The sequence below is a fragment of the Tauraco erythrolophus genome, chromosome 9 (assembly GCF_009769465.1).
Source record: "Tauraco erythrolophus isolate bTauEry1 chromosome 9, bTauEry1.pri, whole genome shotgun sequence".
NCBI classification, from domain to species: Eukaryota; Metazoa; Chordata; class Aves; order Musophagiformes; family Musophagidae; genus Tauraco; species Tauraco erythrolophus.
The window spans coordinates 24,874,658-25,018,836 of NC_141473.1; the positions used below are offsets into that span (position 1 = coordinate 24,874,658).

Consider the following 144,179-nt stretch of genomic DNA (forward strand, 5'->3'; position numbering starts at 1 on the left):
ACAGCAGATAAAAAAGTGGGGAGGGACCTCTTCTGTCACAGCCTATGTAGATTAACCTTTCAATTAGCTGTTATCAAGTCCTGTGTCTTAGCACCAGTCCTCGCAATCTGCGTCCGCTCGGCATCGGGGAGGCTGGCGGTCTGGGGTGGGATTCTGTTTTAATTTCTAAATTAAGGATGATTGTTCGTGTGGTTCCCCTCCCCCGCCGCGAGCTGAACGCTTGTGTCTGATCTGCCCGTCCACCTTTTAGTATTTTGGAGTGAGAAGAGGAGCCCCGCGGAGGAGGAGGAGGAGGGGAGACAAGGTATTCTCTCTGTATTCATCTTCTTTTTTCCCCTCTCGCGAAGGGGCTTAGGGAAGGTAACTGGTGCAATCAATCCGCTGGCTGGGGATTCCCTCCACCCCCTCCCCGGCTCGTCTGGCTCTCCTGGCTGGGTCTCTTCAGTGTGTATGTGTTTGGGGAGGGGGGTGGGGGGAGGTTGTGTTGTTGTTGTGTTCCTGGCTCTGGTTGCAGCCAGGAGAGAGAGCGAGAGAGCGAGCGAGAGACAGAGAAGGAGAGAGCGAGCGAGAGAGAGAGAGGAGCCGCGATCGCGTTTCAGGGGCAGCACATTCCGCAGGAACCGCTGCTGCAGAAACACACACAGGCAGAGAAAGGAGGTCATTGCAAGCAAAGGGGGGAAACCTGCATCAGAGGTTAGATTCCCAGGAGTTTATGCGGGGGGTAATAGGGAGCATGCGATGGGTTTTGTTTTCCATTGGGTGACAGGCTGCAATTTGCCATAATAACCCCCTTTCCCTCCCCTCTCTCAGGGCAGGGGGCTTGTCACTAGGCTGGGTACTTTTTTTTCTTTTGCATTGGAGGCTGATGCACGTGTTTGCAGACACTTGTGCTTGGTAAATGTATTGCAATGCTCTGCGTTTTGCAGGGGAGGGGGCGCAGCAGCAGGAGGTGATGGCTGGGTTGGATGGGGTGGGGAGAGGGGGAATGGAGTGGCAGAGGGAGGCAGGGGATGGCCGAGGTTTTTGTGTTGCATGCTCCCACCCTGTCTTTCTGAGGCGGCAATTGTTCCTTCGCAGACGGAGTGACGGAGAAGTCCCTGTGCTTCGCATGGCGAAACTTGCAGGGACCTGCATGTGGCTGTAGAGCTGGGAGTCATTGTCGCCGTCCCCGTTCCCACCCCCTCCTCCCCTCTCTTCGCGGTGCGGGGTGTGTGTGTGTGCGCGATAAGCGGCTGCCAGTGCCAGGCACCTTGGGAGGGTTAGGCTGGGAGCGTGCTCTTCCATCTCGCCCGCCCGGGCGAGCGGCAGGATCTGAAGCAGGCGCGTGACGCTCAATATTTAAGGCTGCTTATGAGTGTGTGTAGCGCGCCCGCCCGCCCTGCCGGGCTGGTCCAGGCGGCCGCCGCCGGTGTCTCTTGCTCGCGATCACCCTCTCGAACAAACTTTGGGAGCGGGTGGGGCGGCGGCGGGTGGGGGAGGGTAGCGAGGCCGGGGTGGGGGGGACCAGACGGGCGGCAGCGGTGGCCAACGGGAGAGCGAGCTTGCGAGAGCTCTCGCCTCCGCTTGCGGCGGGTGACCAATCGGTAGCGTTCGAGGCCCAGCAATGAGGCGGGCCGGGCTGGGGCGGGCGGGCGGGCCCTGCGGTTGTGTGGCGGCGGCGGTAGCCAATGACAGCCTCCAGCCTTGCCGTTTTTCACGGGTAGGCCGGGCTGAGCGTGGAGGGAGGGGGCGTGTCTCGTGATTGACACGCCCCACCTTCCAATGGTAGAGGCAGGCTGGTTGCTGGGCGGATCAGGACCGGTGTGGGTGGTTGATGGACACGGGCCGGCGGCCTGTGAACGTGGAGCGGCGTGCGTGGGACGGCCCAATGGCGGGCGCCGGTGGGCGGGACAGGGGGTAGGTAAGGTTTTAATGAGACTCCATTGGGCTGTAATCAGTGTCATGTCGGATTCATGTTAAGTACAACAGGGCGAAACAAAATGGCGGCGTAGGTGAGGCGAGGCGAGGCGAGTCGAGGCGGTAGGGGGAGTCGCGGCCGCCGCCGGCAGGGGGGCAGCGCAGCAGCGGGGGTAGCCGCCTCGGCGCAGTCTGGCAGCGGGAGCAGGGGAAGAGCCGGCAGCAGGGGGAGCCGCTGCGGCGCCTGGAGGAGGCTCCTCCCCCCGCGGCCCCGGTCCCGCGGAGGTGAGTGGTACCGGGGAGGGGGGCCCGCTCAGCCTGCCTCCTGCGGGCGCGGCGAGGGGCCGGCGGGGCCGCTGTCCCCGGCACCAGCCGTCCTCCCGCCGGCCCCGTGGGGTGGGTGCAGGTGCACGCCGTCGCCGGCCTCTCCGGGCTGCCCTGTCCTGCGGGGTCGCCGTGCCCTGGGGAGCAGAGCCTGCGGGCTTGGGGTTTCTGCCTTTGAAATGAGAAATCCCGGAGTAAGGCTCGGAGGGTTTAAAAGCCAGCCCCGACTCGGCCTCTGTCAAGTAGAACAATGCCTTGGCGCTAGGCACTAGGCGTTGCGAATCTCCATGGCTGGGGTATACTGTGAAAATTTTAAGTTAGTTGGGGAGGGGAATGTTCAAGCCTCTAAAGCCATGTTTCAGAAGTGATGTTCACACCGTATTTTCTCTGCCCAGACCTCACCTTTAGTATTCTGTCACTGAGCACTGAAAATAACCCACTCTGCAAAAAGCAAACGGGCACCGCAAGCCACTATCCCAAGAAGAAATGTTTTCAGTGAAACCCTCTTCTCAGGCTAACTGCTGGCAGTGGGTATTACCTTCCCATGCTTCCTGATATTCTCTAGTACCATCTTTTAAAGTGCTCAGAACTTCCATGGAAGAAAGGTGAATTTGGGTGACTCTGCTGGTGGTGTGTTGTGCTGATGCTGTTTCCTCTGGTGGTGCTTATGGCTGTCATTTCGTAAACTGCTTTATAGCATACGATCTTAAACTAGCTTGTGGGGTATCGCAGAGCACAAGCACTTAATCAGTTTGACTCACATATAACCACTCTTACTCCCCATGCCCCCAAGTCTTTTGATGTAGTCTAAAAGTTACTGTAATGTCTTCTCATCTGTCTGTTCAAGGCACGTGCAAGTGTCATTGCCTGCCTTTGTAGTAATTGAAAACCGTATGTTGTGTAAAGAATGATACAATAGTTGGCTTCATGATCTGTATAGTTTTAAGAGTGTTAGGTGTGCTGGGAGTCCTTGCCAGGGTCTGCTTTCTCTCTGTCTTTCTATAGGTGCATGCATTTTGCAATGGGGAAACAAGTATCTTGCCTCTTTTGCATCATTAATTGAGGTGGAAGTGGAATACAGAGTTGAGTAGCTGCATAATTCTAAGTAATGGCTTGGAGGAGAGAAAAACGGCAAAATGCTTACTGAATGCAATGGCAGTCTTCTCTTCCTCCTCTGCTGCAATCCTTACCTGACCCTGATGCTGCAGCAGAGAGCTGGCCTGCTGCTGCTTCTCCTGAGTGTGTGCAGAGCAGGGAAAAGGGAGCAGAATGAAATTATGCTTTGCAGGTCACCGGTGGGTTGCACAAGTTGCTGTCTTCTCTCTTCCCGCCTCCACCCCCTTTCCTATTTATTTTTTTGGTACTTGTGTTAACCTTGGTTTTTAAAAGTTTAACTGCATATACATTTAAGGCAGCCAAAGCAAATTTTTAATGGATTTCTCCTAGAAAAGACTTTAGATTTTATTTTGTGAAATGGTTTTGGATTCTTGTGTAATAACTTTTAGTTTTGTTTCTTGATAATAGCTGGTTTAATTTTTTAATCTTTCTGACTACACAGCTTGTTATCACAATCTAGATCACTTGAAAATAATTCCAGATACTAATGCACTCTAAAAAAGACTTTATTACAGGATTACTGATGACACCTGAGATTGACATGTTCAGTCGGTGCATTCTTAATTAGAATCAGGGGTAGAATAGGTGTGTGCTTTATAAAGGATGTATTTGCATTCATTCTAAATCCCAAGCTGAAATTTTGCAACTTCTTTATCTGATAATTTATGACTTGGGAAAAGGGACAAGCCTTGACTAGAGATGACTTTTCATGTTTTGAAGATAATATATTGTACTCTACTCTCACAATGTACAACTCCCAAATTCACCCTTCTTCCATGGAAGTTTTGAGCAAGTTAAAGACTTGTTAACAGACTTGGTCAGTAATTTAATGCAATCAAACTTTCTCAAATATTCTTATTTTCAAAATAAGATACCATAGAGTGTAGAAGCTGAAACATGACGTAGAGAGTGCCTAATGACTCTTGCCGTAAAACTTGGAAGTGGTCCTGTGCACTTAACAGTCTGGAAAATGCAATCTGTGATTGGATGGGTACTGTTGAGGGTTTGATTAAAAGTTTTTTAATTACACGGGGAGGAAAAAATAATAAATAGACATGACTGCCTACTGCTAGTTTATAATCACTCTTTAAAATTGATATTTCCTCAAAATCTGTTTGGGTAAGCATCACGCTTTTTATATTAAATGATGTGTGACCACCTTTTTGTGGTTTTGGTGAAATTAAGTTCTAAACTTAGAAACCTAAATGTAATTTTGAATATTTGTGTGGCCTCTTACGTTGAATCTGGTAAGTTTGTTTCTAAAACAGTTTGCTTTGTCTTTATCCAGTCACTCAGCATGTATATATCTCTCTGTTACCACTGTTGGATCAATCTCTCTTGACTTGATTTATGAAAGACTTCTTTAGTTTATAGCTTCAGGATCGGTGAGCTGAATTATATTGCTGGCAAAGATGTTTGTTATTGAGAGGTTATTTTGAATCTGACGTGTGGTAGACCTTGTCATATCAGTTGTGGAGGTCAGGGTGCTACTCTTCAAGCAGATATGCTATCGAAGTGGCAGAATAATAGGAACTCTAGGCTGTAGTTAAACAATTCCAAATTTGTATCAGATGGGCTTTGCATGGTTTCCTAAAGCAGAACGAACTTAGATTCTGTTGGAAGGTGTGAATTTAAGATGTCTTGATTTTCCTTTTGAAATATCCTGCCCTGTGTGTTGGAAACTCTGTGCTCCTGCTGGTACACTCAAGTTGTGTTGATTTAGTAGGCACTAGTATGCAGGAGGTTGTATTACACATAGGGAGTTTTAAGTAAATAAGTAAAAATGTAGGTCTGAATGTACATTACTGTGAAATTCCTGTACGAAGCAGCGGACTTTACACAAAGATAAAGGTTTATGCTCACCTTTTGCCACAGTCACTGGCCAATAAAAATTCCTGTAACCCACAAGTTATACTGAAATGTTCGTCGTTGTCCAGGTGCTTGGAACAGACCCTACACTGTGTGTTCTGGAATTTAATGGAAGTAATGTGGTTGCTTGTATGAAATCTAATACAACAGTACTGCAGTAGGTTTAAAAATGAGGCAAGTACATCTGACTCAGCAAATGCAATGTTCAGCATTTAAGTAAGTACTAACTATCTTCTTGAAGATTCATGGTACAACAGCCTAGCTAAATAACTTTTAAACTTTAAACTAGCTTTCTAGGAATCTGGGGCTTTATATGTAGCTACAGAGAACTTCCAAATCTCTAGGCAGAGTGTATAAAATACTCTCAATGTGAGTGAGCCTCTGCTATATATAGAGTTCTGCTTTGTTGTATTACTGTGTTGTCAGTGTCAGAGTTGTAAGGTATTTTGTGGTATTCATAGTACCACAGAAACCTTCTTCTTCCCTATATTTGTCTGCCTTTTGAAGCTACAGTGTTATTTCTGAATTATCTGAAAACAGTGCATATAAACAATGCTGTTGGGGAAATAATGGCTTTTCCTAGCTGGATTAAATTAAAATTTAATCTGTCTGTTTACAGAACAAGTTATTGTTTTATTACAAATACTTGAAATACACAGAACTGTTATCAAATATAACTTGCATGAGTACAGACTGGAAGCAATAAACAGGATCCAGTCTATGTAGATCAATAAGGTTCAGTATGAGAGCCAATTAAACATTCAGGCCCTGCATTTGTATCAGCAATGTGTCTTTTCATTTTGGCAGTTCGTTGAACTTTCATACTTATACATCTGAGAATGCTTAAGCTTCAATCAAACCTAAAGAATGACAAATTCATAAAATGAATTGATTAATATTTCTGCTATTTGGGTATGGAAGACTTCTATATTCACCAATAATATAGAAGTCTATTATTAGACTAGAAGCTCTTTCATTACTAATCCTGTTGTGTGGGTGTAATAATGTGTGAAACATGATCTGGAGTTTATATTTAAAGGGATTTTTGAGTGGGTAGAGGGAGGAGAAGGTATGGGACCAAAGTGCTTTTTGTACTCATTCTCTTCACAATTGTAGAGGAATCTTTTTAACAAGTTGGAAATAATTTCTGTTACTGCATCAATTCAGGTTTTTTTTTTTTTCCTATTTATAAGTTACTCAAGCTTTAAACATTATTAAAATGCAAGATGACTTGAATAAATGAATAAAAATGAGGTCCAAGACTAGTGTAATCATAGATAGCATTGTTAGTTATAGGCTGCTTGCCAGAGCTGTGTAAATGTAGTTTCAGATTAACTTAGATTTTGCTGTCAAACTGGTGAATCTTCTAGTTTACAAGACAACCCGTTTACTGGCAATGAGGATTTTCCTCTTTGGCTTTTATTTATTTTATTTTGATTTGAAGTAATTACACAGTTCTGTTAATGTCTTCAAAAGTTCTCCCTCATGTTTCATGGCAGAATAAACTAGTATCTCAAATATATTTATTTATTTGTTAGGTGACTGCTATCTTAGTTTAATTTGTGGGGCATTTTTGTTGTTGTTGTGTTTGGTTTTTTTTTTTCATATATGATCCTGCTGAATGAATAAACTCATGATCAAGATACTCTTTTGGGTTTCTTATCTAAGTTTTTGTGGCCATTGAATTATCTGTTGAAGTGTTATATTTCATAATAAGTGAAGAAAATTGTTTGTTAAACTGTGAGTCACTGAAACATACTTTGTCAATGTGACCTCTTTGTATGTCTTCATGCTGACAGTGCATTTATATGAAAATGCCTCCTCTTAATTCATTTTCGTTTCTGATCCTGAGAGTTTGTAGCAAAAATGTGTGCCTCTTCACACCTTAGAATGAGAAGTGCCTTTGTGGTTCCTTTCTGTATTGTAAGGTGCCTAGGTATTATGAAGGATGTAATACTAACAACTCAGTTCTGATACTTTGGTTTTGATTTTTCTGAGTTTTATAATCAACATATGGCATGGCACTTACAGACGGCATACTGTAAGAAGTGGCGGTGGTTAATAATTTTACTTTGATCAGTTGAGGATTGTTTTTTGTTTATTTGTGTTGTGGGTTTTTTTTTAGTGCATGTGTAATTAGTGCAGATAGTAATTTTCTTAGACCAGTGGGTCTAGAAATGATTTGTAGACAGTTTGTTTTAGAGAATAAGTTCAAATCTCTGGCTGAATGGAAAGTGTCCAACAAGTCCATAGTAGGTTAAGTGTTGGGGTGGTGGAATTTAGGAAAACTAAATCCAGTGAATGTTATGAGAAGTGGAAGGATTGTATGATTACTTGTTTGGTGTGGAGTGGGAATTGGTGAACACTTTATGTAATCTTACGAAGATGTTGGCACACTGCAGCATCAACAGTATGAATGCATGTCTGAATGCATTCTGGGTTTTTTTCCACTACTCCAGCATTAACTGTGTTCTCTCTCTGCCTCTTCTTTTTCTTTTTAAAGGTTGCAACAAACTTTGTTGTAAGGATGTACCAGTATCATCACGAATCAATCCTTTCTACCTTTCCCTAACGGGAAAGTAATTGGAAGTTTGTCAGCAGATACTTCCCTGCCTTTTCTGACTCTTCAGGATGTATGTTTTTGAGATGCATCCAAGCAGTGTGGGGAATTCTTTGATTTGTGATTGAGGTGTGAACAACCTCCGAAAGATCTGCTAAAAGGATAAGGAGGAACCTCTATGGGTAACCCTTGGCTGGAAACAATTACTGGTCAACCATGGTAAAACTTGCCAACCCTCTTTATACGGAGTGGATTCTTGAAGCTATACAGAAGGTTAAAAAGCAAAAGCAAAGGCCCTCTGAAGAGAGAATATGTCATGCTGTTTGTGCTTCACATGGATTAGATAAGAAGACTGTTTCAGAACAGTTGGAACTTAGTGTTCAAGATGGTTCTATTCTTAAAGTTACCAACAAAGGCCTTGCATCCTACAAGGACCCAGATAATCCTGGACGGTTTTCATCTGTTAAACCTGGCACCATTCCTAAATCTGTTAAGGGATCTCGAGGAGCTTGTAATGAGCTTCGTAACGTGGATTGGAATAAACTGTTGAGAAGAGCAATTGAAGGGCTTCAAGAACCAAGTGGTTCCTCCCTGAAAAACATAGAGAAGTATTTGAGAAGTCAAAATGACCTAGCAAATATTTTCAACAATCCTGCCTTTCAGCAGAGGTTGCGTCTGGGGGCCAAACGAGCTGTGAACAATGGGAGATTACTGAAGGATGGACCTCAGTATAGAGTGAATTATGGCAGTGTGGAAAGCAAAGGAGCTCCAAAATATTCCGGCACTTTCCCAGCTTCTCTTCCACCTGTCAGCCTTCTACCCCATGAAAAAGACCAGGTAAATCTGAAAAATGAGAGCAAATGTCGTAATGCAAAAATTATTCTTGTAGTTCTTTTTTTTTATTTAATGCAAAAATGATGATTCTTCTTGTTCTTTGTTTAACTGTTTAAATGTATGTAAGTAAGGATGCATGTCAAAGATCCATGCGTAATCAGTTCTGGTAAGGGAAGTGTACTTACCTCCCTGTGTCCTGCTGTTCTGAGTTGGTTAGTTTGTTGTTTGGATTTCAGCAGATAAACAGAGCAACAGAGAAGAGTACAGCTGTATGCTCTCTTCCAGATGTAAGGTTGTTCTGTCTTGCCTGGCAGACTGGTGTTGCTGAAATCTGCAATGTGATTTGATTGTGACCTTTTACTTTCATTTTGTACCTGGAAGTACTGATTTTCTCATAGTTTGAACGCCACCTGAAATACTAACAGTAGAACTCTTGGTATTTGAGACTGAGAGATTTACTATTTTTAAAGATATTTGTATGTAGCTTTAGAACTACAGGTAATAGGAACTGACGTTAACATAAATATTCTAGGAATATAATGGAAGGTGTCAGAGTGACAAATTGAGCTGAAGTGCAGAATCCTCCTCCTATTTTAGTTTTGTTGGACTTCCTACATAGGTTTATTTTTGCTATTACTTGGGCCTTGTTTTCAGGTTAATTATTCACAGGGTTTAAGCCTTGAGGGAGAACCAGGTGTCAATTAGTGTTTTGTTTATGAAAGGATAGTGTCAAAGATATGTCTGTAGGCGTTCTTTGATCATTCCTCATTTAGTATGGTGAAGTGTGTTTTGAATTTTCAGTGTACATGGGGAGAAAAACGCTACCTGTTCTGCTTGAATTGAGTTACTTTGAATATTTTTAAGTTGATGACTTGATGGTTTGTTGTCCCCCTCTCAATGGTAGAGTTTGGTGGCAGTTCTTTTGGACATGGAATTACCCAGACAACTTTGACATTATAGAGGTGCCAGTAGTGTCTCCTAGAAACTGCATGATGGTTTTCACTTGCCTTTTTCCTTCAGCTGATTGTAAGGCACTGGAGAGTGCAGAGTAAACAGTGCTTGTGTTAGAAATATCTAGTGCAGTCTACAAGAACAGTTGCTTGTGGAACTGTCAAGAGATGACACTACAAATGTTGGTAGCTGTAGGTTGATTTTTTGAGAGCTTCTCCAAATATATGTTAAATATGATTGCTTTTATATGTAGATATTTATCTGTTTTCTGTCAAATTGAACTTCTTGTGTATTTAAAGGATGCATGGAGCTTCATGCACAATAATCAGAATGGAAATTCAGAAGCGTTGCTTACTGTGCAATTACTGCTGTAGCCATACACTATAAAGATTTAATTACTTGTAGCAATAAAGCTGTCTGTTTTTTCAGTACTTTCAGAGATTATTCTGTAATTCTGATACTCTAGTGGCATGAAAAATTTGAAGGCTGGAGTACTGAACAACCAACATAGTTTAATACTACGATGCTTCATGTTAATTCTGTGGAAACAAAAATCTCCCTTGTTAGGCTACCTGCTGGGACTGGTATCCATTGCAAACAATATTAGTTGGGTCACAGTGCTGAAAAAGCCATTACTGCCATACTAAAATACTGGTATAAGGATTAAATCTGTCTTTTATAAGTTAGCCAAACAAATCTGTTCTCTAGCAAGTGCTTCGGCAAGAAATAGGCTTTCATTTGAGTGCCTCAAAATCAGCAGTGTGACTTGCGTGTTTAAAAACTGTTCGGCATACGATTTTTCCTGACAAAACTAGTTTTGATGTGAAGGTTAGCGAATCAGTAGTTCAATGTCAGTGTAGTGCACTGCTTGGATGCACTAGTTGTGGCATGGTTTACTGGGCAAATGTACATAGACTTGGTTTAAATACGGGATTTTGACTAGCCTTCAAGCTGTACGGCTTTAAATGCTCTTAAAGGACAGTTCTGAAAGTAAATAGGTGTCCCTGTTACTGAGATGTGACTGCATGTTCATTTGAAATTAACGGTGATTCATGAATGAGCTGAAAGACACTGCAGGAAAGCTGTTAGGCTTTTTTCATTGGAAGTATTTAAGCGGCCTTATGGGACGTGACAAGATTATTTATTAAATTTTATACAATAAAATGTAGCCAACTGGGATATCTCAGGGTGCCTGGTCTTTGAAGAGATTGGTGTATTTAAAGTTTCTTTGGCTGTTTATATAGCTAGCACAAGTTAAGAGCTGCTTTTTTGTTTGGGTGGCTCTTCTTGTTTGTTTGGGGTTTTTGTTTTTAAATTCTAGAGCTGAAGTTCAAGTATCTCCTCTGACTTTCCTTGAAGAGAAGAAAGAACAGGAGGATGTGCAAAAATCTATTTAGATGACTGTGGAAGTTTGAGTAATTTTGACTTTCAAATGTATAATTAACATCTTATCAGGATGAGACAGTTAAAAAACAGCTCATTAGAAGCATGTTAGAGCTTGATCTTTGGCCATCCGAACTTTCACACTCCTTGTGCCAAACACAGACTTCGAACCTTCATTCCTGAGTGAATAAAAGGTGATCAGAAGAGATAGTCCTCTATGTTCTGAGTATTTTGCATAGATATCTTCTCTCTTGCACTTCACACCTTCCCTCACCTAGCATCTTTTGAAAAGGGCTGTATGAGTATGTTAATAAGAAACTGCAGTGTAAAAACTGATAATATAGTAGGAAAGGGTGTGAACAGAGAGGAAAGTCAACCTGAACATGTTGTGTGATACTTAGCTTTTTGATAAGCGTTTGATGCATTAAAACACACTTATGAAAATACAGCAGTAAAGTAGCATTTAAAAGTTATGATTAGTCTTCAAATGGATGTTTAGTTTATCTTTAATGATGTCAATTGTAGAATGGCAATATCAGTGGTGTTTTCTGTGTGCACCTGTGCACTGTGGTGTTCCTTGTTTTCTTTGTCACTTGGACAGGCACTAGGAAGGTTCTGCAGTTTGCATGAAACCTACTAGGTCTTAGGAGTTAGCCATTTTCTGAGCACAAATGGCATGCAAATATAAACCTGAAAAAGCACATATTTGTAGGCCATAGACAGCTCTTTATTTTTTAAAACATTATTTAAAAGGATAAATTCAGCTGTAAAAGGTGAAGAGACAATGGCTATTGTAACATTTTCAGAGGACTCTGGGAATGCGTAGAATATCTCAGTGGTTATGCCTTTGCTATGTTCAGAATAATTACTACTTAGAGTATACTTATAAAGATGTAGTGTGAATGAGATATCTTGATCCATACTGTGTTTTCTTGGTTCTCCTGAACATGCTCTTGAACAGCTCAGTAACTGTTTTAGTAGTTGTTTCCATCTGATTCTTGGCCTGAAAATTTTATTAATCCCCCTTTCACTTCCAGTTTGTCTTTCTAAGATGACTTTCATGCAAAACCAAACTTGTTTTATTAATTTTTCATATTCTGAAATCCTATCTAATTTTGTTTTCACTGGCCTACCTACCAGCTTTTCAAAGTGTAACTTGGCATGGGTTGAATTTCAGTTTTCTGGTATATAGCTTGTGCCAGTGCAGACACTGGGTGTTCCTCCTTCTGTCTTTCAGGCAAAGGGCCAATCTATAGAGAATTGCTTTTTTGGCATCCAGGCTCCTCCCCACTCAGTTGTTCAGCTTCCTGCTTTCCTGTGTGTAGGCAACAAGAGACTGTTGGCTGAGATTTCTTTGCTTGCTCTACCTTGTTCCTGCTGGCCTCTAGATAGTCCACTGAGCAGGACCACAAAAGTTAGGCAGAAAGGAAGTGCTACACGATTGGATCTTACTGATTTACACATAAGAGGATATTCATAATGCCTAAATTTGGATCTGGCTTTACATGGAGTCTGTGCACCTGAGGGCGAATCACTGAGGCTGAGCACCAAAGTACAGTGATAGGTTTCTGTAAGAAAGTGTCTGCAGTGCTACAGTTGAAGAGCCTGTAGATGGGTATGAAAAAGAAAAATGAAATCTAGGCTCGAACTTTGTCAATCCATAAAATACTGTCGTCTTTAAACTCAACCTGTGTTTCTCCCCTTTGAATATCTTCATGGTGACAAAAGACTGAGGAATGTTAGTGTTACTTGACAAACACTAGCTCTCATGTTTGTGCTTCTTGTTATCTCAGTTCACAATCTCCCAGAACTTCAACGACAATAACAACATCCTCTGAGGTGCAGGCCACCCTTCCAAAAAATAAAGGGATCTTAAGTGCTGCTGCTTGCTCTCATTTCTCTGCTGTCCCTGTACCTTCTGGAATGCTAAAAGTAACAACTCTATGCATAAGCCAAGTGAAGCTTACAAGTGGATCCTATTCATACTTGAGATACTGAAGCTGCTATTTCCTAAGTTAGATTGATCTGCTCCTTCATAAGGCAGGATGGTGGGGGGAGGTTGGGTTCCAGTTTCTGATGGCAATGACTTAGTTTCTGCAAACAAGTCATCTGTTTGCAGTTTCCTATAGAACCATCAGGGAAGACCCTACTCATCCTTTTTTTCCCAAGCTGAATATTTTGGAATGTAGTTCTGTGTGATGCGCTCATGATTCTTGTTTACAGCAAGGAGTGATTCCAAACCTTATGCTGCAAGCCGTTTAATCCTAAGGCCTGTGAAAATATGATTCTTTTGGTAGTTTCTCTTCAAAATTAATCGATGTGATGTGCTGTGTGAGTCCTGTATTGAAACTGATAGCAATAAGTTAAAGAAATTCTTTGTAGTTCCAGAAGTTCTGTTCCTCTTTGTTCCTCTGTAGTTCCTTTTCTGTTCCTCATAGAAAACATCTATGCTGTTTTCTGTGAACTTTTCTGTCATAACTGAGAGTGACTTTTGATTCCTGAACTACGGTTAGAGGTTTTACTCTTTGCAAATTTTCTCCAGGATTAATTTTTTCTTTAACTGTGCAGTACATGGATATCTCTTTTGTCAAGATTCCTTCCAGAATATAGGAATAGCAGAAGTCTGCCTTAGATTTAAGAACTACCTTGCCATGTTTTTTCAGTGCCGTATCCTTGCCTGTCTTAAGTGTCTTTCCTCTTCTGTGTTCAATAAGAGTGGTAGTCGTGACTCTTGGGTGTCTTCTGTAGCAGTTGAAATGTGATAACAATTCCATGTTGTTTCTTATTGCAGAAGCTTTTTTATAAAACAGATTATAGAAAACCTTGATAACTTGGAATTGAGGTTGTCTGCTCTTTTTTGACACATGATTTTTTTTTTTCTCAAGAAAGATCCCCAGGTGTAGATCAACTGCTAATCAACCATAGTTTTCGAATTTGGTGGTTGGAAATGGCAAAAGACTGTCACTTCTGAAAGAATTTCAAGCTAGCATTGAGAAAAGAATTACTAAATTGGTGTAAAAGTCATCTTTACAACTTCAAATCATTTATGGTCCTAGTAGCGTCTTCTTTCAATGGGCAACTCTCTTCTCTGTATTCGGGACTGTATTTGCCTGGGTGTAAGACAAGACCCATAGTTTCTATGATTGTGAGGGCCTGTTTCAAGTCAGGACACTAGGATTTTCTAGAACCTAATGGAGGGAGTTGCCGTTGTGTACTGCAACAGCACTATTAGGGCTCAGTTTATGACTGTAGAATTTTGAGGATGATGCACATCAAATCAGGCACCACTTAGCTGACAGGTCCATTACTATCCTTCATGATTACCTGATAAGAGACAAACCAACTTTTAAACTAGTATGATTTCCTTTGGTTGCAAAATCACTGGTATGTGTCAGTTGTTGTTTTTCCATGTCTGCTTATATCCGTCCTCATTGAGGGAAATTATAATTGATGTCACTTAGATCTTTCCATGAGGTGTGTTTTTGGTTGTGGGGTTTTTTTTGTTCCTCCCCCAGGTTCTTGCAAAAGAGCTTAAATTTGCAGGCACAGGGCAGCTTTCTTACAGTATGATTCCATGTGAGCTGTTGAAGGGATGTCAGTGGCCCTAGGGCTGCTGCATTTAGTTCTGGGTTTGTGCGGATTATTGTGACTTGAGGAAAAAAGTCCTTGTGTGGGGGTGTGTGTGTGTGGAACTGCTGACTTGTAAATCATCAACTCTTGTGTCTTGTCTCTGCAGTAATAGATACACATGTGCAGGAATTTCTGCTTTCTCAAGTGTTCTGGCTCTGGAGGGGCAGAGAGTCTCCTAGATCTCCCCTTGTGATTGTGGTGGTACAGCCCTCAGTTATCAACTACTGCAGTACTATCTGGAGTAGGCTTGAGACTTCTGTGTTTCATTGCAAGCAGGACTCTGGCACAGGAGAAAGCTGAGTCTGATCTCAGCAAAGTTACCTGGGAGGCATAGCTGATGTTTACTCATCTAGGAAGAATCCTTAATAAAAGTGCTGGCTAGCATAAGCTGTGATAAGTTTGCTGCACATTTTCCACATGCTCTCCGGCATTTAATTTCATCAGCAGTGGTGTTTCGAAGTTGGCTTCAATTTCACAGCTCTGTTTTTTTCCAAAATGGTGAATATGACTGACTGTAGTTTTACAAATCGATTTTTATGTAATATCTGTGTATCCATGGCAGCATTAACTAACAGTGTTTGTATTTGGCTAAACAGGAGACAAATGTCAGTGGCACCCGTGTTTCAGACATTAAGTAGTTACAAGTAACAGCTGAAAGGAGTATAGTCAAGATACTTTCATTGTAGATATGTAGAAATGTTTTGTCTGTGTGGGACTGTTGTGTTGAAACATCTCGTTCAGCACTGTCTATTGGGTGATTGTAGTGAAGATGGAGACGGCTATTTTTCAGATGGCAAAAGGATGGGAGATAACTGACACAAGTTGCAGCAAGGGAAATTTCTGGTAGATGAGAGAAAAAATCCATTATAGTGAAAATGTGGAGATGTGAAACAGGACTTTGGAGTGACTGTTGAATCTCCATCCTCAGAGGTGGTCAGAGCTTGACTAGGCAAGGTCCTGAGCAACTTGAGGGAACTTGAGTCTGGTCTCGTTTTGAGTGGTAGGTTGGGGTACGTGCTCCAGAGGTGTCTGTCAGCCTAGAGCATTCTATTTCAACTTGAATTGAAAGTTAATTTGCTTCTTCTAACTGTTGGCTAATAAAACAGAAAGTATAATTTGTTTGTGCAAGACTGTGATGATGAAGATTTATGCAGACAGCTGTGTCAGATAGCCAAAGTGTAAGCTAAAGGAATTTTGAGAGATGGAAGCTTCACCTGGGAAAACCATTGCTGGAGAATTCACAGGGTGTATGTATTTTTTTTTTTTATTATTGTTAAAGTTTTTTATAAGTGCATTTTGTGTATGTTGCTTTAAGGATAGAGAGTATCCTGATTTCTGCTTTCTTGGGACTCCCTGAAATCTGGAAAAATAAGGACTTGAAGTCGCTGAATTTTTAGCTTTATAACTAGACCCAGGAGGCTGGGTCTGAAGCCTGCTAGGCTTCATTTAAGTTCCCCCATTATGTTGTGTGGATGCCCTATCTAGTGCTGCTTGGAGAACTGTTGTCCTTTATATTGATCTGTAAAAATGTGAGTAATGCCTAACTTGCAAGTACTGTGGAATTCTGTAAAGTGTTTAGGATTAGTGGATAATGAGCAGTAGTTAGCAAAGGGGTTGTACAAAAATACATTTAAAAGGTGATGAAAATAGCAGTGTTTGAGCCTAAAAAAAGTCTCAGAACCAAAGTAATCTCCGTTATAATCACTGAACTTAACAGTAGTTAGTTAACAAGTTCTATGCTTATAAAGGCTGCTGTATCTCTCCTTTTTGTTCCAAATTGAAAAGATACTAATTTCCTACTTTGTTTTTTCTCTTTTGTCCTCTAAACACTAGTATACCTGCTGTAGGAGTCAGGTTAACAAGAATATGTTAGTGGTAGAGGAAGAGGACAGTGTACTGATTCCTCCAAGTAGTTGGTTTCCAGTCAGTTTATAAATATATACATGGATGTTTATGTAATGTACAGTGGGGCTGTACATAAACATGGTACTTTCTGATATGAATGTTCTTGGTCTGCTTTGAACTCTCCAGTCTCTTCCCTTCCCTCTTTAACCAGTTGAGAAAACTGAGTGTCACTGAAAAATTGTTAATGTGCTGTTTTACAAATATTAATGCTGCTTTAATATTGGAAAATTGTGTGGTAAAAACAGTTTCTATTTATTTTGATGCTTGGCACACATTCTGCTGATTCAGCAAAGCAAGCTGTCATTCAGATGTTACCCATGCTTTCCGAAGGTCTAAAAATTACGGATAAATCAGTCAAGAAAATGACTAGGGAAAACCACTCACAGGGTAGATTTTCAGATTAGATAACAGCACGTGCTGTGTGCATACAGAATGGTCTGTTATATATGCATATACAAGCACAATTTAAATTAAAAAGTATTGGAGCTTACACTGTCTGAGAAACCAGTGACTTGTTCTTCTGTGGCCATTTGAAAGAATTCCTCTTATTAGGTCACTGGAAATGCTTGTCTGCCATAGTCTTGAGGAAGAAAATTATTGATACTTAGGTCTTTTAATGGTTTTAAACGTTCTTAAATTTTAAACTACTACATTTGTAAAGGTGACAGCTTCCATTATAGTCAAGCAATTCCTCCTTTTTGCATCTATGCATTTAACTTTACTGTCTCATGTTTAAAAGTCAGAGGTATTTTACTCTGGATAAAACATGGAATGCTTTGATAGCTGGTTTTTGGTTTTGTGTGTGTTGTTTGTGTTTTTTTAATTAGAAAATCCTGGCTTTAGCTAGTCCTTCTGCTTTGCATTCATTGAAAACTATTTAAGAGCTAGCTAGCAATCTTGAAAACATGAGTTATTCTGGGATTTGCCATTTGGAATTTTATGTGGTGATGGCCAATTATTTTCACTTTATGCAGTTGTGCACTGTGTTAAAAACCAATGAGTAGCTACTCATCCTGCAGGCATGTTTTCAGCTTTTCAGTAGAGTGTTTTGGAAGTTTTTTCAGATCTGAACGTGACATGGGTAGCAGGAGTCTTTTATTTGAAATAATAAACCAGTGGAGGAATCTTCCCCTCTGTTCCCAACTTCATATACTGCTCTGAATTCAAGATGCTTGTGAATTTAAGGAAATAATTGCAGCTACTATTCAGCCCAGGATTGACAGATTTTGGTTTATGTCTCCTAGAAGATACTAGTGGTGAGAGAGGGATGTACTGGAATTGTGTTTGGTACCTTTCTTTCTCATTGATATCTCTGCCTTAAGTAACGCTTTCAACACGTTTGTTAGACACCTTCAGCTTGTTATCAAAAACATATTGATAACTTTCAGAGTTAGATTAGAAATAAACCTGATTCATCTGTTTTTATGTTAATAAACCTGCTGGAGTTGACTTCATTTGAGGAAATGACTTTGACAGCTGGCAGCTCTAGTCTACCTAAGAAAACAAAAAAAGCTCCATGTTCAGGCTTTATTGTATGAACATGCCATATTTAATTTTCCTTATGTAGTTCTAAGCAGAACTGACTGTAATCTGCTAACATAAAACTGAATCCTAATGATTTATATGGTTTCTTTCTCAATATTGTGTTTGGATATATTTTGGAGAGACCTCTGAAAGATTTGTTTTCTAGAGAAGAGTTTCTAATATAGCTGAGGACAAGCTTTTTCCCTTTGCTGATCTCTGTGTGGTGGTAAAATTCTAATTTGCTTGATATTTTGCTATTACAAGTGAATTTCAAATTGCCTTAAAAGTTTTATATGGAATTTACTTGTAAAGCTTGATACCTGAAAGTTTTGTTTTTTAACTTGGAGTTAGTTAAAAGATAAATATCTTGGTGTTCTTGATTGGAGAAGAGAACAAAAGTAACTTTCTCAACCCTGTGTAGCAGGGGAGGGAATCCTGAAATAGTTTTAGTAACTAAAATGGTTTTAACCTTGAATCTCTTATTTTGCTTTTCCTGTCAAAAATATTTATCTTTGTTTTTAGCAGGCTTTGTCTTACCTTTCTATTTCGAACAACAGCCTATAATAGCAAATTTTTCCTCTCCTCACAACATGTGTTTTCTTTACCTCAGTGTTACTAATATCATTGCAAGGCCATCAGCTTTAAATAAGGTTAGCTTTTGTCTTCTATGTGAACAGCTATAGTGGCTCTCATTGTTATTGCTTTCTTAAGCCATGACAACTTGACTCTTTTTTTTAAGTTATGTATTTAATAGATTTTACCAATTAGAGTAGACATCTGTTTGGAGATCAGTAGCAATCAAAATCACTTAAGAAATTGTTGGCTCATGATGCATCTAAAATATTTCTGGAAGTTCAGCTTCTTTTTAGCTGTTGCTAAGAGATAAATTTTCATTGACATGAGAGATGTGAGGACATGTCAGCATGCTACCAGTTGTTTTATAGGCAGCTAGTTCTGCCGCCTGGCAGATGGTTGGAAAACTCTTGGTAGTGGGTAAATGTGTGCTGATTATCTCATTGAATTAAGGTAACCTTTTGTCGTTCATTGAATTCTGCAGACCAGGCACTGAGCAGCTGCTCTACTGTTGAATTCTGGACGTAGTTGAATGCGAAGATTATGCTAATTGGTGTTTAGTCCTGTTCAGGTACTGAATTTTGGACACTGTAAGATTTATATTTTTACTTAATATTACCTTCAATGTGTTAGTAATCAGGGCAATCCAATAAGACACTATCTTCAACACTTTGACTACAAACTGTATTTTCCAACTTTGTTGTCACAACATACTCATTGATATTTTAAAATGTTGGAAGTAGGTCAGAAAAAGAGATTGCAAAGAACCGTTTTTTCTTCCCTCCTACTTCTCTCCCTCTGCCTTTCTTAAAAGTCGTGCAAAGGAGAGTAAAGTGTTTCTGTCTGCTTTTTATACTAGTTTTGGGTTGTGTTTTGGTTTAGTGTGGGTTTTTCTTTTTTGTGTCTCTTCCCCCCCATTTTATTTGATGCTAGCTCATGTGACATTACTTAAAACTAGTTCATAGTTTATTGATGAGACTTGCCTCAAAAACAGTTTAAGCAATCTGAGGATTACAGAGTTCATAAATACATCTATTTTATCTATTTTGGAGTACACTTGTGAGTGTGCATCTCATCTATTGGGAGATATATTTGAAGGTGATAGTTGACTGTCATGTTAAAACTTGCTTGTGAACTTGTTTCCCTACCCTTCTGAAAACAAATTAGTAGGAAGAATTAGGTTTTCAATTAGGTTGTGTTTATTAAAGACTATTTTCCAGATTTAAATAAAAAACTTAACTTCTGGAATGATTTTGGAAAGGGGTTGGGAAGAAATTTGAGCATTCCCCAGGTAAAACTTAAATTATTTGGATTGCTGAAAGCAAAAACGCTTCTGGATTGTTAGACTGTTTACAGACTTAAAAAAAACTGTTAAGGCGTTCAGATCAGTATAGTTTTGTCCAAGAAAATTCTATTTTGTAAGGATCTGAAAGGTGAGTTTTGTTGAGAATAATCCTATTGCTTTGGAAATACAATGGATAAAATATAACTAGAATAAGGTATTGTTATAGCAACTACATATAAAGGGGTATACTTGTATTACTGTGCTGTATAGAAGGGGCAATATGCTCTCTTCTGTAAAATAGTCATGGATTGAGGACTTAAAAGGATCACTTCTTTTCCAGGGTAAGGGGTAAAGACAAGAGGGCTAAGAGTTTGAGTCACTGCCTAATGCACCTTACAGGAGAAGGTGTGTCTGAGAGCCAGTTCAGGCTCATCTTTCCTGCCCTGCTTAAGTGTAGCTTTGACTTAGTTCTTGGAAGTTGTAGGATTTTTTTGTTTGTTTGTGTGTTGGTTTTTTTTTGGTTGGTTGTTTTTTTTTATCCAGTATATAATGTTTTAATGGGTTCTTGTGTTTCTTCCCAACCCTCTACCCTCAGGAGTATAATGAAAAAGCTGATTAAAAATCAGTATTTTAAATAGAGAATTTAGAAATGTGTCTATTTTTACATTGAATGAATTTTGTGTGTTACGTAAAACTGTAGTAAGATGGGCATATGATATTCTGAAGAAATCTTTTCAGAAACCCTGGGAGCTGGAATTTTTTCACTTTTGTAAAAATACCAGAGTCAAATGATATACCTTCAAAATTATGGGAAAAAGGAAGCAACTTCATATTTGTTTGATTACTCTCAATATGTTTTTACCCTAATAATCAAATTGGTTTCCATTTCTGAATACAGTATTAACACTGAAGTGGAATACATTCCATCATAAATGATTGTTTGAAATAGCTTCTGAGACTGAAGAAATCACTTTTCTCTTGTGTTCAGGGGAGTTTTTTATTTATTTTTTTCTCCCCTTACGGTTTACTGAAATGTTGACATCTAACTCCAGTACATTTCCAAGAATTTCTCTCCACTTCTGTTATGATACTTAGCAGGTTTCTTTTGTGACCTGGTTCCTGTTTTGAAAGTTAATCATATTGATAGGGTGTAAGTGTGAGATACTGTTATAGAGAAATAGCTTTAAAAAATGGTCTACTTAGTATCTGTGTGATTGCCCCAATGTTAAAACTAACTGTTGCGTAATAGTATATATGAAAAGCACATCTTTTGTCTCTTAGCAACCTTTCTTAGAATATAGTGGGTAACTAAGGTAAGTTGATGATTAATGCTTTTTCCAGGCAAAGCAGACCGAAGTGTCATAGCTCCTGTAGTGGTATCTTTCAGTTGTGAGGGACTGTGGCCTTGTTGGAGACAGGGAAGAAGATGCGCAGACTGCATGACAACTTCAAAAGTACCAGCTTCTAGTATCAGAATTGAAAATGACAGCTTATGGCACAGCCTTGGTTACGGCACTGTTGTTTCTTGGTGGTGCTGCAATGTGGCCAAAAATAGCACAGATAAGCATTGTGCGTACTTGGTACAACTTGCGAAGTTTTACTCGAGTTGTGTGATCTAGCAGTATGATTCACCTCAGGACTTTTTAAGTCATGTAGTAAAGGGTGCTTACTTTTGGGTAGCTTTTTAATAAAATATTGCAAAATACTACAGTTGGGAGAGGAAAAACCCTGACCTCTTAATATTAAATTTAAACAATTTTCTTAGGAGGAGTTTCCACAAGGAGGAGGTACCACAGGGAGTGTTTTATGCTACCTTATTATATCCCTCTTTATTGAAAACAGGCTGTTAAGACTATAAAGCCAGTAAGAGAGGGTAATTAAATTCTTACTTGGGGATGATATTAGCAGAGGTATAATGACAAATGTTTTGGTGCAAGCAAAACAGCAAGAGGGAAGCACGATTTAGAACCGAATTTTGAACTAAGCAGCTATTGCTTGTAAAGAGCTAGATGAATGTGTGTTTCTTCTCCTATAGGCTCTTGATATGTTGACTCTTACACAGAAATAAAAATACTTGTTTTACTACGATTTTTTGAAGTAGTACTACAAGAAAGTAATGTTTATATTTTGTTTGCGGTTTTTAACTCATTTGTATTCACAAAATAATAAATACTTAAGACTACAGAAATGTTTTTCTTAGTAGATGTATTCAATTTCATCAGAGGTCTATTTCATACAGCTTATACTCGCAGTCAGCACCTCTTTCCTCCGTGATGGTTACTGCAGAAGACAGTTTTGGTATTTATCCTGTATGCCTGGCTTTCTGTTTCTTAGGTGTGGGGTTCCAATTGCTTTTCAGGCTTTTCTGAGAGCAGCATAATCTAGAACAGATAACTCGCTTAGTGAAAATTATAGCAAAACATAGATTTTGTTGTTGTTTTTAAAAAACACTTTTTATTCTGACTTAGAAGGGTATTGAAGACATTTTTTGAGATTCATGTTTGTTGTTTAGCCTTATCCGTGTAAAGCTTGAGGGAAATCTATAGTAAATGCTTGATTTGCAGTTTCTGTGAGGATACTAAGAAGTGTCCTGTTACGAAAGTGGGAGGCAGTAACATATAATCTATATAAAACCTGTTCACACTATGTACAATTTAGCTAAATTCTCAGCATTCTCTTGCCCAAATTACTGGTTTGTATTCAGATTCTGTACTTCTGAGATGCTATCAGCATCAGTGATAACAGTATACTACAGGATTTTGTTACTTTCATAGTCACTTTGAGTGTTTCTCCAGAGTCTGAAGTGGGAAATCACTAATACAGATAGCACAAGTGACAGACGAGGCCCAAATATTGTGTTCAGATGGACAGATTTCATTCTTTCCAAAGTAGCCACTGTCATGGTTTAGACCACGAGAAACTTCAGGCTGAGCAGTGTTTATTTCTTTGTACAGCTGGTCCTGAACTTTTCCCATAAGGAGACCTTAACTGATAAGATCTTAACCTGGGTTTTGTAGTTTTACTGCTCATAATTACAGAAGGAAGAAGCCAACTATGATGTGAGTTTACCGTTGTGGTACAGGATACAGTATAGTTCATGCTGTTTCCTGTCATGTCATAATCTTTATTAGGTTCTTTTGGAGGTTAAATATTGAATATTTAACTTAAAAGAGGAAATGGGAAACATACATGGTAACACTTGGACTGTTCATTTGCTGAAGGAGGAAAAAATATCTTTCTCACCTTTCTATTTCACTGGCAGTAGCTTCTCCCACCCACCTACCTGCTTTTCACTATTGGTTCACGCAGCTTAAAAAAAAAAACACCTGGCTTCGGGCCCTGACTGCAATGTATGTATTTCTTGACTAGAAAATGCAGACTTAAGTTTCCAAAGCCTCAGGAAGGGACAGACGAGTTCCATCTATGGTCTGTTGTGCTGCAGGGTCTGCAGTGGTAGTAGCACAAATGAAGCTTTAGAATAGGGTTATCTTGTGTGTTAGCTCAAGAGCTCAAGCTTTTATAGCTGCATTAAAATAATCTTTCTTTGATGGTGAGTTATAACACTGGATTAAATTGTGACTAAATTAAATAGATAATCCATTAGAGTGGAATCAAAAGACCAAATGAATGCAGCGAAGATAGATTGTTGAGTTTTTTAGAGCCTAATGCTTAATTATTCTGACTCAGGGGAAGATTCTGTCTTGAGAGGTGTTGTGCAGATGTTTTATTGGAGGATGGAAAGGCTTTTACCTAGATTACAGAAGAGAGCTGTTCTGCAAATAAATAAAAAAATGCAGTTTTTTTTAATAGAACATTAATCGGAATCGAGTAGCCTGATTTATCCTGCAGAAGTGCTTCTGTAGTACTGTAGTTTTTCTGTTTAACATCTGAAATAATCTACCTGACGTAAGAAGATCGCAACTATTCTCTAGGATATAACAAGTTATAAATTGATGTTTCCTTACAGAAGACCAAACTGTTTTTCTCAACTTTATCCATATATGACCTTAACTAATGTATGCTGGTAACTAACTTGGAATTTTTTTTACAGTCACTGATTGCAGGAATCTGAAGACTAGCCTCAGTATCCACCTTGTTCATGTCTGCAGAATACATTTCTCTTAAGGTTGTCTTGTTTGAATATGTGTCTTTAACACAAATATTCAAATCTTTTTAATGGACTGCTAAAACCTTACTGGTTTGTGCCTAACATTCTGCCACAAGGGTCAGTTTATTCCTCAAAAGCTAGAGCATATTGAAACTGAATGCCATAAAATCAAAATACTATTTTGCTGTGAGGCTTTGCTGCAGGTTTGCTTTTGTGTTTGTAGCAGTGTCATAGTTGATACACTGATAAATGATAAAATAATATATGTTAAATGGTAAAACACAGGGCTGGAAGAAAAGGATGCTGTGCTGCAGAGCTCAGTGTTACTCCTGTGCCGTTATATCATCCTGTAGGATTGGGTGAGGTGTTTGCCTTTATTTTGAAGACTTCCTGAATTTGGTCAGTACAGATTTTTATGTGCAAGATCTGTTGTGACCTTAGGTGTTGTCATTCTTTTATATTCTGGGATGAAAACCTGAAGTATCTTTAGTGATATAGAACAGGAATGCCAAATCAAAACTTAAATGTAGTATACATGTTCTGAAGTGGAATCTTCCTTTCTTCTCTCTTTTCCCTTTGCCTGCAGCAGATGCTCAAGACACCTTTTTTGACTGTTATCAGTACTGATAGGCACTTACCTGTGAAAACTTCTGGATACGTTTGGCTAGTGTGTTATTATTGAAAAAAACACATTCTTTCTGGAGAATATCCTGAGTGCTAACAGGCTTTTTTGAGCTGGCTGTCAGGGTTGAGGCATGACGCGTGTTAAATGTGCAACAACTAAAAGGCAGAGTCTTTTGCTTCCTAACAGGAAGCAGCTTTGTTACTCTTTGTTGTATTTCTTTTGTTGTTCCCAGTAGTACAAAATAAAATACTTCGAATCATCTGAAATTAATTAATAATTAATAATCTGTGAAATTAATTTCACATCAAGTATATTGTGAATATACTTGATGTGAAAACAGTATTAGCAAAACCCTCAAAGTCCGTAACAAAAAGCTGTATTATGCAATTAACAGATACTGTCCTTTAAACAAGATGCAGAGAAATCATAAGAGGAGTGTTACTGACTTTAATGCTATAAAATAAAGGATAGAAGTGAGAGGGGGGGAAAAAATACTACTTCCTGTGAAAGTTGTCTTCTGTGCTTATGCACAGCAGTATACAGACTATTGGGTTTTGAAAAGCATGCTTTCCTCTTTGCCTTTTGCATTGTAGAGATAAAGGGTGCTGTACAGGATAGTTGCAGGCTGTTGAATCCTGTCTGTCTTTTCTAGTACTGCTTTCTGCTTTGATTTCTTGAACACTATTCATGACGTGTTGAGGGCTAGTAATAAAGGGCTTCTTGACTTTCAGACCTGTTATGCTAAACAAGATACAATTATTATATTGTATTTTCTTGGTTTTGCAGAAGTAAATGAAAACATCTTAGGATTTGTCATGACAATTTGAAATTAAATACTCACTGAATTGTCCTTTGTCTTTTATGTCTGTGCTACAGGGAGTAGCACAGACATTTCTTCTTTCTTAGAAGAAATTCTAAGAACATGCATTCCAGGTTTTCCCAGAAAGGTTTAGGAGGATTTAGCATGTTGGTCACTAATTGAGATTTGAGTCAGCTTAGACACTGCCTGCTCCCTGTTAGCCCAGGAGGATATCTGGCATGGCTGGACCTGCAGAACTGCTATCTGCAATGTCTCATTCACTGCTGTGATCAGAAGTAAACGTTTTAATTTCTAGTACCAGAGGTAAATGAATCTTGAGCTACTTTTCAGTCTCTAAGTAATGAGTCTAATCTATTGCAGTAAAAGCTCTACCAGTCAATGAATGTGGTACTTTAAGTAATTCTGTGGTTTAAATCTAATTACTGTACACTGCTTTTTAAATCAAACTTTCGCTGACTTCAGGGCAAAGCATCTTAAGCCTTGTCAAACTTAAACTGTACATTATGTGGAATTATTTTAAGAGTGATAACTATGATCCTGTCTTGTGCAATGTGTTCTGTATTTACAAGAGAAGAATTGCAGCTGTTGAAGTTGGTCAATTATATAGGAAATAACAGGATCGACTGTACTGAGATGCCAGAAAAATAATTGACTGTTTAAATGAGAGCCAAACTCATTAGTCTGTGACATCACACAGTGAATGCAAGGTTTTAATAATAAACTAGGACTAATTATGAAGCTTTTTCTATGCTACAAATGAGCTAATTTATAAACTGCCAGCACCTGAAGAAGGAAGTCTCTTAGGGCCAGAGGCTTGTGTATTATAATGTATTTATTGGTTTGATAAAAGGTGTATTGCATTATCTGTCCAATTTAACCAGGAAGTATTTTTTCTTATAATTTAACTGTAAATCTCAAGAGGAGAAAACTATAGGAGTATGATTTTTTTTTTTAACATTCTAATGCTGCTTAGCAATAGCGATTCAGGAATTGATGCAAATAACTGTTTTAAACAGCTTCCAGGGAAGAGAATTTTTTTCTTCCAATAAGTGATTTCTTGTGTGCTTTTGAGTACTCTATTTTTACACATATCTTATTCATACACAGATGTATATATACACATTTTATTTGCATCACCCTCATTTATGCAGTGATTTATCAACCTTGTCTTATGAGGACTGACAGATTTTGATTTTAAAAATACAAAAATAAGGTGCAAGATTCAGTGAGGACAGAAAGGAAAAACAGAACAACTACAGGGAATGAAAGAAAGGTGAAAGAAGAAAATACTCTGTGTACTGTTAACTTTGTAATGGTGACGTCTGTCTCTCCGAGTTGTCATTGTCTCAGTGCCTACCTGTGATGCTTCACTGAAATCTTTAGATAATGTGTAAAGACCGTAAGTCACCAGCTCTGATCATCAGATTACCAACTGCTGCTTTTCATTCACCTTCAAATTTAATTTTTGCAGTAAAACTTTATTTACTGAATTTTCTCTATGGGAAAAATAAAGCCTTGGGAGTTTTTTATATTTCTTGCAGAGCTGGCCTTTGGTTTTCTGGTCCTTCTTAAGGACCTTAAATTTCAGACTTAATCTGCTGCCAGAAGATTTTCTCCTGCCATCCTGGCTTGTTGACAGGCAGTCTTCATCATGTGTCTTCTGTGTGCCATGTTCATAAGAGTCAGAACTCTGCATTCCCCATAGGTAGTGCTGTTGCTGCAGACGTGCAAATGGCGTGGAGGAGCCAATGACCTTTCTGTTTTAGTTGCTGCTTCGAGAGGAGACGAGCTAGGCTGGAAGGTGGTGTCTGTGCCTTCAGACTCTAAAGGAGCAGTTTTCTGTTGTGTGGACTGCCTTTCAGACTGCTTCTGGTGAAAACCATGCTATAAAGCTGCAAGGATCAGGATGCACTTTTGAGGGTATTCTACCCCCTGGCATGTGTTCTAGCACCTCTCTCTTGATGGTAGTGTCCTGTATCTTGTCCTGTATTTTCTCATGCGGAATAGTTTCATTGCCTGCATGTAGTAGTCATGGGAATTGGTTTGAAAGTAGCATGACTATATAGCTTTGGATGGTAGTAGTTGTTTGTTTTGAAGAATGAGAGGACCATTTCATAAGGGCTCAGGGTGAGTGGGGTTTTTTGCCTTTTTTTTTTTTTAAATTGCGAAGAATACTGTTGTATTTCATGCTAGGTTATCCCTCTCTTTATTCCCACCCCAGTGTAACAAGTGACTACTGTTCACAACTCAGTTGTGGCATAGGTATGGTACTGTATCTCATGGTAAGACCTGAAATCACATGGGTGCATGTTTCTGCTTTGAAAAGAGAGGACATGGAGGCATAAACTACACATAGTGAAAGCAGAAGGAGTGTGACAGGACACAGCATTGTCTTGGGAAGATAAAATCTTACCTTATGAACTTCGCCACTTCTTGAAATCACATCAAAGTTTTATTCTATTTGAAGTAGATGATGTGTGTGCACTTAGAGAAAACATAAATCTTCACTGAGTTTACCTGTTTACTCTGACAATCTAGGATTTTGCTTGAGTGCCTGCCTACCTGAGAGCGGGAAGTCCCTTTGCGTAAAGTGTACTGTCTGTCTTGTCTCCTAAACTAAAACAGAGTAGAAAGGTAAATGTGTGTGAAAGCGATTAACATTATGCTCTCGAGTTACTGCACATGTCTTTAAGCACGTTTTTAGTGTAACTGGCAAAACAGAGATAGAGTTTTTCATACTGCGTTTTGCAGTGATAATATAAAGTGACCATTATTCCCTGTCCTGGGAGAGATTGGGGTAAAGACTTGAAGCTGGAGACAGGCTCAGGCTGCTGAACTGTTCAGTGTGTCCTGTCAGCTACGTATGGAACCGTGATTGCTGCCACCTTTTGCAGAGTGGCTGCTGCTTTTGAATTCACGTAGAGAGGAGTGTTGGTGTAGTTCTCTTAGCTGCATCTGTCGCTTCTGTGCAGTCAAGTGACTGTGCAAGTTTCCTCAGCCCATGGATGTGATGTCTCCCAAACTAGCTTTGTGCACGCCACCTGTTGCTGCTGTTGATTTCCAAGCCAACCAAGTCTGGGAATCCTCAATGCTAAACCATATCTATGCTAGAAGAGTTAAATGCAACTCTTGAAACAGGAAGCTGGGAGGTTGTCATAATAACCTGGGCTTCTAGACACTTCATTTTGGTGGTCTTCCTCCTGTTTGTCAGTGTGAGTTTCTGTGGTCAGTAAAAAGAGTATCTCTGCCTCAAGAAAATGTATTGAAAACAAATGGATCATTAATGTTGGCTTTTGCTCAGATCAGGTGTAAATGCCTTCATTGTAGTGTATATTAATGACCTTGGTTTGTTTGGGTTACTTTGTAATGCACAATTGTTTTAAAGGAAATGAATCTTTTTTTTACTTTATTAAAATACACCAAGCCTAATGAATGGCAGTTCGTACTGGATCTGGTTTAATGAGGCCCACTTCCATCAAATTTACTGCTTTAAACCCAACTGCAAATAAAGTGAATTAAAGACCAAATTATTTCGATATAGATGTGCATTGAGCCAGAGTGTTATAATGATTAATTTCCTCAAGTGTTTAATTCCCAGTAGGTTTTTGTGTCAACAGCCAAAAAGGAATTTATTGACTTTACATTAAGCATAGTTTGGTCTATTTGATTATATTAAAGTGTGAATTAGTGGGTGGTAGAAAACTGTGTTGTATTGGAATTTTATTTTGTCTTAAGCAAATTGTCTCATGCTTTATTAACTGCCAGTGTTTAAAACGTATAGTTCTGACTATTGGAATAGATGCTGGTATGTTACGAAGTATTTTTAGTGTATTTCTCCTGTTCAATATGTAAGAACATCCGTATTCAAGCAGTGTTTTCCTCCTCCCCTGCCGTAAGAGAGTGCTGTTAAGACTATATAGTAGGTTTGAATGTTTTGTGGCAAGTTCACTAGTTGTTGGATTTATTTCTTTTATTTTACAAGTGATAAGATGTTTAGATTCAATTTCAGTGTATACAAATTTATTGCTTTAATAAATTATTTTTAATTTGTGTATACAAATTAATGTGCTATTAATGAGCACATACAGGTTAACCCGGGTGATCAGGCCCAGTCAACATGGGTTTATGAAAGGCAGGTCTTGCCAATCAAACCTGATCACCTTCTATGACAGGGTGACCCGCCTGGTTGAGGAGGGAGGGGCTGCGGATGTAGTTTTCCTTGACCTCAGTAAAGCCTTTGATACAGTTTCTCATAGTGTTCTGGTTGAGAAACTGGTAACTGCTGGCCTGGATAGGCACACCCTCCTTTGGGTTAAAAACTGGCTGGATGGCCAGGCCCAAAGAGTGGTGGTAAATGGGGCTAAATCCAGCTGGAGGCTGGTCACCAGTGGGGTTCCCCAGGGCTCAGTGCTGGGTCCAGTTCTGTTTAACATCTTTATCTATGACCTGGATGAGGGAATTGAATGTACCCTCAGTAAATTTGCGGACGACACCAAGCTGGGAGACTGTGTCGATCTGCTCGAGGGTAGGGAGGCCCTTCAGAGGGATTTGAACAGACTGGATCGTTGGGCTGAGGCCAATGGCATGAGCTTTAATAAGGCCAAGTGCAGAGTCCTTCACTTGGGGTGTAAAAACCCCAAGCATCGCTATAGGCTCGGGGAAGAGTGGCTGGAGAGCTGCCTGGCGGAGAAGGACCTGGGGGTGTTGGTTGACTACCGGCTTGATATGAGCCAGCAGTGTGCCCAGGTGGCCAAAAAGGCCAATGGGATACTGGCGTGTATCAAGAATAGTGTAACCAGCAGGAAAAGGGAAGTGATCCTGCCCCTGTACTCGGCACTGGTGAGGCCGCACCTGGAATATTGTGTCCAGTTTTGGGCCCCTCGCTTTAAGAGAGATATTGAGCTCCTGGAGCGAGTCCAAAGAAGGGCGACTAAACTGGTCAAGGGGCTGGAAAATAAAACTTATGGGGAGCGGCTAAGGGAGTTGGGGCTGTTTAGCCTGGAGAAGAGGAGGCTGAGGGGAGACCTGATTACAGCCTACAAATACTTGAAAAGGGATGGTGGGGAGGTAGGGGAAGGGCTCTTTACATTAGTGATGGGTGATAGAACAAGAGGAAATGGGTATAAGCTTAGTCAGGGGAGATTGAGGTTGGATGTTAGGAAGTATTTCTTCTCTGAAAGGGTTGTCAGCCACTGGAATAGGCTGCCCAGGGAGGTGGTTGAGTCCCCATCCCTGGATGTGTTTAAGAATAGGGTGGATGAACTACTTAAGGATATGGTTTAATGGGGATTAGGGATGGTTGGACTGGATGATCTCTAAGGTCTTTCCTAACCTAGAAAATCTATGAAATCTATGAAATTCACAGACCATTTTCTCATCTGGGGTAAGCATAGTTCAGACACAAAACACTTCCCATTGCTTCCTGTCCAAGTCCCTTCTTATACGTCTGTTGCTCTAAATAGATGAGTTTCATTTGTCTCTGTGCATTTTATGGATTGCAGTCAGGCAACATGATGTGACTATTATCTCCTGTCTCATGCAAAGATAATGCTAGAGGAGTATCTATTTTTTTGGTTATGTTTTAAAGGGCAGCAGATACCATGTGGAGTAGTTAACACAGTGTATATATCGTTGTTAAAGAAGTTGTATCCTCAAATGCATTCTCTTCTCTTCTATCCTAAGATGACATAAAAGTATCATGAGAAATGATAGGTGTTGAAGTAGATGATCCTGATAGACCTTTTTATGTTTCAATTAAAAATTGTGCTGTGCACATTAAAAAAAAAGGCACATTTCTAGTTGGACATGACAGCCCTCCAGTTTGAAAAATAATTACTGTTGGATCAAACTTTCTGTTCCATGTCTGTTATCAAGTTATCTATCAAAGAAAATGAGATGAGTGATTAAAAGGTTCAGATCAAAGGCAACTGATTTAACTTCACTGGAGGCTTCCATCTTTTAATTTAAAAAATATCTATGTCTAACTGATTACCTCTCACATTTATAAAGAAATATTGACATCCTGCTAAAGTGTGCAATGACCTCACTTCTAGCTGAGTTGTGTAGGTTTCACTGCAGGCACTCTGAAAGCATTGATATTCCTGTAACCTTTTGAGGCAAGATATGTGTTTAGTGTATTAATGAGCTGGTTGAAGTGATGTACAGTAATTTCATCCTTGGGTAAAAACAGATGTGAAAAATTCCATTTTAATATTTAATCAAGCTCAAAGCCTCTGTTGGCTTGTTTAAGTTGACCTGACAGCATTATACCTGGAAACACTTTGAATTAAACCCTGAGTGCTTGACCTTGTTCAAACAGCTGTAATTTAATAAGGCTGCTGTCTTTGTGGAGATAGTGCGACTAATGGGCAAATCCTTTCTTGGCCGGGATTGCTTTTTATTGCAGTGGAAAAACTTCCTATCTGCTCTTAAAAAGATTTTAATCAGATTAAGTAATAAAAATGGAATAAATGGCAAAAGAAGCTTGTATGACAGTTGCTATGCTTAGATTATAGTTAAAGAAGGGGTTCCAGAAGGTACATGCTTTCTTCAAATGTCCTCCAGTGTTCTCTCATGACAGGTCCCTGGCAGTTGCCATACTGTAGCTCATCTTTTACCAGAACTTTTCTTAGGGTTAGAAAGCTCTTTCTCAAGGGGTTTATGGTGGTTTGGCCTCAGTAAAGTTAGTAGAGCTTGCATCAATTTAAGGCAAAGGAAATGCTTTTTCTCCCCCACATGTGCATGCAAAGATGTTTCTAAACTTTGACATGTTTCTCAAAATAATGGAAAACAGGAAACAAATACTTGAATGTTTGTAAACAAGCCCTACTGTATTAGTTAAGCTTTTGTGGGAAGAGGTGGCAATGGGGTAGAAGAAAGAGAACCAGTAAGCATCAACGTAGGTTTCAGTGTGGTATCTGGGGTCTAAACGAAGCAGGCTATGTGATGTTGGGAGAGAGGTCCTGAGATAGAAGTTGTTCTCACTTGTTAAATTTAATCATCAAGCTAGGAATGAAATGAGAGAGATAAAATTGTCCGTATTTGTTCTGCTAAATCTGATTTGCATATTAAAAATTACTATTTTTTTTTTGTAATTTTTCTAAAGGAATTAGACCTATATGTTAGTTGAAATTTTACAGCAGCATTTAGGTCAAACATGGAGAGGTATTCTGTAGTGTGCATGTATGAGAGTTTCCCCACCCTCCATGTTTTTTGCATTGCTTCCTCTTCTACAGAGTTTTTCTGGTTTATTTGTAAGGTATAACTAATAATGTTCTCAAATAAGTTAAAAATAGGTCTATAAAAAAAATAGTGTCTGTCTACAGGCAGTCTGAGTAGAACTGGAGACAGATTATAGGTACAAATTGAGCATTAGCTAGAGAAGGCTTAAGGTTCGGGTAGAGAAGAAAGAATAGGAGACAAATAACAAGTAACTGCCAGTTAGTGAGAAAAATGGATGAAGTTGAAGTACAGAAATTTAGATGGTTACATTATCAGTATCCATATCTTTCTAATTCTGTGTGTATATTCAAAGGCTTAATAAAATTGTGTTGGTTTTCTTAAAGATTGACTGGGCAGAACTGTGCTTCTGTTAAAATTTGCCATCAGATCTGCTGTTTGACTGTTTATTTGACTATCTTGCTTCTCTAGGTTAAGCATGTGTTTGATAGAATTACTGTTCTATCATAGTATGGTTTGAGTTGGAAGGGACCTTAAAGATCATTTAGTTCCAACCCCTCTGCTTACAGGCCACAGAGTATATCAGAGTTCATTTGAAATTATTATTCTGAAATATAGCTACACTTAATTATGCTACAGTCTTATTTTAAAACATTGTATGAATTTTGCTAAAGAGTATTAATATAGTTTGAAAGTACGTACTGACAAGGACAGCATATACACACAGAAAGCTACCACATGTTGTAACAAATGTGCCTCACAATGCCGAACGAAATAATCATTCTCACTCTAGCAAAACATGACTTTTGTTCTGAAGTTCAGTGGAATAATTCCAGTTTTAATGTGATGGAGTTTACATTGATATAGGACACGACATTACAGCTTTCTTCGTATTCCTAGGATGCAGTTGATAAACATGATAGATATGGATACATGCATTCAACATGTCTGTTCTAGAATCAAGCAATGAATCATAGTAAGCTTGACCATGCATTGTAAAGAATTGCGCTAATGCTGACTGATGCCCCAGAGTGGATCCAGCACATTGATTTCTTCAATCATCAGTTTTTTCAAAGGCATTAAGAGGAAATAGCTGTTCAGAGTTCTGCTAAACTTCACTGAAGCATAGCTAGTTGTAGGTGGTCTTTCATTTACCTGGGTGAAGAAAGGAAAACAAGTTCTAAAATGAGTGTTCTTTCATCTAATAGTTACTTTATTGACACCTTGTGTTTAGGGATTTTTAACTGCTTCTGTGGTTTGAGAGCTTGATAATGATTTGTCAGTCTAAAGTTTGCTTCTCTGATCTGTCATCACTCTCATGTTGTGCAGTAGCCTGCTGCTTCTAAAGCTTGCGTTTCTACTAAAACTCTAGCATGAGTATAAGGACACCAGCAGCTGTCAACTCTGTATTAGTATTGGGAACTGCTGGCAAGACTTCGGCTTCAGTTTCGCTCTGTGTTTCTGTGGTTCTTCAGACTCTGCTTTGGCTGTTGAAATGCTAGCTGACAGCATTTGGCAGTTTATTGTTTGCTATTACCCTAGAAGGCTGATGACGTGATGCTTTTCACCTCCAGGTGACTGTTTGAAATATAGTTCACGCCCCTTAATGTAGGAAGTTACCTTGCTGCTTGCAGGTTTGTATAAATGGCAGGGAGTCTCAGTCCGGTTCTTCACAAACAGGTGTCCATTTTAGACTTAATCAGGGTAAGTTCACAGTCCACCACCCTGCTTTACCCAGTCCCAAACCAGCAGAAGAGACTGGTCTCAAGATCTAATTTGCCTTTTTTAAATGAACATCCCATGAGTTTTCAGACTACTTGTTATTTTTTAATATAACAAAAGGCAGAACACAGGCTTGATTCCCTCAAAACAGACGCGCAGTTGAAGATGTGGCACTGTTAAAGGTACTAAATACTTCCTTGGAAGTTAAGTGTGTGGACAGCTTGGGTTCCTGTGAAACTCCAAGAAGCTTCCAGGCCACATCTTTACATGCCTTTGTAATATATGAGTGCTGCTATTAGCAAGAATGTTCACTATGTACTTCCTTTATCCCGTGGTTGTTAAAAGGTAGATTAACTATGTTTAAAAATTGACAGTTGGCTAATTCTGGATGTAGCTGGGCCTGAGAGAAGGTGTCCAAGTTGTGTCTTGTCTAAGGCTGTTTTAAAATGCAACCCAGTAAAACTAGGCAGGGGGAAAAAAAAAAAAAAAAACAACAAACAATTCTAGTGTTGTAGAAGGTGGTTTTGTTTGAATGGGAAGCCTTTAGTTTCTGTGCATCTTTCAACAGTGCTAGTTTCTTCTGAAATATATCTTGGATATATACAGCTTGAATCAATAGAGATGCTTAAGGTGAGGCTGGCCGAATATACAGAAGAAGAAAAAAGGTATTGAGCAAAAGTTTCTGTGAGGGGGGGAAACGGTACATTTGGTAAGGTTGCCTGCTTGCTGGTTTACTTTCTGCTTTCCTACATTAAAAAAAAAGAAGTTGCGGTTATACTGCAACTGCAGTCAGACACACTTAACCCATCTTCCCTTGGTAAAGTTTAACTTACTGGCCACTTTCGAACGGTTAGCTTGTACTCAACCAAACATGACAAGTTTTAGGGAAATTGAGAGTGGCAAGGAAATGCCTTTGGAAGAATTATTGCTGAAGGAGAAGGAGAGACAGCTCTATCTATATCTTTGGTGATATTTCAGGTAATGGTAGAAGTGGTAGTCAGATAATTCATATGTGATATTGGAAATTCATATGTGATATTGGAAATTCATATGTGATATTGGAAATTCATATGTGATATTGGAAATTCATATGTGATATTGGATATTCATATATGATATTGGATTAAATGTGCTGCATGTTCCCTCTTGGTAAGCTGGAGACTCGGTAAATGGGAAGAAGAAATATTGGGGATGTGAGTGTGAGCATGAGACATATAGTTTGAGAATTTGAAGATGAGGAGGTAGTGAAGGAAATACAAGATAGGTAATCCAGTGAGAAGCCAGATTTCACTAGATGTGTCATTCTGAGAAATTAACTATTTGTAAAGGTCCAAGGCTCTAGGTTAAGCTAACTTCATTATTCTGAAACTAAATACTTCCAAAATCTCATGAGTTTAAGGGATATTTCCCTAAAATAAAAAGGCAAATCTGAGAGTGTTCTTTTTCTTCTTTTATAGCAATACATGCAAATTTCATCATCTTGTTTAAACAAAGGATCTGCATATTCTGTCCCTTAGTGTAGGCTGTGGAATTAGCCAGCTAGGATAGCCAGATATAGTAAGGGAAAATAATGTTAATTTCTTTGGTGTATTGTCTCTGCCTTTTCTGTCATCTTCTCTCCTGTCCTGTTCCCATTACACAAAATTGGTTTCAAGAAACACATTTTTCTGTTGGTGTATCTTACGGAAGATGCAACAAAGCTAAATTTTATTCAATAAGACGATTCAGGAGTCAAATGTAAGCTCTTCCTTTTTGTTGTTGTTACAGACAGACTGAATACAAAATAGGCAGCCCAGTGAGTGAATTTTGCTTTGGTTACACTGTTTTGCATGTATTTTTAAGAGATTACCCTTGGAATCTCTTGTATATACAACTCCCCCATGCTCTTATAAGTTGTGTAATATAAGTAGAAAACTTGATTCTTGTCTGAAAAGTATACAGTGATATTTTTGATATGCAGAGCTCTCTGGAAGTAAAAAGAGCAGCATGCTTTCCAGTAGTTGGGATCAAAAATTTGAAAACTTATTTATGTAGTACTGATTAGTGAAATGCACTTGCGGTTGTTTTTTTGTTGTTGTAAGCTTCTCCATTTGCTTTGCTTTCCTGAGAAATAAATGCATGCATATGTAATTAAAACAGGACTCAAATGAGGTTAGCTTCCTCAGTAGGAGGTGCAAATAATTTTCCAACCTGTTTGTCACAACTACAGCCTTATTTTCTGAAGGTACAAGCAATTAACTGTGGTGATTTAGCTTCGTACTTGGTATCAATACCCTGCAATGTGCCTACGGAGTGATCAGTGTCACATTGAGTGCTGCATGGTAGGATCTATCTAACATGGCTCTGTAACGCCAAGCCCAGGGGGGACTAGCAGCATGAGCAGCAGTTTGCTTTTGACAGCAGAATGTCCTTGTTGCTATTGATTGGGTTGTTCAGTGAAGTGAAAAAACATTGATCCAGCTTTAAACTGGTAGTTATATGATAATCCTGGAGATGAATGAGTATCAAGTGAAGTATTGCTGAGGGGAGGTGGCATAGAGGGAATCCAATACTGTTTTTTTCATATAGCTAATAATAGGCTAATGATACTTTCAAAATAGATGTTTTATTATATAGATCTTCACTAAATTAAACGCAACTAATAAGTATGAAACAGATCTTTCTGTACGACAGATGTAAATAGTGGTAAAAAAGACATATGTCTTCTCACTCTAATTCCCAAAATAGCTGTTCTCGTTGCATCTCTGTAGTCTGGGGCACTGTAAGTAGTGCTGATACCTTCACTGGTGATGGAGGGTAGGGTGTTACTCTTCCAGTATTTTGGTGTATGATTGGTGGTTATGTTTGGCACTGAGCTGCTCTGAAACAACATATAAATGCTTTGAAGCTACCATCAGTTAATTGATGTTTAAGTCCCATCTCATCCCCCCGTTACATATAAAGCCATCTGAATTGTGTTACTTTTTCTTCCTAAAGCTTTTTTTTTAATTTATTTTCCTCTGAAATGAAGAATCTTGGGATATTGGGAGGTGGAATATTACTTTGAGCTGACTCTTCCAACACTTGATCTCTTGAGCCAGATAATATCTGAGACTAAAATGGATGAATGAGATGGCATTGCTGGTGTTAACGTTTTCTGGGATTTGAGTCTGCTTTTACTTCTGCACTCTAATCTTTTTCTTTGGTGTGGATGCTTCTTACACAGCTCCCTTCAGGAATGGGACGGAGATCTTGAATATGGGATGGGAGACCATATTCGCCAGTCAGTATTTGATAATTGTCAGTTAAGGGGAGCACTAAATGCAACTGTTCTGTTGCTTAGCCTGTGTTTTGGCAGCTGTGGTGGCGAATGGCTGCATCTCTACATTTCCTGGCTAACTGGGTGTTGCTGGTGCTTGTTCACTGTGGTATCCAACCTGATGTAGCTTTGAGGGGTGACAGCATCTCAAAAGATTGTTCTTGTAACACTGATTTTTTTGACTCCTTGTTACTCACTACAGCTCACTGGTTTATAGACTTCTGGTACTAGGAGGGTAGGATTAAGGAGCTTTCTTTTTGTTGGACTGTGTGCTTACTTTATGCCTCCATCAAGCTACAGTTGCACTCACAAAGCAAAGACAGCATGGAAAGATCTGTGTGAAGATCTTAATTTCTTTGTTCAGTGTGGCCCATAGAGCCTTCTCCAAATAAATGTGCCAAGTGTAATTTACACTGAGAAATCTTGTTGGCAGAGCAGACTTCCAGAAATCCTGAAGTCCATTCTCCTTCCCTGTCTACTTTTGCCTTTCCCATCCCCCTAAAAGATGAGTCTCTGAAGCGCTTGGACTGTCTATATGCGTGAGCTTTAGAGATAGTGAAGTGGCTTTGAAGAAAACAGATTTACAATCTGCTGTTTTTAAAAAAAGAAAAATCAACCAAACAAAAAGCTTTCAAAAATTAGTCAGCTAGTGATGGGGTATTTTTTGTTCAATTGGGAGTAGGGGTTGCTTCAAAATACAAGTGCAAACTCTTTCTTACAACAGTGTTGCAGTTTTGAATTTTCAGCACTGTAACTTACTTTGAGCAGGTCATGTTAGTTAGAGATAAACCTACACAACTAGTGAAGAATCCTTTGTCCCAGCTTGTATCTGATCTCTTCAAAAATTCAAATAGTCCTTAGTGCAGGAGAACTGATAGCTATTGAAGTGCAACTGAAGAGAAGCTGTCAGAATGCTCAATGCACAAGCTAAAAGTTGAGGAAGAGGTTTTTGATCTGAGCGGTTGAAAGTGGTTTGACTGTGGCCTACACTTTATTTCAATAACTTACTTGGAAAGCAGATGACTTTAATAAATGCTCCTCTGTACTTTGTCAGAAAAGTTAACTCTTCTCTGATAAATCCAGTAAAACTGAGGAAAAACTAGAGTCAGTCCAGATGTTAGTATAGTAAAATGGAGTGGAAACCAAAACCTACCAGGCGCCCCTTACCAATAGAAAGGGGAAGGAGGGAGGAAGAGGAGAGACCACAAACTGCAGTGTGCAAAATTGTGATCCAGTAGGTTTGTGAAACAGATGCTGGCCATACCTGTTTCTGTTGGCAGCTGGAGAAGGGGATTTGAATTTTATTAGCTGGGCCATGCCAAAAACTTACGGCACCAACTTGATTGCTTGCCAGAATTTAGCAGTACAGACATGAACACCCCCCTGGTTTAGCTGCCGAAGGTGATTGTGTTCTGTATCTGCATATCATTGGTCCGTTTACATTTCTGAAAGTAGCTACCAGTAGGGGTAACCAGACCAAAGAAATTTCTCAACTATCTATGGCATTTCCTAATAGGATTGTAATTCCAATGCTTTAAATTAAACTTTTGAGGTCTTTCACTTACAAAAAAGAACTTGGTTTTAACAGTGAAGTAAAACGAGGGGGTAGAAATAGGTCTAGAAAAGAGCTGATTGAAGGTCATATTGTCTAATATACTGTGTGTTTATTGGAGCATTTTTTTCATAAAAAGCTGCTTTACAGTTACTGTTGCATTCAATTTTTAGACTCTTGATTGTAAATATCAAAGTTCATGGATTTTACTGCAGTGTTTATATCCAGGATCAGGGTATGTATTACTTCAGTCCCAGACTTTCACATTTGACATAATCAGTTTTTGTGTCATACAAAGATTTCTCATCTGTTTACAGAAATATTCTTTGCCAATAATAATGCAATTTTACATTAAAAACATACTTCTACTATTGGTCTTGCATTGCTTCCTGATTAACATGTCTTTTAGGTATAATAAGTAATAAAGAAGCAAAAGACAATGACAGCTAATCAGTGGTAACACCTGTTTTATTTCTTTAAATATGCTTATCTCTTTTCAGGAAGATGTTGTCATAACTATGAGTAAGACCTTTTCCAGATGGGGTTGTTCTTTATAAGCCTCATCATTGAACATGGCTCATGCTATCATTGCTGCTTTTTTGTGTGTGTGTGTGTTGCGCTTGTGAGTGAGGGGATCACATGTTATTTTAAGACTTTCTTCACTTTAAACTGTTACTTAAGGATGCATGTAAGAGACACATCTTGTCATTTTCTTAGTGGCTTGTTTTGGGAGAGTTGTGTTTGTTCAGCTTAATTGTCCTTGCTTTTGCAATATGCTTTAGTAGCTCCATACAGAAATTAATGATACTAAGTTTTAAAGAGGTGAAAGTGATTTCGTATTATTCCTGTTCTACAATACATTTTCTCACTGTTTCCTCTTGCCTTTGTCTTAACTGTCAGATCTGAAAGTCTTCCAGGAAGGTTAATGTTGATGGGGAAACTCCCCCCTGCCATTCAGTATCCTCAAATTTACTACTAAAGCATGATTGTTTGCTGATCTTGTCTTATGTTTACCTTTCAGTCTTGCTTTATAAGCTTCTTGTGATCAGATGATTATGTACTTAATTGAGAAGCTAGAAGAGGCAAATCAGTTTAAGTGTTTGTCTGTAGTTGTTGTCCTCAGTATCAAAATTGTGATGATACTGCAACAGAACCTGGCTGCATCAGTTGCCTCATGCTGAAATCTAAGCACATGTATGCGTTTTTCCCTCTCCCTCCTGCCTCCCTGCTAATTTGGATAAAAACCAGTTCTGTTGCCAATGTTGTGTATTTTCCTGCTGCCGCACAATTTGTTGTATGTAGTCGGGGAATTTAGAGGAACATTATATTAGATCAGTTTGGTGTAAGTTAAGGCCGCACATGTACAGAATTTAAGCTGTTTTATTTCTAGTATCTTTAAGTATTGCAACTTCTGATTTGTGATTACATTACTGGGGCTTAAACAGCAGTGGTTAAGAGTTTGCAGCTCTGGCCTACTGTTCCTTTTGCAGAGCTACAAGTGAGGAACTGTTGGGAAAGATGCAGGCTTAAAAACTGTTCAGGAGGCAAAACAATATACAGAAGACTTAAGTTCTTTTTTTTAAACTCCTTTTTATGGTTTTCCTTTTTAGGAGATAGGTAGAGCATTTAGAAGGAAGTACTGATACACTTAAATTCTCAATATGTATTATGCATACTTGATACTGTAAATGTGTAGACAAAACTTTTTTTATAGTCTGAATTTTGGAGAACGCCCTTTCGCACAAGGGAGAGGTCTGTTAGAGCTGCGTGCTCTTTTAAAAAACAGTTTCAATGGCATGTATTTTCAAAAAACATATCTTATGGGCTTAAGACTTGTACACATTTATTGCTACACAGAAACGCTCTTTTTAGCATTAGTTAACTAACTTGCTGAAGTAGCATAATCTCAACTTGAGTACTTCTGTCCACATAAATTGTGTATGCTGAGATGATGTGTCACTGCAGGTAAGAAATGCTGGGTGATTTTTGGGCCCAGGAACCTATTTTGGGGACAGCGAGAAACTCCTGTTCCTCTTGCCATGGTCAAACCTGAAACTTGGGATTTCTGGTGTTCCCCTCCCCCTCAATCACATGACCAAATATTTTTATTGATTTTTCTTTATGGACTATACATTCTATACAATTTTTATGCTTACCTAATAGACACCTATTCTTACAAATAAATCAAAGGAATTGATGATCATTTTCAAACTGAAAAAAAAATGAAGATGTCTCCCTTAATTCATCCTGATGTGTCTGAATGAGTGGAAGGATCCATTTAAGAAAGGTGTTACTTTTTTTGCTGTAAACTGTGAATAGCTTATTAGTTTGTAGGTATGTTGTCTTAAGAAAAGAATTGCTTTGAATACTAAACTGATGTCTAGAGCGAATAGTGAAGTTTCTTCAGTGAAATTATGCTTGCTTTGATCTGTGAGCAGATCAAGTACAGATGAATGCAAGTTCACTAACTCTGCTAAATTAGAGCGTTGAGTGAAGACTGACAATCACTTCTAAATGCTTTATATTGCAGGTGGCCCAGAAACGCTTCACTTTGACAGTTATTGCAGTCTCCTTACTTTTGTCTGCTGTGTACTTTTGGGAGTTTGGAGTGCGGAGGACTTTCCCTCTGTCTCTGTAAACTTAGTCTTGAGGCTGAAAAGTTCTTCGTGTAACCAATGCTGAGAAGGAATTAATATTAATTCGTTATGTTACTTCTTAAGAGCTGACACTTTTTGGCCAAACCTGTGCTGTAGGCGTCTCTTCCCACCACCCACCCCCCCCCACCCCACCCCCGGCCCCGATGTATCATTCAGGGGATGCCTGTCTCTGCCAACCATGACACACTGACTCTGTGCGTGCAGAACTGCATATTCAGCCCCAGTTCAAGGGGTAGAGTCAGAGCTTCCTAGGTGCTGGATTCTCTGTAGTGGAATTTAAGTATTGCTAGAAGAGGAAAGAACAGTCCTTAAGTTCTATAAGCAGCACTCTTTTCTAGGTGTTTTGTTTGGTTGGGGTTTTTTTGGTTATTTATTTTTTAAAACTGATACTATTATCAGCTATCCAAAGACAGTGCGAAGGGCATCAAATCGCAAGTCCAATCAAGAGACTGAATCTCTTCATTGAATTAGTATTCTAGCAGTTGTTTCTAGCTTAGTTCAGATGTTTTCAATTAAAGGGGACTTTGAGAAAGCTGTAAAAATGCCTTGGTACATTGTTTGGTATTGTAGTGGAAATACAGTTAAGTGGGGGAATGGGGGATTAACTAATGCAGTAATAAATTTATGCCTCTGTATATATCTTTATAGAAAGAAAAGTTGCAACCGTGGCTCTGACATATTACGCAACTCTGTCAGGTGGTACCATTGTGATCCGTTTGCTGGTAGGTTGTATGTGATTGTTATTTGGATTTGAGTTCAAAGATTTGAAGCTTTTAGAGCATGTGCTTTTGATAGGATAAGGATTTATTTCTGAGAAAGCCAGGAGGCTGCCCAGACAGATTGTCGAACCTCCATCCTTGGCAGTGTTCAGGACTCTCTGATATTGATTTGCCGTGTTTCCCTGTTGTGTGACTTGACATCAATTTATTTTTTACTGTGAATTTCTCTCCTTCTCCAGACACACCATAGAAGTTCTTTTTACTTCTTTATATAGGTACTCTGGGGAAAAGACAGTGAACTTAAGGATAATTGTTTCAGGACAATGCCTAGATTTGTATGGGAAATACATTTTTGCCTAAGCTGATGGCTTCAGTGTTCTGTTCTACTTCAGCTTCACCTTTCTCTTACAAGCAGTGCAGGTGCTCTAGAGGATGTTATGTCAGCAGATTCTGCAAATTCTTATGAGGAGGGCAGATATCTTAGTGAAGGTCTTGTTTGGTTTGGTTTTTTCCTCAAAAGCAATATGGCATTAGTAACTCTACTGTATAATTAGCTATGATTATAGGCAGGAGAACAGCATTTTCTCCCAGGAAATAGAAGTCTTAAAATGTAGAAAAAGATTCTTGCAATAGCTTTTCTCCTACGGTTGTAATGGAGCAGATGACAAGATGCAAAAAAAATAACAAATATGAATTTACCAGATGTCCTAACTTTTCTACTTCCTTCTGTATCTGTGGGTATTATCTGTAGTTGTTGCAAAGGAGTCGATGGTCTTTTCTTCATCTGAGGTGTGTGATGGGGTTTTTTAGTTTTTGTTAATTTTTATTAATTTTATTTTATTTTTCCTATCATCCATGAGACGTTTCATAGTGCGCATACAGGAAAGATATCATTGATGTTGATGTGGAGATGTTACAGTGCAACTTCTTTCCCCTGAGCTTCGGGGAGAGACAAGATGTTAGGAAAGACTTACAGAATAATTATATTAACAGCAAATTTGGCTTACTGCTGCTGTTTTCTCTACGGATGGCTTCTGGTATGGAGATCTTCTTTACCTTATTTTTAATGTGGCAAGGAGTAGGGGGTATAATATGAAACAAAGTTATTAGTTCTCATCAGTCTTTTCAGCACACTTTGGACAAGAAAGTTAATAATTGTCAAACTTATAATTGTGCACATATGAATACAGACTCATTAAATTGCAATGGTATAATTAAAAGGTGTATAAATCTGCAGGTTGTGTGGGCTGTCACTAGCATGGGATTTGAAGAGAGACTGTAGAGAGCCATTTTCTCTGATGGTAGAAATTCCTGACTCTTTCAAGGTGAGGTGTTTTGCTGGCGTGTGAGAGAATTAGGTTTTCCTACTCTGCTGTCACTGAGAGAAGAGGGACTGTTGCCTCCACTATGAAAGGGGAAGCTAGAGAGATTGTAGTCGTGGTGTTCTTCCTGAGTGCACTTTACCTGTATTTTTATTGATTCATTGATGGACAGGAGGAGGAGGGAAGAGAGGAGAGCTGTGTTTAGCAGTTAGAAGCAGCAGAGCTACAACCCATGAATTTCCCCAGCAGAAAGAAAGGGGTTGCTGTCCCTAAGAATTTAGTATATAGCAGAGAAATTGCTAAATCTCTTGTTACCATAAGTTCATTGATTGTACCAAACAGCAGCAGTGATAACTATTATCTTACAGATATCTTACAAGTGCAAATTTTTCTCAGATATATAGAAATTTTAGAAGCGTTTAAGGGAAATAGTCTGTGTAAGCCAATGTCATAAACCACTCATGACTTCATTTGTCTTTCAAGCAAAATACTCTTCAGAATTCATTACTCTGTTCCCTAGTATGTGCTTTGCAGTCTTGCTAAACAAGCTCAGTTTCAATTAACTGAAATCTACACTGAGTGGCCAGTAATGTTTCAAGTGTTCTGTCTGTAAAGAAAATATTATTTGTTGTGATGCAAAAGTAGTTGTTCTTTGTGGCTGCTCTCAACTCACTTTGTGAAAATTGTGGAATTCCTGCTACGGTGCATCGGAACCTGGAGGATGAGTGCAGCCTTCAAGTCTTCCAGCCAGCACCAAAGAATGGCACTGTTCTCTGTATAATCAAAGATACTGAATATAAGATTAGCAGAAATATAATGACTTAACAGATGTCCTAAATGACTGGAAACATGCCTTCTTCCAAAGCCCCTGTCTGCCCTTTTTAATGGAAGAAAGCAAACTGGTTGCTATATAAATGTATCTATTAATACATAGCTGTTTCATAGATTTACATTGTGTTTTTTTTGTGTGTCAAGAGCAATCCCATGTTTGCATGTCTGTGTTGTGACTTGGGTAATTAGGTAGCTGTTGTAAACCCTTGGAGAAGTTGAAATTAGCACTTGGGGAATATCAGTTCAATTTCTTTCTCCCTGCGCCCCCCCCTTTTTTTTCCTTCTATAACCTCTTCAGTTCACCTTTATGGTTGTTATTTTATCAGTTAGAGTGCTTAGGCCGTTTGGGGTTTGAATGTGTTATCTGAGGGGCCTACAATAGAGATTAAAAATATGTTACCAGGAAAAATTGATTTTTGTATCAATTTTTCTTTATATCTGACTTTCATTTTTTTTCATTTCATACGTCTGTTTTGAACGTATAATTCAAATTAATCACATTAACTTATTGTCATGCTCAAAATGTAAATCTGAGGCTGTTTTGCTGAAATATAAGTATGATCTATGCTTGATCTGAGTACTACTAGATCTATCGCAAATGAGAAGTAAACCCTAATCTCAGATAAGTGTTGCAGAATAAGTTGTATGATTTACGTTTGTGTTTCTGAAGTTCTTTCAAACATCATGTAATTTAAAAAAAAAAAAAGATTAGAATGAAAAGTTATTTTCACTTACTGTGTTTAATTGAATCATGTATTTTGGCTTTTAAACTTAAAGCTTTGCTATGTTTTGAGTAATAAAACTATGCAGGGTTTTTTTGTGCAATATTAATACTTTCCCCTTCCTTTCCTCCCCTGCCTTTTTTTGCTTTCTTTCGTCATGTTTTGTCACTGTCATCTCTCTTCAAGTGTAGATTTATTTCTCATACAAATTGTTGTTTTCTTTGGCAGGAGTTATAAGCAAGTCTCTGAAATTATGTAATGTCTGAAAACTTATGTTCATGATTAATTAGCCTATCATGAAACTATTTTGGTGTGTGTGGAATAACTAGATCATACTTTATTTGGCAGTGGTAGAAAGTGCTCTAATCAGATCAAGTAACTTTAGAGCGCTTTCTCTTAACTATTATGTACATATACCTAATTACATTTGGAACATGAAATGTATGTCTTTTTTATTGGTCAGTTAATGTGAACCTCACATTTGGGTTCAAATAAACTTTAAAGGAAACTAGCTTGGGCTGCAAGTATGCTTATTTCCCAAATAGTAAAATTTATAGCTGTTTGCTTAAAGCTGATCACCGTTTAAATGGCATATTCAAAGAAAATTTTGCAAGAAGTTAAAAATTGGGGGAATGATATCTTGTATCTGAACTGCATTGACATCGCTGGCATAGCTCTCAGATGGCAGTGGAGTCAATATCTCAACCAGAATTTCAAGCCTCCTGAGGATTTTCTGTACAGTTTATACTGCAGGTTTTTGTTTCGGTTTGGTTATGTTTGTTTGGTTTTGGATTTTGCTTGTTTGTTTTCAAGAGATCTATCCAATACAGTTAAATTTTATGTTAGATGAATTTCAAGCTGTAGGTGTTGGATCTTTTGAATATTGACTTGGTTAGCAAGACTTCTTGTTAGTGATGAAGGCTTTTAGGTTATACTGTAAGCATCAAAGTAGAGAAAGAGAAAGGGCTTTTTCTGTGTTTTGGATTATATAGAATTCTTTATAGGCTATTATTGACATTTTCTACACCCTTTAAAAATTCTGATTTGCATCACTTAATTGATAATTTCACAAATATTGCTTTTTGCAAAACTGAGGGAGATGCTGTGCCCATCCTAAATGTAATTACTCATTTAAATTGGCTTTAGTGTTAAAGAACACCATGTATTCTTGTTTAGAGAACAACATGTAACTTTGTTTTTGCTAAATTGATGACATTCTTTCTTGTGCTGTAAACAGAGACGCTTAGTTGTAAGCGTTTTAAATACTGGAGAGTTAAGCCACCAAAGGACAAGAGCTGTAAGTGATACTTTGATTTAGACTGTTCAGAAATAGCAGTATAGCGTGTGCCTCAGGATGCACCGTCTACTTGCTAATTCTGACTGGTTAAGGGAGATATTCTTCTCACACTAGCCTATAAGGGAGCCTAAAATATGCAGAGTTTGTACAGATCAGAATTGCAGGCTTTCTTGCAAGAGATCAAGGTCAGATTTTTGTTATGTTTATCTGCTAGTTCTAAAACAGTTGAACAGTGAGTACATGAAGTGAAAAATTCACCTACTTGTTTACTTGTCCCGTGGCCTTACAGGCTAATCTGGTCCTAAAGACTGCTCAGGGAGTTATGCGGTGTAGACCTTGTCATGCTGCTTCTCTGTTTCCGTTGGGTATTGCATTTTCTCCTGTATGTGAAAGAAGAGGCAAGGGAAGAATCTCTGCACAGAAGATTTTCTCATGAATTGGATTCCTGCAGTATGTCTTACATGAGTTTATCTGCGTGTCTTGTCCCAGCTGTGATCTACACTTGTTTAGAATTAGATCAAAACAATGTTTTTGTAGTTGCACTGCACAGAAAACTTGCATTGGAAGTAGTTTGAGTATTACAGATAAGACTTCTGTTTTAATAGACAGTGGCCCTTGACTGTGGAGGATGTAGGTAAAGGTTATTTCATTACTTAGTTCTGTTGCTGAATGGAAGTGAACAGGAACAGCTTCCTGCTACATTAAATAATCCTGTCAGTGTTGGGGGGAGGTTGATGTTAGGAGACTTCAGTTTCAAACTTGGCATGGTCCAATAATATTGTTAGATTGATTTGCTAAGTGATGATTTCTTGTAATGTGTTCTTTCTTACCACCTTCTGCAAGCTATCAGCAATACAGTTGCCTGTTTTGAGGCAGAGCATAACCACCCTGAAGCACTGTTTAAAAACCCCTCACAAAAAAAGGAAGCTGGTGGCTGAATGAACTTTGCTATGACCCTTCTCCTGTCCTTTTTTCTGTTGTACAAATTCTGGTTCTGATTTGTTTCCAGAGACCATGCAATACAAATTGCTGCTTTTTTTTTTTTTTAAATCAACTTACATGTAATAGTTGAAAGCAAATCTCAAGCTAGTTTCCTTCAAGAGACTTTCATTTAACTTTATTTAATAGGCCTTCTTGGAAAACTTTCTAAGAAAAGCTGGACTTCTGTGAAATATTTACTGGTTTTGTTCTGAGTTGTTTGACTTCTGGTTTACATAGCATGGCTAGTTAACAGTGCTTAATTATATTTTAATTGAGTTAGTTTTACTGTATTTGTAAAATTAACTACAGTGATCTGGGTTTATAATTATAAAATTATATTTTGATTTTTTGGGGGGATAATTTCTTCACAGTATGTCCATATTGAGCATTACCTATATATATAAAGAAGCAGGGACTAACAGAGCAATTTGTTTAATTTGTTTGAAATGCCAGCCTCTTCGGTTACTCCTTGAGGTATAGAGTTACTTTGCTTATACACCTTTGTTATCCCTCTGCCATGGATTTCACCACTTGATCAAGTGAAAAACTACTATTCTCCTAGGTCTTGCATAAAATACGCTGTATGTACTTTACTGATCTGGCAGATTTTCAATGGCATTGTGTCTTGAATGATGGCTTGTAAAAGTAAACGCCTGCAAGTGATTTCAGTGCCTTGTCTGTTGAATGAACTGCTTTTCTTCAGTGAAGAATAAAGTTCGGTTCCTGTTCAGGGCGGTGGAAATGAAGCTGTTAACATTTAGTCAGCTATTTGTTCAGCTTTCTCCCTGTTCAGAAAGGAGACCAGGAAATACTTTATTTTAAAGTAAATAAATAAATGAAAAATAGATTATTATTACTTGTATTGCTCTGTAGCTCACCTTTTAGAGTAGTATCTTAATACCAGTGTTTTTACCAAATACAAACCAGTGACTCAGCAATAGAAAGGGCAGTGGCCTAGCCACTGTCACTTGTTGCTCACAGGAGTACAGATATCTAGCCATGTTAGTTCTCTACTACTTGGACCTCAGTGAGAGAAGTGACTGTTATGTACAGTGACAGTATTTGTATTACATCTGCTCTTAAAATAATTGTTCAAGCAGAAAGGATGTCAAGTTATATGCATGTGTTAAAACAAAATCCTTTTAAAAAAACAAAATGACCCCACCTCCAACTACCCCCCTTTCTATAAAATAGCTCTCTTTAAATCTTCAATTTCATAATCGCATCAGTGGAAGAAATCTAAATAAGTCATTCTCTTGTAATCCCATATCAGGTTCTTGAATTTGCAGACTGAATAATTTTGCTTTTGTCCTAGTATTTTTTCCGTAAGGTATGTGAGGCAACTAGGCAGGATTTTTCTTGACTTTGCGTGGAAATTCTGCTGCTTCACCTTGAAGTAGAATGGGGCTCTGATTGTTTTATTTAAAATTGCATTTCAAACACTAGCCCAATCTCATTAAACCCTACTTCTGTTTTTAGTATAGTACTATTCAAATCTAGATAGTGCTTACAGTAAACTTGCCCCAAAGAATAAACTAAACAAAAAATGCATATGATCAGTTTAATATGCAATTAAACGTTTTCCCTGAGCAATTAGCATCAAGACAACTAATAATTATCCTGTGCCATACTGCAAACATATTATACACATTTATGTAGAATGACTTCAGTAGTAAGTTATGAATAAAAATGTGTACATAAAAACATCTGAGTAAACATAATATTATGGCAATGAAGTGTGTTTTTTATACTGAAGTTTAATCTGCTTAAAAGTAATATTTTTTTTTTTCCCAAAGAATGTAAGAATTGACCTGCCCATGGGATCATGGTATGTGAATTGTACTACTGCTTACCTGCTTGTGATTGTATGTGTCACATGCTTCATCCTATTTGCACTGTAGTAGTAGGTAGAATTCAGAGTTAGAAAATGTAATCCCATTCAAACAACTATATGTACATGTGACAAAAAAACAGTGGATTCCATGCCAAGAAGTTTGGAAATCCCTAAGCATACGAAGAAACTGAGAACTGAGATATATGAAGAAAAGGTGAAAACAAGAAGGATCATAGAAACCTAGATACTTACATAATTAAGTTCACTTCTGAATGAATACCTAGAAGCGTACTTAAAAGTGAGATTCTTGGAAGGGTTACATACTAGTGATGTGGATGTTGCTTGTTCTTAAGTACATGTCGTCAAATGCAACAGATCACATTGTGGTCAATGGTATAGAAGATGAGGTCATGATGAGGATGAAATGATGCACTGTTTTAAGGCTTAAGTGCATGATTTTTGTGATACTCTTAAGATGTCTAGATGGATTTAAAAGGTTGAGTATTGAGGGAGGTGTGAAGAGTGGAAACTCAAATTCTTTTTTCCAAAGTAGTGAGCGCTACATAAAAAGCAAAAGTGTGACTTGGAAGATGACATCACACTTTAACTAATGATTGCTGTTTAAGGTGTAATTCAACTTCAGGTGTAACGTGTTTGGTTGCATCTGCAGTACTGATTTCTCTTTGGTTTGTGGGAGTCAGTGGACTACTTTGGAGAGGGAATGAAGAAAAACAGACCTGTTGTTGGTGTGATTGAAGCTGTTCTGTGTGCCAGATTGAAGAGTTTAAAAATGCCAAATAATAAAACCAAAGATTTCTTTTAGCCAGAAACTAGAGTTCTAGATAGGTAGATTTTGAACCAGTTGCTGGTCTCATAGGCAAGTAAGGGAAGAGAAAGGACAACACTTGGAGTTGAAAAACGAAAACATTTTGGAGCCCTTCTAATCTTTACTGTTATTGAAATGTCCCTTCACGTGAGTCTGAAGACTTCAGTTTTTTTACATGTGAGGTGTAAAGAAAATGGGTCTGAGTTATCTTTATATAAAATCTAACTTGCAAATATGTTTTGAATTAATTTCCCAAGGGTACCTTGCAGAAGGTAAAATGGGGGAGCAAACCTGTAGTAGTTGACTGTGGAATTGGGGAACATTGTCTACATGCAGTACTGATGGTGCATGGTCTTTTAAGTCTCATCTGTTTGATAGAGGCAACTTATAAATGTGTATTCCTGAAGACAGTATATTGCCACAGATATCAATAACATAGCTGAAAAGTTATGCACAGGCATCTGTGCTCTAGCATGACGTCCTCTCCCACGGGCTCCGGGTCGATCTCTGCTCCACTGTTTCGCTTGTGGGCTGCAGAGGGACAGCCTGCTGTCTCCCCTGGGCTGCAGGGGAGTCTCAGCTCCAGGGCACCTCCTTCCATTCCGTCTTTGCTGACCTTGGTGTCTGCGTAGCAATTTCTCTCAGATCTTGGTCTGTTCTCTGCTGCAGCTGTGCCGGGCCTGACCAGGCCAGTGAGCCTCCGCGGGATGAACTTGGCCCAGCAGGCACCCCGGGAGGGGGCCGCTTCAGACCTCTCCAAGCCACTGCCATGGCCCAGTGCGGGCAGCTGCTCGCCCAGGACGCTGGGGGAGGGAGGGAGCAGCCCCTTGCCAGTCCAACCTGGATTCTGGATGCAGAGCAACTAATCTTAGTGGCTTCTTGAATACAGTTGATGCAACTTTAAATTAGTTTTGGTTTCGTTTCTAGTATTTTGTACTATTATATGAAACAACAAAAGTCTAATTTGAAGTAGAATTTGACTTTTATTGTCTTTTCCTTATTGCAAGAAAAAGAGACTTTGGAAGCCTGAAGTTGTATTCTGTTTTCTAAGCAGTAATTGTTACAAGCTCCGCTGTTCTAGGTTGTATTGTTTCCCGTTTTGGACAAGGGAGCAGGAATGTTCCTTTCAGGAACTTAAAAATAGAAACTGTATTTAGAAAACTATTTAATAGTGTATGCTGTTTTATGCATGTCTTCCTTATGACGGTGCTTGTTTATGAAGATGCAGGTTGGCTTTTTGTCTATTCAGTTCCATCAGCTGTAGTGATGCTTGTTGACTGATGAGGTTAATACTAAGGCACACAAAATGATGTGGAGAGCTGTGTTCAAGTGAGACACATCATGTCTAGGGAGGTAGATGATATATTTTCCTGTCAAGGATAGTTAAAATACTCCGGGAGAAAAATTTGTAAACATACAGATTTGCATTGTAGGCTTGGCTGTATTTTTCAGGGTGAGAAGGAAAAGGCACGTTTTTCATTTTACGCTTCTTGACTTTAAAAAAAAAAAAAGTAGTTCTTTTAAGGATAATACATACAATTATTAACTAAAGTACAACGAAAAACCTGGGAATACCTTACTGGATGCTCTGCACACATCATTTCACCTCAGGGGAACTGGTGTGATCAGGTGAATAGAGTTCTTAAACCTGTTTTAGGAAGTGTAGTTTTCTTAGGGGCTAACATGGAATAGTGCTCCCTTCCTGCTGTTACATGTAGAAATATGTCAATTTGGACACACTCAGGAGTTTTCCATCTCACCAGAAGCGCAGGATGGAAGTGAGATTTTAAGTTTTCAAGATGACAATTCAAGAACGTTATACAAGAGATGCGTGCCTTCACCATCATCTTCACCAGTCATCCCCTCATTGCTTGGTGTGTGCACACAAAGGGGAGGTCACAGGCGTGCAAGAATGTGTTTCGAACTCTGAACCTGGTACCACTGTTACAGTTAGATGCCTTTGGAGTGTGTGAATGAAGGAGGGCACAAAGAGTTTTGAACTTATCAGTTCCGGATGATTTACGTACCTCTGTTATTTATGTTGTGTATCATAATTCCCACACAGGCATACCCTTTGAAAGTACAGGAGGGGGATGTGAGCAGAGGAAAGCACTATGTGGTAAGGCAATCGGAGTGTTCTAGAGCAAAAGAAAACATGAATCTGTATTCTAGCAGTGAAGATACTCTTTTGGGGGAAGAGGAGAAGCTTCAGACTGTAGTACTTCCTCGACACTTACTGTTTGTGATTTATTGACTTAAAGCTGTAACAAAAAAATTTGACACCCTGGTCTGTCTTCTTTTCTTGGAACTGTCCTTGTGCTGGCTTTTGCTTTTTGCCCTCTGAATCTGTATGTGCTACATTAAGGCTTTTAGCACATCTACGGCTTTCATGCTTCTGCAGTAATAGCCTGTCAGCATGTTTTTACCATCATTGGAGTTAGTGTATGCTTTTTACCGTGTGATACCTGTGCGGTACTGTAGAGCTAACATGGGATCTATTGGACAGTTGTCATTAAGAAGTTGTTTTAAAAAAATCAAAGTTTAGCTTACCTTATAATAACTAGCTCCTGAAATGTGGTGAGTTTTTTTCATATGTGGAAAGTAACTAATTTTTTTTACCCACTGTCGTGGTTTTAGGCTGATCCAGCAACTAAAACTCCCACAGTCTCTCCTTCTCCAGTAAAGTGGAGAGGAGAAAAATATAATAAAGGGACTGAGGGATGAGACGACAACAGAGGGAGCACCCACCAACCATGGTCCTGGGCAAAACACACTGGGCTTTCTTAAAAGCAAAACAATTTATTAATGGTTACTTAGAAGGACAAAGGGAAACAAAACCGGTTACTCGAGAGGACAGAAAGAATCAAAACCAGATCTTAAAACCGACACCTTCTCCCTCCCCTTTCCTTTTACTCCCAGCTCTACCTCCTCCCCCCAGCAGCACAGGGGGCAGGGACTGGGGGGGTGCAGTCAGTTCATTCCGTGCTGTTACTGCTGCTTCCTTCTTAAAGGAGAAGGAGTCCTTACACCCTTTTCCCCTGTTCCAGTGGATCCCCTACCCACGAGGAAAAATCCACAAACTTCTCCAGCGTGAGTCCAGCCCACTGGAAACAATCCTTCCCCACAGATTGCTCCAGTGTGGACTTTACCACAGTCTCGGATACTTAGGGAGTTGTAGCCACTCGCTCCGGCGTGGGTCGTCACGCAGACTCCAGATGGCTCTCTTCTTTGTCGCGCATCCCAACATGACCATCCTCAGGCTCAGGCATCTTCTCCTCACGGGCTGCAAGTGGGTCTCTACTCCACCGAGGCCGTCCTGGTTGCAGGGGGGCCGCCTGCCATCTCACCACCATCCGCAGGGGAAACTCAGCTCCGGCACACCTCCTCCCGCTCCATCCTCACTGACCTGGTGTCGATGCGGCTGTTTCTCTCAGATCTCAGTCCTCTCCAGGTGAACTCAGCCCAGTGGGCACCCTGGGAGTGGGGTGCCCCCGAGTTCCCCAGCTGACTCCGCTGCCGCCATTCTCCGTGGGTGGCGCTGGCCCGACGCAGGCAGCTGCCCGGCCGGGAGCCGGGGAGCGGGGACAGTGCCCTCCTCCCTTCTCTGCTCGCTCCTGGGCAAAGCACCTTTTCCGGTTCCTTTGTCCTGACTTAAATAGGGATATTCGCAGAGGCGCCCTATTGGCTCAACCCCGAGGGGGATGGCAGTCTGATCTGGTGGCCAGAACTAAGCCTAACCCGGTTCCAAAACCGGAGAGGTCGCAGGGAGCAAAACCCCTCTCCTGCCACCAGAACCACCCCCCCCTCCACATCAAACCATGACACCCACATAATGCGTGCAGTAAGGGGATTGCAGCTGAAAGTACCCCTGATACCTTGCCTTGCCTGTGATCAAGAGCAACTGCTTCAGTAGCTGAGACTAGGAATCAGTACCTGGCTCATTCAGGTTTTGTTTTTCAATATTAATATTTGAAAACCAGTATTTAGATATGCTACTGGTGGTATTTCTTGTTCAAATTCTTTTTTTTTCCAACTATTATGTGATCGTAAAAAAAAAAAAAAGCAGATAGCCTGTAAAGGTACTTGGTGAAAATACAGATATTCTGAAAAAGCAAGCTTGCTGCTTCTGTCCTTCCTAAGGCTGTAAATAATTAAGAATTTGAAGTAGGGTAAAGGTTCCAACCAGAACAGTGGATCCCTAGTGAAGATCTTTGCTGTTTTCATTTTCAGTAAAATATACCTCTCTATCCTGTTAACCCTGAGATTACTTACATGCCGTTTCTATTCATAGAATAATAGAGATCTAATATTTGGGTATCATGCATAAGGATGTGTCTTCCAGCAGGACGTCGAGGCGTTTCTGACAGGGCATAGAGAGTCAGTTGCAAATGTGAACAGTTGAGGGTTTTGGCTTACTGTTAGAACTTAAATTTCATTTCTTTTAATGTGTGTTTAACACTTAATGAGACTATCACTTAAACTATTATTGTGTGTACACAGTTAATGCGTAACAGTTTTCAGACAATCTGTTTAAAGCCTTGGAGTGCCATAGCAATGCAAATAATAATGTCCTTGCTTTCAGTGGGATTTATAGTTGTGGGTAATTTTGCATGCTCAAAAATAAGACTTTTCAGGATTTAGCAATGTGACTTTTGGGGGGCTGGGATGTTAAAACCTTGTAAATGCTTTAAGAATTTCATAGGCATTATAAATGTAATCAGATGAGCATGTAAATTCCACAGGCACAGAAACTACAGTAGGGGGGGGAAAAAATATTTTTTTTTCTGAATCAGAGTTTTTTAGATAAATTCTAGCATAAGGTAACAGAAGTCCAGCTGAATTTTTATGAAGGATCCATGTTATGCAGTGGTAAAGCCAGTTAGTTTCTCACAATAGACAGCTGTGATTCATTAAAATAAATAAAATCATTTATTGGTTGCATAAATTACTTCTAAGTCTTTGCTTAAATATGGAAACTGCACCATGTTGTTATTAACACTATGTTGTTACTTCTAAATTAGTATGATTTTTGTGTGGACCAATCTCTGGGTCTGCAGTGTATATGAAGTTTGAAAGGCTATAAGGATAGTGAGTCCTTAATGTTTTAGAACTTGTAAACTATGCTAAATAGTTGAAACTCACCCTTTGGTTGGTTGGTTTGTTTGTTTGTTTTTTTAAATCAATTACAAGACACTTTCTTCAGTCACCAAAACCAGTGTTTCTCATTATTTTTAGTCTTTATCTGTAGCATAAACTTAATAAGCATGGTTTTTCTTGTTTCCTGAAGTGACTGAAATGATGAAACTATTACCAAAATTCATATAATTTTTAATGAAAACAATCTTAAGTGTTAGGGTAATCACAAACAATTACTGTCTAAAATGGATTTAAAACAATAAATGTTATGAAGTCACGTTTTTGGGTTGTGCTTACTGTAAAACAAAGATTGGGGCGTGGAGGTAGAACCTGAACTTTTTAAGGTAAGATTGCTGTAGCATCCAGTGCTCCATTGACATCTTCGGTGCTATAGTTGAGTCCTTGACAGTCCGTGGACGTATGGCTAGCATCCTTCCTAGGCCTGAAAAGCCTACAGTATTCCTTGGGCAGCCCATGGGTTTTTTGTAATTACTGCAGTAACCCAAATCTGGAAACACTAATCTCTGCCCTTTAGTTCCCTGTTCTTTCTGCTCTGCCACATGTTGAAGTTGGGTGATATTTCAGATTCTTTATGATGAATGATGTCACTCATGCATTTTCTGTTTTCCTTTATTACATGGGTGGTTGCTCTTTCTTCCTTTTTTCTACCCTGTATCAAATGCATGCAAGAGGATGAGCTGTGATGCAGTTCTCTTCCACCTCACGTGCTGCACCAACTTGTAGTCTCCCCTTGCCTCCTCCACCCCCTCCACATGCTCATGATTTGTTCTGCTGTTCATGCATCCCTGCTTTACATGGTGGGTTGACAGCTCAGAAATCTTCTTTCTCTCATCACTCAGGTTGAGGCACACTGAGGTGAAATCATAAAAGGTTTTGCATTGCCCTCCTGATGAAAGGCAGTTGCTTTCAGATTTGACCATCTGATGGTCTTCAGTCTTTAGATACTTAATGGTGGGCACTTGAATATGATACTTGTTCTGATAGTTCTGGTTTGTTGGTGATGTCTTTTATGCAGCACAAGAAAAAATGATAGCATATATGCTATACCAAATTTTTGTAGGAAATATCTGAGCTGCAGACCTTCTATCTTTTTAGTGCCCTTTTTAGGAAGGTGGTGCATTTAAGAGATCAGAGCAAGGGTTTATATAATGCCTAAAACAGAGACGCCGACTGGGGACTGCTGAATAGTCTCTGATACTCTTTTTAGAAAGCCAGTCTTTTGAAAACGTACCTGCATAGGTTTTCTGGCTCACACAGCTTTTATGAAAGTGTTCTGATCAGCTGCAGTCAGTGGTTGTTTATAGGAATAATTTTGCCTCTGCATTTTTTCATGAAGGGGAAGGAGGGATACGTTTGAGACTTACTATTGTGATTGCTAGAAATAATGCTTGGTTTAACATTTGTATTCAATGTGTAGCAGGATTAAATACGTGTCTCTTACCAAACTCTTAAGAATTCATTTGTCAGTGAAAAGTAGTACAATGTGTTTAAAACTTGTATATATTTGAGAATGTTATATACTGCATTTTACAACATAATCCTTTCTTTCCTACTTACTGTGGGGAAACTAACAATGTAAACTTGGGCAGACTGTGCATAATGAGGGTTACTGAGCCAAAATTACTGATGACAGTAAAAATACTAAGATATGGTACTTGGTTTTGATGCTATTTAGAGGATTGATGGACTGTGGTGGTTGGATGTATGATGTTTTAAAAGATTGATTGACTATGACAATTGGATATATGATGCTTAAATAAGTATTGTTCAATTTCTAATTTGAAAGTAAAATTAAAAAACCCCACCTGTTTACAGGTGTCGAATTGATGGTCTGTTATTGCTCTGTGGTATATATTTAAAATAAAAATCCTATGGCCTGACTGCTTTTTGTGAAGCCTCAGCTTCTGAACGCAACTGCGTGTTGGCATAATGTATGAATTTTCTGTAAATTTGCCCCTATTGCAATTAGAAATACAACTATTTGAACAGGGCAGCCTTTTAAATTTGGATATACGATTTCTAGTGACCTAGAAAGCTAAACCCTTTTGGAAGTTGTAATTTACTTGTTCCTAAAATTAAAGGAATGAAAAATGCTTCTTAGTGTATTAGTTCTGTTGAAGAAATAATAGTATGTTACTGGATAAGCATTATTCAGGTCTATCTTGAGTGACAGAGCAGATATCATGCTCTTAAAGTTTTGTAGCGCAATTATTAATGTGGTTCTTAAATATTAGATGAAAAAGTTACCTTTCTTGTTATTCAATTTAAAAGGAAAATATTGCTCGTTCGTATGGTATAAAATATTGCAGTGTTGAATAACTGGCCATACTAGTTCGTGTAAGAGATGAAATGGAATTAACCTTCCTTGTGGCTTCATCGTTTTTCAGAAGATGATGATACTTGATTCCTGTATTTTAGAAGACTAATTATTAGGAAAAGAGATACAATTAGGAGATACATTTCTGTGTGGATTATATTCTGACTCAATCAAAAAAACAGCCAACAACAATAAAAACAAAAAAAACACCAAACCAAAACAAAACAAAAACTACCCTAAAACCCTCTTCGTTTATCCTAATTGAGACAGTTGTGAGCCAGAAATAATACAACCAGTATGAATATAGTTTTGCTTTGACTGTGTAAGGTAAAGCAATATGAAACTGGGTTTTGTTTACTGTGTTGACAAGAAATGTGTGTATTCTTAACTTTCAGTAGCTCAGAGATCAGACCCAGTAATACAGTTATTAATGTAAATTACTTCAAAATATATACTGGAGCCTGTAAGTTTCTTGAAAACTTCTGTGTGAAGTGATAGGATTTGCAAGCTCTCTATTATTAGCTTTGATATGGGAACATCAGTCTTTGTAGCCCTGAACTGCCAACAACCTTTGTCCTTTATTTTACCTTCAGTTAAAAACAAAAAAAAGGGGGGGGGGGGTGGACACGGGTTGAAATAGGGAAGTAAATGAATGTTGGCTAATGGCCATGTCTTTTCTTAGAGCAAGGAAAAAAAAATCTTGAAAAGACAAATGAGTTTGTGGATCTGGATTTGTTTCATTACATGAATGATATGTGGTGTTTTGTAAATTATTTATTAGAGCAAGCCGTTCTGAAATGGCTAAAGCATTGTTATATCAAAGGGAAGGAGAATAGTGTGGTTGCCAAGAGGAGATTTTTACTGAATTCCACTAAAAGAATAATCTTTCTTTTAAAATTATCTGTATTAAACTTTAAGTAGCAGTTAGGAAATGTCTACAAGATGCTGCAAGTGAACAGTTGTGTTTGGATAGCTGTGCATCATTTTTCTGCTGATGATGATTGTATAGTTTATGTTTTTTTTTTTTGGTTAGTATCATTTTGCTCCAAAATGGAAGTCTGTTTAAAAGTATAATGATGGGACAGATCTGTTGAATGATGGTATCTTACTGGCAAGAATAGTAACAAACTCACTTTCTTTTATTTGTGTATGCATTGTTTTTAACTTGCAAGTGGAAAAATTCTGCAGGTAATTGGTATATCTTTTCTTACGTATAGAATGACTTATCTCATTCAGTGCCATTCTGTCAAAACTGACAAAGAATATAAACAAAATCTTTAAGCATGACTAAATTGGAAATCTGCCAGTTTTAAAATTTCAACAATTATTTTTATTCAGGTAGCAATCTAATATTTCAGTGATCCATATAGTCGATAATGAAGGTCTTAGTAAGACTAAGGACCACAGACGGTGTTTGTTCCTAGTAGTTATAAGAAGGTAATATTGCAGTTCCCTTTTGTAGTTTATGGAAGAGAATAGACATCTCCATACTTTAGAAAAGTCTTCGTCTCTGGTCATCTTCTGTGTATATAGGGACTTTTTACAAGGACGTGTAGTGATAGGACAAGGGGCAATGGCTTTAAACTGAAATAGGGTAGATTCAGATTAGATATAAGGAAGAAACTTTTCACTCTGAGGGTGGTGAGGCACTGGAACAGGTTGCCCAGAGAAGTTGTAGATGCCCCATCCCTGGAAGTGTTCAAGGCCAGGTTGGATGAGGATTTGGGCAACCTGGTGTAGTGGAAGGTTTCCCTGCCCATGGCAGGGGGTTTGGAACTAGATGATCTTTGAGGTCCCTTCCAACTCTAACCATTCTATGATTCTGTTCTTTGGGGTATACAAGTATTTCAGTAGATTAGATTGTGAAAAGATGAACAGTGAGCAGACCTTCTGAGGACTAAGCTTTCAGAAAAAGTACCATGCTTCAGAGAACGCTTATATGGAAGTTGTTGTAGGCTAGGGTAGCAATATATGTGTTACCCAACAATAAACTAAAACTCTAAAACGAGTCTTGGAAAGTTCAGTTTCCTTTTCAGGTATCATATGTGCGCCTCTTGGCTGGGTAGGACAACCTTACCTTGCTAGTGTCAGTATTGTTTGGAATCTGCTGCTTGATTTAAGATGATCCTAAAGCTTAATAACATAAACCTAGTTTCAATACTTCTGTATTATGTTGTGTTGAGGTATAAGGGCATGTCTGCACAGAACTGTAGGTGGTATATAGTAGCTGATGGAATTCATCAGGCTAATGGATAACTGTCGATCTGTTGAATCCAGTGGTTTTTACCCTAAAATAGTCGTTTGAGGGAGATGAGTTGTATTGGATGGAAAAAGTAATAGAGTAAATCTTAAATTTGAAAGTTTTTGTGAAACTTACTGTTTTTGTTGCGGCAAGGAACTATATTTATCTGTAGTAAGGGCCAGTTTGCATCTTAACCCTTGAGCACTATTACGTTTGAAGAACAGGTGGTTATGTTCTGGTGCTGAAATTGAATCTTCAAGAACAGCGTCCTCAGTTCTAACTTTATCTTCTTTTTGTTGACACTAGTCTTGTATTAGGGAGGTTTACATGGATTAGTAGACAAGGTTGCTTATTATGGGCCAATTTAACATTTATGAAATATGTTAAGATAATAAATTTTGTTATTCCAAAGTTAGTAAAATGGATGTTTGTCTTGATAATTAATGTGGTACAACAAAATGTAAGGTAAAAGTGAAAGAAAAGACTGCTGAGAAAGATGCTGCTTTCCCACTCCCCCACCCTCAACTAAATCTCTCTGTTTATTTTTAAATCTAGCCACGAGCTGATCCCATCCCGATATGTAGCTTTTGTTTGGGAACGAAAGAATCAAATCGTGAAAAAAAACCAGAAGAGCTGTTGTCTTGTGCAGACTGTGGCAGCAGCGGTAAGTTGGCTGAACTTTGAAATACTAGAAATGTTTATGTTCAAGTCTGATTTTAAGTATTAAAATTATTTTAAACTTCTGAATGTCATCCTCTCTTTGGACATAGATTGAGTACTGAAACAAAGGAGGGGTGGAAGAGACTTTTTTTTAAACTAAAATCTTGTCACTGGATAACTACAAATAAGAGGGTTTTAATTAATCTTTGTGCCAAAAGTGTAGATCTGCTAAGTAAATTAATAGGGAAACCACACTTTTAAATACAGGAATTCTGTTATTGTTTGGGATCTATGTTTGATCTGAAAACTCGTTTTGCATTGTGACAGCAAATGATCAAGAATTTTGCTTGCACAGATTTGCAACATTTAAGAAGCCGAGGAATAATCATGATAATAAAGACTGTGTAGCAGTCTTTGCTGTTGCGTATCTCGTGTATTCGATTCATTTTTTTTAAATAAGATTCTTTCATTGCTCAAGTGGGAATTTGAATAATATTTCAAATAACATACTAAAGCTGTTAGGCACCTGGTACTTGTCAGGCACAAGATAGTGACACTCTACAGATCATACGTACCTTGCTTCTGTGTGTTGCAGCAGTTCTTACAGATTCCCTGTGGCTGCTCTGAATGCAGGTGCTTCCCCTAGGTTAATTTTGAAATGCAATACTGGAACACACTGTTGCTTTTTGCAGTGCATGGTACCAAATGTGTTCTTGACCTAGGTTGTTCCTGATTCACAGAGAGATTTGGCTAAGAAAGCTGGGCAAATCTCTTCACCAACTCTGCCATAAAGCTTTTTTGTGGCGCAGCTGTAGAGTTCTGGATGTGAAAATTGTCTGATCAGTTTAGCTATTCGAGAAAATCCCCCATGGAAAGTAGGTTTATGCAGGAAGAGGAGTTATTTGGCCGGTATAGTTTGTCAGTTGAGTGGACTGCTGTTGTTTACCAGTTCCAGTAAAAAAACTTTTCTCCCGTAAGCTTACAGTTGCATTGGGAAGTACTTTTTGTAAAGCTTTGCAGTGTAGACCATCCCATCCCAGCTCAAAGATGAAAAGCAGTGCTGCTTAGTCCCAGGCTGCATCATCTAACTGCTTGGTGGTACCCCTGTTCTGGCACTTGGTTGTATATAAACAGGGTTGAGGAACAAACGTAGATGAAAGACAACACAATCTGTTACAGTTTGCTCACTTCCCCAGTCCAGTTCACTGCACAGTCATACCAACTTCTATGCCAGAATGAAGAAGAGGAGAGTGCTTGTGAGGGAAATGAGTATAGAAGTGGAAGGGTTTGTGTAAGCCAGCACTGCTTTTGAGATAGCTGGAAGTGAAGGTATTGTTTTGGTGTCTTTGAGTTCAGAGTTCATGTCCATCATCATTTTGTAGGTGTGTTGAAGATAGTCTGTCTTGGGTACTGTGACAGCTCTGTAAGTACTTTAGTAAAACAAAACCATGGATCAGAAATGTGTTTCCAGTTAATCAGAATATGCTTTTGATTGTGCGCTTCTGAATCTTTCACCCTGGACAGATTCTTTGTATTTTAGCCAGTGTATTTTTTTAGTGTATTGAAGCAAATGATAGAACAGTGAAGTAAGGTGGTGGCATTTTCACCCCCGTATGCAAAACCAAACCCCACACCCCACAGATTTTAAACTGTCTTGCTTTTAATGGTTAAAGATTTCCCATATCTTCAAGTATGTATTCTAATATTTGGAAATTTATTAGGATTTGTGCTTGGTTAGACTCTGGTACAGAGTTTACATTAATCAGGTGAGCTTAGATAAATCTATTCTTCCGTTGTGTAATAATCCCCTGATAGGTCTAAGACGCTTTGGAACTGGAAGTCTTGACTTTCATGGATCAGCTTCCATTTGAATTAACACTGATACATTCTCTCTGCCTCATTAAGACTAAATTATCTTTAATTAGTTCCTCAGATGTGTTAGATACAAAGAATGAAACATTGAGACTGCCAGTCAGGTTGCAGGATGGTTAAACTTTAGCTACTGATGCCTAACTGAAATAAAACCCAATCTCATTGCAATTTATAAATAACAAAACTTCACTCAAGTGGAGGTTTATTGTAATTGGATTTGTAATTTTGCACATTGCAGTGTATTTCAAAGCTGCTCTTGCTGTCTAAGAAATATAAAAGAAATTGCATGTTGTGCACAGCAAGCAAATTGTTCAGTTGATCAGAGATTAAATTGCAGTGCCCACTACTGGCATGTCTGTTTTCTTTTATGGTTTTGCGTCAGTTGCTTGTGTCTTTTCAGGTAGCGCTTCTGTGTTCTGAAAGGAGAAACTATCTGGATATCTGCACATTTTTACTCTTATTTTGTGGTATTTGGAAGGATAATGTGTTTGGGCAGTGGAAATGAAATGCACTGCTATGTCACTTTGCACAGGGCATTTTCTAAAGGAGTAAATGAGGGATGTCAGATGTGAGAAGACAAATTCTATTATAAAAGCAAACATTGTTCCTCTTCCCTTACCTGCTCCCCCACCCTTTTTTCCCTATCTTCTGATTTTGAAAAATCTATAAACTTGAGAACTAGAATTGAATTGTACTTCTGTTTTCCCCGAGAGGTGCAGAAGCAATTAAAGAGCTGCTGCTGACAGATTTTAAAAGGGAGTTGAAGTTTTAGGAAGAGGAGAAAAAAAAAGTTGAGTTACTGTGGCACTATAATAAATATTTTGAAAAGGGAAGAAAAAATTATCTGAAGTACAACACCTGTGAGTACTGTCCTTTCAAATAAATAGTATGTTAAGCTGAGAAGGCAGGAGGGTTACTGATCAAAGATGGGTTAGGAGAGGCTGGAGAGCAGAACAACAAAGACATCAGAGTCAGGTCAAGAGGAATAGGGACAGAAAACATTTGGAAATGACTGTGCAGAGATTGTGATTGTTTTATAAAGGAGATGTAGGATATGTTTTAAGAGTAAGGGAATATAGGAATTGTCTTGATTTTATTTTTTTATTCTTTTTTGTCTGTGGGAAGATGTTGGCTGGTTGGATAGAATGAACTGCTAAGAAATCCACTACATGCCCGAGATAGGTGCATTGATCTTTTCCGCTCATAGCTAAAGTCATCCTAAATAGTAATGCTTTCTACCTAAAAGGTTGTCAAACACAAGGGTGTGGGTTTTTTTTTTTTGTGAATTATCTTATACTTTAATTCCAAAGTTAAAAATAACTGGAGATATTAGCATATTTAGTTTAGCACTGTACATAATTATCACTGATATAATGCTTGTTCTTTTGAAAGATGAGTTCTTTTGTCAAATCCTTTGAAGAATATACAAGATCCAAACTTGCAATAAGGAAACAAAAGTGTGCAGGTTAAAGAAGTTGACTTCATTCACAAATGAGTGAGATGTTCTATTTTAGCTTCCTGATCTCACCTATTTCTGCCACATCAACATATCACAAATCTTAACCTTTTCTAAATGGGAGAGATAATGAGTTTTAAAGCGTTCAATTTTTAACGGTTTTATTTTAAAGTAAGCCTGTATATATTCCTGGTGGAAACTGCCAGCATTCGAAAGTCTGAATTTGCAGTAGTCTGTCGAAGCTGTGTGGTATGTTAAAATATTGATGCTGCTTAGGTTTAAAAGAAAGTCAAGTGATTGAACCAAGAGAAATTACCATCTGAAACACTTCAAACTAGAGATTGATCGAGTGTTGAAAACCTCATGGCAGATTTATCAACTTCTGGATGTGGAGAAGATAGTATGTTCTCCATTTTAGTTTAGATGAGTTAAAGCTGAAATACTCTAAATTTTGAAGCCAAAACATGCTTTCCCTCCAACTCTTCCAAATCTAAAGAAACTAGCTGTAAAATCACTGAGGGTCACAGTGACCCAATTTATTTGACTACAGAAATTTGTTAAACTACAGAAGTAGTTAAACAGAGTCCCTTTTAATAGTGAAACCTGTGTTGATTACCACTTCATGTCTGGTAGGCATGTTGTTGCAGTATGTCAATTCGTGTCCAAAATGAAGAGTGTAAAAGAAAAAGAACATGACAAATGTGTAGTGATGATTTGTCATTTGCACTCTTCCAGCCTCTGGTTATTTGTGACTCAAGGACTTGGAGTCACAGGCATACTCTTCATATTTAATATCAATGAATTCTTTTTTGTTTTTTCCTTGAGTTTTTGTCTGATAGTAAAATCTGACACTTAAGGGTATTAACATATGTATATATGAAGCTGTGTAATTGCTTGAATGAGAAATGTTATGTTGGTAGATAACAGAGAAATCAAGTAACCCAAGTGCATGCTCACTTTTAACCACAAAACTTGTTAATGTATCTTAAACTATATATTAAGAATGAAATGGCAATGCTTTTCAAATATTTTTGGTTTTGAAACTACTCTTTGGATTTATTATTGGTTGTTCTTTACCAATATATTATATTCCTGTGTTTTATTTTGCAAATATAGTATATTTACACAATTTGTCTTTTAAAGTTTAACAAAAAGTGGATTAAGCTTTGGGTACGTACAACAAAAGGAAATAAAATCTGAAATTTGCACTTGCTGAAGTGGCTTTTGCATTCCACCAGTCATCTTTGCCATTTATGTCTCAATGTATGTATGAAGCTGTGTAATTGCTTGAATGAGAAATGTTATGTTGGTAGATAACAGAGAAATCAAATAACCCTGTTACACCTAATCTGTGCATAGTCACCAAAGAGTGAGAATGGACGTTTCTTATATTTATGCTTCTCAGTTATTTACTTAAGGCAGAGTTAAAACCAGCAATTTAAACCACAACTTAGTTCCTCCTTGAAGTAAATCATTTCTGTGCAGGGTAGATAACTGGAATTAAATGTACTTATGTGGAGGTAATTGGTTTATGATTACACTTTAATGCGTTAATATAGTTGTTAAGTCATGGTTGATGAAATAGGTCGTTCTGGTGATATTGATTATTAATGTCAGCCACTCTAGGGAGCTTTTTTCTCACTTCTTAGCAGATTTTTTTAAATGAAGCACTTGTTAAGCTTTATTGAAGGGAGCAGTGTAACATTGAACTCAACTATGCAGTTACAGAGTATGTTTGTCACTTTCAAGAAAAATAGTCACCTTTAAGTGCATGCTCACTTTTAACCACAAAAACTTGTTAATGTATCTTAAACTATATGTTAAGAATGAAATGGCAATGCTTTTCAAATATTTTTGGTTTTGAAACTACTCTTTGGCTTTATTATTGGTTGTTCTTTACCAATATGTTATATTCCTGTGTTTTATTTTGCGAATATAGTATATTTACACAATTTGTCTTTTAAAGTTTAACAAAAAGTGGATTAAGCTTTGGGTACGTACAACAAAAGGAAATAAAATCTGAAATTTGCACTTGCTGAAGTGGCTTTTGCATTCCACCTGTCGTCTTTGCCATTTGTGTCTCGGTCTGTTAGACGATGAAAATAGCAAATGTTCCTGGATTAGCCTGTGTTCTTGTTTATGGTGGTTTAGCTCAGTCTTTGACTGAGAAACAGCGGATGGAGAAAGTCTGAATCTCCATGACTAGACCATTAACCTTGAAGAAAGCATGCATCCTGGCTCTAACAGTGAGAAGAAAGCATCCTTCATGTGCATCACATAAATGCAGCCATCTATAAGTGCAGCATGGCATCAGGGACTCTTATATCTGACAACTGGTGTGTTGATGTTATTGATAATCTCTGAATGTAAAACTGGCAAACAGGAAGGCTTATCCCTTCCTATTTAGCAATGCTTTATATTTTCTGGATTGGGGGTACACTCTATTGAGGATGTTGAAGATGTAGAAAATCGCTGCCAGTATTGACTAAGGTGTTGTATGTGTTCAGTTGTCTGATATGTTACATTAATTGGAAAAGCCATGTAGGCCTTCTAGGCTACCATGAAAAGACGATGGTCCCACCAGGGAATAAAATATAGTTTCATGGAAGGCGGTAGTTCAGCTCCTCTTTCTCCCTACTGGCATTTTAAATCTTCCTTTGCAGTGAGCTTTTCTTATGCCAATTGCTGCCTTCATTTTTTTCCTTTTACTGCTCTGAAATCCTTTTTTGTCCATAACTAAGTAATAAATTAAGATGAAAAATGCATAGTTTTGATTAAGTTTTTCTGGTAATACTTGGTATATTTAGAAAAATAACTATTATAGTTTTATCTAAATGTTTCCTCTGTTAATGTTGCACTGCTACAAGTGAGTAGTGGGGTCAAGTTTGTAAAAATACTTTTTTTCAGAACCAGTGGCAGTTTAATATGCTACGGAAATAACCTAGTGAAAACAAAAAATTTCAGGTGCTTGTGTAGACCATTCACAGGTGTCAGTTACAGTAGAAGTCAACTTTCTACCTCTCTTCATAAATTAGTTTTATGGAGGTTATTCTGTATCTTTATGTGAAGTAGACAAGTTAAATAATGTATTGCAAAGTTCTGAAAACAGCTGGTGCTTGCAGAGTTCTGGTGGTGCTGGCTACACCTTGTTGAACTTAAGAATCAGTCTTATGAGTCTTCAATCTGAAGCTTTAAATATTTTGGTTTTTTTAGGACATCCATCATGTTTGAAATTCTGTCCTGAGTTAACAACAAATGTGAAGGCCTTAAGATGGCAGTGTATTGAATGCAAGACATGCAGTGCATGTAGGATCCAAGGCAAAAATGCAGTAAGTTAGACTGTTGAGTGTTTTCTGACTTTTCTTTGTTTACTATAGCTTTACACTTAGCACATATGCAAATGCAAATCACTGATGTACAACTTCAAGCAATACTGTATTAAGTCTTTTTTTTCCTCTTCCTCCTCACACCCTTCCTGCCCCTCCTTCAGGATAACATGCTTTTTTGCGACTCCTGTGATAGAGGGTTCCACATGGAGTGCTGTGACCCACCACTTTCCCGAATGCCAAAAGGTGATACTAAAAATCCTTTCAATGAAAATACTTTCATTCGTGATCTTTTCTTCTATTAAGTGATCAAAAGCTCCTGAGCATGCTAATTATTTTTGCATTGGTAAACAGTGTTGATTTCAATCATGTCAAAGCCAATACTTTGTTTTTCTTTACTTGAGGGTTTTTTTTTTTTCTCAGGAAAACGGTAAATGTCTGTAGTCAGTTGGCCAGATGAATTCACTGTATATTGAGTTGCTGGCCAGTTTATTGAAGGTGAAGTTTTACAAAGGTTGTCGAAATGTTGGGAGTATATACACTGGAAAAAAAAAAAAAATCCTTAGAGCTGGTGAAAGAGCCTACTTCTTCAAGCTTTTTGTAAGAGTAATTTAAAAAACAGACAAAACACCTGTGTCTTCAGGTTCTCTACTCTACAGATTTCTGATATGTAGCACCTCTCATTTCTGCTCTTATATCTTTATGGCTTTCCCTGTTTAATCTTAAAGTTACACTAAAGACTTTTTCCAGCTTTTCTTTTTCCCCAAATCCCCAGCTTTATAATAAATAAGTGTTCAGACATGGTCATCTAACATTAAGAGGATGCCAAATTCAAGTTTTATATTAAAGAAGCTTACATAAGTATGATCTGGTATTTTCTTTAGTGCACTCTAGCCTAGATTGCTTTGAAACACACGTATAATTTGTTTCCCCATCTTAATTGTGTCTGAAGAAAGATCTAGGTAGTATAAGCAGAGACAACTGAGAAGAGAAATTCTTCTAAGAACCCATTTGCTCACAGTCTTTTCTGTGATCCTTGTTGCCTCTTTTTTCATGAGCACTTTGCTTTCAAAAATTTTGAAGTGTGTATAGAAGTGGATCACTTTTCTCTGTCCACTTCCCCTTCCTTATGTCCTGTTCATAAGTTTTTTTGACCTTGTTTACTTTGCATGTGTGTTGGTAGACACCTGCAATACAGATTAAGCAAGCTGTGTACAATTAAACTTTTTTTTTTCCTTTATGTAGGGATGTGGATTTGCCAGGTCTGTAGACCAAAGAAGAAAGGGAGAAAGCTACTTCATGAGAAAGCTGCCCAAATAAGGAGACGATATGCAAAACCTATTGGACGACCGAAAAATAAACTAAAGCAACGAATGTTGTAGGTTTCTCTTTATTTTTTTTTAATGTTTCTGAGAAGGTAGTTGCATAAGAGTTGATGCAGGTTCAGCTACGATTTTTAACTGTATTTCAAATTGGGGAAAGTAGCCAATGAATATTGTAGTATATGCCTTTCAGCCCAATGGCCAATAACATCTTAATTATAGTGGGTACTTTTTGTGCCGTATCAGAAGGTCATGAAAAAAAGTCCTGTAACTTACCTTTCTAGATCCTATAATTTTTTAAACTTGTACCTATAGCAGATGCAAATAAAAAAGCCTCTGTGATAACATATGCTACAGCTATCTACTAAGTGTAATTTCAAATAATTGAAGTACATTCACAATCTATACTAAGTGGACAATAGTGAGTTACTTAAATCCAACTTAAGGAGATTGTTCTGCTCAAAGACCTGTTCAAAAGCTGTATAAGAAAGACTTTATTAGTTAATATCAGCTCACAAAACCCATTCCAAAAAGCAAACTATGCAAGTACTACAGAAGTTCTGGTTTCAGTGGTACTCTGGAAAAAATATTTCTTGAATTCTGCTGTTAAGCTGCCACTGGTTACTAGGGAAAGAGGTTGCAATTCCTGTTGCTTCTCAGGAATGTGTTTATTTAAGACAAGAGTACTGTAATTCTTTCGGCATTTATCTTTCCAGCGAACACTGTAGTTGGACATCTTGAGGCTTAGTTGGAGGACTGTTTAAGTAGCGTTTGAACACTGAGTTGACATTACAGTGAGTGTTAAACAGGAACAGATTCTGTGTTAACTCCAGTAGCATGTTGTCCTTCATCACGTGCTCGTATCCACATACATGTTTCTTTTCCTGCTATTTAATTGTCTGTTTGGCCATGTCAGCTCAGCAGCCAAAAAGCTTTCTGGCTTTATTTACTACTTGTTTTGTCATGTGGCTGTTGCCCAACCATTTTTCTCTATAGTCTAAACGCCTGCCTGATATTCTTCAGAGTTGCACAGTAGCTGCTGTAAAGCTTTGCATTTTGCAAAATAAATATTTCTGGAGCCAGCGTAGCCAATGTGTAAAAATAGAAGGAAGATATATACTCACTGTACTAAAGTACAGCGCACTAGTCAAGTTGATGTACTTGGTGCTGTGCAGCTTGCTGTGTTCTCTTTGCCCTCTCTCTGCTGGGATGTCTTGTCTTGCCTTGCCTTTTTTGGTCCTTCTCCTAAAGTTCAGTGTATGTTGCTCTAGGAAAGTAGTACAAGACAAGGATGAAATGTGGTGCTAAGCGAAAGTAAAAGATGTAGTTGTAGTGGCTCGTGAGAGCATGCTGTTAAAGGAAGAGTGGATGAAACATTCTTTGACTTCTCCATTTTCTTCCTGACTAAATAACGTAGGAATTTGAAGGTCATTGAAATAGCCATACAACTTTCAGTGTTTTAACTAAAATTTCTATTTATCATTGAGTGTGCATAATGAAAAATTTCCCTATATCTCTAGCTACGCTTCTGGTTTTACCCCTTTGAAAACTCCTAAGCCTTCAACTGGAGTTCTAATACAGTACTGCCATTCTACCTCTTTAAAAACATGTCCCTGATTTGGATTTAGCAGGAATGTTTCTGACAGTAGTTCTGCTTCACTTCCTTTCTCATACATTGTAAAAGAAAGTTTAGAAAGGTTGTGAGGGTTTTACTGTTACATTTTGCTAATGGGATTCCGTGATACAACTTTTAAAATAAATATTATGCTGAAGGATGCAGAAGTTCTTTTAGCATTGGATGATGATTATAAATATTTTGATAAAGATTTTCTTTTCTTTGTAGCATGTGAACCACATGGATATGTTAGAGTAGTACTTGAGGGAGAGTTCTTTGTATAATAAATATTTGCAATACTGTGGGCACATTCATATTAGCTTAATGTCTTTTATATATATATATATACACACACCCCAAAGTAATCTTGTTATGGAAAAATAGTGGCTAGGAGATGGGATGAGAGAAGAGACTTCCTTATGGAATCCTATTTAAAAGTGATTGTGGGGTAGAGAAGAAAACAGTGTCATACATGAAGTGTATGGTCATATGAAATACAGGAAGGTTTGTTAGTGCCACTTAGTTATTTTTGTGTAATACAATGAAAATCTGTCCATTAGTAGTGGAATAATTTTTGCCTGTTGACCATCTGTAAGAAGCCCTTCATAGGCAAATTACTGTGTGGGATTAACTAAAACCAGGTGTGTGCTGGCCTCTGGCACTGGTGGAGATTACTACATCTGGTAGTGAGAATAAGTTTTGTGATGGACATAAGCTTATGTGGCACTGAAGGATTCAAAAGACTTAGAAGTTTTTGGTTTTGTTGCCTCTTAGGAGCTAACCAAATTTAAGGATGTGTGAGTGGAAAGGGGGCTAGTTATTAAACTAGTGGGCCCTTGGAGTTCAGTAAACCAGATGGTAGCCTCAGGCTGTTCAGTCTCTAATTAGAAGTGACCTGTTTGAATTAATTACTTCAGCATCTCAATTAACAAGGCAAAATCTGTGGAAGAAAACTTTCCACTGCAGTAAGCTAACTTCAAAGAGTAAGATGGAAAAGAGAATGGAAGCATTTGATGCGACTGTATAGCTTTGTTTGGATTTGCAATTTGATCATGCCTCCTGATACCTATTCCTTTTACTGCAAATATTTGTAAATGTTCTGTTTCTATATTCTTAAATATACTAATCTTCAGTGTATCCTTCAATGTTGTTTCTCTCTTCACAGTCATTGGCGACCCGCTAAACCTGTACTATGTCTGTCACAAATTTGGCTTTCAGCATGGCCTTTTTCTTCCTAGCATTTAAATAACATTCACCACTCTTCCTCTTTAACGTCCTCCATGCTAGGCCTGATTGGTTTGCAGCTTTTCTACAAACACCACTTGGTCTTACAGTTTGGTTTTTTCCTTTCCTTTGGTATTTTTGTGTTTTGCTAGTGTTACAATTTCTAAAGAAAACAGTCTGTTTCCTTGGTTTTGTTGTAATGCCTTTCATAAACTACCTCATTTTGCTTTCAGATCTTTGGCTGTAATTTTCACCGCTAGTGTTGATGTACATAATCTAACAAGAGTGTAGAAAAAAATAGCAGTTTCTTGAAAACTCACTATATTGCTTTGAAGTACTAATAGACTTTCTGTATAGTTTAAGCAAATGTAGTCTAAAGTTAAGTGTTTTGATATGCAGTAATTTATTAACACTGAACATGTGCATCTCCTTTGTATATACAATAAATTCTATGATGATGGAGCAGTTATTGTACTTGGGCACAGTGCATTGATGTTTTCGTCCAAAGAAGCACGCTTTTGCCATGCCTAGAAGTAGATGGGGAGGCTGTATACTTGGGAAATTGTACTATCCCAGCTGCTTCAATTTACATGTACTATTACGTATACTTTTAAAGAAAAGGAGGGGAGAGTATCAGAAGGTGGAGGGGAAGAAATTGGATGTTTGTGAAGTATATTTTCAAAGTGTATATGTCTCCAAATTTCTTTATAGATTTTTAAGTACAGTGACATAAGTAACTTGTATAAACTGTAGTACTGTTTGGCAGTAGTTATAGATTTTTAATACTGACTTCTATTTTCCAAATTTTTCATAGGTCTGTAACCAGTGATGAAGGATCCGTGAATGCATTCACAGGAAGGGGGTCACCTGGTAGGGGTCAAAAGACTAAAGTCTGTACCACACCTTCATCTGGTCATGCTGCATCTGTGAAGGATTCAAGCAGCAGATTGCCTGTTACAGACCCCACTCGGCCTGGTGCCACCACCAAAATCACCACCACCTCCACCTACATATCTGCCTCTACACTTAAAGTTAACAAGAAAACCAAAGGGCTCATTGATGGCCTTACTAAGTTCTTTACACCATCACCTGATGGTCGCAGATCACGAGGTGAAATAATAGACTTTTCAAAGCACTATCGTCCAAGGAAAAAGGTCTCTCAGAAACAGTCATGCACTTCTCTTGTGTTGGCTACAGGTACCACACAAAAGCTAAAACCTCCACCTTCTTCACTTCTACCCCCAAACCCCATCTCTAGTCAGAGCCCCAGTTTGCAAAAATCCAGCACTTCCACTTCTTCTAACTCTCCCCAAAGTTCTTCCAGTCAGTCAAGCATACCCTCCTTTAGTAGCCTTCCTAATAACAGTCAGCTAAAGGGACTCTTTGATGGACTCTCTCATATCTATACTACTCAGGGACAGTCTCGAAAAAAGAGACACCCAAGCTATGCACCACCCAAGCGTTTGCATCGTAAAGCAGAATTATCTTCCGCATCAAAATCTGATAACCGTTTCTATGGAAAGAAAGAGGTTAGGAGTAGGTGTATTTCTCATGCCTGTACCTCAGTATGGGGTGTGTCTAGAGGACATGCTTTTAAGGCAATTGCTCACCTCAAGAGAACAACTTTTCTTAAAAAGCACAGAATTCTAGGCAGATTAAAGTATAAAGTGACCCCTCAGATGGGGACCCCCTCACCAGGGAAGGGGAGCTTGGCAGACGGAAGGATTAAACCTGATCAGGATGATGGTAAGCAAAGGTCAAAGCGCCAACCAAACCTGCGTCCCGTCCAAAACCAGAATTCTTATATTGTCACATAGGTCTTAGCTATTTCTCTTGTTCTTACTTCACTTTCATACAAAAGCAATGAAACTTTGACCTTTTATCTAATGCTGACTAAATCTCCAAAACGTTTTGGGTTTGTTGTCGTTTTTGTTTGGTTTTTTTTTTTTTTTTCTCCTGACTAATACCAAACCACCTTTTTATTATTTTTTGCATCTGTAGTGACACCAGGAGCCCCAAATGCCTTCATAATGTTGCTTATGGCTGTGTAGTACCGCATGAGTAGCCACTTTTCACGCTCCTTCCTTGTTCTTCCACTGCCCTTTCTTTGACAGTAGTGCTGTCATCATGATTGTGTGCTGTCAGTGCTTATAATGGTGGACGTTTCAGTTCATTTTTCTCTGCTCCATTGCTTTTTCATGAACAATTCCATCCTGCCACAGTCTCCACAACACTTGGTCTGTACTGCTGTGAACTGCCTTCTTTTATAATTACTTTTATTTAAGACAAAAATATAATGGTTGAATGTAGACGTAGCTTAGCATTGGTCTCCAACTTCTAAGAGCGATTTCTTTTCTTATTTTTATTTTTACCTTGTAGAGTATACTGGAATTTATCAAGTGGCATAGTTCTAGTAATAGAATATATTCCATTTCACGAAGTTCAAAACTAATTTAATAGAACTGGACTGTAAAGGCTTAGACAGACAAACAAGCAAGTACCAAAATAGCTCATGCAACAGCAAACTACAAAAGAAGAAGGGGGGAAGGTTTCATTTCTGTTACTTAGTAATCCCAAATTTAGTCAAATGGGGAGTCACAACAGCCATAGTTGTTACAATCCTATTTAGGAGTATTACTTTGTAAAGGCACGTGTAACCTCCATGTCTGTTAATGAACTTTTTGCTGGTTTTAAATAACAGATACTGAAATCAAACTAAGCATCAAACAAGAAAATATGGATGTATTTCTGGTGGGAAGCAAGGACACTGTCACACAGGAGGATTTGGAAGTATTTAAGCAGGCTCGAGAGCTTTCCCTGGAGGTAGGAATCATGTTGCATAAAATGTAGTTATTTCTGTAAATAAAATATCAGTTAATTTTCATAGGTCTATTCATCTTCATTTTTAATACATTCCTTTTAATCTAATGTGTCATGCTTGCTGTGAATTTAATTTTGGAGACACTGTATATACAGTTGCTTTCTCCTAGATAGGAGACAAGGCATCACACTGGAATGGGTCAGATGATAAGTGACACTTGGGATAGATTTTGAAAGATATACTTGAGCATTTTGGACACAGGACTACTACTGATTAAGCATAGCGATTAAGTGTAGCTGACATCCTGGTCAGGACTGAGAGAATGTTGGACAGTAAGAATGTGTCTGATGATTTTCCTCTGCAGATTAAGCAGCCACTGTGAAAAGTTAAGTCTGTCCTGGCAAATACTGTTTGGTAGGAAACTGAGCTTAGCGAGTCCATAACTTCATTTTACCCTGTGATTTAACACACTTCGAGTTTAAATACTATAAACTTTTTCTAGCAGTGAAAATATTTGAGGTTAATCTGACTAAAACTGTTTATACTAGCTGGTGTTAATGCTTTTCTTTAAGGTATGTAGTGACAATCTAGAGCTTCTGGTGACTGAGCAGGTTTGGGTTTTTGGGGTTTATATTTGGTTTTCCTAAGGAAGCTGGACATGGCAGCTGAATCTTCCTATAGCAAAACAGACTCTTAATTTTCTGTATCTATGAAATGAGCAACCAGTGTCGTTGAGAACCTGGGTCAGAGGGAGGTGCATGCAATGTTTCAACTGCTGCTTTTTATGAAATTGCATCATAAATATGTGTTGTACTTTTTTCAGTAATGGAAGTCACTTGATTTTGTTTCAGGTTTAATGTACAAGAACTAACATTACTTGCTGCGTGACCTATTTACAGTCTTTTTAGAGTGTGTTAACCAACAAACCCAGTTTAAAGATTCAAGTTTGTTATTAGTTTGTACTTCTGTTTCCTCGTGGAAGTGGTTCCCACCTCTTCCTTTCTTTGTCTTTCATATGCAGTCCAAAAATGTTAGGTGGTGAGATTTCTAAAATTCATGCCTTGGAAATAACTACCTTCCCCCATTTCTTCCTTTTTGGTATTTTGCCAGCCCTTTAGAGTCTAGCGCTTGTTTTCTGATCAACTCAACTTCAGTATGATAGCCAAGATTAGTGTGTGTTAGTATACTGTTGACTGTTAATGAGGTAAATTGAAAGGACTGGAATTCACTGGAAGATGCCTTCTCTCTTATCGTTTTGACAAAAGGACAGCTTTGAGTTTGAACCAGAACTGTAGAGAAGTCCTTGTGGTAGATGCTGTGGAAGAAGAGAACCAAGGCAGTTATACCTCTTATTTAGCTGGCCATGCACCATCTATTTCTATGCAGTTAACTTGCAAACACTGCACAGTTAAGTTCATGTTTAGTTGTTTGGCACCTTGAAAAGAATTTTCACTGTTCATATTTGACTGTTTGCAAACCCTGTCGTCCGTCTGTCCAAGTTGGAAGAACTTAAGCAGCTGATTTGAATACTTCAGGTTTCTCACACCTTCAGTGGGTGAAATTGATGATGTAAAGCTAACTTTCCTGTTACTTTTTCTATAACTAATATTTTGCTTTTATTGTATCTGACAGAAAATTGGGTGTAAAAACACTGGTGAAACAAGTGGGCGATACCCTTCAGTGATTGAGTTTGGAAAATACGAGATTCAGACCTGGTACTCCTCACCTTATCCACAGGAATATGCAAGGTAGAAGTTGTCAAGATTATCATACGTTGTTTACTAACGTGATAGTTGTAATTTATTTTCTTACTTTTTTTGTAATTGTTTACAATTTACATCTTTTAAAAGTAAATATGCTTTTGTAATTGTGAGAACAAGGATTTGTCTGGGTTTTTTGTTTTGTTTTTTGTTCTAATCAAAAATGCATTAAAAATACTGATTTTCCTAGTCTTGCATAACATAATCTTGCAGTGTGTATTGGTATGTTTTTGTTCGAGGGGTCTTTTTGTGGGTTTTTGTTTGGATTTGTTTGTTTGTTGAGTTTGAGTTTGTGGGTTTTGGGGTTTGTTTTGTGTTTTGTTTTTTCTTTTTAAATCGTTGCAACCAGATATGTCCAACTTCTGGCTATTTATAGCAATTAATCTTGTTTGACATCCAGAATTTATTAACCTACTTTTTCTAGGGACCAGAGAGAAGTCTGAGCATACTAGATAAAATAAAGTCCAAGTGAGCAAGTTGTGGCAACAGTTTATCATTTCTGGTCTTCTTTGCCAGGGCACACCTCAGAGTCAGGCAGAGAGCATGAGCTAATGTGTGTGCTCAGCAGGTCTCTGCTGATTTTTGCATGTACTGAAAATAAGTGTTTCATGAATCCGTTGGATCTGTGGCACACATGGAACTGTATGTTTATCAAGCTCTACTACTATAGGAAGCAGCCAAGTTGTGTGATCTGTTCCAAAACTCTTCTGCATAGTGTTTTTGTAAACTGCCTTATCTCTCCATCCCTCTTATTCCTAGATATTGTCTTTGTGTGGTGGGAATGAGGGATATATCATGAATGGGTAATATGAAAATCGAGGGCTAAAAAAAGCGTTGAGAGCATCTTGATTTCATCTATTACCACTGCTTTTATAGTGTTAATATTTTATTTCAGTTACTTTTATATTATCTCAATTTATATCATATTGAGAAAGAGAGAGTTACCTGTTCCATCAAGTAAATTAATCCTAGATAGAGGCATAATGATGAATAATTATTAGTATGAGGCAACAGTGGAGTAGCATCTGTAGGAGGCAGTGTGGTTCTTGGCTCTGAGGGATTATGTTGTGGCACAAACAGTTCCAACTACTTTTTGTGTTGTTAATAAATTTACTTGGAATACTGGTATAGTGTGAACTATGGCTATGATCCCAACATGATCCCAGGATGTGCCAGTAGCTTCAGAGCAGATAAAGATTGTCCTCTGTTCTAAAACTTTGTAGACTAATTAGTTTCTGCAGCAGTCTTCCACTGCTTCAGTAATTTAAAAATGAAGGTAAATAGCCATAAAGTTTACTGAAAGGAGCAGTTTCTGGTATGTAGAACGCTTGTCAGCATTATCGTATATGGAGCATGTGGGTTACTTGTATGTAGTCTGAACTGAATCCTTCCTGGAGGAGTACAGTCATCTGTTGCCTGTGTCATGGAGGTCAGTGGGAGATTCTTTGCCTATATGCAAACCGTTTGAATGGGCTTCTGTGTTCGATTAAAGTGATAGTTTAGGTGCAGGTGAGGGGGTACAGTCCTACTACAGTTTGCTGTCCCACACAAGTGTTTCAAAGGCAGTGGAAAGAAAAACTATTTCCTAGCCTTCCCTGTGTACAAAATAAGGGGAAGGAGATTCCTGTATTCTGCTGTGTGCCTCCTGTGTCCTTACTGGAAGGAGGAGGGTGAAAGTTGAGGTATGAATCCAGTGTGCCTGCTTTGATAGAGACCGCAGGAAATTTTAGGTGGAATGTGGGAAGGAGGAAGTAACTGGGGTCTGCCGGAGGCTGGACCACAAAACAGCTGACTGTAGTCCAACTTTATTGAATTAGGTTCATTGTGATTGATTGAAAAACTTTTCTTTTCTTCCCTTTCTAATGGCTGATGTGTGTATGTTTAATCATTCATTTGAATGCATTTTTTATTTATTTTAAACTTAAGTAGCATTTACTCATGGTGCCTTATATTTAAATGGGGAGGGCCTTTCACTTTGTGGTAACTTTTTGTTTACAGAATTAAACAAATCTTTTGTGTAAAATATCTTTCTAATTTTCATACAGATTACCAAAGCTTTACCTGTGTGAATTCTGTCTCAAATACATGAAAAGTAAAAACATTTTGTTAAGGCACTCAAAGAAATGTGGCTGGTTTCATCCTCCAGCCAATGAAATCTACAGAAGAAATGACCTTTCAGTATTTGAGGTAGGTATGTCAGAGTCTAAACTGTGGAAAGTAACTGGTTTGTAGACTATTACAGACCAGTTGTAGAACTGGCAAAAACTTGAACACACTTAAATACTTCCTTGGAGATTCTTCTTATGCTGCAAAAACAAGTCCATCTTCCCTGACCTCTTCCACCCTGCCGTGCTGTCACAATTCTTACTTTCTTTACTTGTACTTCATGAATGACCCCACCTCTTAAGATGTTTGTATAGCATGTGTCTTGGATGGGGACCGCAATGGAAGCTCTTTGACTGAATTGCCTTTCCCTTCTCAGCAAAAGTACTTCTTGCACCCATTCATTTCTGGCTATTTGAGTATCTTGGGTGTAGGGAGGATTCTAATCATAATGTAGATGCTTCCAATGTATAAAAGCATGCAAAGCAGTTTCTTGTGTATTGTTCTAAAAATGTAGCTGTTAAGTGCTTTTGCCTTCCTTTTGTATGTTTGAGAAACTTGCCCTGAAACATCCTGGTTGGGTGACAGAGGTTCAGTCCAACTTTGGCCAGAACACACTGCCTTTAATTTAGAAAGTCCAGCGTTAAGCTTGTGGATATGTATTCTTTTCTAATCTAAGTTATTCTCTTGGGAGACGACTTCTATTAAAGTTTGGGATTTTAAGGATATCCTGGACAGTAGAATTCTGTGTTTCAAATAACATGCCTGCAGTTACTAAAGCTGTGCCTTAACCTCCACGTTTGTATATCTCAAGAGTTGTTACTGATTGCATTAACAGAAGAGACTGCCAGGGTTACTAGGTCTTCTTTTCAGACTGTTTATCAACAGCAGTATTTACGTGTATGTATATTGATAACTTCTTTTAATTGTAGATATCATAGATTCTACTTGAAGCTTGTGTTTTCATATTGTATAAATGTCTGTTGTGCTTGGTTGTTGCTGTTATCTGTTTAAACAATGGTAGATGCAGTCTTGAAGTCCTTACTTAAATTAGAACAAGATCTTAATATTTAGTTCTCTTGTTTGTTTTTATGCTATTAAAAAAAAAGCTATCTGCATCAAGATTGCTTCCTTCCTGACTTGGGCAGTTTTCATAGAGATGGTAGATCTGCCAGCAGAAAAGTTGAGTTGTAAACAGACTTAACTCTTTTCCTGTCAAGAAATGAAATTGTCCTAGTCAGCCCAAAATAACTTACACATTCTCTATTAGCAGGTGTTAAGAGCTGTGCAGCGTACAATGGGCAAATCCTGCTTTCCAGTTTATTTTCATTAGCTGCTACCAACACATGAATAAAAACTTCTTAAAAAAAAAAAAAAGTAAAATACAGCTCTGAGAAAGAGATGGAGGATCAACACAAAAACCACATGGAAAATAGGATGCATGTGAAAGCCATGTCGTGACTCTTTCTCCACTACTTTATTCCCTTTCTGTGTTTTAGGCACTACAATAAGCACCTATATTAAGACTTCTGAAATAAAGTGGATTTTTTCAATTCAGAAGTAAATGTCAGTTGTTACTCTGGTAACTGTAGAAACTTACTCATCAGTTGATGTCCTTCCTCACAGATACTTTCAGGAATTCTGTGCACCCATTTTCTGTTGACAGAATGAAGGGTTTGTGGTTTCCCTTATGCTTTCTGGTTTTGAGAGAAATAGAAATGAGTTTGGCCTTTAAGATTTATATACCACTGCGCAGAGCATGACTTTGACAGATTTGAGAGAAGACTTTGACATAGGTTACTACCATGCTATATACAAGAAACTTTTGACAGATGCTTGCTTTTAAAGTTGCAGTCTCTCAGGTTTTTTGCGGTTGTTTCACACCCTACCCCTGCATTTAAAACTGATGAACAAGCTGTGTTTACCTGGAATTTAGGTTGACATTTCTGTACAGATGTTCTTACTGAAAAGGCTTATGGCTTACCCAGTGAAAATTTCTACTTGGTTAATGTTTGCGTTTAATTTGCACACTTGCTAATAAGTGTGAAAAGGAATAAAAAGCATCTGGACAAATGGAGTGAGTTGTATGAGAGAGCTTAATATATTTGAAAGGTTCGAGTGCTGTGTGCAAGTTTATTCTGATGCCTTTAGGAGCAGTAGCTGTCCATTGAATGTTTTTTCTTTAATCCAGATAATACAACTACACTACTGAAGTCACCTTGAAATACTTAAATATATCCAAAAGGTTGGGTTTTACTCGGATTTGTAACTAGGATTCTTATAAAAACAAATTAGTATAGAATATGGCTGCTTCTTCTGCACAGTGTGCATACTATTTGGCTGTCTCTATGAATGAAATATAGCTAGTGACTTATCAAAGAACAGTACAAGCAAACCTTTCCATTAAGATGATTATTTCAAAAATGCCGTGCCTTTGACTGATCCTTCCCTTTGAGAGAGTAACTAATTGATCTAGGAAGTCTGCCTCTGTGTCTGGCTTTTCTGTAGCTGTCTGAGTCACAGCTTGACTCTTTACACTCGTAACATACCTAGACTAATTGTAGTACTTAGCCTGAAAATTTAGTTATCTTGCTCAATAGCGTTTTAGTCTAGCATAGAAATTTTTTCCTGTCTAATTTATTTAAAACATTGCTGTGATTGGTATGTAATTAGCAACTCATTCATTGGCCTTACAACTTAAGGATTCAACATAATACACTTCTTTGTTTTCTTGGTTGTTTCTTTTTGTTGTTACACACCACTGCTTCTAGCAAACCACAGTTTAATGTTGTTTTAACTAGAACATTTTTGTTATCTGCCAGTTGTTCATTTTCATTCCAGGAATGAAGTAAAAGAGGTAAGTCTCACTTGAACAATTAAAAGGTGAGGTTACTTTGTTTAATAAATCCAGATCTTTGGAGGATACTTACAAATGCAAAGTAGTTAATACTAACTGGAGAATTCTCATTTAACAACAAGCTGGGTAGTATTTCTTCTGAACATTTGCGTGTTGGGTTTTTTCCGTGACACCATCTCGTTCATGTTTCCTTCTAGGATATGATTGATTCAAGAAGTTGCTTTGTCCTAATATGTTGACGGCATTGGAAATAACTGCATCTGTCTTGCTTTCTAGGTTGATGGAAATGTGAGCAAAATATATTGTCAGAATCTTTGTTTGTTAGCTAAGCTCTTTCTGGACCACAAAACCTTATATTATGATGTTGAACCCTTCCTCTTCTATGTCCTTACAAAAAATGATGAGAAAGGCTGCCATTTAGTTGGATATTTCTCTAAGGTAAAAAAAAAAATTTTGGTTTTTATTTTCTATAAATCTCAAATACCATGTGCATTGTTTCAAATACACTCATACTTTTGTGTCTCAAAGACAGATGCAAATTGAGAAATTGTATGTGCATTCAGCCACATGCATTGGGATTTTTTTTGTTGGTTTGATAGTGGGGGTTTTTTGTTTTGTTTTCCAGAATGTGTTGTTCTTTCAGTTGAAAATTAAATCTTTTTCCTCCCCCTACCATTTTTGCCATAGTATACCAAGTCTAACTCCTTAAAGTGCTAAGTATTTGAAATGTTGATGTGTTTTCATGGCTTTACTGCTGGGAGTTCAGGCTGGCTATTTAGACATAAATGGCCATCTGTATTCCTCTCTAGTGTATAGTCTGATCTAATGCAGTTACTCACTGCACTGACTGTAAGAATGTGGTGCCTAACTTTATGGTGGATGCCTTGTTTGGAGTGGATGTCTTTATTAGTTGTGGTTTTGCTTTGAATTTTAAAGCAATATATGGCTGCCAGAGACAAAAATAATACTTACGTGGACTATCTTGACAAACACGACCAAAAGAATGAAGTATAATTAGATGTGTCTGCAACAGGAGAAGCTTCCATTAGTCAGTTTGTGTATAAGAAATAAAATATAAAGTAATAAATTGGTATAATTACTCAGAAATTGAGTACTTCTTACACTTGGCTTTATTTAAGAAGTTATTTGTATGAAGATATTACTTTGAAAAAGTTTAAAAAATTGTGTCAGAGTACCTGCATGATGTAGCGATCTCTTGGGGATCTGGCTGATTCCTTCCGAGCCGTGAACCTTGATGGGATTAAAATAACAGTGAGATGTGTAGGCACAATTTGCACTCTCTATGTCGGTCAGAAGTTCTTACAGCATACAAACATGTTAACTCTGACATAGGCAAGTATTTTCTAGTAGATTTATTTAAGGTACTGCAGGTGTTAAGATGAGTTTCCCTTGATTTTTTTGTTTGTTTGTTTCTCCTTTCAGCAAGGATGCATTTTCTTCCTCTGTTTCACCCCTGTTGCTTTTGGCCAGTCTGTCTGTCACATCTGATGATCACGAAACTACCAAAACTTAGGGAAAGAAAACTTTATCTCAGATTCTACTGAAGTACTGAAATAATTTACTGAATTGCATGTGTGTTGTCTCACTGCTTTTTTTCTAAAAAAAAAAAAAAGCATGCATATGTGCTCTTGCTGGCAGAAATGCTCTGACTTTTCTTCCCTGATTACAAATACGTTGCTAGGATGTGAACTTTGTACTAGCAGCAGTCTTAAGAGTTTAAGAAGCCTGTAGAAGGAAAATATTTCATCATACTGTAGACGCTAAGAAACCTTGCAAAATATGGCATGGATATCTGCTCTTACAGCTGAAGAAATGTTTGGAAAAAACAGTGTTTGCCATGACTTCTTGTCGGTTTTGCTGACCTGGATGTTGGTTTTGGTTCATTGATTTGATCTCCCTCAAAACTAGCTAGTGCTGATTTTGGGATTTTTTTTTTTTATGTGTAATCTTTTAAAAGCAACAAGGCTTCAAGGCTCTTCCTTTTTATCAATAGATCTGAGAGAACCTACAACCTTAGGTTTTAGGACAGCTTCCTAGTTTAGATTCTTCCTTCTATTATCTGAAACAATCAGTATAATATTTGCCTCCGTTTCCTGTATATCGCTTCATTCTTCTTGGAAGAGCTCTGGCTTCTGAGCATTCTGCCTTAATTTGGATTCAGGTGAAAGCATTCAGCTTTGAAAAAGTCAGTATGCTTCAAGTAAGACTTCTTAGTTCTGTGGATATGGGGTTCCTCCCCTCCACTGACCCCATATTTGTTCAGAGAGAGAACACAAAATAAAGATAGAAACCAACAGACGTTTAGTGTAGCAATTACAGAAAATACAGCTTTGTCATGTGTATGGATATTATTTTCCACTTTTATATCCTTGACAGAATGGTCAGTGAAGCACAAAAATATTTCCCTCTTCCTCCCATCCTCCTCCTTTACAGCACTTAAACTTCGTTATGCTGTTTAGACAACGTATTTAAAGATGCTGAGTAGTTAACTAAAAAAAAAAAATATCTTTTGAAGGATATGTTTGATACTTCCTTTTTATATTTAAATATTAATGTGGAATTATTTGACTTTGGTACTGACCCCATGCATCTGTTCACCTTACTGGGATATTTTACAAGGACAGTGGCAGGTGCAGGCAATTGCCCACTTCAGCAGTGCTTTGACATACTTGATCTGTTTCTCCTTCCCACAGGAAAAGCTTTGCCAGCAGAAGTACAATGTCTCCTGCATAATGATCATGCCCCAATACCAAAGGCAAGGATTTGGAAGGTTTCTCATTGATTTCAGTAAGTGTTTTATTTACATTTGTGATCCAGGGAGCTGATGGCTGTTACAAGAAATTGTAACATATGAAACTTTATTTAACTGTCTTTGTGGTTTTTATCAATAGATAATAGGATTTCTGTTTATATTTACATAGGATAGAAAAGCTCCCTGAAGTGAAAAACTTATTGCTGCTCTGTTATTGTACTCAAGGAAATTGAGAATGAATCTTTCAGCAGTAATATTAGCTCACAAAGCTATTACCCTGAATGAATTGTCTAAATTACTTTCCATTTTGCCTTGCTCATTAGTATGAGAAGAGGCAATTATTTGTGATTAAAGCTAAGAAGGTGTTAGTCCAAGGCACTTTCTTCATTCTAATATTTCTAACATATCTTCTTTTAGCTAAAGAACTGTTTTAGCCGAAGAATTGCAACATAGAAGAAACGTATTTTGATTTTTGTCTTGAAGTTCATCACTTTCTTAGTGGAAATTGTTACCAAAAAAGAAGCATAGGTGCTCATGGCTGTATACGTATTTGCTGCTTTATTTTGCTGAGTTGTCTGACCTGTTAGGAAGCTTCAGAGATGTTTGTTTAAGTATAAATTTATTATTTCCCAAGTGTTTAAGCTGCAACAAAACTCCAAACAAAATCATCTGAAGAAAATTCTCATCTAAGTGTCCTCAGTACTACTGAATCCAGCTTTCTACTGTAATTTAAAGGGAGCATGATAAGGAATTAGTGTGTATTGTATGTGGTTGGTTTTCACTCTTAAGTTTTTTAAAGCACTGTAGAGTTACGTGACAGTAGAGATAGTTAAGATAATAGGATTCCTGCCCTGAAGGTGAATGCAAGAACATTAAAATGCAAATAAAAATACATTGCAGTGTAATGGGAGGACAAAGAGTTCATAAACATACCAAGTACATCTCATCACTGTATGGCTTTATAAGCAGTCTTCACTATACCTCTGTCAGTTAGGTAAGGATGATTCTCGATTACTTAGTCCACTGTTGAAATGTAGCCATCACTGGAGCAAAACGCAACAGCTGTTCCATTATGAGCCTTCTACAACCTATTAGGAAAGGCAGTCAGAAGTACTGCATATTTTTGGAACTGTGGAGTGAAGTTTAAGGTTACTTAGGTAGAAATTGACCCTGTTTTAGGCTTAGGATCTCTTCTTGCAAAAGGAAATGAGGAACTCTTACTGGGCACAACTGGTAAGTACTTCTAGGCTTTTTCTCAGTTTTCACTCTTGTGTCTTTCAAAAAAAATAAAAAAGCACTCTTCAGGCATTTTCCTGATTGAGATTGCAATAGCTATGTCTACAAAACTGAAAGCACAACCTGTGGATTCCACAGAAGTTCTGGATATGGGTATGCTGTGTCTCTTTGGATCTGTGCTCTGTCTGTTACTGTGCCATGTGTTACTTCATCTGGAAAAATCAGTAGGATGTTTTGTCCCTCGTATCCTCTGGGAAAATCTGGAAGCACATTGACTTGTTTGAATCTTTAGGATTTCTGTGAAAAACTTGCAACATGACCTAATGGTATCCTTAGCTTGAAGCTTATCTGGTGTTACTCTTACGCCTTCCTCTTTGCAGAGGTGTTCATACCACAGGTAGAGGCTGCAGCTGTGTACATGCTGGGCATAGCCCAGAGACTAGCTTTAGCTTCTGCTGTAGCAACAGACTGCTCACTTTGGGAGCACGCAGTCAGTCCTTCAGTACGTTTCCACAGTATTTTCCCTTTGTTTTCTGGACAGAGGTTCCCTTAACTAACTGGGAATCAGACTGCCTCAGTTTCTCACAGAATGAAGAACCAAGAGGTGACTGAGAAAATCTGGCTCCATAATGAGAGCGAGGTGGAAACTAAATTAAAGGTAATGAGGAAAACGGCTTGTGACTGTTTTTCTCTAGGTGTAGAAAGGAAGGTTAAACTTCAGGGCTTATTTTCCTTGGTTGTGCTAATATCCTTTTGCAGGATGGAGGACTGACATGCCATTAGAATGGGGCAGCCATAGCCTCATCTGGACTGGTGAGTCCGAAATCTGTGTTTGCATAAAAAAACTTCAAAATCAATTATTTACTTTTTTCCTTGGAATTTTATTTGTGTTTCTACATCCTATATTGTGATTGACTGACTACCGTCTTCTTTGTACTTCATCCTTTCTGTTCACTTGTTGTCTCCTGAGAATAAATTGCTCTAACCGGCCTGATGAGATGGAACATAACAATACTCTTTTAAACTTGAACAGAGCAAATCTATCATAGTTTAAAATGTTGGGGTTTTTTTTTGCCAGCAACATTATCTAGATTGTCATGTTCTCGTAAAGTTATCGGAAGATGAGTTTTATGCTGTGAATGTGAAGTCTCTGTTTGTCATGCGAGTAACACATCTAAACTGCTCTATTTTGAATTTTGTGAAGCAGTCACTGGTACTTGTCTTTTTTATAACAGTAACCAGAACATTTTTTAGACTAAAATAATAAAAAAGTAACTGAGCAAGTAATTTTCAGAAAATTACAGTTACAAACCACAAAAGGGAAGGTCTCAAGAACTGTGTGCAAGCAGCTGACTGCTCACATTACTTTATATATATCTAGGACACTTGATAGTTAGAAAGGCTGGAAAGAACGCAGCCTTAAGCCACTACACAACTCTGCATTGTCAGCAGTCTGGTGAAAATGTAGTTTGTGGTACAGAATTTGCTTCCTTTTCAGTGAGTTAAATGCCTTTGTTGTTCAGATTGTGATGCATTCTTTTGTCTTGAACTAATTTAATCTTTACAGATGAGTCTATGTGGTCATCCTGTAACTTGCAAGGGAACATAAATTCTTTGTTTTGCTAAAAGAAAAATAGGTATTGTTTTCCGATCATTGATTTTCATCTTTTTTTCAACTTAACTTTTTGCTAAGTACATTTAAACTTATCTATATTTCAAATAGAAACTGATAATACCGTTATTTCTTACTCTGTAGACACCAACATAAAGCTTGTGTAAGACATATCTGTATCTCTCTTCAGGAATCTATACTTTCACTTGTGGAAAAAGATTTTTAGGAAGAGTACTTTAACTTTTGTGAGAAGAAGGCATACTGTAAAATGCCTTGAGTTCCCTAGCCTGAACATCTTCAGCAAAAATTTCATGTGTAGTTTTCTGTATGTCATTGGTAATTTAAATAGAAATGTTGTTTTTAAAAACACCGTCTATGTGTGTCTGTGTCTGTTCTGTCTTTTAAAGCCTGGAGATTTTTTTTTTTTTTTTTGTAGGGAAGTTAAGGGGTTTAACTGTTACAAAACTTGTTGGGCTGTTAGCAATAGGAAAAAGTTAATTCTAAATATTTATCAAATGGTGAAACTGTTGATGTGTAAAATTGAAGACTTGATACTGCTTTATTTTCCTTAATTCACTTTACTGTAAGATAAAATCAGTTTAACCTGTTATATTTTCTAGAAGCATGTCATACTGAAGGCAAAATGGTTTACATGAAGTCTTCATTTTGTTTACACTGAATATGCTTTAGTAAACATTATTTTATAATAGTCCGTTGATTTTTTTTTTTTTTTTTTTTGTATAGGGAACCTAATTTTTACTTGAGTATATCTAAATGTACAAAGCAGTTCCTGCAAATGAATAAGGAAGGGTCTTAGTTGGCTTGTTATGTTTATACCTCCCTGCCTTTTAAAGGACAAACTTTGTGCCAAACTTGTTAGGTTTGGGCTTTTTGTTTTGTTTTCATTTCCTTGTTCTTGTGTTCTGTAAGGTTTACTGGATTGCAATTGCGGGTCGTACCAGAGGGAGAAAACTGACTTCTGCATGAATCTTTGGTATTTGATGTCAATGAAATTTTGAGCAAGCAGACTCAGCTTCAGTTGATCCAGAAACAGACCGTAGAGCAGCTTGTATAGGATCGCTTTCTGGGTTTGTTTCACTTCATGTCCATGTATGAGTCCATTTGCAGTGATACACAGCTATTATTCCTGTCACAGGGATTATGTATGCTTCTGGTTGGACAAGTCTTTATATGTCCTGTGTCCATTCAGCCTGCTTGGCTGGTGTGGTTTTGACAGTGCAAGCACTGAAGCTACGATGTTGTAGCTGCTCCTCTCTTGTGCAGTCCCATTTCTTTTATAAACTTGAGCAGCTTCTCTATAAAGAAGTTTTTCTTTACTTTCTTAATTAGAGCTCTTAAAGCCTAGAATCTTCATACGCTTTCTGTTTCTATTCATTAGGCTGCAGTGCCCAAAAATACTAGTATTTCTTTATATGTCACATCTAACACAGATTTCAATATTATTAAAATGGAATACTGCAGTATTTCATCTTTGTTTTCTGTAAGTTTAAAGCAATCTTTTGATTTGCACTTCCTCACAAACCTCATCACATCAGACCCGTATTTCTGCTTACTGCATTGCAAATTCCATGCTGGAGGCCTAGCAGCAGTTGAAGGAAAAAAATACTTGTGACAATATTAGGATAAACCTTTCCGACTGTGCTGGCTAATAATGGTGGTGGTTCATTTGCATCATCGTAACAACTGGGTTCAATGCTGAGGAGCAAGGTCCTTGATAGCCTTCTGTTACTTACCTTGAGGTTGTTTCTGGTCCAATTGATTGCAGCAGTTTCTTCTTCCCCTTCAGAATTCCTTCTTTTCATTTGGCTTATCTGTTAGCTGTGAAATGATTATTCTTGCTCTGAGAGAGGAAGCCTCTTTTAACGATGCTGGGATTCTATTTGGGCTACATATGTTTTGTTTTGTTTTGGATTTGTGAGGGTTTTTTGTTTCACGTGTCTGTATGTTTGGGGAAAGCTGGTGCTGACTTTTTGACCTTTTTTATCATTTAAAGCGTGCAACTTGTAATGGCTTTTTTTCTATTAGCTGGAACTAACCTCTGATTCCCTTCTGGGATGTGTAGCTCAGGGTTTTTTTATGAAGAGACGGTGATAGGGAAAGACAATGCAAGTCTGGCAGTGCAAGAAACAAACAAAATTTATATTACTTGAGGAGTTTTATTCTGTTGTAGGAAAAGTGGCTTTGTTAAATGTCCTTATTTGCTCATTTCCCCAAATCTGGTGTCTGTTTCTTGATCAGTGTTTTTTTCTTATGGTAATTCGTCAAGTCCTGATTTGCAGAAGCAGCAGAGTACCAGCAGTAGCAGGACTTGTGCAACAGCTAATGTATAACATCAGGTTTCCAAGGGATGAGGGGAACAAAAAAATTGGCTCTACATGTAAAGGGAAAAGAAACCGTTAACTCTGTCTTTCCTCCTAAATGCTTTTCATGAGTAAGCGTCAGAATAATTGATAACAGAGGTCAGTACCATTACCAATACTTATAAATTGGTAACTGAGAGAGAGATCCATGTTTTGCTCAAAGTCAGTTAGGTTAGTGGCAACATTCATTACGCTACATTGCTTCTCAATAGGAAAGGGCTCACCAAGGCCTGTGAAGAAGATTTGGTGGGGTGGAATGTTTATTTGACACTTACAGATTGAAAAACTTGACTGAAGATCTGGAACTATAGTCTGTTTCATTGATCTCGGTTCTAGTCTTTCTCCACTGCGAATTCCTGTAATCGTATGTCCACATGCCACTGTTTAAGGGCTTTTGTGTACAAAAGCTGAATCAATGAAATAGTCTGGGCTAAAAGTGGATGGTGAGTAAGACCAGATGTCCTCCAAGGTGTTTGTTAAACCCAGATCACATAATTATCCTGTATGCACTTTCAATGAGTAGTAAAGAGATGGTGATGGGCACTGAATAGGCACAAAAAGGATGGATACCTTTGTAAAGTGCATTCTTGAATTCTTTCCAGTTTGCACTTGTTTCAGAAGATCTGCATCTCTCTTCGGAAATGCGGAAGATCTTCATTGCTTAGGGCTCAGTCATGCAAAAGTGGTGGATTGTGTTGACAAAATTACTTTAGGCACCAAAGTTGTCCCACAAGCTCAACGGGTAACAAACCTGTATTGATGAGAATGGAAACAGTGGGTTTATTTCTTATTGTCAGCAGTTTTGAGACAGTTTTGAAACAAGCTGTAAAAACTGCATTGCATTAAACCTGCGATAGTCTTCAGGCATGGTTTAAGACGACTGAGAGTATGACATTTTTCTTCTGGTATTTAGTGCAGTTTTGTTCTCCCTGCAGGTTTGGTAAGGAGCTGGTCTAGCCTGTAAAATCAGTTTTTCTGTGAAAGGGAAGACGCTTGGTTTCTGTTAAGCTTGAAGAACAACATGAATATCATTGAAATATAAAACTGCTTATTTCTGAATATGCCCAATTCAAAGAACATTTTCTCTTCCAGGTTCAACTAGTTATTTCAAACTTCATCATGGCTCTGGTACTTTAAAAGCTCTGATTTCTGATACAGATGAAAGGTTATTTTTGATTGAAAATAAGAATTTCTTTTAGACCATTCTAGGCCTAGTTTTGTCATTTATGTTCATTGCTATGTTTGGGGTTTTTGCAGTGCCTTCAGGAGTCAGGGTTGAGCTTTCCATGGCCAGTTGCAATTTGGACAGTGAATTCTTCTTTCTAGTTCCATCTTCTGCACTGGCTTTGTGGTGCTTTGTTACGTTAAGAAAGTTCGAAAATGTTGCTGTGCCAAAAAATTGATTTTGTCACTCTTATTTCTGGTTCCTGCTATAGTGTTTCTAGGCTTTCTGCTTTAAGAGCAGATTAGGTTACTCCTCTGTGGAAACCTGAAAAGCAATGACTTTTTGTGAAGCACCATGTTTGTGCAATCATCAAAAAAAATTAAGTTGAACAAAACTTGAAACTAGTAATGGACTAACATGATGTGGCCTGTCATTTAGGGCAACATATGGCTGTTAGATGATAGCATTTGAGAAAATGTCATCCCTGTTTTGAAGATGAGTAACTTTTTTTTAAATGCAATAAATGTGTTGGAATTAAGTGGTGGAATAGAGTAAAATGCTGCCTGAGGTTTTTACAGTGGCTCTGACAAAGTATTATATCAGTAAAGGAAAGCTTGGAAATGTGAGAAATTTTCTTTACCAAAGGGCTTTAATTTTCTGGTAGGAAGCTGGAATGAGGCAAATGAACAAAACCATTACATTATGGAAAGGAAATGGTGGTGTCTCTTCTTTTAAGGATATTTGAACACAGAAACAGTGAGAGACTGTTAACAGAAGCACTAAAAGGGCAAAAGATGGCAAAAGTAATGAAAAGACATGTAGTTTTCTTTTTCATTATGATGAATTCACACAATTTCTTTGCTGTGTAGCCTTCACTTGTGTTAAGTAGCTCTGTAGACTTGCCTTGTAGTAGTTGGGGGTGAGGGGTGGTGTAACTGATGTAAACTCTAGTCAGCTGGAAACAAGACACAGACCTTGGACTGAGAAAACTTGTGTTCTTTACTAATACTGGGGGGGGGGGGGGGGGGGGGAGGTAAAGGTGGATGCTATAATGGAGCAAATCTATTAAGAGAGATCAAAGTGTGTTCACATGTATGGCTTGTAAATTCTGATATGCTTATGGATGTGCGGGGAACCTCTTCTGATACCTGCCTGCTATTTAGAGCTAGGCCCAAGCTGCAGTGGGCTGCAGGTGGTTGGATCTACTTCTTTGGTATGTGTTTATAGAGAATCGATAGTCTAAGTCCCTTAATCTAGTCATGGGAAATAATGCATTGGCCATAAAGGAATATTTTGGAAAAACTACTTTAAGAAAATCAGAAGGAATTTTTTTCGATGTGTAAGTACTTTAATCAAATATGGATATAAAGTAGAAATAACATTTGAAAAATGAGAGTGTCTATGGAATGATGAACTCTGTCTGTAAACACCCCTTACAAGTTCTTTTCCAAAGTCTGGTGTAGGATGTTTTACAGTTTGCTGTAACAATACTGAAATATAGCAGAAATATAGTTGAGGAATAAATTCACTTTCAAAAAAAAGTTATTTACAGTTATACTTTGCTATGCTTTGGAAACAGAGCTGCTTCATCCCCATCTCAATTCTATGTATATTTTTTTTAAGATAAAATTTCTTTTATCTTAAAGAGCATTTCAGCATTTCCTTTTTCACATTACAATCCTGAAAGAACGGTTTTGTTACTGCTAAGGGCGTGTTAAACAATGGATGGTGAGAATGAGAGGCTGAGGGTGGAGAGGAACAGGATTTTTTTAATAGGGTTTATTGGAAAAACGTATTCTCAAACTGCACTTAATGAAGTCAACACAAATTTAAGGACAGGTATAAAACAGGCCTGTGTTGTTTATTATCTGCGGTGGCCCATATTGTATCATTCCGGGTTTGTTGTGTTTGTTTTGTTTTGTTTTTTAACGACTGACTGACTTGTGTACCCCAGTACAGAACACTCTGTCAATCTTCTGGTCATTTCTGTTGATGTGTTTACAGTGTATTTTGTCCAAATGAAAGTTTGAATTACCTGCCTTTTTTCTTCTTTCTTTTTTCTTTTTTTTTTTCTTTAAGAGGGATTTGAAAGTGTCTGTCTGTGGGAGCTGTGAATTTGTGAGGGAGCCTGAATGCTGCTGCTTATTTTATGTTCTTTTCTTAATGATTGATTATGTTGCTGACCTGAAGGCATGAGTTTGGCCTCTCCTAAATAACTAATAAGGAACATTCTGTCAAGCTGAGATTTAGATGAGAGGAGAATAAAGATGGATTTTGAATCAAGCTTTGTTGACTTAAGATTATTCCAAGAAAATCAGCCTCTTGGGATTTCTTGGCATTGCTTTTATATAGCTTCAAGACACTGTGCATTTATCAGAGCTGCAAAAGAAATCAGGCATGTCACTTCAGATGCAGAAGCTAAGACTGTTTTAACTGAAGAGCATCTTTATTTCAGATAGCATTGAAAACAGCTAAAAGGCAAGGCCAAACGTGGTAACAATGAAAACAAATGTTTGTTGGACAAAGCTATCTTTACAGGACATTAGCGAACAGGATAAGCCATCTGCCAATGCTGGTGGCTGAAAACAGATTTTAATTAAGTAGTGCATCTTTAATGATCAGGAATTTCTACTTTTGACTGCTGAGTGTAGTTCTCTTCCAACAAGTCAGTGAACAAAGTGGGTATTTTGTAGCCTCTCACCCTGTTGTTGAGACAGTGAGACATCACACCTCAATGAGATAATCTTGTGGTTTTCTTAATGTCTGTCTTTTCCAGTGCCGTCGCTTTTATTGTGCAGTTCTACCTTTTTGAAAAATAGAGATTTTTGTTTGTTTTCTGCGTTTTTGAGTAACAGTAGGTATTTAGCATATTGCCATGTCTTGGTCTTAGCTTTTGAAGTGTGCTGTAATGGATTTTTGTGTTTGGAACGTGTGGGTTTTTTTATCACGGAGTTTCTGTTCTGCTGGCTAACCAGGTATCGCCATGAGATCCCCTAATAACCTCCTTCATCTGTTGGTTCTTTCTTCTAAATGTTACTTGGTTAATTCCTTGTTCCAGAGCATGCTTTAGTGTAAAGCAAATGCACAGCAGTGATGTTTTGCTGCTTATGTAAGACAAACATGAGTTTGCATCTTCTGTTGTGTCTTACGGAGTATGTGTGTTGGGACCCCTTACCTGAGAAAATACAGTATTTGCAGTGATTTCCTAGATGTGCCTTTTGACTTCTCAGTACTGACTCCCCATTTCACTTGCGTTCATGTTCTTTAGTATTACTAGACTATCTTTTGTAGCTATGAATAAAACAATGATACAAAAAGCTCCTGGGCTCTGGAACTTGGTTTTCTACTTTAGAACTGTTAAAACCATCCCTGGTACTGTTTTGGTTCAGGGCATCTGTCACTTTCCAAGTGTGAAAACAATTTTCCTAAGCCATGAATCTGGGACAATTATGTTAACAGCCAGGTTAACACTCTAGCTGAGAGCTGGAGCTTAATGGTATGGTTGCCATCTGGTTGGCCTTAGTGCCATGTAAAGGTTCTGGGCATGTTCCGTTTACTTGTTACATTAGGCATAGCCTCCTAAGTCCCTCTTCCTGTCTTACCAGTTGAGTCTTGTAGGAGTGCGTAAAGCCTGAAAGAAGGCAAAAACAGATAGTAGTTTCTAATGAGCGTGTTTGATACATTTTTAACAACAGTGTTCATGTGCTGTCAACATTGAACTCCAGAAGGTAATGGCAATTATTAAAGGAAATTCATTCAACAGTTACAGTTGTATAAACAATTTACTGTTCAGTGTCATTCTTTAAGTTTATGACTTTTAATTATTAAATAAATAACTTAAAACATTGCTTATAAAATCGAGAACAATCTAGCCTTGTTAATGATCTTCTAGACTGCTTAACCTACTGACAAATTTATTCATCCTATTGGTAATCAGGACTGATGCCCTCTGTGCATACAAGTCTTGCTTTTAAGGGTACTTCAGTGACTTTTCTTTTGCTCATGCTTTCACTCCGCTTATAAGTAGTCCACTTCGTACACAGAACTTCCACTCAAGGGGTTTACTGGCACAGGTAAAATAAGTGTTAACCAATTAATTCACTCAAAGGGTGGCTTTTGTTGGTCTGACTGTAATGCAGTCATCTTTACCTTTCCTTCCCTTCATGAGGGCATTTGTTTAGCCCTAACCTCTTCTGTGAAGCTTTCTATAAAGGAACTAAAGGTTTTGGGCCCCCTGTGTTGAGTTTACTTGAGGCTGTGGAGAGGAATGAGGGCTGGCATTATTTCTTGTAACAATAATGAGAGAATCTTTGGCTTACTCTGTTCATCACGAAGAAAGCTTTTCTTTAACTAGACAAAGAATAAAAGAGAATGTAGCAGGTTGTTCACTGATCTAAGCATCTGAAGTTATAGCTACTCTGTCTTTTTTTTTCTTTTTTCAATAGTGTTTGTGTGGATCTTGGCATTGGGGTCCTTTGAAGCTGCCTCAAAAGTGCTTTCAAAGGGGGTACTAACACCTATTTAAGGTCCTCTATCTTTGACCTTCCTCCCGTTGACATAGAGAAGAACAGTTCAGAGGCACGCAGAATAGCTATGGAAAAAATGGTAACATGAATTAGAGTTTTAGGAATCTTAAGTCTCATTGTTAAGCTCACACTTTCACTTTACCTGTTTCTGCCTTCCACTCATGATCATACCTCTGAACTTGGAATGCTGAGCTGACCTAACTGAATTGAGCTGTCCTGTCTGAATACTCAACTGTTTTGATTTTTCTGACTACCCTTTTGAACCTATGTCTTGACAGCTTGTTCATATAATTTTGAAATAAAGTGTTTGACATTTTATAAGACAAAAGGAAGTCTCTTAGGATAAGTTGAAATGCTGGTTTGAGGGAAATCTTCACTTGAGATACTGGTGTATTAAAAAACCAGTTACTAGCACTTGCTGTTCTTTTAGATGTCTGGTTTGATATAGAACATTGCATGAAAACTTAAGAGTTCTTCCTTTCCAAATTAAGAGACTTATTTTACTTGGTTATGTTTCAAACAAAACAAAGTTTAATGGAAAAGTGCTTGATTCCATCTGTCCAAGTCTACTAATTCATTTGTGGGGGCTGGCCTTTAAAGAGGCTGAGAAGAACTCAGAACATGCAAGGGCAAATAGTTCACTGGTTGCTGCTTTTGTTCTGGATAGATTCTATGAATTATGTTTTCTTCTGACACAAATATTAACAAAATACAAATAGAACTTGAACAGTGCTGATTACATAAGGGCGATCTTTTGAGCACGAACTATTGCTTATGACTTTGAGAAAGGCTCCATTTTATGACAAGGGGCCTCTGAGAAGTAGATCTCAAGCTGTTTCCAACTTGTGGCAGTAGTTTGATTTTTGTGGCGACTCTCTGGCCTGCTCTGGGTTTTCAGCGGTGCATTGACGTCTTTAAAAACGTGTACCTGGAAGACTTTCATAAGTAACTTGATTCTGTCTTCTGTATGAGAGTTACTTCTGTGATGTTGGAATGCCTTTGTGTGGAAGCATATATAAACGTGTACATGTATGATTGCGATGTGCATGTGTAACTATGAACTGGAGAATGACAGGTTTAAGTTACAATGCATGAGGAAAAGCTATTATCCCTATAAATCAGACTGAAGTCTAGAATGCTAGCATAGCATTAATTTCTCATTTTGCTGGTGTAGTGTGTATGCTTCTAAATGGACTTTTTCTGTGAAGGCTACATTCAGTCAAAAAATGGGGCAAGATTAGTAGACTAAAATCTGTTCTTATGATCCAAGCAACCTGCTCCTATTGACTTCCCGTGACATCAGTACACTGTTCCTTTCCCTTTGCTACCCTCCAACAGCTCTGGTCAGTGGTGACGTTTCTGATCTCACTTCACTGGAAGGTAGACTAAGATCTGTCTTCATTGGTGACTGCTTAAGTGCATGACATGATGAGGTGAATAACCGATATGATCCTAATGCTTAATTGCATGTATTGTTGCTCTAGTTTGCAATGCCGTTCATCTGTACAGCTGGTGCAGAGGTGCACCATACATTTGAGGTCCAAATGTTCCTGTTTATTATGGAATTGCTCTGGACCAAACAATTAGTTGAAATATCTGCGAGTCTGTCATCTGTTATTCAAACAACTGTGAGTATATATAGCTTAGAGGGCGTACTTATGCTAAATATAATATTTTTCTGATGGGAAAATAGTGTTTAAAATGGGCAGAAATGCATCTACAATGTTAATATAAAAAACACAAGTGTTGAACCTTCCTCAACCTTTGTCTGGATACAAGATCATAAAAGTGTTTTCCAAGATGAATCCTAAATAATAGGAGAATACATTTGCCTCTTGGTGAAGTTTCTTACAATTGTCTGTCTTAACACTTCATGGAGACCCATACTTGCTTAAGGTATTTTTTTTCACTTTTTCGTAACAGTAGAAAAACATACAAATGCAGCGACCTTTGCTATAAACTCAGTACACTGTAAAATATGATAGAATATTTGTATTAGTTTCTTGTACTGAGCAATATTCAGACTAAATGCTAGGAAGTGAAACAAGATACTGCATTTTGGAGCTATGTGATAGTGGTTAAGGAGAAATACATTTATGTACAACCGATTTAGTTCCTAATTATGCGTGAGTGTTTTGGAGCACAGAATGGAAGGAGAGAGCATGTTGGTGGATCCTTAATTCACAAGGTAATTGAACTATGTTTGCGAACTGAAAGACAGCAGGTGAGTTGCTTGTCAAGTATGAAGTTTTGAAGTGATGTAGAGTAGACTTGTGTCCAGCTTGGAATCATAGAATCATAAAATGGTTTGGGTTCGAAGGAACCTTCAAGATTATCTAGTTCCAACCCCTCTGCTGTGGGCAGGGTCACCTTCCCCTAGATCAGATTGCTCAAAGCCTCATCCAGCCTGGCCTTGAACACTTCCAGGGATGGGGCATCCACAACTTCTCTGGGTAACCTGTTCCAGTGTTTCATCACCTTCATTGTAAGAAATTTCTTCTTTATATCTAATCAAAATCTCCCCTCCTTCAGTTTAAATCCATTGCCCCTTGTCCTATCACTCCATGCCCTTGTAAGAAGTCTCTCTCCAGCTTTCTTGTAGGCCCCTTTTAGATAATGGAAGGCTGCTATTAAAAGCTTCTTATTGAACGAGTATGTGGATAGCACCAATGACCAAGACCTGCAAACCTGGCAGTTTAATGGAATAGTTGGCCCAGAATGGGGTGTCCTGGAGGTCCAGAGAGCTGTTTGGAGTTGACACAACTGTGATGGTGATGTGTCACAGGCACCAGTTGGAATGACCACACTGACACATCAGAAACTAACTTGGACAGAACTTCAAGGGGAAGAGGTACCCATTCAGGTCTTGGACTTCTTTGAGAGTGGGGTTTGCAAGAGACAATGTGATTGTGGTGGGTGGGGGAAGGGAGCCCTCTCGCACTGAGTTTGAGATTCCCTTATTTCGATTTAAAGTCCTGAAGACATAAGGAGGAATTAGAGGACTGTGTTCTGCCATAGAGCTGTAACCTCACTGGGGTTCCAGAGGTGAAGTAGGGCATCTCAAAAGACACTACTGCTGTAGTAGATGGTTAAGACTCTTCAGGAAGGACAGGCAGGGAAGCCAAGGAGAGGAGGTTGTGCTCTATACAAAGGAATGACTTGGGAGCATGGAGCTCTGCTACGGGATGGGTGATAGGCCTGTCAAGTTGGTATGCTTCAGAATCAAAGGGTAGGACAACAATCATGAATACTGTGGTGGACAATTGTTATAGACAGCCTGGTCAAAAAGGGAACAGGGTAAACCTTCAAGGCATCTGCTAATGGAAAACCCTTGTTCTCAAGGACTAGATACAAGCAATCTAGATATCTGCAGGGTGTTTAGGACAATATTTTAGCATAGATTTTTGGAAGGAACAGCTAGGGCAAATGCTTTGCTGGATCTGCTGCTTACAAATAAAGAGGAATTGATTGGGGAAGTAATAGTCAGTGGTGGCCCAGGCTGTAGTGGCCCTGAGATAGCAGTGTTTCAGACCCTGAGGGAAGCAAGGAGGGCAACTAGCATACTAAGGCCCAGAATTTTACCTTGTCGAGAGAACTGGCAAGTGGTTTTCTGTGAGAGGCTGCTGCAAAGGGCAAAAAAAAGGATACATTGATCTCCAGAGACAGTTTCCTCAAACTGAAAAAAATGACTCATTCTAATCTCCATGAAGATAGCAGACATGACAGTAAGCCTCCTAGGCTGCAGGGAAAACTCCTGACTTGAGCAAAAATGAAGTCTGCAAAAGGTGCTGGTATTGCCTACGTGTGCAGGAATGGAATTAAAGCAAAGCTTGGTTGGAGTTGAAACTGAGGGATGTGGAGAGCAACAGGAGAGCTCTTACGAGTGTGTGAACAGCCAAAGGAAGAGTAAGTAGAAGATGGCCCTACTGCTGAATGGAGTAGGCATCGTGTGCCAACATGGGAGTGCAGTAGGGATCTGAAGTACTCAGTACTTTCTTTGCTTTGGCTTTCTCTGACAAGGCCTGTTCTCAGGTGTGGTGGAATTTAAGGAGTAGGGAGAGGTGCCATCCATAGTAGAGGAAGATCAAGTTACAGAGTACTTAAGTAAAACGGACATACACAGACTCATAGGATGAGGTGAGATTCACTCAAGGGTACTGGCTGACAGGATTGGGAGACCTCTCCTTACCATCTTTCAGGAGTCATGACAATTGAGGAACATTCTCTGTAATGGAAAGGTGGCAAATGTTACATGCATCTTCAGAAAAGACAAGGAAGAATGAACAATTACAGCAATGAGTGAAATAAATGGATTTCTATTAACGTGGTATTATAAAGATGAAGGAGCATTTGACTTGATATAAGTCATGTAACAAATGCTAAGGTGCTTCTGAATCTGTATAAATTCTGTCTGCACGTATTTCTACATATGCTGTCTTCTGAAACTTCTGCTGTTAGCATTGGACTAGCTCATGGTAGTAGAACTTACTTTGGAAGTGGACTTCATGAAGTTTGTAAGTAAAGTGCTGTCAGCACGCTGACATTTAATCACTGTTGTGTAGGTGCATTTTGAAGTGGACTTGGTGATGTGATACTCAACGCTGGCAGCTTTCTTCAAACCTTCAGTAGCGTATTACTGTTGTAGGTATAGCTGAACAGGTCCAGAAAGATAAAATGGAGTTTGGTTGTGCATTGACAGCAATTCTGTGTAGCTAGTCCAGTTAATTTGATTGCAGTGGCCTTAGTGCACAGCTGGAGAGCAAGCATGTCCCTTAGAATGGCAGCTGTGCTTCTCTCTTTGTTGTCTGTCTTGTCCCTGGTTCGTAGGCAGTTAAGCCATTTACAACTCTGCTGCTAAATACCAGTATATAAAGGTGACATGTCTCGTAGGCAAACTGAAGCTGGTGACAGTTTGCCTTATTATGACATGTTGTATGTTGTAGCAGCTCAGTAGCTGTTTCATGACTGTGAGAGCTGACAACCTGACAGTTGTTCTAAGCTATGTCATTCCTGTTTGTGAGTTGAAACCTGTTTCTAAAATGGACTTTTTATGCAGGCAAGACTTGAGCAAGTTTGGAACCATTTAAGTTTGCTTTTGTTTTGTTGTGAGGCGAGTTAGAGTGACAAAAGAGACTTAATTTGGAAAGTCAAGGTTAATAGATTTCAGTTTTGTTCTTCATGTGGTTTATTCCCCATCCTGATTCTCGGTCATTACCGATTAGAAGAGTACCATCTGACTTTCTGGGTTTAGATTAGAGGATTATTCAGATTCAGTAATATAGTGTCATCTATTTTGTAGATATTTTAATACATAAATAATAAATCAAATTCTACTTGTCTTAAGTTTTGATCCTTTTTAAAAGGTGGAGAGTCTTTTTTTTTTTTCATTGTAAATGAAGTAAAGATTCACAATACAAGTTTTCCTCTTTGAAGCGAGGTACCATAATGGTGATTAAGCAATTTTACTAGGAAGCATGGAAGATGATAGTCTAAAAAGCACAAGAGGAAGCTGTCTGGATGAAACACTGCTTAACAAAATCAAGATTTCCTATTTGGCAAGTCCATTGCTGTTCTAAGTCCAACAGGTTATAGTCACAGGGTTATTGCTGAAAGACTCTTAGGAATTATTCTAATCTAGGGACCTCTGCTATGTTTCTGTACTTTTCTTGTGCTCTAAGAGTTGCTCTTACTCAAGAGTTTTGAGTGTTACGTTGATTAATAATTCTGCCAATGTGGAGGGATGAAACAGGATGTAAATATTTGCAGTGAAGCAAAGCTCTGCTCCTTCTCTTGGATTAAACTACCAACAGTGCGGTTCTCTCTTTGAAAGAAACATTGCATTTGACTGCAGCTTTTCTTTAATGTAAAAGCAAATCTAATCTGCAGATAATAAAAAAAGTGAATATCTAAGTCTGAATTACAGAATTTGAGTGAAGAGTTGTGTGCTCTGCAACAGCTAGGGTAAACCAAGATGAGGACTCTGGAATACTCTGGTAGTACATATCCTAATTTTAAGATGTGTGTAGTTTGGGGTTTTTTTTGTAAACTGAGTTCTGTCTCAGTTACAAGAACATAACTTCCTTATTTGGACAGATAAATATTATTGATTGCCTAGAAAGTGATATTGAACATGACTTCTTAAATAAGATCAGAACTGTGTTTTGTCTTCAGCGTGTTATATGATTGATACATAAAACTGTTTCCTAGATCACAGACTCTCAGATAAATTTCTTTTGAATTTTTTATTTTAACTATTATTTCTAGCTTTTTGTAGCAACAAAAAAAATCTACCTTAGCTGAAATGTGGGACTTACGAATCCCTACCTGCGGGGTCCACTTTGAAGACTCTGTTTGTTTTAAATTTTGAACTGCATAAGCGAAAAACAGATAATGTGAATTTGTTGCTAGTAGCATAGGAGAAAGGAATTGCAATTTGTAAATACTTGTCCGGATACAAGACCGAGATTCAGTACTCTGCCGTTCAGATGCGTTTTTGCTGATTCTATCTGTTTCCATTGAAGACAATGCAATGCATGGCAATGCAATGCAATGAAGTGAAAGATATTTTCAGAACAATAGTTAAACATCATACATGATGTCCTGACAAGAATGAAGTGCCTCTTTTTTTTTGCACTGTCCTCAAAGAACCTGCCTGTCTGTGAGCCGTGAAGTTCAAGGAGTGGAGGAATTGTGTTAGATCAGCACAGCAACCAAGGTATAAAGCACAGTGTCTGTGGTGAGGTTGATCTGAGATGCTCCGTGAAGGGAGCACATGGATAGTAGAACACAGGAAATGATACTAGAGTCAGTTGGTAGCATCTTCCAGAGTAAATTGCATTGAAGCTGCTTCAGGGTGCTGAGTGGGTTGTATTCTGGCTATGTTCAGTTTGCAATAAAATGTACCATTGGGGATTGCAAGAGATGGCGTGATGCTTTCATAAAAAGAAGACTAATAGACAGGTTTTGCAAGACAAATAGAGCCCCCTCTTTCACCTTCTTAGAACCTACTCTGCTATTTTCCAAAGTGTGAAAGGCTAACCAATCAACTATTGCTTACTCTTAAGCTAAAAGCAATCTTTGTATTTAATATAAAATACAGCGTTTCTACAAGTGTTCCAGGATATAAAGTTTTTTTAAAATAGAAATAGTAAATATAATTACATAAAAAATACTTGTTCAAAACCTTCATATTACCTAAGTTCTCTTGCTTCTCAGGTGAATAAAAAACCGCTAATGAAGTGTTTATTCAGTCCTGTGCAATATGCATACCACGGTTTAACTACTTGTGTAGTGTAACCGAGCCACAATGTGGCCGTGCTCTCTTGCGTACACACCAACAAGTGTAATTCAGACACCTGCATCCAGCTCGTAAATGGGCTGGAGGGAAGGGAGGACAAGACTGGGGTTTTTGGTTTTGTGATTTGCTTGAAAACCTAATGGCTTTATAATGGTTGTGGTCAGTCTTAAACGCACTCAAAGAAACTGAACATTTTTAGATAAATCTCTTTTCTTTGACCATTCATCAGAAATTAAATGATAAATTAATTTATTCATTGCTATAGAATATAAAGCATGCATAGAGAAGGGCACAGATTGCAGGAGAGTCCTTAAAGAGTATCTTCAAACTTCATTTGTCTTCCTTCTGTCAGTTTTAGTTTCTTCACTTGGTCTTTCTCAGTATACCAGTCCAATTGTTCAGTGTCTTTGCTGCTTCTTCCTGTGCCACTGACCTCTATGTAATCTGCATCTGTATCTTTTTACATCTTTGAGAGCTAGTTTGCCTTTGCCACCATGTTAAAAGCAAAGAGACAAGCCTGTATTTCTTCAATAGGTAATAAAATTCAACTCAACTGTCTCAAGCTAAATCGTATCCACCTTATTTAAAACTGTGGAGTAATTTATGCTTAATATTAGAAAGCTAAGATAGTGAAGTTTGGAAGTGTGTATGGCAGGGAAAGAAGGATGTGTCTTGGGGATTTGGAGATAAGAGATGTAGTAATGAAATAGATGCTTATGGCAGTTTGTAGCTTGAAGTATGCATAAAACTGCTTTCTTGCCATAGGCCTGAAAAGGGGCTGATATCATCCCAATTTTTAGAAGATTTTCAGGAGAGAGCTGGCAAGATATAAATAAGTTCACCTCATGTCAGTACTAGTCGTATTAGTGGACATGACAATGAAGACAAATGCTAGTGAACACATAGGTAAATGCAGTGAATGGAGGAGGGAGATTGACTCTATACTGCTTGCAAAAGATAGTGATACTTGACAAATTTATCAATTTCGTAGAAAATACCAAAAAGCCTGGGGATGATACACATCTGTTGGGTTCCATTTGTTTGGCTAGAGCCAGACTAATTCTGTTTGCATGTCAGTTTCACAAGATGCCTGTGTTTCAGTCTGTCCCTTGGGTTTTTTGCTGACTGCTGTCAGAACAGGGTACTATCAAACTGGACCTCTGATCTCACGCTGTTTAATTTGTTTTAAGAGACAGAACTGATCATAACAAAATCAGTAGTTAACTAACTGAAAGTGTCTGGAGACTGACATAGATGTATTACAGTTATCACATGAATGTGTTGTGGGCTCTGCTGTAGCTATTTCAGGGGAGTTACATATTAGAAATGCTGTAGATTGAAATTACAAGATACTGCTCAAGTTAATTTCTTTAAATGTACGTTGTGATGTCTTATCTCCTAAGTTTGTGTTGAAGGCATAAAATACATGCGTCTTATACTAACTTTCCCTTTCTCAGATTGAATTTCTTCCAATTGTTTTGAATAAGATAAAACCTTAGTGGTTCTGGGGAGATTTGCATGAGAAAAATCAAAAGCAGTAAATTGCATGTGGCATGTTGCTTCACCATGAAGGCTGGAGATAGACAAGAAATAAAAATCATTAATGGTATTTTTTGGCTATTTAATTTTGTGATGCTTTCACTTACATGTCCAGAAGATAGACAACTCTTTATTGTTCTAGATCAGGTCTTATATTTTGTCGTGGGTTATGTGTTTGTGTAACATAGTCTGAGTTGTTTACTCTTGGGAGGTGGGTGGGGAGGAGCTGTATTTTGTCCTCTGAATGTTGGTGCTGTTCATACTCTCACATCAGGGGTTATAGTTTGAGAAAGTTTTTTCAGCTTTCCACTTTGAGGCTATCCATTATTAAGACTAGGTAGACACAACGACACTGGAGGTATCTGTTTAACAGGGCCGTATTGTACTCATTTCAGATGCTTCAGGATAGATACACGAGCTACCAACATCAGTGTTTTTTATTTACCTGCAACTTAGATCAATTATTTGACGTCTCTTTGGTAAGTTCAATTTAATAGATGTCATTCAAATCACAGAATCTGTTAAGAGAAACCTGCCATTCAGTGCTCGCTACATGTAACCGAGAATGTTACCTCTGTTTTGTATTTTTGATCCTATAGAATGTGAGCATCTTGGATAAGCAAAGATTATATTGCGGAATGGTAGGAGAAGAATACTGACCTGTTACTGCCATGCAGGTGAAGTTTCTCTGCTTTAATGTAGAGTAAATACATGAAAATGACCACTAAGAACTAGTCTCAAAGTCCCCAGCCATTGGAAGGATTCAATGAGGAAGGATATACTAGTAAAACCCTAAAGCTACTTGTGGTTGCCTAACTAATGATTCCAGACTCTTGATAGTGACTTCTTATTAAGCCTCCTAAGATGCTTACCAAGAAAGTATAGCTACAGCCCTGTTATGTATGAGGAAAATGGAAGCGAAGGAAGAAAGTTCCTGTCAGAGCAATTTTAAGTCATAGTGAAATGCGAGAATGAAATCCAGGTCTTGCAAACAGTCTACAAACACTTTCTATTAGTGCCGAAGTTTTCTCGAATGTGAAGTTGGTAGGTTATACTGTAAAGTTACTTGAAGCAGCTGTAAGTTCTCCTCATGGATTAAGTTTAAAAATCTAGGGTTTTCTCCCTCTCTTATCCTGTGTTGAGCCTTCTATCACTACTTGTACTGCTGCAGTTTTGCATGTTTTTCTATAGGCAATGATATCTTAGTATAAATCTTGTCTTTATATGTTGTAAACAAGCTGACCCAAAATTCTCTTTTGGTACAAGTGAAGTTTTGTCTAAAATTATGCCAAATAGGCTATACGCTATAGGTCTCCTTTTGTGCAGTTGGAAGTAAAACAACAATTCTTTACCTTCAAACTCTTCAGGATGCAATGTGATTTTTTTTGAATGTGAAATTGGGCTTTTCCTGTCAAAAACAATTACAGGTAGTACTAAGATGGATCATCTAGTTATAAAAAAAAAAAAATAATATGCGGCAACTTGAAATGCTAAAAACACTTTCCTTTTCTTAAGTTTTAAGATAATGTTTCTTCTGTAAAACAGAATAAACTTACTTGCTGAGTTTCCAGTGGTACCATGCAGGTATAGGCAGGCTTTCCATAAGCGTCCGTGTGCTGTGTAGAAGTAGGCAGATGTGGGGTGTTACTCCTGCTGAAGCTCTGGCATTTTATCGTAAATCGTGCTAACCGATATGAAGGGTACACTACTTATTTCAGTATCTATGTTATTACTGATCGCTTGGAATGTAGCAGGATGTCTGCTTTTCTATGTAAACGTTTTCATGCAAACCGAAGGTTAGAATGTAATGACCAGTGCATACGTATCTTCCAGATTCTATTGTGAACCTTTTATATTGCCCCCAAAAAAGGGAAGACCATTATTTCAGGCTGAGTAAATATATATGTACGTATGTGTGCATTTTGTATTTTTTATATGTATAAAAAAATAGATCTCCGTGTGCGTGTACACTTTGTGTATGGTAGAGCATACAGCAAAATAAGGAAACAGCCACTGCTTCACTCAGAGCTGGATGTTAATCATAGGGTTTTAATTTATAGATAACTTGATTAGGAGAAACTTTGTGAAGAAGTCAGGAGTCATTTGTTTAGGAAATATGACATGGCTGTACTAGGTATATTTTAAAGCAATCTTTGAAAAATAAAAGGAGGAATTCCAGCTTTTTTTTGTTGTTAAAAAAAAAGGATATTTAAGAATATTGGAAGTCAAAAAAAACATATATGTTGGTGGATTCCAAACTACTTTGAGTAATGTAATTCCATAAGCATGATGTCCGTGCTTATGGTGGAATAAGCATTTTGTATGCCTGGTGTTTGAGGCCTGGGTTTTGGTAGTGTTCGTAACATTGCAGTGCAGAATATGTATCATAGAGGGGTGAGTTACTGTGAAAGGATACATTTTATTAATTGTGTTATTTTTTTCTTTCTCCTGAATTAGTTTTAATGGTGGCAAATACCAGACTTCTGTTATCTCCAAGCAGGTGTGTTCTACTTTAAATTGTAAAAGCTTCTTAAAGCTGAAGAGCTAAAAAGGACTTACGACATAGAATATAAAATGAACATGGTGTATTGTATAATAGCTGATCGGTTACTGTCTTGCATACTGCAAATTGGAATTACGTGAATGGTTTTAAACGTGAATTAAGGGAGATTATTTTTTGATTATTTCTCCTAAGTAATTCTACTAGTAATTCAACTTGTAATTTGTATGTCACCTCTGAAATACAGCTACTAACTATTTAATCAAAAATTTACATCAACTGGGGCTTCTTGAAGAAAACTGACTTAACTGATACTACGCATGATACTTCCTCTTGAGATTCATGTGAAAATTCTTGGCTTCAGTGATGTAACCCAAGTGTAAAAGTTTCTCAGAAGGCCAGACAGTTGTAGTTCTAAGTGACATCATGTACGATGAGATCTGTTCTGAAACACGTTGGCTTTTTCTTTCCTTTTTGCCTTATGATTAGAAGGGGGATTTTTGGTTAATGTTTGATTCTCATAACAGAAGGTCTGAGTCTCTTACAAGGATTTACTCTTTTTCTATGTGACTATAATGATGAAAATTTAATTGCAAGAATTGCCAACAATGTAATCGATCATACTGATCTTTCTGTTAATACCAACATTTTTAAGGGATGGTTAAAATTCTTCGTTTTGTTATCTCAAAAAGGTATTCTGTTTCTTTTCTTTCTAGGCTATTTACTTTCTAGAAGAGAAGGTCAAGCAGGATCCCCTGAAAAGCCATTGTCCGATCTGGGGCGTCTTTCATACTTGGCTTACTGGAAAAGTGTCATATTAGAATACCTTAACTGCCACCATGAAAAACAAATCAGCATCAAAGGAATGAGTCGAGCTACTGGAATGTGTCCACATGACATTGCCACAACCCTGCAGCAACATAGCATGATAGATAAAAGAGAAGATAGGTCAGTGAATCTTGAAAAAAAAATAAAAATATATATATATATATATAATTAAAATATACTGAAAAACATGCACTTTCCCTGCTTACAAAACAGTTGATGTTGATGTGAAAAATGTCTGTGTAAAATTCTGACTTGCAAATGAATGATAACCATCTTACTGAATGGGTCGGTACAGTTGAGTCTTGTTAATGAGGTCTTGCATAAAGAGTTTTTCTCCCTAAACAAAAAGGGTTTTGAATCCTCTTTCATGTTAATCATTATTAGAAGGGTGCAGCCAGCTTGAAACATTTTCAGTAAAGGATTTTGTTTTATTCAGTATCATATTCTGTAAGTAGAATTCTTGACTCTGGCTTTGCGAATATCTTGCTTTGAATACCAGTGAGGGGAAAATTCAGATTTGTGGGTGGCAGTCTCTCTCCACACCCCCTTTTTCAATCATTACTGAATTCAAACAAGCCATGGGATCAGACCAGCTCTACATGAAGTCTTCCTGTCCAAGGCACTGGGAATGCAAATGACTTTTTAAAGTTTCTATTTAATGTTACAATCAATGTTGAAAGTGCACTGGGAAGGTGAGTTCCTGTTTTGTGAATACCTTTCTAATGATCTTGATTGATATTTTATATTCTAAGTCGGTTGTTTTGGTTGTTTGGGCTCGCTCTCTCCACCTCCCACTCCCCGACCCGAATGCCTTAAATGACTTTGAATGCTATTTGTGTTTCTGAAGAGCTTCTTAATTCTTTCTGGATATTCCAATCATAGAAACTTTATAATTACGCAAAACTGCCTTACAAACAGTGGGTTGCCTAAAAATAAAATGAAGGTCAGGAATAGCTTAGCCTCAGTAACTTCTGTGTGCACCAGTGTTTTGAACTAGTAAGAATACAAGTCTTCAAAAAGGAGATTGGCTTACAGGATGGTGTTATGAGAGTGCCGTCATTGCGTTAGAACCTTAACTTTCTGAGGTGCTTATTTATGGACAACCGGATGGAACAAATACATTTTAAAGGAGAATCAAGTATCCATTCATTACTTACATGTAGCTTCTGCCCTGTCACAAATTATTATAGGCCCTGAGTAACTGATACCTAGTTAGAAAATAACGTTTTTTCATCTACAGAATTGAAAAAACTTTATGAACAAGGTCAGTTAGTCTTTTTTCACCGGTAATCAAGCTTAGACAGTGATACAAACTGACCTGGCTAAAAGTATCCATAAAGTCAGTAGCTGAGCCAGGAAAAGAAATCATATCTTTGAAATTCCTGCCAGACAGCTTGGGTACGGCTTCTTACGATTTCCTGCACTTTTAAAATTTTTCTTACATGTTGTGAAGTAGAAGTTTGTCACAATTCTGTGAAAAGGGTTCACCTGGATCTGATTTTTTTTTTGTAAAGCATTCTGTCAGAGAAAAACGCTTAACTTACCTGATTTTTACAGCATTTGAAATACTTGCTAAAATTTTTTTGTTGTTAAAAATTCTATAGTTCTTTAACAGAGGACTTCAGGAAATGTGCTAGTGTATTAGCATACTGTGCTATTATGTTAGTCTTTACCGACTTTTTATATGTTACTTTGTTTCATAGTAATTAGAAAGTTGTTTTCTACTGCATCAGCATAAGACTACAGTACACTTTTATACTTTGTTAGAAAACCTATGTTTCCAACTTCCATTCTTGTCCATTTAGCTGCTATCTTTGGTTGTAATATTGATGACTTACTCTTCCCTTGATGATCCACAGTGTTTTCTACTTATGCTTGTATGGCATATTAAAATTAGAAATTGTTCTGGCAGTAACTGAAGTGCCAAAACTAAACCTCTTGCATGGATTTAGAGTAGTCAGCTATAAAACCTTTACTCTCTGTTGCGCTACTGATGTTTGGTATTGAGCTTTCACTTTATAAACTGTTGTTTCCTCACTTCCTCTTAGTAAACAGTCAGTAGTGTTATCTGTATGTGTCAGCTGATATTGTTAGTTTGTGTATCCATTTATTTACCCATCTATTTTCACCGGTTATTGTGCAAAAGGATTTAAACTGTAGAAAGACTGTTTTAGGTGATCACTTTCTAAAATTACTGTTTATTGAATTGTAGATTTGTAATTATTAGAAGGGAAAAGCTGATTTCAAGTCACATGGAGAAACTGAAAGCGAATCCACGTATCAATGAAGTAGATCCTGAAAGCTTGAGATGGACTCCTTTATTAGTTTCTAATGCTGCTGTTTCTGAAGAAGAGAGAGAAGCGGAAAAGGAGGTAATAGCTGAAACTTCTTATTCTGAATGTCTCTTCCTTTGGATTTCATCACTCTGAATATTCAACATTAGAGTAGTTTTAACTTTGACTACTGTTTAATGATAGAGAATACTGATTATTGAAATGCACAATTTTTGGAAGCTGTGCAGCAAGGCATGGTAACTTTGGGGGGGATGAACATGAAAACTGAAAACATGGATCACTTGTCATGGAGATGTATTTATCACTCTTAAGGTAGTCAAAGAGCATGTAATCAGATCAAATTTGGTGCAGAGCTCAGGGGCTGCAGTGTCAATCGATTCTTTGTGTTATGAACTCGCTCAAAGTGATCCATGTCAGCGGGCATGTAATGTAGTGCTAAAGGACTTAAATCAATTCGCTGCATCATTAATAGTGCTAAATATCCCATGAAATGCAATCTTCTTTGGTTTGTTATCCTAACTGTTGTAAAGGGGCTACTAGATGATTCAGCTGAAATGTTGTTGCTAGGTTAGCCAGCAGTGCTAATCAGGGTTGACTTATTGTAACTCTTTAGCCGAAGGTAAAGGATATGGCTAAGTAAATGCTGTTTCAGTGACCCATTATTTTAACCTCAACCCTTCAGGCTGAGCGTCTGATGGAACAAGCTAGCTGCTGGGAAAAGGAAGAGCAAGAAATATACTCCACGAGAACTAATAGTAGGCAGTCACCTGCAAAACTACAATCTAAAAATAAATATTTGCGATCTCCAGAAAGTGTGGCAGTGGTGGGGGAGCGAGGGCAATCCACAGAGCAGTCTAAGGAAAGCAGCGAGGACGATGGTGAGGATGAGAATCAGCAGAGTTCGCCTCCCCGGCTGACAAAGCCGCAGTCGCTGGTCATGAAAAGAAAGGTGTGTTACTTCGGTGGTTTGGTTTCAAGTAATTCATTTCTGATTTCAGTAAATCCTTATAATCGAAATAACGATCTAGTTTTTAACGAACATTTATTAGATTATTTTAATTCTTTCTGTACTGTTTGGACGCTGAACAACTCCTGTCTTCTGGTGTTTTTTTCCCCCTCCATCCAATTTTTTATCTTACGGATTTTTCACAGAATTGTAAAATACTAGTGACACACAAAATTAGAATTTCCTGTTAATTTTTAAACTAGTGATTGCCCTCTGCTGTTTGGTGTTGGTATTGGTTCACTATTTTAATGGTTCTTCCTTTTATCATTTTAAGATGGAGTACAGTTTGTGGGGTTTGTCTTTTTATTGTTTTTAATATAAGAACTGCTTGAAGGGGAATACTATATTTTCAAAAGCAAATGCTGTTAAAACCAAAATGATGTTTTACCCATATTCTTCTAATTTCTAAGATATTTAAATGTTAAATTCTGGTTATTGCAGTGTTTATGTAATTCTTAACTTCGTTGAAAAATCAACCATTCGAATGGTTTAAATTAGTAGACTAAGCATCCACAAACTTTAAAACATTCACCTTAGCTCTTAGCAGAGACACATTTAGGTGTCTCTGGTGAGAATTAGGGAATTGGAGTGTCCCTTTGTTTATACTTTAGATGAGCAAACTTAAGTACAAATCTGTGAGAATGCGTAATAATAGAAATACAAACTGTTGAACAGTGCTTTTTTTCCTTTATACTAGCCAACTGTAGGATTCTTTTAGTGTATTTTAGTGTATTGTTGAGGCCCGTGTGAAGCTTGAGGTGCACTTCCTTTACTGTTAGCTATTTTTCTATATACATACTAATTTCTAAATTAGCAGAAACCAGAAATGTAGCAGAATAAACTTTGATACTTGTGAAGGTTGTTGGGGAATTATAAATCTGCAGAGGAAAAATGTGTAAGTACAATTTATGTAATATTGTTATGAATATTATTTGACAGAAGATGATAAAAATCACTACAATATGAGGAAAATCCTAGTCTTAATTTTCACTTTTCACTTGTATATAAATACATACTTATTTTAACTGTTAAGACATTTTATTTTTAGATGCTGTCTACATTTGAATTTTATGCAATGTAAGGTATTTTTTTAATGAGTAAATAGATTATTGTAAACTCACTTTACAAAAATTTATTTGTGTCCAGAGTCAGCTAGCAAACAGAAATGTAGGAAGTGTTATATTTGTGGAATTATTTTTCAGAGACCTTTCGTACTGAAAAAGAAGAGGGGCCGTAAACGCAGAAGGATTAATAGCAGTGTTACAACAGAGACAATTTCTGAAACAACAGAGGTGTTGAATGAGCCATTTGATAACTCAGATGAAGAGCGTCCCATGCCACAACTGGAACCTACCTGTGAGGTGGATGGAGAAGATGATGACTTGAAGCCTGTGATTAGAAAAGCTTTTGAGTATCAACCTGGGCAGCAGAAACAGGAGAAGGAGGAGGAGGAAGATCAGAACAAGGAGGAGAAAGATATTTGTTGTTACAGGAGTGATGACAATTGTACAAGTAAGCTGAAAACGTTCTTGTATCTTCCCCAAATTAATTTGTCAGGTGGCCTTCAAAGGAAGTATTTATTTGTCATAAATCTGGAATCTTTTAACGAGATGTATTTAACCATTTTGGTCTTAAAATATTACAATCTTAGTAACGCTTTCTGCTTAGAAGTGCTATTGGAGCCATTAACCTCATGTAGTTTATTAAAATTCAGTAGTGGCTTCAGCCTTTTTTGTTTTCTATGTATTATGTTTACTACTTTTGTCATTCCTGACTTAATATAATAATCTGTTTTTTGTGTACAGAAAACAAATATTTTTGAGTCTGAAGTGCTGCAGTCTTTGTCATGTTGCCAAAAACAACTTTTACGTCCCTACAACAGGGCATTTCATACCGAATAGAGCAGGAGTAACTCTGGAATGCTGTCTAATACTGGTTTTGTATCCTCAGTAAAGAATACAAGCAAAAAGATTGATTTACACACATATATTTCTGTTCAGCATTGTTGGTAATTCAGTGAAATGTTTTTTGTTTCTGGGGCACAATGTATCCTCAGCACTGGGATCCCTATTTTTTTCCCCACAAAAGAATGGTATAGTTTTAACTGTGTTCTTTTAAAGCTGCTTGTCTAGTTTGGTTTCAAGGATGTTTCCTGGAATAAAAACTAATGGATGGATAGTGAAACTACTAATGAGCTGTTCTGAACAAATAGTCATCCCTTGACCTCCTGGCTATCAAATTACGCTTGTTAAGTTTTAATTGGAGAATGAATGACTGGATTCTCAGGTCTATATATTTTGTCTAAGAAGCCAGTGGGTGCTATTTTAGTGTTTTCATGATAGCATGGGAAGTTTAATCTTTGCGATCCTCAGTTGAGAGATCATGCACTGATTCCTATTTTGAACAATTTTCGAGCAACTAGAGCAACCGTGCTTACAAATGTTGGTGCTGTTACAAACCAGTGCACAGTTACATCCGAATATTACTGCTTTTTCCTGCTTCTCAACAGAAATTAATTAAACTAATAGTAGCAGATTTAGAGTCTTCTAGCTATGTCCTAGTGGTCGGGTTTGCACTGCTTTAACTAGACTGATACTGTGTATTTGTCCACGGACCATGTCATCACATTCATTGACTGTAGGAGTGTTACAACACTACAGTGAGAGGCAGAACTTGGCAAAGGAGTGTCGCTGAAGCCATTACACTCCCAAGTGCAGCATGTTATATCCTGAGAATTTGCCCTTTTTTAGGTGTATATGTAAGTGGTATTTGGGGAGAGAGGGGAGAAGTGAATGTGTTTGGGTAGTTTTTTTTATAATTAATGGATTAATTTAGTGCTCTGATGCATTCTGTGTTTAATTTCAGTTGTCTTTTGGCTTTTGTTATGTATAGTGAGCTGTGTCATGATATGCTGCGTATGAGAAGATGCTAGAATGAACGAACTTTTTTTAGTGTTAGTGCTAAAGCATGATTATATGCTCACTATGGCTTGTCCTCCAGAATAGTCAAACAGGAAACTCCAGACTCACATGTTACTACTGTCAAAAAAGATGAATATGTGTTAGACCAATGGCTATATAAAGCGGTGGCATACCTCTGTTCTAAAAACACAGGTTGATAATCAAATATTTGGACAATATGTTTGCTTTAGTTTACATGTCTTGTGATTTAAATCTCTGGGATTCTTCTAGTGTATAAATGGTGATTCTGATGATCACTGTTAAAAGGCCACTAAACAAGAACAACTTTACATATTTGTCTAAGTGTGTTAGAGCTGTGGATATTACGTCATTCTATTGTGGTCTGAGATCTGTTTGTAACTCTTGTTCCAGAGTTTCTTAATACATCTTGAGTTTATAAATTACTTTTGGGTTTGTCTGAAAATATTGATTAGTTTGTGCAAGCTAAGACCTTTCTTTTGTCTCTATTTATTGCCTCCCAAAGATAATACAGAGGATGTAGCTGTATTGGAAGAAAGCACTAAAGACAATCTTGAACCCTTGAAGAGTAAGCAGATTTGGCCCAAGGGAGTTAAGCATGGTCCATCTAAATGGAGGCAAAGCAAAGAAAGAAAACCTGGCTTTAAGCTTAATTTATACACTCCACCTGAGACTCCTATGGAGCCTGACTATCAGGTGCTGGTGGAGGAACAAAAGGAAGGAGCTGAAGACAAGCCCTGCTCAGTTCCTGCTGTTACGGAGGAGACAGTTAAAGAACCTGTTGAAGTATCACCACCACCAGACAATGAGGTAAAAGAGGTAGAACCTGAACCTCTGCATCCACCCAGTGAACCCTTTGAAACACAAGAAAATGATATGATGAAAGCTGGGGAAGAAGAAAGGAGTGTAGAAGAAGGTGACATCAATTTAAAAGATCAAGAAAAAGACAAAGCAGAAGAGGAGTTTTTGCAAAAAGAGGAGTCCGTGCATTTGGATGATCAGGAGGAGGAGGAGGAGGAAGATGAAGAACCTTCTCACAATGAGGATCATGATGCAGATGATGAAGATGATAGCCACATGGGTTCAACAGAAGTGGAGAAGGAGGAATTGCCTAGTGAAGCTTTCAAAGAAATGCTGGAAACACAGCCATCTTTTTTAGACGTAAATGTTCAAACTGGTAATTCAAATCAAGAGGACTTAATGGATTGTGGTGTTGACCTTGCAGCTGATGAGTGTGAAGGTGACCAGAAAGAACTTGCTACAGATTCAGAACCAGTGCCTGAGTCTGATGATGATCATACAGATAACAACCAGGACCAAAAAGCTGGTGAAGAATTACATTCCGATTTCAAGGGAGAGAGTGCTGAGACCATGGAGATTGATTCAGAGACAGTTCAAGCAGTGCAATCTCTAACCCAAGAAGCAAGCGAACATGAAGATACGTTTCAGGACTGTGCAGAGACTCAAGAGGCCTGTAGAAGTTTGCAAAACTATGCCCATAATGACCAAAGTCCCCAAATGACCACACTGGATGATTGTCAGCAATCTGACCACAGTAGCCCCGTTTCATCTGTGCACTCTCATCCCAGCCAGTCAGTTCGTTCTGTTAATAGTCCAAATGTTGCTCCTTTAGAGAACAACTATGCTCAGATCAGCCCAGATCAAAGTGCCATTTCTGTGCCATCTCTACAGAACATGGAGACCAGCCCCATGATGGATGTTCCCTCGGTTTCTGATCATTCGCAACAAGTGGTGGATAGTGGGTTTAGTGACTTAGGGAGCATTGAGAGCACAACAGAAAACTATGAAAACCCAAGCAGTTATGATTCTACAATGGGCAGTAGTATCTGTGGAAACAACTCTTCTCAAAACAGTTGCTCGTACAGTAGCCTTACATCTAGTAACCTAACACAGAGTAGCTGTGCAGTGACACAGCAGATGTCTAACATTAATGGAAGCTGCAGTATGATGCAACAAACAAACATCAGTTCTCCTCCCACTTGTAATGTAAAGTCTCCCCAAGGTTGTGTTGTTGAAAGGCCTCCAAGCAGCAACCAGCAGTTATCCCAGTGCAGCATGGCCACTAATTTTACACCACCTATGCAGTTAACTGAAATCCCCGAGACTGGCAATGCCAACATTGGATTATATGAAAGAATGGGGCAGAGCGAATTTGGAGCGGGGCATTACTCACAGCCATCTGCCACCTTCAGCCTTGCCAAACTGCAACAGTTAACTAACACGCTTATGGATCATTCTTTGCCTTACAGCCATTCAGCTGCTGTAACTTCCTATGCAAACAGTGCCTCTTTGTCCACTCCCTTAAGTAATACAGGGCTTGTTCAGCTTTCTCAATCTCCACATGCTGTTCCTGGAGGACCACAAGCACAGGCTACCATGACTCCTCCTCCCAACCTTACTCCTCCTCCCATGAATTTGCCACCTCCCCTTTTGCAACGTAATATGACTTCATCGAATATTGGAATATCCCACACCCAAAGACTGCAGACTCAGATGGCCAGCAAAGGTCATGTTTCTGTAAGAACCAAATCCACGCCTCTGCCACCTGCTGCTGCAGCCCATCAGCCACAAATTTATGGGCGTGCTTCACAGACTGTGGCCATGCAAGGGCCTGCGCGGACCTTAACAATGCAGCGTGGTATGAACATGAGTGTAAATCTGATGCCAGCCCCAGCTTACAATGTCAATTCAGTGAACATGAATATGAATACCCTTAATGCTATGAATGGTTATAGTATGTCCCAGCCAATGATGAATAGCGGATATCACAGTAATCATGGGTATATGAATCAGACACCCCAATACCCTATGCAGATGCAGATGGGGATGATGGGAACTCAGCCATATGCACAGCAACCAATGCAGACAGCACCCCACAGTAACATGATGTACACTCCTCCGGGGCATCATGGCTATATGAATACAGGCATGTCTAAGCAGTCTCTTAATGGATCCTACATGAGAAGGTAGGCCCTTTGGAGAGACAGACTACCAGACTGGCATATTGGATTGATCTGCACAAATATCTTTTGGAGAGTACGATTTCAAAACCAGCAATTGGTGTGAATGCAAAAACATTTGTTGGCACCATATAAAAGCTGTATGCAGCAGAAAGCCTTATACAAGTTTTTCTTTTTTCTTTGTTTCTTGTTTTATTTTTCTGTTCATTTTGGGGGTTTTTTGGTTGTTTGTTTTTTTTTTTTTTAACTGTGGTATTTAACTTTTCTTTTTCCTTTGGGGGGAATTAGGTGGTTTTCCATTTTTGTTTGTTTCATTGAGCTTGAAGTCCTCTGGAAAGGAAGAACTCTTTCTATGAACTGCAATTACACAGCAGCTGATGGTTCAGAGCCATTTTATGTGCCTGCTCCCATTAAAAATTTGGATAAATAGACTCCAAAACTATCAGACAGTACTGGATCGTGAGCTTTTTCTCTCTCCTTTCCCCACATGTAAATGCCTTTTAGCAGTTCTTTTATTGTATTATTTTGTTTCTGAAGGTGACACTTCCGCATGCCGCTAATGTCTTTGTTAGTGACAGTGCATTTTGTAGTACTGTACAAGTGTTGTGCTTAACAGTAAGCCATTTCTTAATTTTTTTGCCTTGATTAGGTTACCCTAGTTTGAGGGGTAAAAAAAACAGAACTATATTTTTGTTAATTATAAAACTTGTAAAAAATAATAAAAAAAGGCTGCAGAAGCTATTCACATTTTGGTTAGTTCAAAGGGTTTTATTGCTGTATGTTTAGTGTAAAGTTGAGACTCTTTTCCATTTTTGTGACCAGTTTCTTTGGGGCTGGGGTAGGAAAAAAGGCAGCTTTCCGTTTTATAAATACTGTTATGTTTTTTGTTGATTGAAACATCTCAGTGTTTATTTGTCAAGTTTTGAAACATTTTCATATATGTCCAAATACTTGGCAAGATTTAAAAAAGAAGTAGTGAATTTGGTGTAAAGTTGCTATTTTATGGAAATGCCTCTAACTTTACATTTTCATTCCATCTGTAGATTTTTCTATCTTTATAAAATATTGGAGTTATTTTTTAAGGGAAAAAATAGAGCAGTAGCGTGTGAATAGCTCAAACTAAGCTTACAGATCGCATGTAAAAAGGCAAAAGTTATTTGTGTCTGTTTATATTGCTTCCTTTTTTGTAGCCTTTGTACCTGTACAGAGTGACTGTAAGGGCCGAACAGAAGAGGCTTGATACATGTAAAAATAGGACCCAGCGACACTCTTGTATTTATCTGTTAACTTTTTAGTCAGTCACTTAAAAAAAAAAACACAAAAAAAACACCCAAGAAACAAAAATAAAAACTGCAAAAAACACCCCCCCTAAGCTGTACATTTTAACATAAAATAAATTATGATGAGCCATTTTTAGCCTCTTGTGTCTTGTCATAGTTTGATGTTGCATGGGAATTACCTCCTGAAACAGTGTTTGTTACAGTGCTCTCACTTGCTTAATCTAAAGTCCATTAAAGTTGATGGGGTTTGGATTAGGCTGTTAGAGCCTAAGTGTAGGTTACTCATCATAATTGCATATACCTTGTGAAAATAAAGAGTATCTAAGATTATTTTTTTAATAATCTTAATAAAATATTGAATAAATATGTATTTAATACATTACAAGGTTGTCAATATTTAATGTATGAAACTTGTTTCCTAGCAAAAGTGTTAATATATATGTAAAAGGGTACATGATAGTAACAGGCATGATGTTTGAACTGTATCTTAATGATAGAATTGTGATCTCTACCTTTGTCATTATTGCTGGGTTACAAGACAATGCAAATCTTGTGTTGAACCTCTGAGTTCTGTGTACATGCATGTATACATGCTCACATGAACACATACACACCTATATGAACACTTCTAACCTAGCAATAGAAGGTCTGTAAAAATCAAGAAGGCTGTCTATACGTGGAGGTCGTGGTGGATCGCATTTAGATTGGGTGCATGTGAACCTGCACCAGAAGAAAAAACCTTGTAAGAATTTTTGGAAATGCTTTGAATGCGAACGTTGCCGCTGAATCCCCCCTCTAGCCCACTGACACTGCAGAAAGATTGCCAGCTAAGGTGAAACCATTGGTTGTCTTGAAAACTGTCCCCCCATTCCATTATATAAAGCAGCTTTATAGATGTTATTTTATATTCTGAGAAGACAGAGAAATATGTATTTCTTTAAATAAAATTATTGAAGCGTGTGGTGTTGCCAAATCAAGAAATTGATGCTACAGATATTCATGCACATAACTTGTTCAATTCTAATATGATGGGGCAACAGTCTAAAATAGTGGATCTGAATGGGAGCTAAAATTTCTGGTCAAATGGTAATTTGGAGTAACTGTTGTAGAAGTTCAGAATGCTTTATAAGGAGAGCACAATGCAACAGAGATCTTTGTTCATACACTTACACTGTCAAATTTGCTTTTTGAAGGCAGAGTATTCATAGTACTTAAACTGTATGTGCGTTTGTCTTCACAAAGTCACCGTCATCCCTTTTTGTGCTTGGGAAAAGGGAAGGTGAACTCAACACAGTTCATGTGCAGCCTTCGAGTGTGTATAACTGGGGCTTTGTCTCTTTGTTGAATAATTGCATCTCAAAGCAGCACTGTTTTGTGATTTTTTTTTTTTTTTTTTTTTTCCATTTGTATGTTTTTACAGTGAGTGAAAAAGGCACCTGGGTCTTATCCACTGCTGTTTATTTCAGGTTTCCAAGCCTGTGTAACATACAGGCAAATCAGATCTTCTTGCCATTTCAGTATATGCCAACCTGGAACAGAGCATCCTGACTCTGGCATATTGCTAAAATTCTGTAGCTGCAATATATGGATTAAAACTTGGGTGGAAAATTATGTACTGTGTGTGCACAACAGGCAAGTTTCAGTAGATTTTATTTTATTCCAGAACTGAATTCCTTTCAGGAGGACAAATGACTCCTGCATCTTTTCCATAGTGGCTTTTCAGCTGTGAATTGCATTACTGCACTAAAATTTCTGGTTTTTAAGAAGGCTGTCTTCTCCTAGACAGATCTACCTGTTCCTGTATATTGTGTGCTCATTGCGGTGTCAGTTTTGACTGTGCTTTAGCACTGTTCCAGCTGAGAATTAGCTCACACTTCTAGTATCTCAAAAGAATTCTTCACGGAGTTGCAATAGATGATGCTTGTGAAATGCAGGTTTCCCTGCGCATGCAGTCCTTAGTTTTTGGTTTGACAAACAGGCTATGTCGTACTGCTAGTGATTTGCAAGAAGGAAATTGCCTTGTTCTGCATGTACGTTGCTTGCAGACCTGGCTTGTAGATGAAGTCAGTGTTGCTAATGCTTGTTAGTTAGCTAATGAGCAACTTGCGACGATGGCCTACTTTGTGGAAGCTACGTATTGTGGAACTTTTGCTTTTTCTGATTTAGTCTGATTGATTCTGGGAGAATGGTAGGAAAAAAATGCTGGGAAGTAAATTAGAAGTGTGTTTACTTCATAATTGCTTAATGGCATTGCTGTACCAGCAGAGAGCTTCAGGCAAGACCTGATTCTAGGGAAGATGCTTCATCTAGAAGCTGCCGAATGACAGCATCCCTGAAAGCTGCACTCTAGCCCTTTAGCAAAGACAGGAATATTGAAGTGTTGTCATACTGTGGCTACCTGATCTCCTAGCAGTGGACTAGGTATAACCAATTTTTGACTAACTTTTTAAGCTGCTATGTGATATAAGCAGAAACAGAGGACTTCTAAGCATACAAAACTTTCGTGTTAGATCACTGTCTATATGTTTTCATTTTATAAGCTGTTTAATTTGTCCATCAGACAGGCTAGTTGATGGAAACAAATTCCATTTATATACAGTGTGGTAAATAGAAAGAATGGGCCTGGCAGTTACTTGTAGTGCTGAGGGTGATCCTAACACAGCCTGTTCTGTAGAGGCTGACACCTTTAGCTTTATCATAACTGTAGTTAAGTAATTTAAGTTCTTGGTAGTTTTTGCCCTATCTACTTGATAAGAATAAATAAGTTTAATTAAGACATGTTTAAGGCCTTCAAGTAGTATGTGTAGAAACACTGGAATATGGGATTCTATTGGTGTACTTCTTGAGAAATCAGGTTTGTGCTATTTTTTATCTCCGTGCAAGAATAGCAGCTCCTAGTTTGAGTAGCTTGGAATCCTGTCCTTTGGAAATTGTTGATACGTTCTTCTGTTGCTATGTCAGTGTTGCTGTGTGCCAGTTTCCTAATCGGCTATGCAGGACAAAGAGTGGGAACTGCTTAAGAGTTCTAGTATTTCGCTTTCTATCAGTAAAGTAGGGAGGCTGCTGTTTGAAAGCTCTGTCAGTCTCCACCAAAAGCAACTGCACCTCAGGAAATGAAAAGTTTTCCTGTGTATTCGCACAAGTCTCAAAACTGCAAAAGAAATACCCATCTCCAGGCCCCAGAAAACCTTGTTCCGAATTCTGCGTGTAAATGAGCTACAAATCCTCTTCCAGTTATAGCAGTCATCAAGCTACTATGCAAGATACAAGAAACAAAATAACCTGTAACTTGGCTGAAGGAAATCCTGGTAGATACTTGTTGTATTTTAGTACATCACCAGGTACAGAATTCCTGTCCATAAAGCTAATGTGAAGAAACACGCTGCTGCCGTACAGATGAGCTCAAGTTCAACTTCCTCCATCGGGGTAGAAGAAAGCGCAGGGCCATGTGTCTGAAAGGCACGTTTGTCAGACACAAGGCTGGTAGAGCTGTTGCATGTCTGAGTTGTGGATTAATTTGCAGTAGACAGTAAGGTGCTCTGAAAAGGTGCATGTGAAGATCTGTGGAATTAGATGGAAAGCATTGAGGGATCCCGTCCAAGAATTTTTTGACTCTTTAAACCCACACTGTAACTGCTCATTTATTTCTGAAGTGTCAAATGACTTCCTTTGAGTGTCCTTTTACTTCTGTTTTTTTCAAAGTGTAGAGACACTTAATTTACTCTAAGTACCAGAGTTTGCGTATCTGTCATGAATATTGTTCACATTGTGATGTCTAATTTATTTTTTTAACAATAGTCTAGTTGTGTTTATTGTGTTCTGCTGTGTCTGAGAATTTGAAGATAAGGTTTTTATTATCATTTGTATTTATCTATATAAGTCAAAAGCTTTGCATTATGGGAGCCTGCAGCCTTGGCTAAAGTTGCTGTTTGGAGATGAATTATATACTGGATTTTGTGCCCCAAAAGGAACTGAAGGAATAGAAAGGCCTTCACACTAGAGATGCTAAGCCTGTAAAGAGCTGGTAACATCTACCAAAAAATGGTTTAAAATTGTGCTCAACTCTGGTTACTGATATTTTGTATTAAATAGAGTGAATTGAATATTTAGGCAGAAAAGTAGATCCAGTGTCTCCATTCGTGTATTTAGACTAGTGCTGTCAACAATTAGCAACTGTTTTGGAGCACAATAATGTATTAAAGTGACTAAAGCTGAAATAGGAGGAAAGATTTGGTAGTGGTAAATATAAACAGTCATGTCTGGAAGCACAGCAGCAGCTTTCTTCTGGTTAGCCAGATCACTGAGGTTTTTTTTCTTAAAGGCTTCACCTGTATCTCTTGCCTCTTTAATCAAAACTAAAATCTCATTAGAACTAGTTATAGTCCATGGTTATTCAGGGGGTTATAGGGCAGCACAAGTTCAGTGTTGAACTTAGCAATATAAAGCATGTCCTATTTTTCTTTTTTGTTGTTCTTGCTGTTAGTTTTTCCAAGTGCAGGAAGACAAGTCACGACACATAATTTTCTCAGCGTGTGGACTAGTAAATTGACTTGGATGCTGTATGTATAGGACTTCTAAAATCCAGGCAGTTGAAGCATTTAGGAAAAACAAGATAAAACTGAAACTTCTAAATCATCATGTGTATGTATCTCCTTGAATTGTTGTCCATTATATCTGCTTATGCATCTGACCTTCAAGGGTCTTGCTTTGTTTCTAGTTTGCATAGTCTGCTGCAAAGTCCATTGTGAAGAATGGATAGTTGATCCTCATCTGGAGACTCTCTAAACTCTTATGCTGCCCTAGATTATTACCATGAGAGAAGAAATGGAGATGCCAGGAAACAGCACAAAAAGGCAAACTCCTTTGAAATCCTTCAGGACTCTAGGACTAAACTTAATTCATCTTTGCTGCTACCATCTCGGTGTTTTTCCTGCAAAATTTATTCAGGAATGCCTAGCTCCACTCTTTTGAAGGCCATGGGTTAGGATCATGATTTTGGGGGTACTCAGCTAGAAGAGAGTTTTAAGTTATGCCTGCTTTTGTGCTGTAAAAGCTTGTTTTATGGAGGGTAAAATTTATTTGTTGGTGTAACAAAGACTTCTGCTAAGGCTGAAACATTCTAAGAAGATGGGGTTTAAATTTGACTTCCCTTCTTTCTCATCTTGATAGCATTTGAAATGATTTTGTTTTTACTTCAAGATAGCAAATGATCTTTGTGACTGTGTCATTAACTACACCTTCCCCTCCCCTCCTCTCCTTTTATGGAGTTTCTTTTACAGTAGTAACACAACCCTGCCAGGAGCAATACTAGATTGTGGTGCTGTTCTTGTCATCATCAGATGGTAGGCTGTTTTTGGTGTTCCTCCTCTGCAGTGCCAATGCTATGTCCAGTTCTCTCAGCTGCTTCAAGAAGCCCCGGTTTGGCAGGATGCATCGGTGTCTTGATACTTGCTCAATGGCATCCACTACTGTCATGTTCTTGTAAATCATCAGGTAAGCCAAGACCAGTGTGGCTGACCGGCTGCGACCCATAGCACAGTGAACCAGAACTTTGTCTGCGGAAACAAAGAGAAGTGATGCAGAGATGACAGTGGGTAGTTTCTTTTTTTGACAATGGAGGTTTCTGTAATGCCCCTGCTGTCTTTGGTGGCTTGACTAACCAGCATTTTTGTAAGGCCTGTCTCTTAACAGGTGGGGAGACTGAGGCTGTGAATCTTACTGTAGTGACGAAACACCATGTACATTGGAGATTACCCGTTTAATCCTAAACCAGGTATCTTTGAATTTATTTGTGAACAAGGTTACTGAGAAGGCCTGGAGCTGCAGCCTTGCATTAAGTAACATATCAAGCCTTGCTGCAGCCTGATTTTGCATGCCTCACAAGCAGTGTGTATGTCATTCTGTGTTTGAACATAATGACCAAGGCACAAGGGTATGGGAGGGTTTGATATGTTGTCGAGCTATCCTTCCATGAGGATAAATGGGGTGCATGGAGGTGCCGTTCTCAGTTCTGCTAGCTAGACACAAAAGCTAACTGAATTTAATTATTTTTTTGTTGCTCTGACAATAATATTCTTTAAGATCTGGATTGCATCGCTTTATGCCCAAGTACCTAATTTGTAAAATATAGCTAACAAGGCTTTTTTAAGGCTCAGTGATATTTTTCAGGGGAGAGGATAAGAAGGGCCATAGAAGTTAATAGCTATATAATCAGGGGGATAGAAAAAAAACACCTCTTAAACAGTAGAAAAACTATTTTAGAAATCTCTGGCTAGTCACCCTTACCCTGTCATGTTGAATGAAGGTAACATTTCCCCACCACCTCTCTGATATGATCATCTCCTTGCAGTAGTGGCCTGTCTCGTATACTGTGAATGCAGACTCTCTGCTGATAGTTTTCATCTCTAAATAAATGTGCCTCAAGATTTAACTCTGTGACATTGCTTGGTTTAACTTTGGACTTGCAGAGGCAGCAAGTCCTTGGCTTCAGGTACTAGCAAGGATGTAAGCCAAAGTGGAACCTTCCCCGTTTGCTGTGTCTGGGGGAGGTGGAGGAAAAGAACAGTAAGTGGGTTCAGGTCTGATTGACAGGTTTTGAAACACTTCAAAAGATTTCCAAAAATGATGCAAAGCCCTTGAGGGGGTCTCACAAAGGGTTGAACTGCTGAAGGAAGTAGATTTGGAGCACTCTCTCTAACACCCTGCTAAGCTGAATTGCCACAGGGAAAAAAAAAAAAAAAATCCTATCAGGGCCAGCAATAGTTTATCTCTGTCAGCTGTACCTAGTGAGAAGTGTTGGGTGCAAAGCCGTGACTCCTGCCGATTAACTCCTTTGCTTCCAGGCACAAGAGGATGTCTTGGCACGAGTAGCATTGTTGTGTAATGGATGCATCAAGAACTGCCAACACTAGAGGATTAATGGTTACAGTCTGCATCCTAATCCCAGCAGATAGTCTTAGAGGCATCTTGGCAAAATTCCAGTCTCTGATAACTAAAAGTACCTCTTCCTCTCCTGGAAAACGATAATCCCTTCTATTATTACTGCAAATATTTGAAATGGATGAAAACTCATTTGTTCAGCCCTTCATGCTTCTCTTTAGAGCTTCCCACCTTGTAAATGGGTTGCTGCTAAGGTGATAAAATACATGATATGACAAGAAGGCTTTGCTTCATGTGGGTGGCAAATGCAGGAGATCTGGGAGAAAATGTACAGTTTTACTTTGAGTTAACAAAGGCAAAAAATGGCCATACAATTTTCTGAAATGCTTCCTGGCCATAGGAAAAGGAAATCTGTCCTTTCGTGTGTGTGAATATTGAAGATCTGACTGTTAGAGCAAAACTCAGAGCAATGTCCCTTCTGTACTGTTTTGTGGCCTCTTCAGTTCTGATGTAAGGACCAGTCTGAGCCCTCTTTCCCCAAGAGGGAGTCCGCTCTTGCAGTCTTTGATTCTGACCACTTACATCCTTCAAGGTGTGATTGAATATAAAATAAAAGTGCACGGAGCCAGAGGTCTGCTGAGTGGTGACAGGTCCCTGAACTATTTTGGTCACTTGACTTGGGCTTGTGTTTCTTGAAAACCTGTCTAGATGCAGCACTCCCCTTTCCAGAGTCAGATGAGTGTTGAATGTTGAGATGTCTGTAGTTAAATGCCTTGGGTCTTTGTATCTGTCTCGTGTTTTGTCTCACATTGCTTTTGTCATCTCAGTCTTTAGTGTCCATGACATCTTCACATGAAAATAAAATGCTATTCTCCTCTGCTTTACGTTCTGAGGAACTAAGGCACCAAGGGAATGAGTACTAAATCTATTGCTGCATTAAGACTGTGCTTTGGCTGCATCTAGATTGTTAAGCTTCTTGGCCTGTTGCAGAAAGAGGCTTCTTCATTTGTATGACAAGTTGTTGAAAAAACATTGACAATTGAGCAGGTTCCTAGCAAAAAGCGTTGTATGAAGACATCTATTCGATGGATTTGACGACTTGGCTGACTGAAGGTGACACCCCAAACTATGCGATAGAGCCGAAGCAAATTCATTAATACATACATTCTAGTCACAAAAGTGGAAACTTTTTTTATCCCTTTTTCCTCTCTCTTGCATTTGCTCAGTTCTAATGCAGAGTAGCAGACGAGTGTAATAGTGTTACTGATCAAAAGTATTTAGCACCATATACTGAAGTCCCATGTTACTACCGCTGGAGATATGTCCTTTGTTACTTACTATAAAATCCTCCTGTTCAGGAGTCTGAATGCTATTTGTCAGTCAGGAGGATGCACGTCAATAGTTCTTTCATTAGGCACTTGAAATACTTAACGCTTTTCTACACCACGTGTGTATTCACAAATAACGCATTTGTGGTGTTGGAGGAGAGCACTAGGTACTTGCCTCCAGTCTTTTCTCCTGTTAGTTTGAGAGACATCAGTCTACTCTTTAGTCTAGCTTCTGGAGTAGTTCTGTTGTTATGTAAATGTGTATTGGAAAGCTATTGTCATGCATTCGTGTAAGCATTCATGATCTTTTGTGAGCCATGGGTATGTGCCTTTTATGTATATCTTTGGCTGGGACAGGAGATGTACGTCCTAGTGTACTTTCCCCTTGAGAAATTTAAGAGCTTGCTCTTCTTTGAGAGTATTACAGTAATTCTTTATTTTATTGGTCTCCATCAGAAAAGATTTTAGGTGTCTTGTCTTATTTAAAAAATATATGAATGTGGCAGACAGTGCACAGCTACAGAAATGATTGCAGTTGGTAGTATCTACTTAAGTGCAAATTTTTTTTGTTTTGTAGATGTTCATCCAGTCACACTCTTTGATTTGGTCTTGTGTTTCAGTGCTGGACTGGTGCCTGATACTGTCTCAGAACTTCCTGGACTTTGTGGTTTTGAAACAAAAAGGTCAATACTCCTCCCGTCCCGTCCTTCCCCGCCCCAGTATTTATTGAGATGCAACTTTTTTCCTAGCCTTTGCTGCTTCCCTTGTGCTTGTTTCTTTACCTCGGTAGACAAAGGTCTTACAGGAACAGGAGGGTGATGAGAGTGAGGAAGTCTGCATTTCTTACTACAGCTACTCCAGTCTGATACTGACCTCTGGCCTCCAGCCATGGCTAGACACAGGTGCATGTTAGTTATCTGCTCCATCCCAAAGGCAGTGCTTCAGACATACTTTTTTGAAATGCCAGGTACCTTTCTTCACAAGCAAGTAAGCTCCTGGAGCAGTTTCTCCTGCTATTAGGACTTTGATTTTTAAAACTGCACTGCTTTCAAAACTTTCTCCTGAACAAGGGAAGGGACTGTTGCTGTAGACTGTACTTGCTGAAACGGTAAAATTGTGAAGACCTGGCTGGCTATTGGGAGCGAGCCAGGTAGTAGCTGGCTACAGCTGAGCTAAACAGCCAAGAACAGAAGCTGACACAAGGCTAGAAACTTGATATGTGACCCTCTGATATTACGGTCTTTGTAGGTCAGCAGGAAAGTCTTAAGTTTCTCGGGTGTTTTCTGGTAAAATATCCTGTAGAGATTTTTTTTTTCCTTAAAAAAAAAAAGTGGGGGAAAGGAATAGAAGTAATATTGAAAGCCAGTGTGAAGCCTAGGCTGTAGCACTTCACATCAGTGTAAAGCTTTCTGATAGAACACTGCTGGAGGTCAGCAAATAATGAATTGTAGTAATCAAGCTGAGAAATTACAAAGGCTTTAATGAAATGTTTCTAGATCTCTGCTGTCAGAGTTGTTTCAGTCCCCTGCTGCTTGGAAGATGGCAGAGAGCAATCTCTTATAGCTTGGGGTAGGTCTGATGGCCAGATAGGAAGGTGGGTTTTATGTTAGTAGAGTGAATCTTCATGCAGAACATGAAGCTGTGGAGTGACAGCCTGGAATCTCTGCAGAGCACTCATGTTCCGCTCCCACTGCTATGCAACTAATACTCATTAAACCTTTCTTAATAGGGACTAATTTGAGGAAAAGACAGCTAATTCATAGAACCTATGCAATGTCCAGTTGTCTTTGATGTGTTTATGAAGGGGTCAAAACAACAGCAAAAAAACTCTTATCAGACAGGATACCTAAATACAGGCTGTGATGTGGACTTTTATCAAAGTGCATGATAAGAGGCTCTTGGGCTGGTACTAGCTCTGCAATGAGAAACGTCCTAGTTACATCACTACCTTCTCTTAAACTGGTTCTCTGCTACAAGTTTTATAGACTCAGTTAAACTGTATTGGACTTGTTTCATTCCCACAAGCTTGAATGCTGTGGAACTCTGCTTGTAATCAGATGTCGTAAATACTGTACTGTTTTCAACGTTTTCAGCACCCTCCTTACTTCTTTCATCCTGAAGTGCATTATCGATGAATTTAGAAGCTGAATAAAAGAACTGGCTGAGCTTGAAAGTGGGGAGATCATCTGCTTCCACTCCATGGTACTCCACAGTCATGTCGTGGTAATATTCTGGTCCTGTGTCCACATTCCGCTGACCGTGGGCCGCATTGAGGATGTGGGTGAAGCCTGCCTTCTCAAGGCTGTAGCGATCTAACGCAGTTTTCCTGTGAAAACAAGAGCTGTCAGTAATTGAAGAAGCTTCTTACTTATCCAGCAAGCCAGAAAAAAAAAAAAATCTCTGATTTGGTGTGTTCTAAATGTCAATGAAACTGATAATGCTTAAAAAAAATCTATCATTTACCCTTGTAAAGATCTTAAGATACTGTCATTCAGAGTGAATGATCCTTCTGGAGTTCATAACTATCTCTCCCAGGTCCTTAGAGCACCTTAAAAATGAATTTATTTTCTGACGCCTTTTTGACATAGGCAATACTGGCTTGTATCCATCTTGTACAAGGAGAAACTTGAGATGCAGAAAGAAATAGAATGAACTATTTAATGTCATAAAAGCAAATCAGTGGCAGAACTTGAAATAGGACCCATGAATGGTGCTTTCCCCTTCTGTCCCATCAATTGATACTGCAAAACTAATAAAAAGAGTCAGTGATATGTGAGTAGTAAGATCATCTGGGATTCAAAAAGAAGCTCTTCATCCCTAAAAGAAGTTACTGAGTTTTTTTCTCCATTACTATTTTAAAAAATAAAAATAATTTTAAGAAATTGACCTTCCGTGGTTGACACTCCCTGTAAGGTTTCCTTTTATTGCCATGTTTGGTTAAACCAGAGGTCTAAAGCAAAAAGAACTAGGTATGAAAATTGGATAGTAGCCTTCGATGAAAACTGAAAGTCATATATTTATCCCAATATTCTAATTTATTCTTGTCCTCTCCTCCCTTGAACAAGGGAAGTCAGAACTGGAAAGGAAATCCTATATTTTTGTGTCATATACCCACTCTTAAGTGCTTTCCAGCAGTCTGAAATTCCTCGAAGAGGGCAGAGTATGTGGACAAGCATGTATAAACTTTTTTGTTCCATTACAGAAAGCTTTTTGAATTTGGAAAGTTTTGTTCTGGAAAAGCTGTCAGGTTTCGTTAGTGCCTAGGAAGACTAGTGAGCTTTTTACCAAAAATTGCATAAACTTCATTCTGTTAATATATTTTCACATAACTGCTGCTGCCATAAATGAATTAGTGTATAATGTGAAACAGCTTTTTTTCCAAACAAAAGTGCCTCTCTCCTTGAATGTTTCCTGAACGTTTCAATGTGTAAAGGCAGCTGCTGTCACACAGGACATTGTGGTGGGCTACCTGTTGTTTCATAATTCTAGTGGTCACAGCTCAGAATAGCTTGAAGTTGACTTTATCTTCCCAGCCTCTGCCAAAGTCAAAATTCCCCTTTGAGCAATCAAGAACTTAGTAATTAGAGCGTTTAACTGCGATATGGATACTGAAGGTCTTACCTATGCTCACTGTTACTTAAATTAGGTTCGTGATAATTGGCTGTTCTGAGTAGATCTTTCTCCATGCAGAAATTCCTTTCTGACAGGAATGATAATGTCTTGACCCTACTGGCATTTTTGCCATGAAGTAATGTCATAAGTCTATGCGATGAGTAAATAAAAACTCCAGTTAGTGTGGTGATGCCTGCTCCGTAGACTCTGCAGGACAGAGAAGCAGCAGGATCTTGCTGCTAGTGCCATGACTTGCCACCTTCACCTCAGGTTAAATAATGCTCACTCTTTCCCTTTGTATTCTTGTTGCAGTGATTGACCTAGAAAGATGTTTTTCTCCCTCCTTTTAGGAGACTCTTGCCTTAGGATTCTCTTCAGGTGGATATACTCTATACGCTTTGCCAGCAAAGGCACTTCAGTTCTGGACTGTAAGGTTGGCTACTACTTGAAAAACATTAAATATCCTGGCCGAAGAGTAAAGGGACAGTGAATAACAACTACTCCTGGTTTTGGTGTGCTTGAGATCAACTACAGATTCTGCCTTCGAATAAAGTCTTGCTTTGTTTTACTTCCCTTATATTGGGATAGAGAAAAGATGTTTTTCATTCACCAGATTTGGCCCAAAGCATCTATCCAGCAAATAATGAAAGACTCATGATTTCAGGTCAGAGACGTGTGCTGAAACAGAGCCTTGGCAAGGAGAGTCCTACATGCTGAATAGGAAGTAAGACTGCAGTGTAGTTAGGGTTAGTGAAAAAATGAAGTTTTTGATGGACTGTAGATACTACCAAGCTTTGGTTTCTGCAAGAGCTGCTAAGGCTAATAAATAGCATTTGAATTAAATAATGAAGTTGTTCCAAGCAAGGACAATGTCAAACAATAGGTCACATGACAATCAACGTTTGGCACTGTTACATTAACGTGAAATTCAATTTTCCTGTTTCCTTGATTAGGTTCTCAGGAGATTGCCTTTTGACACAGTGGGTACATCTGGTGCATTCGTTTGACAGTTGTCCTTACAATCTTGCTGTATGTCTTAGGATCTCATTTTTAAGTGTTCAGTGGCCCCAGTGTTTAATAGCTATTCAGAAAGAAGGGATGCTGTGTTTGACTAACTGCATAAACTGTCGGCTCAGTCTGGCCAAGCTCATGGGAACTTCCCTCTCCACCTCCCAGTCTTGCCTGTAGCTGCATACTGGGAATTCATGGCCCAGGATGGAATAAATCCTTCTCTTTTTTATGTTATCAGTTAAAGGCAGGGCAGCTAGGTGTTCGTTTTGCATCACAATTTGCATTGGCATTGTTTGGCCCTTGTCCTTTTAGAGTTTGGGAATATGTACATTTTTACTCTGGTAGCTTTCTCTCTTTTCTATGGCTTGGACTGGAAATGGAATGAGTAGCAGTAATGGATCGACCTTGAATGCTGTTGCAAAAAGCCCATCATAAATACTTAGATGTAACTAAATCTCCTGTGAAATCTCTTATTTTTGAAGTAAATTATAAGTGTACCAAGGAAATATTTAGAGCGTTACCCACTCCTCTGGCTTCGGCACTGAGGAATTTATATTGTTCTCCTCAATGCTTGGGATAGGCTGATTTTAAAATGTCATCTGCTTTTTAATTACACTTGATACATAAACTAATTCAGCAATATCCTTCTGGACTGAATGTAACCTTGCCCAATACAGTGTTTTTCTTTATAGTATGGATGCACATTTTCTTCTTTCTACTGATGATGCTAATCTAGAAAAATTCCAGAAAATGAATGCTCAGTGTTGAGCACTCAAATCTTGTTAAGATCCCCACATTTTCACTGGAATGAATGCTCAGACTGTGCTGTGTATAGGTGTTGTAGAATCTGTTAGTTGAACCAAGACCTAAGACGTTTGCCCTGGCTAAGTGGAGCATGGTCAGTGTAGGTCCTGTGGCTATGTGGCTTCTGCATCTGCAGGCTGAGCTATTGCATGTAATCTGTTAAAAGCATGTCAGGTACCTTTCTTCAGGCAGGCACCCTGGACAATGGAAAGCTTGTCCTAAGGTTTCTAATACGTCATGTTGTGTAGAGATCTGAGGAAAGAGTTATTTTGTAGTACAAAATAGGGTTCACAGGGCTCCAAGACATGCCTGCCTTGGGCTTTAGAATCTGCATCATTTGAAGAAAGCTGAAGTGACACTTAACTCTTTTTCAAGAGCAAGAGTGCTTGGTTTCAAACTTGATATGGAGATTAGGAAGCACTTAAACTCTTTCTCCTTTCTCTAAATCCCCCTAGTCTTGTACTTAATAATTACGTTTTCATAAGAGAGAGCTCTACTGTTCTTTCAAAAATCTTCCTCATTTTTTTTCTTCTTGTAAAACTTTTCCCCAAAAGCTAGGCAAACAGCCCAAGCTGGACCGCTGCTTGTCATACTGACCCACGTTTGTCTGCTTTTTCACTCCAGTCAGCTGTCTCTTTACCTTGCCCAATGATCATAAATCCTGTTGGGCAAGGATGGCCTGTGCTGAGACTCTGACACTGCCATAATATAGGCGGTTAAACTTGAGGTCATGCTGTGTCTGCAGCATGTTGATTGCCAGTTAACAGAGAGCAAGAAACAGGCTGTTAAGCCCTTATATAGGGGGACCCATATGCTTGTGAATGGAAATGTTACTGTGCCCCTTGAGCTGTTTGCTTGGACTGGCTATAGCCATCAGTGAACTCTGGCTTTGCGTGAAGGACTGGCTTGCCTTCCAACCTCAGCTGAATCTGTAGTGTAGATGCAGTTGTGGAAGCATCTCTCATTACCTGTTTACTTTAATCAGAGCCTAACTTTTTTTGTGTTTCATCATGCATGATGCTCCTAGTTACATCCCAAGGAGGAGAGAATGCTTTTGGTCTTCCTTGCAGTTTTTACCATACCTGAGGTATCAGTATTTTAGATGAAAGAAAGGAATAAATCAAGCATAAATATCTGCAAATATCTGATTGGTTGAAGTGACTAATAGCATAGGATCAGTCAGGAGTGTATGAATCATATACCTTATTGGAGGATTTATAACTCTCTTTCTGAATAATTTGCTTTCATCTAGAAATGGCACAGATTTTTTTTTTTTCCCTTGCAGTTGACTTGCTACCAGAGTTTAATAGTCAAGCTGACAATATTCCTCTTTTTCCCCTCTTTGAGTGCTGCTGTTTCCTAATAAGTTGCAATTAATATTTCTGTTTTTCTGGTTATGGTTGAATTTTATGTAGCCATTGTAAATAATAGTTTGCTACAAATGCCAATGTAGGTGAAGCCATAAGCGTTTGACTACTCTTGCACTTGTTTTCATTTTGTATATCTCCATCATCTGTGCTATTAGCACTTGATTTCCTTTTACATGTTGCAACTGTGGTCTCCAGTGTCTGCCTTTAATGTGTTCCTATGCAGAGAAGGTGAAGTGTGGCGCTGGAAGAAAACAGTGAAAATTTCAGTATAATTCAGTTTAAGAAATGATCTGGGCAGATTGGTCCCATGTAAAAAGTCATCAGCTCTTCAATTCAGAGCACATAAACATATGCTGAAAATTAAGCATACCCAGAAGTCCTTCTCTCTGTAGCAAAGCATGTTAAGCAAAAGCTCAGTGCTTTGCTGAGTCAGACCCTGCATTTACTGTAGGACAGATGGACTCATAAACATGTTTTTAAAGTTCTGAGGCAAGGGGGAGTACTTCGATATGGGAAACGCCACCTAAATGGTGAAAATTAGAGATAAAATCACTTTCACGTGGGCGTATATTGATAATAACAGACTATCACCAAGAGGGAGAACTGACCCAAACAAAAATGTCATCTATTTTCAGATTGTTCCCAAAAGACTATTTACATTTCTTGGGTTGTGCAAGGACAAGTAAAGGTCTTGTCCAAGACTTTTAACTGTTCCTGCTGTCAGTTTTAAAGCTAAAATTCATAGGATTAAAAGCAAGTGCTGTAGCTAACTCTGCCGCCTTCTGGAAGCAGCAAGGTAAGTAGTTAAAGAGAGTCCATCCTTTTAAGTTGCCGTCTCTAGTGTACCAAATCCCTTCTCTCTCTTTTCAAAAATACCCTCATAACAATCTTTAGTCCCAGCTGCTTTCATCAGGAAGATGCCCAAACCAATGGAGTTGCAAGAGAGAGAAAAGCAACTTGCAGGTACTGCAGCCTCCACATCAAGCGTTAAGTATTTTAAAAGCAGCTAACAAAGGGAAGAGAAGGTGGCTCATGCTGAAAACCCAAGTGGATCTAAAGGAAGTAATCCTCTGAAATGCCTCATGAAGGTGTGGGCAGAGCAGCTCCCACCACAGGTGAAGTCAACACATTATAGCTGGTATTGATCAACCAGATGACTGGTATGCTTATAAACTCTTAAGTAGAGCCAAGTCTCTTAAGCTTCACGCAGAGGTTGAACGATGCAAACGTATTTCGGTATAGACTGCTTAAAGCCACAGATTGACATGACCCAGATTGATGAAACAAAAGGAAATCTGAGGCAACATCTTACTAGAGGAGGAATTGTCTCAAACTTTTCCATTTTCTTAAACATTGAAGGAAAGCTCAATGCAGGTTGATAATTTACCAGATGGTCAGTGTCAGAAAGAAGCTTCCTGAATATAGGCAATACTGACACTTAAGAAAATCTGTCAGTTTTCCTGAGGAGAGATGTTGAGAATTTCCAATAATACTGACCCAATTTCCTTTGGTTAACTCCAGCACTGAGGCAAACTAGAGATAGTGTAGCATTGTATCCTCTTTTCTTTCTGAGGTTTTGCTCCATTTCTGTGAATACCTCCTGTTCAGTGTGAATTAGAAGAATTTTTAGGTACCACTGAAAATACTAGCAAGATCTTTGTAATATGTGGTAGAAAAAGATTTGATAGTCCATTTTCCTCTAGCCCAAGAAGGTTGATGTTGTTTTTGTAAGTGATACAACATAGACACAGAAGTACCTCTCTGCTTTCTATACAGCAAAGGCGTCAAACACGTGATGTAGTCAGCCTGTTCCTAGTCTTGACTTTAGTCACTCACCACGTGTTAGAAATCACCTATAGACAGAGATGGGAATTGTTATTTGTCTTGGAAACCATTGCTGCTGGAAGAGGTTTACAGTCCAGTGTTACAGATCTGATTTTCTGGATTGTTAAGCTGCTGTTACAATTGGCAGATTATCATACTAACAGTTGGAACTATGTCCTCAAGAGTGTTGTTATAATCTAAATCTGCAGACACTCCTATTTTTGTATGATTAATGCTGGTGTAGATCTTAGGAGTTCATAATGCTGAACAGTGGGAGGTAACTATTTGCTACCCTGAGTGAGTCCCATCTGTTTTCTCTAGATCAGTATAAATTGTCTTTCTGCTTAGTCACTTGGAAGAAGCCATACTGAATTGTTTTTCTGGACAAAGGGAAGAAGAGAGAATGAGTTTTAGTTAAGCATATATTGAAAATTTAGTTATATATTTTAATTATTGTACACTTCAGTCTATAGGTTTGAGTCACTTGTGTCTTGTTGAACCTTACCTGTGTTAGTTCTCAAGACCATAAGCCCTGGGGCTCTGTTGGGTCAAGCACAGACCATAGCTTTCTTGAAGTGCAAGTTCAGTTCAGCTACATGCCAGAAAATTATTTTTCATATATAACCTGTAAGGAATTAGACTCTGGAAGACTTCTTTTCCTCTGGGAGTAGTTTGAGAACACAGAAGGACCTGAAATTATGATCAGGCTTTAAATCCTAATAAGAGCTAGAGGATGGTTAAGAGGAAAACAAAATCTTGGGAGGCTTTTGTCTTCAGCTAAAATATTCTTTGAAATTCAGAAATGTGGAACCATGAACATCAGCTAATAAGGCAATCACTGAAGAGCTGCAAGAAGAAACTACAAGCTGCAAAACTGTCAAGAGATTTTTCCATGTGACTGCAGAACCAAGCACGCTTGGAATTAGCCAGTAACACTGCCCATGCAAGTAACCTGGTGACCAGTGAAAGAAAGGAGCAAGGCAAAGCTACTTCCTATCGCTTTAGAAAGGTGTCTGGATGTGAGGAGGATACAAGCAGGCACTAATCCTGGTAGCAGATGAATCAAAATCTTGCCAAAGCATGTTTTATTCCTATCACTGGGCTGTCTCCTACAAGTTCCAGTGTCTGGTCTTTAAAAGTCCTTGGAACTTGCTGGAGGAAAATTTCAATTGGAGCTGAACACAGCATGTTGTATTTTGAGGCTTTGATTATTCTGGGTCTGACAGGCTCATGGAGATTTCATTGCCTCTGGGCAACATCTGCAGCGAAGCCTTGTAACAAAAGGATTGAGTGGCCTCACAGGGCTCCTTGATAGCCTGTATTGCATTAGAAGGAAGATGTGGTTACGTAGTCAGGGTAATTAATTAGCATTTCCATAAGCAGTCACAATTCCTGTTAACCTTGTAAATGCAGGAGACAGGAATGAAGCACAGATGTGAGGGCTCTGAAGATAACTCTGCGTGTGTGTTCACTTGATTTTGTTGATGAGCTCCACTAAATTCTTTCAAGATCAACCTTAATTTAGCATGGTTAAGGATGCAAATACACCCAACATCTGTTCACGTCTCCATGGCAGCTCTTTGGCGACCAGTGCTACAGCAAGATCTTAAAATAAAACAATACAAAAAAAACTGCCACACTGAAGGGGAAGGCTGTTGGTCAGAAGTAAGACATGGAGCTGGCCGAGGAAAGATAGAGGTCCCTGGAATTTGCCTACTTCAAATCAAATGTTAGTTCTGGTAATGAAAGCTGCATCTTGCCTGCAGACTAGGTCTCATCTCAGATTTTCTGCTACTGGATGTCAAGTTTGCCCTTATCTGGCTGACAATAGTCATTCTTATGCAGGGAGCCTCATTTTCTGGTGAAGTTTTATGTCTGTTCACCCCCTCATCTGCTCCTCACTTTTTTCCTTCTCCATTGGCTTTCTTGTTCTTTTGTCATGGTCATGTGGGGGACTTGTTTCCCCTTGAAGCACCATTGCTTTTCCTCCTGACTTAAGAGCCATCCCCTGCCAAAATAAAAAAACCTGCCCGGTGTAAGTGGTTGTAGCTCTAAGTAGCTCTCAAGAAGCTTGCTTTTCTGTTCCTGTGGCGAGTTTGTACCGAGTGCAGGTACATATTATATTCAGAGTCACGTCTCCTAGTATTTATTAAATACAAGGTGTAATGAGCCACAAACAATTAAATGAGAGTCAGTGGCTGGTGTCCTGGGCTTAGAGAGTGACTGTCCAAAGACCTGTTGTCTTCTCATACTCCTTTGCTCAGAGGACAGAGCTGTAGCTTCATCACAGAGGTAAGAGGGAAATTATCCTAATGGCTTCATTCAGAATAGTTCTGCTGGTGATTTTGAACAAGGAAGTAGAAAATAGATGCCAGAAGAGGCTGTTCTTTACCCTGAATCTTGAGTTAGAAATATCTAACGAGCAACAGGGTAAGATGGGGAGAGGACAGCTCAACCCTGTTTTCCTGTGTTCCTGAGTCGTTTGGCTAGGCTCTTCCCATGGCATAATTTTTTAATTATTTTTTTATTTTCCTTCTCTGTCTCTAAAGTGGGAGCCCTGGCTTGGTTAAAGCTGAGAACTCTTGTGTGTCTTTCTGTTGCCTCTGGCGCCACAGAAGTAATTGGTCGATGATATTAGGAGTCTTGTAACTTTCAAAGCTGTATATCTTTCCTCTTTTATAAGCTGGCAACAGATGAATTTTAGGACCTTTTAAAAAAAATTATTTAGAACTTTGGAGCCAGTGGGGCTCCTGTTTGTGCCTTACAGTGATCATGTAAAATAAATGTCATGTTAGCACAGAGTGTAGAGGAAAATGGGAAGGGGACCAATAATGCCTAAGGGGCAAGAAAAGCTTACCCGTTTCTCCGCTCAGAGTTTGGGTTGGGGGATTTTCTGATGGCATGTCTCTGTCTCCCTGCTGCAGCAGTCATCTCCGCTTGTCAGAATAGGCTGCTTCTAGCTTAGTCCTGTGCTCAGCAGAGTTAATTCTGTTTTGTGGATTTGTTTTTTTTTTCCAAATCACACTGGGTCTGATCAGTGTGACACATCTCTGCAGCTTTGCCTTCCACAGGGTTCTGTTTGGTTTAGTCTCTTGAGCAATTTGGAAATGCAGAGTATTCCATGTACACAAGCACAGGCTTGGAAATGTGGAAATACCACTGCGGGTTGAGCTATCTCTTCAGTCATTTTTCAAGAAACGCATTTTAGGCTTAGACCAGCCTAAGCTGTAGTCCAACGCATCTAGGCCGTGCTGCTCTGTCAGTGTAGCTGTGGTAGGACTTTAACTCGGAGAAATTACAAAGGACAAATTACTCCTTGAAATGAGACATTTGGAAATCAATCGTGACTAGCTTTAAACTCTGCAGCCTACACTGGTGCTACAGCTGCTCCTGTTACTCAGTCTTTAGCAGTAGACCGCACCACACAGCAACCAGCACTGTGTGCCTATATCTGTAAGGTCTGTGCCAGGCTCTGACTGCTCCGTTGAGCTACTGACAGATGATGACAGAGTTCATCAAATCACATCATCACCACTAATGCTAACGAATAAGGAGGAGGAAAGAAACACCTTGTTCTGTTGGTGAGCTCTACTTAGTACAGCTTAGTCATCTGTGTAGAAGAGATGTACTATGTACACTTACTCATCTCCTATGTAGAGGTTGGGCCAGACTTCATTGATGTGAGTGTACTTAGGGCATCCTTTCCAGAAAAGTCGCTCCAATTCAAATGCACCTGGGGTACAGTAATCCTCATCAGGATCTACTTTGATTGCTGTGTATGCATTTTTCTTCATAGCATTCAAACCTGCTGATGACATCTTGTCCATGGAGTAGTGTGCTCAGGATATGCCAGCAACTGGAATGCAACCAAAACAGAACGTTAATCTGAGGAAGCACAAAGCAAGTGAGTTCTGCTCCAGTTGTGGGATGCTGGGAGCAGCACTGGCCAGGTGTGACTGGGCTGGGCACAGTATAAGAAGGATGTACCTGCCCTGTGGCAAACACACTCACACCTGGATTTCTGCCTCCCCTGAACTAGGCAAGGAATACTTTGTTGGATGAGCTGATCAGCAATGGGAACAAAAGCCAAAGGTTTGTGATCACTGAAGTTCAGCCTCAACTAGGAACATTTTCTGGTAAATCCACTGGTAAGAATTTGGTAGGTCTAGCAGCCTGATCCAAGGGATCTAGAGCAGCTAGGGGAACTGAGGCAGAAATTTAGGATGCTTCTTTATCATTAATTGTGAATCTCCTAAAGGTTTCTCCTTTATGTGATTTTCAGCAATGCAGGGAGATTAAATGTGTGCATTCACATGAATGCTGGGTCTACCTGTTGTACTCTTTCACGATCTTAATGCAGCCCCGCGCACTGAACTTCGTAGACTTTCTGCAGGAATGAGAGTTTGTCTTTTTGCAGCACCGTCTGATTGACAAAATATTTTTAGCCAGGATGGGCTCAAGGACTTCCTTCTGTTTGGGTTTACTCTTTTTTTTTTTTAACCTAGATGCATACATGCCAAGTGAGTAGGAAGAAGCACTGATGAACATACAGAAGGGAGCAATGGAGTAATGTCATGTTGTAGCTAAAATCAGAGTATTGTTAATGTTGCCAAAACCAATATGCTTTGCCTGGTTGTGCTGTCAGAGCTATGTTGCTCAGAACTGACAACCTTGATGCCCTGTGTTTGAGCCCTCTGCTAGTATTGAATCCTTGGCATCAGCTTTACATGTCTCTTGAAGCTCCAGATTCTCTCCTGCTTGCGGTGATTTCCTCAGCTGCTGTCCTGATTGAGGCTTTCCCCTGTATATGTTGCCTCCCTCAGCTGTGGAGTCAACAGTTACAGCCCAGTTAGGTGGTCTTCCTCCTCCCTCACTGTGCTGAGGCTGTGCCTTGCTTAGGAGCTGAGCACTCTGGGCACTGGCAGGCGAGCAGCAGGAGCTTGGAGAGCAGCCTAGAGTTGTCACAAACCTGGTGAGTGAAGTTAAAGGCCAGACACTAACTTGAGTCTCGACACCTTCCCCATCCATACCTTTATGAAGACACTGCTTTAGGACATGGCAGGTAACTATAGGTTTGAAAGAATATTCTTGTCTCTTGGACAAGTGGGTTTTTTGCATCTTGGGTAAAAGCCCAACAAAATACCTGTGATACAGAAACCTTTGCACCAGCAGCAACTGTTCTAGCCACTGCAGGTGCGATACAGCTGCCAGAGTGCAATGCTGTGCTCCTTAGCTCAGGTGTGGTACTGCACTGACCTGTGGTGTCCCCACACATACAATGTTGGGTGTGTTTGGGTCAAGAGGTTTTCAGATTTTTTTTTAATTTTTTTATTACTTGAAGAAAATTTTGCCGGGAGAGAGCTTATGTACAGTACATCCATGTATTGTCAGTAAAGAAGATACAAGGAAGTGATTGACAAGTGATAAAGGTGAAAGCTTTTCAGTCCAAATTAACAGCACTAGAAACTCTGCACACTACCAGACAAATACTTGTGTCATAGATCCAGGCACAATGTCAGAGAAGGATTGTTGTGAGGGACATGTGTGTTGTAATGTCTCCTTTGGTTTTCTTCTATGGATTTGCACGTTTCTGAAGGCAAAGCATATTGTGTTCTGCAATTTGTCAGCAGGAACTTAAACTGCTCGTGCAGCTCATCTTTATGCCACAGCAAACCCCTAGGAACTAGAATTTGGGGCTTGCCATGTGCCTGACCTCCTATTTACCCTGTTGGCAGTTGTCACTTCACCATGTTCTCCTCTTGTCCTCTGAGAAAACTTTCCCTTTTCCCATGTTTCCAGCCTTCTGCAGACTTTGTCTGCTCCATTTCCCTGTTGGGTCTCTCTTGTTTCTCCTCCTGGACTCCCTGATGTCTCAGGGCAGCGATTGCTCCTGTCTCTTATCCCCTTGAAGGGAAAACTTGAACCTTGCAGTTCTGTAGGAGACTTGCAACAGGAAGAGGTGGAGTTGGGCTTGGTTTTATGAAGTGTGCGAGTATAGCCTGCCAAAAATCCACCTTTCTTGCAGGCGACAAATCCTGTAGTGGCTCCCACAAATTTTTTTGTATTGGCCACTGGTGACGTTTGTGTCCTTTTAATTACAAAAATCTGGCTAGTGCCTTCATGCAGCTGTTGTAGAGCTCTCCTGCAAGCAGGATGACCATTTTTCACTGACATCCTGCATACCTGTGGGGTTTGTTTCTTCAGTTTGGGCTCTTTTGTGCCTGTCATGTTCTGTTTCTCTGCAAAACTTGAAAAAGCCAAATGATTTCTGTTTTCCTACTCCAAAGCTAGGCAAGATTGCGAAGCCGGTTTTTGTTTGGCATATGTACACCTTTGTTCAAAAATTGGCTTGTTTTCACTGGCAAGGGGATCTATCTTTCAGCCAAGCTTCCTAAAACGTGATGATGATGTTTAGCTAAGTGGCCCTCTGTTGAGATTTGTAAAGGCCTCTGAGAATTCCAGCTTCTAGCAAATTTACCTTAGGCTCTGTTTTTCCGTGCCTCTGAGTAGCACCAAGTCCCATCTCTGTGCCCCCAGTAGCCATTCCCCAGGAGAGCCTTTTTCCTTCCCTGTACCAGAATTATGCTAATTCTACATGCAGACTCAACAGTGCAGATAATGTTAGACTGTCAGAGATACGAATCTAATGCAGTCTGACTTTGGGACTGAATAGGCTGTTATCTAGAACTTGATAAGAACTGCTATTTGTCTAGTAAGGAATTATCTTAACAGAGAGCCTGTTGCCTTGATGCTGGAGGACTGAATGTGCTTTCTGTTCACAGCTCCATAAAATGAGAGGAGAGGAAACAAAGGATAGAAGAGAAAGCAAAGTAATCAGTAATCCCTCGGTGGCTGCAGCATATTGATTTATTACACCAATAGTCCTGCTCATAGCCTGCAGACCTCAAAACAGGGCAATTACATCTGCAAATGATCATTTGTGGTATTGTAACACCGGCTCAGTTTGAAGCTTGGTTAGCACTCTGAAAGTTAGACCTCTGGTGAGGAATACTCATTTCTGTCTGTCCTGGGAAGTCATATGCTCCCTGAACTTTCCAGTAAGCTATGTTCTTTTATGCCTTGCCAATGCTATCTGCTGTGGAGATTTTAAAATTGGATTAGAGCACAGGAAAGCATCAGTTGAAATTCCTCTAATAAAGCATGTATTTCAGTTTCGATTCTAGACTTAGGATTAACAGAGTTTAACTAGGAGGAGGAGAAGGGGGGGAAAAAGGGGCTGGTTTGCTACCTGAGCTCTGGAATTAATTGCCGTGAAGCATTTGGTTGGGGGAGAAGGACGGAGAGTCTTGTGTTTTTCCAGGAACCAAAGATGTCTAACCTCATCTGGTATCGACTACTCTGTGTGCACCAAACGGAGCTGAGGGATGACTGTTCCCTAGGCCTGCCCTCTCAGATTAAAAAGTGAAAAGCGGATTGGATTTTTTAGTTTTTTTGTGGTTGTTCTTAATGCTGTTGTGGATTTAAGGATGACTGCTTGTCTATATAAGGATGACTGTCTAGCACTAGCCCAGGCAGGGAAAGCTCAGATTTCTTTTGCAGACCTCTGAAGAGGGCAGACCGTCCCCCGCAGGGTGTTCACCCGGTGCAGTCGGATGGCAGACAGATTGCAGAGTTACCCCTGCACAGACTCATAGGAGCAATCTCCCACTCCTTGCACTGCTTCATTTGGGTTAAAATGCTGTGCATTACAGAGCAGTTAGTGCAGGCTTACTGATGTACCAGTGCAGCTTTTCTGTACCAGCTTGGCAGTCACTTCATGGCACTGCACTGTGCTGCAGACACACGACCTTGGCTGTGGAGCTTTCTGAGGTAGGGACGGTCCTCATGCCCTTTGCATAAGGAACTCTGCACCCTGCTTGCTCCTTAAAGTGCTGCTCCAGCACAGGACAGCCCTTCTTATTTCATGGGGGAGCAATGAAGAGGAGAGTCAGCTAGTGGGAACTGCCATTGTCCCAGAGAGGTTCTCCTCAGCAGGAAGGATGGAGCCCATCTTCGGGGCATGGTGAGAAATGAAGCCTTGCATCTGGGGCCAGGAGATCCCTTCCAGCAGGGCAGGGCAATCTGCAGCTCGTCCTGCTCTTCCTCCATGCCCAAGCCACAGCTCCTCTCTTGCTCTCTGCTGTGCTATGCCAAGGCTGTCAAGACCTTCCCCTTCCCTTTCTGCGCCTGCTCCGCGGTGCCTGGTCAGGAGCTGAGTGCCGAGTCCACCTTAGTGGGACCGGGGTACGGTACTCAAGCCTGAGAAATTTCGTCTGCCAAACCTGACAGCCTTCGAGTTCTGCTTCTTAATCCAACGTGTGCCTGTAACACTGAACTGCCCGTACTCACCAATTATGCTGTCAGGGACTTAAGTGTATTATCAGAACGAGGATGATAAAAATTCAGTCATCTGCATTTTTATACCCTAATCTTTCTCTTCATAAATAAGACCAAAGTGCATGTTATCTAATGAATTTTATTTGTTAATCACTTGGATGGCTGGAATATTTCTCCCCCTTGGGTTATATGTATATAAATGAAAATATTGTTAGTGATTTCACAAAATAGTAATTCAGAATAATGGAGAGTTAATCCTCTTTTCATTAGCGAGCCACTTCAGGACATACACTGTGGCAAATTACACTGCATTTTAAGTCATTCTCAAGTACTGTGCACTAGAAAAAAACATTAAACTATTTTTGCATTGATAGAAGTAATTGTGTGGCTAATTTGGATGAGCAGCATGCATTAGGCACAGCAAAGGAATCTCTTCTTTATGTTCACTATCCATTCTACAGCTGCCAAATGGAATTTCTTGTAGAGCTCTTTAGCTTTTTTATTTTATTTTTAACAAAACGAGCAGGGAGGAAAGAAAGTGCAAGGGAAAAAAAGGACAATCTGCTGGTCTATTGGCTGTTTAATTCTGTGAGTGAATACAGTCTAGTGGCTGCAGCAGTGCTATGGCAGTGAAAGGTTTCATTTCTGCACCTTGTTCTGAGTCCCTTGAAATACTCAAATTAACCCAGTGTTTCCAGGAAAACCCTGAGAAGTCACAGAACATAGTGAATCGGTTTAAAATTTGTTCAACTCAAGGGATATGCCTCCCCCACCCCAAAATTTGTAGGGGGTTAGTTAATGCTTTTGGAAAGGTCGGAGCTCTACAGTTGGGTAATCCCACAGATGAGGGGGAAAAAAACTGAGGTTCATATCTAGAGGTGAACGTCAGAGTTTCAGCGGTGGTGTGTACATTTCTAATGCTGGTTTTCCAGATGTGGTGGAAGTTTCTGAGTACTTTGAGACTGAAAGCTATAAGTCATTATCTACATAACAAAATACTATGTTTCTTAATATTTTTGGCTCAACGTGCTGTGCAAGCCCTAGTGCTGTGTATAAAGATGCCAAACAATTTGGCAAGATTTATGCCTGGGAGTTAAGATCCAAGTCAGCTGTAGAGATTTTAAAAAAAAAAAAAAAAAAAAGCAGGCATGCACAGACAAGGATTGTGTTTGCCTTTGTCCTTTGCAAGGACCTATGTACCCTCTCTCTTTCTTTTCTGCATCCCTCTCTGACCCAGGAGGGTTCCTCCATCGCTGCTGTTGTCCCAGGCATATGCACTCTGGCTGCCAATTTGTAGCAGTGTTTGTGTGCCTGAAGCACCAATCTCCAGTGAGATTGGTACAAACATGCAACAAGAGAGTCTAAACAAATAAAAGGTGGGAAGAAAAACGGAGACAGAAGACAATTTTCCTCACTGTTTCCTTCAGAAGAAACAACTGTAATCCTGTTAGCTGTTCTGTCCTCCCTGACATAGGGCACAAGGCTTCCTTGCCTTAATGCCCGCTTCAGTCTATATTTATATAGCAGAATAGTTTAAATTCTTTACCACCCATGTTTCCTGCTCTTGGGAGTTCTCCCAGCC

At 38.7% G+C, this 144,179-nt stretch overlaps 2 protein-coding genes across 6 annotated transcripts; one reads left to right on the forward strand and one right to left on the reverse strand.

Annotated features, from left to right (window-relative positions):
• Positions 1-278: 278 nt before the first annotated feature.
• Positions 279-117,586, forward strand: KAT6B (lysine acetyltransferase 6B). 5 transcript variants are annotated; one of them, XM_086617049.1, is made up of 17 exons: positions 279-304; positions 7,709-8,602; positions 60,615-60,723; positions 67,261-67,376; positions 67,538-67,619; positions 68,619-68,751; positions 72,349-73,280; positions 74,236-74,357; positions 75,988-76,103; positions 78,161-78,302; positions 81,352-81,513; positions 83,790-83,883; positions 106,821-107,052; positions 109,145-109,304; positions 109,909-110,175; positions 111,435-111,744; positions 113,677-117,586. In XM_086617049.1, the coding sequence occupies exons 2-17, from the start codon at positions 7,982-7,984 to the stop codon at positions 116,160-116,162; spliced, it is 6,084 nt and encodes a 2,027-aa protein (XP_086473175.1). In that variant the 5' UTR covers positions 279-304; positions 7,709-7,981; the 3' UTR covers positions 116,163-117,586. The 5 variants fall into 5 exon arrangements, with proteins under 5 accessions (XP_086473175.1, XP_086473178.1, XP_086473179.1 ...); XM_086617052.1 differs by having other exon boundaries at positions 72,349-72,731; XM_086617053.1 differs by having other exon boundaries at positions 72,349-72,404.
• A 5,153-nt stretch (positions 117,587-122,739) lies between these two features.
• Positions 122,740-138,087, reverse strand: DUSP29 (dual specificity phosphatase 29). The gene is made up of 3 exons (XM_009984981.2): positions 137,903-138,087; positions 127,745-127,965; positions 122,740-122,987 (listed from the first exon to the last, which is right to left on the reverse strand). Exons 1-3 carry the CDS (start codon positions 138,085-138,087, stop codon positions 122,740-122,742), a joined length of 654 nt encoding a protein of 217 aa, XP_009983283.2.
• Positions 138,088-144,179: the final 6,092 nt, after the last annotated feature.

Excerpts from the sequence above, each read along its gene's own strand:
- KAT6B (XM_086617049.1), top strand. The coding sequence starts at position 7,982 with ATGGTAAAACTTGCCAACCCTCTTTATACGGAGTGGATTCTTGAAGCT. Across the intron at positions 8,603-60,614 it reads TACCCCATGAAAAAGACCAG|CCACGAGCTGATCCCATCCC; the intron begins GTAAATCTGAAA and ends TTTTAAATCTAG. Across the intron at positions 83,884-106,820 it reads AAGGTTTCTCATTGATTTCA|GCTATTTACTTTCTAGAAGA; the intron begins GTAAGTGTTTTA and ends TTTTCTTTCTAG.
- DUSP29 (XM_009984981.2), bottom strand. The coding sequence starts at position 138,087 with ATGGACAAGATGTCATCAGCAGGTTTGAATGCTATGAAGAAAAATGCA. Across the intron at positions 127,966-137,902 it reads AACCTCTACATAGGAGATGA|GAAAACTGCGTTAGATCGCT; the intron begins GTAAGTGTACAT and ends TTGTTTTCACAG. Across the intron at positions 122,988-127,744 it reads TGCACTTCAGGATGAAAGAA|ACAAAGTTCTGGTTCACTGT; the intron begins GTAAGGAGGGTG and ends TTGTTTCCGCAG.